Source organism: Eublepharis macularius, chromosome 17 (genome assembly GCF_028583425.1).
Source record: "Eublepharis macularius isolate TG4126 chromosome 17, MPM_Emac_v1.0, whole genome shotgun sequence".
NCBI classification, from domain to species: Eukaryota; Metazoa; Chordata; class Lepidosauria; order Squamata; family Eublepharidae; genus Eublepharis; species Eublepharis macularius.
Window position 1 is genome coordinate 11114809 of NC_072806.1, and position 140291 is coordinate 11255099.

General features: G+C 46.6%; 9 protein-coding genes across 11 annotated transcripts in view; 3 read left to right on the forward strand and 6 right to left on the reverse strand.

Annotated features, from left to right (window-relative positions):
- Positions 1-5295: 5295 nt before the first annotated feature.
- CCDC27 (coiled-coil domain containing 27) lies at positions 5296-18130 on the reverse strand. The gene is made up of 12 exons (XM_055001019.1): positions 17975-18130; positions 17075-17204; positions 14510-14638; positions 11810-11949; positions 10214-10393; positions 9678-9911; positions 8812-9028; positions 7969-8099; positions 6977-7054; positions 6120-6332; positions 5543-5647; positions 5296-5421 (listed from the first exon to the last, which is right to left on the reverse strand). The coding sequence occupies exons 1-12, from the start codon at positions 18128-18130 to the stop codon at positions 5296-5298; spliced, it is 1839 nt and encodes a 612-aa protein (XP_054856994.1).
- Positions 18131-20867: 2737 nt separating this feature from the next.
- MRPS16 (mitochondrial ribosomal protein S16) lies at positions 20868-26012 on the forward strand. The gene is made up of 3 exons (XM_055001511.1): positions 20868-21080; positions 23744-24004; positions 25599-26012. The coding sequence occupies exons 1-3, from the start codon at positions 21068-21070 to the stop codon at positions 25718-25720; spliced, it is 396 nt and encodes a 131-aa protein (XP_054857486.1). The 5' UTR covers positions 20868-21067; the 3' UTR covers positions 25721-26012.
- Positions 26013-27130: 1118 nt separating this feature from the next.
- LOC129344994 (uncharacterized) lies at positions 27131-49604 on the reverse strand. Of its 3 annotated transcripts, none has more exons than XM_055001934.1 (15): positions 49553-49604; positions 46853-46935; positions 44424-44540; positions 40828-40912; positions 40478-40551; positions 39556-39615; positions 37892-37999; positions 37208-37264; positions 36620-36750; positions 34540-34594; positions 34079-34171; positions 32037-32171; positions 30779-30880; positions 29970-30134; positions 27131-28094 (listed from the first exon to the last, which is right to left on the reverse strand). In XM_055001934.1, exons 1-15 carry the CDS (start codon positions 49569-49571, stop codon positions 27978-27980), a joined length of 1401 nt encoding a protein of 466 aa, XP_054857909.1. In that variant the 5' UTR covers positions 49572-49604; the 3' UTR covers positions 27131-27977. The 3 variants fall into 3 exon arrangements, with proteins under 3 accessions (XP_054857909.1, XP_054857911.1, XP_054857910.1); XM_055001935.1 differs by lacking the exon at positions 49553-49604 and adding an exon at positions 47154-47213 and having other exon boundaries at positions 27132-28094; XM_055001936.1 differs by lacking the exons at positions 46853-46935; positions 49553-49604 and adding an exon at positions 47154-47204.
- Positions 49605-51804: 2200 nt separating this feature from the next.
- SLC45A1 (solute carrier family 45 member 1) lies at positions 51805-69434 on the reverse strand. Its single transcript, XM_055001782.1, has 8 exons — positions 69038-69434; positions 66606-66698; positions 64681-64905; positions 57787-58526; positions 55648-55801; positions 53901-54077; positions 53205-53410; positions 51805-52071 (listed from the first exon to the last, which is right to left on the reverse strand). The coding sequence occupies exons 1-8, from the start codon at positions 69432-69434 to the stop codon at positions 51805-51807; spliced, it is 2259 nt and encodes a 752-aa protein (XP_054857757.1).
- Positions 69435-74763: 5329 nt separating this feature from the next.
- On the forward strand, positions 74764-82709 carry LOC129344446 (claudin-16-like). The gene is made up of 5 exons (XM_055001072.1): positions 74764-74868; positions 78312-78447; positions 79320-79484; positions 80415-80479; positions 82521-82709. The coding sequence occupies exons 1-5, from the start codon at positions 74764-74766 to the stop codon at positions 82707-82709; spliced, it is 660 nt and encodes a 219-aa protein (XP_054857047.1).
- Positions 82710-83689: 980 nt separating this feature from the next.
- On the reverse strand, positions 83690-89415 carry LOC129344872 (claudin-16-like). The gene is made up of 5 exons (XM_055001783.1): positions 89302-89415; positions 88422-88524; positions 87299-87463; positions 86589-86774; positions 83690-83781 (listed from the first exon to the last, which is right to left on the reverse strand). The coding sequence occupies exons 1-5, from the start codon at positions 89413-89415 to the stop codon at positions 83690-83692; spliced, it is 660 nt and encodes a 219-aa protein (XP_054857758.1).
- Positions 89416-98331: 8916 nt separating this feature from the next.
- Positions 98332-110150, reverse strand: CLDN19 (claudin 19). The gene is made up of 5 exons (XM_055001632.1): positions 109866-110150; positions 106256-106420; positions 100956-101040; positions 98934-99080; positions 98332-98615 (listed from the first exon to the last, which is right to left on the reverse strand). The coding sequence occupies exons 1-5, from the start codon at positions 110086-110088 to the stop codon at positions 98582-98584; spliced, it is 654 nt and encodes a 217-aa protein (XP_054857607.1). The 5' UTR covers positions 110089-110150; the 3' UTR covers positions 98332-98581.
- A 6054-nt stretch (positions 110151-116204) lies between these two features.
- P3H1 (prolyl 3-hydroxylase 1) lies at positions 116205-135141 on the reverse strand. The gene is made up of 15 exons (XM_055001503.1): positions 134695-135141; positions 131356-131508; positions 130243-130432; positions 128246-128377; positions 126166-126305; positions 125442-125531; positions 123596-123648; positions 121703-121824; positions 121425-121552; positions 120657-120752; positions 119553-119703; positions 119201-119318; positions 118327-118402; positions 117418-117558; positions 116205-117027 (listed from the first exon to the last, which is right to left on the reverse strand). The coding sequence occupies exons 1-15, from the start codon at positions 135139-135141 to the stop codon at positions 116875-116877; spliced, it is 2190 nt and encodes a 729-aa protein (XP_054857478.1). The 3' UTR covers positions 116205-116874.
- Positions 135142-135375: 234 nt separating this feature from the next.
- Positions 135376-140291, forward strand: part of C17H1orf50 (chromosome 17 C1orf50 homolog) — a 9631-nt gene continuing 4715 nt past the window's right edge. Inside the window, exons 1-3 of the mRNA XM_055001474.1 lie at positions 135376-135578; positions 138014-138100; positions 139786-139917. Coding sequence (XP_054857449.1) covers positions 135393-135578; positions 138014-138100; positions 139786-139917 — 405 coding nt within the window. The 5' untranslated portion in view covers positions 135376-135392. The remainder of the gene's footprint in view (positions 135579-138013; positions 138101-139785; positions 139918-140291) is intronic.

Genomic DNA, 140291 nt, shown 5'->3' on the forward strand with positions numbered 1-140291 from the left:
GTGAACCTTGTTTCGAAGGCACTCCAGTCTATATGGATCTACTGGACGAAAGAGAGACAATGCAGATATGTTTACTACTCAAAAATGTCCCATCTTAGCATACAAAGGGATGTCGTTTCAGTGCTCCAATAGGAGTGTGAATGACGGTTTAGCACCAGTTTAGAAAGCAGCATGTAAGCATTTCGAGTATTTTTAGAAAGGATTCCTTGGAAGGATGAGTGCTGTAAAGAAAAGCAAATGAGACATCCAGGAGGGAAAGGTGGGGGGGGGGACTCTGAGGCTAGGAAACAAAAAATGGCAAGAAAATGAAGCATCGCAAGTGTAATGTGAATGGAGAAGCAAAAGTGTTGGGTTTCTTTTGCAAGTGTCCTATGTTCAGTCATGAAAGAGTTGAATTTTTAAAATTTTTATTTATTTACATCATTTATAGTCCACCTTTCTCACTGAGACTCAAGGCGGATTACACAGTATGAGGTTAATACCATCAGTATCAAGTACATACATTTCAATTACAATACCATAAGGTAAACAGATACAAGTTTAAAGACATAGCATTAGCAAGGATCCAAGACATAGTAGAGATACTGAAGCAAAACATAATCAACTCTAGGACTAACATTAGACGGCAAGGAGCGATGGTTGTACATAGGAGTACATATTTAAAGCAGCAGATAATATATGAGGCAAAAATAGTGATGAAGTCTATGATCCCCAACTTGTTACTGAAGCATCTGAGACCCCATCCCTACAATACAGCCCTCCCATTTGAGTAAAAAGCCTTTTTGAATAGTTCGGTTTTGCATCGTTTATGGAAAGCCAGGAGAGTGGGGGCTCTTCTGACTTCCTCAGGCAGGTCATTCCACAGGATAGGGGCCACCACAGATAAAGCCTGTGTACGGGTTGCAGTGCTGACTTCACCTGTGTGCAGCCTGGCACCTGCAGGAGACCCTGTTCAGGTGAGCGAAGCTGCCATAGGGAGGGAGGTGGTCCTGTAGGTATGCCAGACTAAAGCCGTTATTCTGTTTTAGGCAGATAGCTAGTTAGCATAGGACTACTTAGGCACTGAGAAAAGTTCCCGCTGGAGAAAATGTGAGTCTTTAGTCTTGGAATGTCCATTGGATGAGCTAGTTTATTGGGAGCAAATAGCTAGCAACATATACTAAGGTTTTATTGCTCTTTGTTCATTCTCTTCTCATGCAGTCTACATTCAGTCTAAGTCTCTAAGATTTTCTCTCTCTAAGTTCCTTAGTCTAGCCATCAAGACGTAGTCAGAAGGTATTTGTTTTTCCTACCAAATGTACCCTTTTTATCCTGTTATGTAGTAAAATACTTTTATAGAGCAGAAGCACAGAAGTTTGTCTACTTATTTCCACTGCACTATTATCAAACTCTGCTACCTTATTTATCTTATTATAATCTGCACACCTCAACAAAAAAAACAACAAGGATTTAGCCATCAAAAAAAGCATTGACCAGAAATTCATATGCATTCCCTAAGTGACAGCTAATCTAGAAAAACCCGTCTTTGACAGAGGGAATCTTGGATGGGCAGCGATGTGGGGGCAGCGGGAATGAAATCAGAGTATTCCTTACACGGGGAGCACCAACCACTTAAAAAGAAACTAGAACACTGCTGAATCTAAAATGAAGCTCTGATTCTTTAAATGGCATTGCCACAACCAAAAACGAGAGTTTTGCCACAACCAAAAAGCCTTTTGACAGTTCCATCCGGCAAGTTCTCCAGACCCATGAAATGCTTTCTGCAGGAGACAGAATTTGAGCATTCCCAAAAGGTTCAAATCACTCCATCCCCTTAATTCCAGAAGACACCCTCCTAGAACTAGGGTTACCAGCCTCCAGATAGAGGCTGGAGATCTCCCGGAATTACAACTGGTCTCCAGGCCACAGAGATCAGTTCACCTGGAGAAAATGGCTACTTTTGGGGGTGGGCTCTATGGAATTATGCCATGCCAAGGTCCTTTCCCTCCCCAAACCCCTCTTTCTCCAGGTTTCACCCCCCAGATCTCCAGGAATTTCCCAACTTGGAGCTGGCAACCCTACCTAGAACCCAGAATAGCCATCACTATACTGGTACAATTGAAATATCTCAACAATTCTAGAGGGGTAGTTGTGTTAGTCTGTTTGTAGCAGTAGAAAAGAGCAAGAGTCCAGTAGCACCTATAAGACTAACAAAATTTGTGGTAGAGTATGAGCTTTTGTGAATCACAGGTCGCTTCTTCAGATGAAGAGGTGAGCTGTGACTCACAAACGCTCATATCCTATCTCAACAATTCTAGCGTTAGTAACAGAGGGGGTAGAGAGCCATCCCCTGCTGCCAATCCTACCCAAGGGCTCACCGTGTTTTTTGCTGACAATTTGCTTGGCAACAAGGCAGAAGAGGAGAAAGAGCAGACCGCTCGTGTGCATCTTCAGCTAAACCCCTTCTTGGCCTAAACTTGGCATCTCGCTGGAAGCCGGTGGGATTAAGAAGATCGCAGTGGCATCTCCACAGGGTTTCTTGGGAGGCCCATTGGTCGATCGTGGTCTTCAGGGTCTGGAAACTGCACATTCCAGGATGGACAAGACAATTCCAGAGGGAGAATTTCAGTTTCCATTCAAATGGGTTCTGAAGATTCCAGTTCCAAGATTCAAGTGGCTGTGGATCACGGGTCGGAGCTCGAAGTTCATAGTTCTCTCCGTGCCACAGAGCAGAAGTTTTCAAATTGTGTACAGGAGAATCTCAGGGCTGTTTGGAAGGGGCAGCCCATAATGATAGATGATGACAGGAGTTTTGAACGCCAAGACTTACTCCTCCACCTCCAAGCCTTTGGTTGGTTTGTTGACTATGTGTCCATATGAGTGTGCCTTTCAAGTATTCTCAAGTGCAGAACTGTTTATTCAAGGGATGGCGCTACTTTGTACCTTTTATCAGCTGGGACCACCACCGATGTATTCCCAACCCCACCCATTTCATTGATTTTAGGCAACCCACAATGACCCTATTGTTGATTTTTCATTGTCTTTAATATCCTTGGTTCCATCTTTTCTCTCTCAGCATCAGGAATTGCCCTGCTGTGTCCTAAACCCCCACCAAATCCAGCTGTCTTAAAAGAGTAATTTATATGCTGCCTTGCCAAAAAAAAAAAAAAAAGTCTCAAGGCAGTTTACGAGAAACAGAAATAATCATAGTTATGTCTGCAGAGGAACAATTTAAAATCCCGTGTAAAGTTTTCCAAATGGCTACAACATGCACAAATAACAGACCTGAATGGGAAGGGTGAAGTTTGAGAATGAGAAGTGATAAAGTTGTGCGCTGTCGATGGGAAGATTTTTCCTTTCAGAAGTTATTTTTAAGTGACAAAGTCGTAGGCCTCAGGGAACCTGCCAAGCAGAAAAGCTACCTCCTGGCTACCAAGGGGACAGTTCTCTGAAAGGTTTACAGCAGTCTATCTCATTTATTGGCAGGTCAGAGGAACCAAAATGATTGGCCAGTTAGTGGACCCACCGGACACTCTCATTGGTCTATATCATAGCAATCTTTCTCAACAGGATTTTCTCGGGTGGACAAGACAATTCAGAAGGTGAATTACAGCTATTATGCAGCCACGTGTGAATGCAACTATAACATACCGTCACATGGATTGCTTTTTTGCAGTGTTTTATCAAGGTCCTCATGGCACATAAAAAAAACAAAGGAGTACTACTTACCCATGACTGGCCCTCACTCAGGATAGACTTTTCAAGAATTTCTACTACCACCCTTAGCAATGTGTGTGACGCTGAGGTGGGGAATCTCCTTTTAACTAGTATGCTTATGAACATAAGAGGTGTGTTGGATCAGATCAAATGTCCATCTAGTTTAGCATGTTGTTTCCCACAGAGAGCAACCAGATACCCCTGGAAGGCCTACTAGAAAAGCACAGAGGCTAAGCTCCACCCCCTGCAATGGACATTCAGAAGTGACTTTTCATGGCTATATGAGGATTTGAACCCAGAGCCCACTCTGACAGGCTAAACTCTACCCACACTAGGTACTTCTGCAACTGGACATTATCTGTCAAGGGTCTAGGTACATGCAAAATGTTGTTATTGATTTACAAACAGAACTTTATTTTTTAATCCCTCGTTCAGATGTTTCCCACGTTTTTCATGTCCCTCCCTCTCCTACATGGAGTCACTTTTTGAACAAGGAATTTACATCTCGCCTAAGTTTGTTGGCCTTGCTTAACAAACGGCATTCTGTTTCTTCTCTACAAACTGGAATTCTAAACCAGAATTCTTTTATTTCATTTACTCAGATATTTATCCTGCTTTTCTTGCCAACGTGGGAGCCAAAGTGGTTTTTGACATCATTATACCCTCTGCTATTTTGTTCTCACAACAACAACCCTGTGAGGTAGGTTAGACCGAGATATGGTTTGGCCCAAGGTCGCCCAGTGAGCTTCCACTGCAAGTAGAGTCTTCTAACCACTACATCACGCTGCCTAATTTGTAGCTAAGTACAAGATTGCAGTCTGAACTGCTGTTTGGTTTGATCAGGCGCTGCCGAAGCCAGGAAGTGACCCATCTTGTCCCACATGTAAAAGGAGAAGGAGGGGAGACGCAGGAGGGCGCATCTGAGAGCCAAGCTACAAGTGATGCCTGACACAGGTTGGACACTTGTCAGCGTCCCTCAAGTTTTGATGGGAAATGTAGGCGTCCTGGTCTTGTAGTTGTAATGGAGAGCCAAGCTGTAAAACCAGGACGCCTACATTTCCCATCAAAACTTGCGGTAAGCTGACAAGTGTTCAACCTGTGTAAGGCGTCACTTGTAGCTTGGCTCTGAGAGCAGGGCTGCTATCTTGCCCGTTTGCCCCCTCCAAACAGGGAAACCTTTTCCTTCCAGGCTAAAAAGGGGGTGGGGGAGACATGTAATGGTGAGCTGCCACGCACTGTCTTGAAAGCAAAACTGGATACTTTTCCTGCAACCATCGCTCCGTCCCATTTTTAACTGGAGCTCATTCTAGCCACGAACAAACTGTAGTTTGTTCATGATCGCAGAGCAGAGTCTGATGATATTGTGAACAGTGCAATATCTTTCCGATACAGCAATTAGCTTCCTGGCATATTTTCTTAAGGGGTGGATTTCTCAGGTGGGTCAGAGCAAAGTCAACATTCAATGCAATTGTTTAATTACAGCCAGGAGCACGAAGACGCTTCAGAACAGAGAAGGACCCCAGCTAGGAAACGGCATGAGAAGAAAAGCCTTTTTTTCATTCAGTAGTTCTGTTATGACAAGAAACGCATTTAATGCCCCTATTTGCTTGTGCTCTTTTTCTTCGGTGGCGGTGTTGCCTGAGTTTGCTCATTGCCTAGAGATGGGACTTTCACACCCTTCTGCCGCAGCATTTGGTGAAATTCCAGACGGTCATTTATTATTCTCTGGAAAACAGATCCCGGGTAGACTCTGTGTTAAAAGTGCTGCCGTCCGTTCCATCCTCCCTCCAGAGGGAGAAGGAAAAAGCTTCTCTGCCGACTCCTAGCCCGCTTGGCACATCTTTACCTGCAAGGCCTCCAACACCTCATCATCTGAGATTTCCGCCTGGGGCGACTTGGTGCCGGGAGTACTGTAGGTGGCCTGAATGATTTTGCTTCGAAACCTTTCGAACTTCCAAAGGAGAAAGGAGAGAAGAGAGAGATTTAGTTGACACAGGGACGCAGGAGAAAGAGAAAATAAGGTACCTTTAGGGTCGCATCACTTGGAAGGGCTCAATACTTCCTAGCTGGGGATCATTTCAGCTTCTGAAAATGTGGACAAGAACCCCCTCCTCCCTGACGCACCACAGCTCCGAGCTGAACAGGCCTCCCTTGATCTTTAAAATTACATTCTAGGCTGCGGCTATGTGACTTCAGGAAAAGCAGGTTGGAACCTCGGCCCAGCTTGCTAAAAAAATCTGTAGCATTTAGCTTGGTTCAGAGAGAGCAGCTTTGGAAGTAAGAGGGGTCCCCCCCCTAGGGGTGCACAGTCCAGATTTCCTGATCTGGCCAGCCACAAGAAAGCAGGGTGGCAGAGGAAGGGGGGGGGAGCTATGGTCGCTGAATTAGTTCAGAAGGGCATTCAGGTGGACTGGGAAGGTTACCCTGATGCCGACGGCCTCCAGCAAGACTCGGGTCTGCTGCTCCACCCTTTGCAGGACATCCAGCTGCCTCTGGAGCTCCTTCTGGTGGATCAGCTGCTTGCCGGTGTGGTGCTGGTTCACCACCAGCTGGGCTTGAAGCCGGTTGACATCGCCTTGCAGCTCCTCGATCATCTGGGTCTTCTCTGCCAGTTGGGACTCCAGCTCGGAGACCACCTGAGAAGAAGAGGGAGGGAGTGGGGAAGTGAGCTGACCGATGCGTCTGCTGCAAGGCGGGTGGATCTCACTCCACTGCAACACCAAAACCTTTTCTTGAATTTTTGCAGAGGGTGCAAAGGGAAACAGCTGGGAGAGTGCCAAAGGATGGGAGATGTTAACACTGGGAGGGGGACAGAGATGGGGCCCTTCTACCGTGAGACAACTGCAAACATCAGCTGCAGGAGCCGATAAAGATAGAGGATGAGGAATTGACAACAGAGTTCATTCTACCTCCAGGGTAATAGTAGAGTATGGATCAAAAATGTTTCCCTTTTGCGGTAAGAAGAAAAGGACAAGTGCAATATAAGTACCTGGGGGACTTTCATGACTAGCAGTGTAAGAGGGGGGGGGGGAAAGGGATAAAAGGACTATAGAAAAAAAGAAAAGTTTTACTCTGATAACAAGAGTACAAGTGTGAATTCTGTAACTATACTGATACTTGACACAGAGAAAATCGAAAGTTTGTATCTTTTTGTTTCGTTCCTTTCTTTTGATTTGCTCCTTTTCCTGGTTTTTGTCCTCTTACTTCTTTAACTTATATCTGTTTTTAAAACTTTTCAATAAAAAAATTCATTCACGACTAGCAGAGATCATCGGCTCACCTGCCGGAGTGAGTTATTTTCTTTCTCAATGGCACCCATCATTTCTTCGTGTTTTCTCTCCTCTCGCAGGTTGCAGAACTGAGACAACAGGCCCCCCATTAGCAAAACACTTTAACAACATCCTCAACTTACTTTTTAAAATCAGCCAAAATAACGATCCTTCACTGAGTTTTATTTATTCAGAGGCTCCCCGTTTTTTTCCGTATGAGGATCCCAAAACGGCTTAGGACATCAGTTTCCCCTCTTCCACTTTATCCTCACAACAGCCCTGTGAGGTAGGTGAGGCTGAGAGAGCATGATTGGCCCAAGGTCACCCAGCAAGCTTCCATAGTAGAGTGGAGATTCGAACCGGGTCTCCTAGATCCTGGTCCACACTCTAACCACCACACCACAGCTGTCTTTTCCTCTGTCCTTGCTTTTGAGATTTAGTATTTAGAGAGAGAGAGAGAGAACAAGATCTTTATCTATTTTCTCCACTACCATTCTTACGATCACCCCCTTATACCCTTCGTCATCTTTTCCACTTATTGCACATTTTCCTCACTTATGCTTGGATCCAGACAGCTTTTCCCACTCAATCTTGCCGATTATCCTCTCCTTCATGCAGAACTCATCCCACACGGCTTTTGTTGCTGCAGGTCCCCCGATCCTGAGCATAACCTTTTGGCTGGTCAAGAGGGACCCCCATTTCCCCTTTTCTACCCATGAAAAAGCTGCCTTGGAATTCATATTCCTGCAGTGCGTAATTTCCCTGTAAATGCTTATGGCATTCCAGCTGCACCCCTTGCTCCGGGGACAGCCCTCTGGGTAATGGAAAACAAAGCCCTTATTTGGAGAACTCACTTCTTCTTCAAAACCCTGTGGATTTGTGGCTGGGTGGAAATGGAAAAATGGGACAGTAGCCAACTCAGTTCTCCCGATCTTGCCGCTGTATACTCGCTGAAATCCCAGCTTCCCCCCACCCCACCCCAACAAGATATGTGTGATGGTACCTTGGTAGACATTGCCTCCAGCTGGACTCCTCTTTCCCTCAGTTCCTTTTGCAGCAATTCCTGCTCTGCGTGGGCTTTGCGGAGCTGAGACTCCTTAAAGGACAGTTGCCTTTGCAGAGAAGAAATGGCACCTGGCAAAGCAGAAGGGAAGCTGTTAATGGGGAACGACACCTCCCGCCACCCCATCAACCAGGAAACTAAGAGCTAAACTACACAAGACATGAGGACACTCAAGTGAAGGGCAGGCAATGTTAGCCAGGAAGCGTAGTTTGAATTTCACCTCTCTCTACAGAGCTGGCCAAGATCACTCCTCAGAGGTTTTGTTAATAATTAACAGAGCCTTCCAGGGGCAAAGAGGAAATTAACAAACCTTCTGAGGAGTGATCTTGGCCAGCTCTGTAGAGAGAGGTGAAATTCAAACTACGCTTCCTGGCTAACATGGCGTCTCCCTTCCCTTGAGTGCCCTCGTGTAATTCGTCTCGTGTAGTTTAGCTCTAAGAGGCCATTTGTACAAGCTTACAAGTTATTCTTAGCGCACAGGATTCCGTGCCACAAGATCAATGAGAGCCACCAGCTTGAGACGGCTTCGAAAAGCGGGAGACTAAGAATTCATGCAGGAGGAGGCTAAAGGGAACCTCCACATTCAGAGGCAGTATACCTCCAGACACCAGTTTCTGGGGACAAACAATGGCTGTGGTCAGGAAGGATAGTGCCTGCATGGCTTGAATTTGCTTGGGGGCTTCCTAAAGGTAAGCCCCTGGCCAATGACGCAAACAGGTTACTGGCCTAGAAAGACCATGGGCTGGATCCAGCAGGGCTTCTTCTAACCTGCTCACATGGTACCTGTTGCAACGTCATAATCGTTTTTCACTTTCTCCAATTCATTACACAACTCTTTGATTATCCTCTGGGACTCTTGGAGCTCGGACAGGGCAGTTTCCATTTCTCCTTGGGGCTCGGGCTCCGGTTCGGCCTCCCCTTCCAAAGCCGCTCCGGATCCAATACTGCAGATAAGTTCTTCCCTGCTCTCCTCTCTTTCATTTCGCTGCAGCTCTGCATACTGCAAAGGCAAGGGGACAAAGAATTATTTGGGATATCCTACATTGAGAGAGAGAGAGCCCCCAACGGCTTGAAGAGCGGCAAAATTTCCCAAACTTCTGAAGGTTAGGACAACAACAGTATCGCTTACAGATTATTTGGGGCAGAAAAGAAGGGAAAAATCTCAAAATATTTGGAGCATGGGTCAAATACCTCTAGTACAGTTACCACTGCAGATGCAGACGCAGAACACAGGCCTTCCAGGCAGTGGGCTACAGCTCTGAACTTTGAAACCGTAAGCCTCCTGGGGCTAAATAACAATAGCAACTCTTTGCCGGCTTGCCGCGTGCCCCCTGTCCTGCAGGGCAGGTGAAAGGCAGTGTGGGGGGCTGCGAGGTCGCCCGCGCCATTCGCCTGCAGGAAAGCAAATGCCGCGGGCGGCTTCCCAGCCCCGCACGCTGCCTCCACCGCTCCGCCCTGCATGATGATGTCACCGAAATGACATCATCATGCAGCGCTGGGAGTGCACGCGCGCTGTGTGCACGCACAAGGGGTCAGACTAGGGTTGCCCTGGGCGCCGGCAACCCTAGATCCAGCCCTGGATAGAACACCACCTTGAAGAGAGCAGAAATAAAATGTTCATAAACAATCCTCCGCTGGTGTGCGCTCACCTCTTTTTCCAGTTCCTCCAGCTCTTCCTGGTTTCTTATCATCGCTTCAGAAAGGAGGCCCATCTTACAGCCCAGCGCTTTGTCCGACTGGGTTAGCTCTAATTTCAAGCGCTCTATCTCTTGTCTGAACTCATCCGCAATGCTCTTTTGTCCTAAATGGACAGGCAAAGACAAGCCTCTCCGAGTTTCCTTTACTTTGAATACTTCTTCCTTGGCTTTTTCTATGACAATTTCCTAAAAAGGAGGATTTGGCATGAGGATACGAGAAAACCATCTCAGTTCCCAGAAACGCACAGAGATGGTACTGGGCACTGGCCAGCTCTACACATGCTTAACATTTCCCACCTGGAATTTACCCAAATTCAGCAAAAGTTGCCAGAAGCCACATTGGTTCATAGTCAAATACCCAAACCAACAGATGTCATGGAGGACCGATCAAAACAGGATTTTTGGCCAGCATGAACCCTTCCCTTCTTTGCTCGAAAATCAAACCAGTGGCTTCTGGCTCCCAAGAAGACACACCGAATCCAGCCAACCTTTGCTTTGGGGGGCTCCTCTGGGATGAGGATGCCCCCCTTCTGGAGCTGCTCCAGTTGTTTCAGCATATTGGCCACTTCCTCCCGGAGGACCGAGATCACCTCGTCCTTCTGAAGGCACTCTGCCTCACACTTGGAGAGACGGCTAAGCTCCGTCCCGAGCTTCTGCAGATGCTGGTCCTGGAAAGAGGGAAACAAGACAAGGAAGGTGCCTTTTGTGCCCCTTGGATCCCCTGCTGGGACTTTAACGCCCACTGGTGCAGGGGTGTGTGTTTGCGTCCTGATTTGGTTCAGGATGAAGAGAATCAGCTGTGTGTTGGCACTTTGTAGCGGAGCAATCAATACGCAGCAGGAATGAGCAGAGCAGACACTTGTGTGTTTCAGCTTACGTAAAAAGAGTTTACTAGGAGTCTCTCGACATGAGACCTCTTACACGAGGACGCTCAGGCGAAGGGAGACGCAGTGTTAGCCGGGAAGCCGAGCTTTAAAAGACAGATCGGAAGGCTCTGTCAATTTCACCGCTCTAGAGCGCGCAGAGATGGCTCCTCAGAGGATTTGTTTATTCCCTCTTCACCTCCGGGAAGGCTCTGTCAATTTCACCTCCCTTCTGGGAGGTGGAGATGATGGGTAATTTCCTTTTTAAATTATTGGTTGCTTGCATGTCCTGGATAGCCCAGGTGAGCCAGATCTCATCATGTCCCCCATTAAGCATGCGGCCATGCTTCGTTCTCCTCCCAACACATGGATGCACAAAAATATCTTCCCTCCGACATTATGAGACACGTATTCTCCCTCCAGAGCCCTGACCTAGATAGCTGAGATGAGCCTGATTTTGTCAGATCTCAGAAGCTAAGCAGGGTCGGCCTTGGTTAGTAATGGGATGGGAGGCCTCCAACCAAGACCAAGGTTTGCAGAGGCAGGCAATGGCAAACCACCTCTGTTAGTCTCTTGCCATGAAGACCCCAGCAGGGGTCGCCACATGTCAGCTGTGACTTGACGGCAACACACACACACACACCGTTGGCATGTGGTAGGGGGGAGCTGCACGTTTCCTTCCACACTTTCCCAAACACTCTTTCAATATGAATTCCAAGGAAGAACCCTGACTCGATTCATGCCATGGGGATCATCTGGTTTGGCCTTCGATGCCACCTGGCACAGGTAACTGTAGGGGCAGGAAGGTTTGTTTCAGGAAAGAAAAACATTTCCCATCATTCCTTCTTTGGCCCAGGGCAGCTATTGGCTGGATCCTTGTCCAAAGATGTTGCTGTTGGCTGGCTGACTCTATTTTATTTATTTAGTCATTGACTTAGATATTTACACCCCACTTTTATCCCTCAGGGGGAACCCAAAGTGGTGAACAACATCGTCGTCCCATCTTCCATTTGATCCTCACAACAGCAACCCAGTGAGGTAGATTAGGCCCAGAGAGGGTGACTGACCCAGTGAGCCTCCTTGGCCGAGAGGGGATTCGAGCCTCTCAGATCCTAGTGCAACACTCTAACCGCTACGCCACGCTGCCCAGTGCTACATTGTGAGTATTGCAGGTCCCCCTTCTTTCCTTCCTTTTCACTGCTTTGCCACTCACATCCTTACCTTCTCTTGGAGCACAGAGACGTACCACGGGACTTTGGACGCCGAGCGGCTTTTGCCTTGGGAAAAGGATGCCGAGACTTCAGTGAAACTTTTCCACTTGGGCAATCCGGCCAGGCTTTGAGTGACTCCGGCCGGACAAACTGGGTATGCAAGGGGGGGAGGGAGAGGAAGAAATTACAAACCAGTTACGAGAACTATTATCGAGCACTTGCTTAACCACAGCAGAGCGGCAGAAGGGCTGCTTTGAACGCAGATGGATGACGCCCATCTTAAGGCCCTGAGGAAGTGGCATCAGAGCAGATGGGGCTCAGTGGCCCGAGTTGTTATATGGCAGGGGGAGGGTCTGTGGTTCAGAGAATCTGACTGGCATGCAGGAGGTCTACCCGGTTCAGTCCCCAGCCCCTCCAATTAAAGGGATTTGATGAAGTGAAAGACCTCGTGCTTGAGATCCTACAGAGCCGCTACCAGTCTGAGCAGGCAAGACTGAGAGCTAAACTACAAGAGACAAATGACATGAGGACACCCAGGTGAAGGGAGTCGCAATGTTAGCTGGGAAGCGGAATTTTAAAAGACTATCGGAAGGCTGTGTCAATTTCCCCTCTCTACAGAGCCGCAAAGATCACTCCTCAGGGGGTTTGTTTATTTCCTCTTCGCCTCCTAGAAGGGGAGAAGCCTTGGGGAGGCAAAAAGGAAATTAACAAAGCCTCTGAGGAGAGATCTTTGCTGGCTCTGCAGAGGGGAAATTGGCAAAGCCTTTTGATTTGTCTTTTAAAACTCAACTCCCTGGCTAACATTGTGACTCCCTTCACATGTGCGTCCTTGTGTAATTCGTCTCTTGTAGTTTAGCTCTGAGAGTCTCTCTACACAAGACATCTTAGGGACGCTCAAGTGGAGGGAGATGCAATGTTAGCCAGGAAGCGTAGTTTAAAAAGACAGAGGTAGTAGAGATTGTTCCTCAGAGGGTTTGTTAATTTCATCTTCGCCTTCCAGGTGAAATTGACAGAGCCTTTGGGGAGATGATGAAATTAACAAAACCTCTGAGGAGTGATCTCCACTGGCTCTGTCTTTTTAAACTACTCACTTGTAGAGAGGAAATTGAGCTATGCTTCCTGGCTAACATTGCGTCTCCCTACACTTGAGTGTCCCCGTGTAAGATATTGTGTGTAGACTCTGATCACAATGGGTTGGCAGTCTGATTTGGTATAAGTGAGAAGGTGAGGAGAGCAACCTCACGGATGCTCTGAAATCACTTCCGTGTGATTGACCTCCACATTCCAGGAACTCCTCCAGTCTCTACGGTCTTTACAGAGATTGGGTGACAGCCCCCACACGCTTCCACTCCCATGTTCCACCCCTGAAAGCTCTTGGGATTCACGCATATGGGGCTGGCAACCCTATCGTGACAGAACTACATATTTACTCTGACTTGATCTGGATAGCCCAGGTGAGCCTGATCTCTTCAGATCTCAGAAGCTAAACAGGGCCAGCCTTGGTTAGGAATTGGATGGGAGACCTCCAACAAAGACGTGGATTGCAGAGGTAGGTAATGGCAAACCACCTCTGTGAGTCTCTTGCCATGAAAACCCCGCCAGGGGTTGCCATAAGTCAACTCTGACTTGAGGGCACTTTCCACCACCACCACCTCATATTTACTCTAATGCAAGACTAGGCTTTTTCAAGCTATGCCATACAAAAAGAGGCAGTAATCTTATATTCACATACAAGCTACAGTTACGTTCAGTGAAAAAAATGGGGCTGTATAACCTTTTTTAAGGGGGAGGGTCCCCTTAATTCAAAGTCAACTGATTTTTGAGTAAATACAGTAATAAACCCTATATAATATCCAGTATAACTGGGATGGGGAAGCTGTTCTGGGCAAATGGAGCAATGTAAATTTGCAATGCTCAGGGGGCACTAGAGAACTCAGCTGCCAAGATGTGAGAGCCAGTTTGGTGTAGTGGTTAAGAGCGAAGGACTCTAATCTGGAGAACTGGGTTTGATTCCCCACTCCTGCACTTGAAGCCAGCTGGGTGACCTTGGGCTAGTCACAGTTCTCTGGAGCTCTCTCAGCCCCACCCACCTCACAGGGTGTTTTGTTGTGGGCAGGGCTTTTTTTCTGGGAAAAGAGGTGGTGGAACTCAGGACCGCACAATGATGACACTTTGGGTCAGCTGGAACGAGGGGGGAGTATTTTAAAGTTTAGATCGCCCTGAGCGAAAATGGTCACATGGCCGGTGGCCCCGCCCACAGATCTCCAGACAGAGGGGAGTTTAGATTGCCCTCCGCACTGCTTGGAGTGCAATCTAAACTCCCCTCTGTCTGGAGATCAGGGGGCGGGGCCACCGGCCATGTGACCATTTTCAAGAGGTGCCGGAACTCTGTTCCCCTGCGTTCCAGCCGAAAAAAAGCTCTGGTTGTGGAAATAATAATAACATACTATGTAAACCAATCTGAGTGGGCATGGTTGCCCTGAAGGGCGGTATATAAGTCGAATGTTGTTCTTATTATTAAGGTTTATAAGGGCTAGTACAGGAAGTAAAGGCAAGTCTAGAATGATGAAACCAAAATGGACGAGATAATTTTTTGAAACACAGCATGAGCTGCCAGGAGCAGGGAAGACTCGTCGCATTCCCAGGCCACAGTCTCCAGGGTAACAAAAAAGCACATGTGAGAACCCAGCTATGGGGCGATGGCGCTTACACTTGATGCTTGAATCCAGTGCTTCTACAATTGGATAGAGAATGTTCCAATCATCCAAGGACATCTGGGACGACAAAGTCATGGTGCTCAAGTTACTGGGCAGGCAAGCTAATTTTGAAAAAGGTCCTTCTGTAGGAAGAGGAGGGGGGAAGCTGGTTAGAGAAATTTCCTCTGTTTGCTTTAGATTTCTTTTTGTATTTGAACTGTTGGTAGCTCTCATGTGTGGTATTATTGTTTTTGTTAATTTATAGTCCATCTTTCTCACTGAAATCCAAGGCAGATTACACTGTACAAGTGAAATATATTTATTTATTTCAAATTTCTATTCTGCCCTCCCTGCGAGCGGGCTCAGGGCGGACAACAACATTTTAAAATACAATAGAAAATACATCTACATTAAAACATTAAAACAGTGTATTAATACCCATTTAAAACAGGATTTAAAACAGGATGGTGGACAGCTTTCACAGGGAGGGTTAAGATTTATACACCCCTTTTTTCAGGCCAGCGGAGGCCCAGCCTCAGCCATATGCCTGGCAGAACAACTCTGTCTTGCAGGCCCGGCAAAAGGATAGTAGGTCCTGCTAGGCCCTGATTTCAGCAGACAGAGCGTTCCACCAGGTGGGAGCCAGGACTGAAAAGGCCCTGGCTCTAGTCGAGGCTAGGCAGGCCTCCTTGGGGCCAGGGACCACCAACAGCTGTTTGTCCCCTGATCAGAGTGTCCTCCAGGGAATATATGGGGAGAGATGGTCAACATACTATGGTCAACAAGTAGGACATTCAGTATGGTACGGTAATAAAAAATAACTAGGACATTCAGTGAAAGAGATACAATAGGGCAGCGGTCCCCAACCTTTTTGAGCCTGTGGACATCTTTCGAATTCTGAACTATGTGGTGGGCACAGCCACAAAACGGCTGCTGTAGGAGGTGGAGCCAGCCACAAAATGGCTGCAACAGCTTACCTCCAGTCACACAGTGAAGATCTTTGAGCAGTGGAATCATCTTCTGCCAAAGCAATGTTTTAAAAAATCTGCCACGGCCAATCAAATCTCCAATGGCCCATCAGAAGCCATGCTTGGCTAAAGCCACACCTGGCTCTGCCCACTTTCTAAAAACACTTGGTGGGCACCAGAAAAGGTGTCGGCAGATGCAATGGTGCCCACAGGCACCATGCTGGGGAACCCTGCAATCGGTTATGGCAGCAGAAAATTTGAAAAACAAGCATGAAGATGAAATCTTCGGGAAACAAAGACTAACTAACTTACGTGACAAGTTTAGCAATGTGGAAATTCGCTAAGAGGCGCGTGTCTACATCATCAGACAGTATCCAACAGAGTAGCGTATGGTCCCTGTCCCTACGAATACATCTGTCTGAGCTACTTCTACGACACAGCCCTATGATCTGGCCAGAAAGCCCTCCGGAATAATTCAGCTTTGCACAGTTTGCGGAAAGCCAGGAGAGTAGGAACTTTCCTGACTTCCTCAGGCAGGCTATTCCATAAGGTATACTCAGTGAAAAATATAAAATTAACATGCTATAGGAATGTTTTCTGCCTGTACTGTACTGGAAGTGGTAACTGCCTGTAATTTGGGGACCTTGCAGGTAACTTATGTCCTGAAAGGCGGCACTTTTCTGTGTACTCAGCCAATAAAGTGCAACCCCCATGAGCATTTCACCCACAATTATTTCCAAAAGGTATTATAGAAATACATTTATTTCTATTATTTATTACAAATACTGCATTGTATTATACTAGCAACAAAGCCCGTTGTGGGGAAAAAAATACAACGGGCTCTAAAAAGGGCAGGACAGGTGGGCCAGGCATTGCTGCCTCCTACCTTGCAAAGCCATGGTGAGTAGACCTGTCCTTTGGACATGCGAAAGCCAGGTCTACCTGCCTTGCAAAACTATAGCAGGTAGACCTGGGCTTTGCTGGTCCGGAGGCCAGGTCTATTCACTATGCAAAGCTATGGTGAGTAGACCTGGGCCCTGCAGGCCCGGCATGCACATCACGTTACCCCTCTCCCGAAACCGCCCCCCCCCCTGGCCGATCGAGGCTTGGGGGTGGAAAACAGGAAGGGAGCAGGCAAGCCACACTGTCCCCCCAGCACCCCCTCCCCCATGGCAGATTGAGGCTTGCAGGGGAAGCCTTGGGAGGCAGATCGCAGGCAAGCCAGGCATGTCCCATGCCGGCCTGATCCAATCGGGGCTGGGGAGGGCGGAGCCGACCTGTAGGCCCCTGTGAGGCCCAGAGGCTTGCCGGGACTGTGCGTGCGCCGGAGAGTCGTCAGAAATACGCTTACAGAATTATGTAGTAGGATAGATAATCATGCACTGAATAAACACAATATATTATTTGTTTCATATACACCCCCACCTTTCTCGCCAGTGGGGTTTACAGCATTCTCCTCTCCTCTGTTTTATCCTTACAACAACCCTGTGAGGTAGGTTAGGCTGAGAAAGAGGGACTGGGCCAGGGCCGTTCAGCAAGCTTTCTGAGATTTGAACTCACGTCCACCACTCTAGCCACTTTCAACCACTTCTCTCTGATGAGTTGCCTTACCGACTGAAGAGGTTGAAGTTGCCATATTGCTGTACCTTGGGCAGCCAGGACGCGTGAGGAAAGAGTTTTGTAAATTCTGCACTTCATTCATGTAGCCTTCCAGAAAGGGAACAGTGTTTTGTTCTGCAGACTGAGAGAGCAGCAAAATTAAGAACCAGAGGAGTTAGCCGTGTTAGTCTGTAGTTGCAACATAGTAAAGAGTTCAGTAGCACCTTTAAGACCGACCAGCTTTATTGAAGCATAAGCTTTTGAGAACCACAGCTCTCTTCGTCAGATGCATGGAGGGTATGAAGAAACTGGCCAGAGATATATAGGTGGTGAGGGGAGGGGGGAGAGGGTGAATGGAGTGAGGGCCATGTAAATGCAAATCAGTTGCAAACGTCATGAAAGAGGTGGAGTGTGCAACCCAGCCTGGATTCCGCAACTGATTTGCATTTACATGGCCCTCACTTCATGCACCCTCTCCCCCCTCCCCTTACCACATATATATCTCTGAGCAGAATTAAGAAGGCAATATGCAGGGCTTTTTTTCTGAGAAAAGAGGTGGTGGAATTCAGGACCACACAATGACCTCACTTTGGGTTAGCTGGAACAAGGGGGTTGTTTTTTAAAGTTTAAATCACCCTTGGTGAAAATGGTCACCGGGCCGGTGGCCCCGCCCCCTGATCTCCAGACAGAGGGGAGTTGAGATTGCCCTCCGCACCGCAGCAGTCTAAACTCCCTTCTGTCTGGAGATCAGGGGGCGGGGCCACCGGCCCTGTGACCATTTTCAAGAGGTGCCAGAACTCCGTTCCACCGAGTTCCCGCTGAAAAAAAGCTCGGGTAAGATGTAAGATGCACTTCTGCCCAAATGGATATCCTTTTGATCCCAGACTGTTGAGCAACGCAGACCGGGCCTACCTGTTTTTTGTAGTACTGCTCGATCACCTGGGATGCTCTGCTTGGGTTGATTTTGCTGGTAGTGGGAGGGTTCCACACTGACTTTTGCGGTTTCCGATTGATCACCTCTTGTAGCTCATTGAAGCCTTTCATCATCAGGTTTGCCTGTTTCTCCATGGCTGTATCCGCTTATCTGCTCCAAGAACTGTAGAACAATTGAATTGAATTGATTAGATTTCTAACCCGCCCTCCCTGCGAATGGGCTCAGGGTGGGGAACAACATTGTTGGGCTACAATAACAATAAATGCAATATAAAATTAATAATACAATATAAAATAGAAAACACAACTAAAACCAGAAAACCATATCTAACAGCAGCAAAAATATTAAAACTATGTACCTCCTCAGGGAATAGGGAATGAAAGATCCTTGGCGGATTTAAAAGGAGGGATAAGCAAATTCCTCCTATTCCATTGCTTCCTCCATGATGCAATCCACCTCTTTAATATCTCCTTTAACAGGCAGAATTTCTATTTTTATTTATTTCAGCGGCACCTTAACAGTGTAATCCTGTGCAGAGTTACTCCAGTCCAGGGCTTTTTTTCTGGGAAAAGAGGTGGTGGAACTCAGGATTGCACAATGACGTCACTTTGGGTCAGCTGGAACAAGGGGGGAGTTTTTTAAAGTTTAAATCGCCCTCGGTGAAAATGGTCACATGGCTGCTGGCCCCGCCCCCTGATCTCCAGACAGAGGGGAGTTTCGATTGTCCTCCCTGCCGCTGTGCGGAGGGTAATCTAAACTCCCCTCTGTCTGGAAATCAGGGGGTGGGGCCACCAGCCATGTGACTATTTTCAAGAGGTGCCGGAACTCTGTTCCACCGCGTTCCTGCTGAAAAAAAGCCCTGCTCCAGTCTAAGTCCAGTATAGTCGATGGGCTTAGACTGGAGTAACTCTGCACAGGATAATAAAGAGACCAGTAGCACCTTTAAGACTAACCAACTTTATTGTATTGCATCTGACGAAGAGAGCTGTGGCTCTCGAAAGCTTATGCTACAGTAAAGTTGATTAGTCTTAAAGGTGCTACTGGTCTCTTTACTATTTACTGGTGTCTTTACTCTTTGCTATTTTGCTACTACAGGCTAACACTGCTAACTCCTCTGGATCTCTGCACAGGATTGCATTGCAAAGCACCTTAAAACAAGAGTCTTCAACAGGTAGCTCAGCAACTGCTGCAGAGCAGCTTATGTATCATGCAGAAACCCCAAAAATGCACCCGCCCCCCTCAAATTCTGCTCCGGGTTTTTTTCACGGTTTACTTTTGCAGGATTTTTCTCTGTGCTCCCTAGCAGAACCAGGGCTTTTTTTCAGCTGGAATGCGGTGGAACGGAGTTCCGGAACCTCTTGGAGATGGTCACATGGCCAGTGGCCCTGCCCCCTGATCTCCAGACAGAGGGGAGTTTAGTCTAAACTCCCCTCTGTCTGGAGATCAGAGGGTGGGGCCACTGGCCATGTGACCATTTTCTCCAAGGGCAACCCATTAAGTTCCACCACCTCTTTTCCCAGAAAAAAAGCCCTGAGCAGAACAGTACTTGGTAACACGCTGGTGGTGGTGGTTGTGGCAGGGGGAGTAGTTCAGGATATTTTTCATGACTCAGAAGTCAGAACTACCCCTCATTACAGAAAAGGATGGTGACCCCTGCTTGATAGGCTAACAGACTTTACTCCCGTATACGGTTTTGTGAAGCCAGCTGGATGACCTTGGGTCAGTCACAGCTCTCTCAGAGCTCTCTCAGCCCCGCCCACCGCACAGAGTGTTTTGTTGTGGGGATAACAGCAGCATACTTTGTAAAGCGCTCTGAGTGGGTGTTAAGTTGTCCTGAAGGGCCGTATATAAATCAAATGTTGTTTTTGGTTTTGTTGTTGTTGTTGTTATGAGTCTGAACTGACTTCATCAGGTATATTGTCTACACCAATTAGGCTAATATTTTTACACTGATGCACAGTTGCCAACTCTGGGCTGGGAAATTCCTGGAAATTTGGGGTGGAGTCTTGGGAGGGGAGAGGAAGGACCTCTGCAGGGTATAATGCCACAGAGTCCTCCTTCCAAAGTAGGGTTGCCACTGTAGGGTTGCCAGCTCCTGGTTGGGAAACTCCTGGAGATTTTGTGGGTGGAGCCTGGAGAGGTTGGGTTTGGTGAGGGGAGGGACTATAGAGCCCACCCTCCATTTTCTTCAGGGAACTGAGCTCTGTGGCCTGGAGATCAGTTGTAATTTCGGGAGATCTCTAGCCACCACCTGGAGGTTAGCAACTCTGGTTGCCAGTCTCTAGCTGATGGCTGAAGATCTCCCAGAATTACACCTGATCCAGACTACAGAGATCAGCTGCTCAGCCTGGAGAAAATGGAAACTATGGAGGATGGTCTGGTCCCTCCCCAGCCCCACCCTCCTTAGGCTCCACCCGAAACCTCCCGGAATCTCCCGACCTGGAGCTGGCAAGCTTCGTCGAACATTTCAAAAGTGAGCCTGCGGGTCCCTCTCAACATTCCACACCCAAAGTTTAGATTCTAAAACAACAGAAGAGGCGTGGCTAAGTATGAAAGGGCGGGGCTTATCGGCATCTAAAGGGGCGTGGCAAAAAAACCCAAGGCGTACCTGCAGGGGAATTCGGTTTCCTTTCGTGTCCCCACCCCCGATTCACCGCCCCTTCGGCCTCAGCCTCTCCTCCGCGCCTCTTCTTCGCCCCGACGCGCCAATCTCTGGATTTTCCCAGGCCGCGCGGTTGCTTAGCAACGCGGCACCCCCACGAGACAATGCCTAGACTACACTTCCCGTCATTCTTCTATGACCAGAGGGACGCATGCGCAAGAGTCTCGAAGCGCTTGCCCTTGCGCTCGCCGTAGTCTCACCAACGCTGTGCGCATGCGCCCGAGGTAGAGTCTCTGATGCGACGGGAGTTCTCTCTCTCGTCCACGCTGGAGCTGCTTTAAGCGGGGCGCGGGGCGGCGGGAGGAGTTGGCAAGTGCGGGGCGACGAACGAAGCGGGTTAATGCCGGTTTGCGCAGATTAAGGAGCGTCTGGTTTCGCAATCTTGCTTTTTTCCCAGCAAAAAGACAACATGGTTCACCTCGGTAAGTGAGGTTAATCATACTAATATATAATTATAACACATCGTTTATAGTATATAATTGAATTAAGCATGTATATAATCAATCTGTATTAACAGATTGATAACACTATATTACATGATACTAAATTATACTAATACACACACATCCTTGCACTGTGTAATCCACCTTGGATCTCAGTGAGAAAGGCTATGAATAATTTATATAATATATATAGTATAGTTTAGTATACTATTTCGTATACTATTATATATATATATATATATATATATATATATATATATATATATATATATATATATATATATATATATATATATATATATATAGAATATTATATAGTAATACAATAAAGTATATTATAAAGTATAATATAATAATGAATATTATATATGTATTATATAATATATTCTACTTTTTATATTATGTATTATAAGAAAGCATATTATAAAGTATATTATAAAACATGAATATTAATTATATATCATTAAAATTATATAAACTATGCATGTGACATGTGTGTGCAAAAGCGCTTCAATTTCTGTTGTCTCAGTTATCCGTAGAACAACCCAGTAAGTATTACTAGCCCTCATATTGCAAGGGAGGAGAAAGCGGGGTGGGGGTGGGGAGCAAAAGCAACTTTGCTTAATATCCCCAGTGAGTTTGACAGATGCAAGATTAGCGCTTGCTGGGTCTCTGTCTCTTGCTTTGCACTCCACTAGCTCGCTTTGCTACGGAAAGCACACATCTGCCTGATGTTCTCATACTTCAGGTAGGCAGCCGTGCTGGTCTGCAGTAGAATGACAGAATTTGAGTCTGATGGCACCTTAAAGACCAACAGGTCTCTTAAGGTGCTGCTGGACTCAAATCCTGCTGTTCCAGGTGCATTTGCTTTGTGTTGTTCCTTCTGAGAAAAAGGGCACCAGCAACCTGCACAAAGTTCTAATAATACAAGCAATATGGATCCGTTTGTTTTAAAAACAAAACGTCTAAGCTAGTGGCCCTCATTACATCATGTGCCAGTGTGCCAGAGGTAGCCTGCCTTATGGCAACCCCTGCTGGGGTTTTCATGGCAAGAGTGGCCATCGTTACATCATGTGCCCGAGGTAGACTACCTCTCCCCCCCCCCCCGGAGGTTTTAATTAGCTTTGTTGCCAGTTGTTGAACTGCTCATCTTAGAATGTAAGAACCGGTATATTGGACCAGACCAAGGGCTCATGTAGTCCAGCATCCTGTATCCCAGACGGGATAATAGATCCTCTAGGAATACTCATAAGTAGAGCATAAAAACCACAGCCGTTCCCTTTTGTTCATCCCCCTGGCATGCTGCCTGTGGACATGGAAATTCTTTGTAGCCATTGGGAATATTTATTTAATGCATTCATGTCCTGCCCTTCCCCAAGACACTCAAGGCCACACATATGAATCTCCCTTCTTTTGTTTGATCCTCACAGGACTCTTGCGAGGCATGCTCAGCTGAAGAGAATGACCGGCCCAAGGTCACCCAGCATGCTTAAGACAAACAGGGATTTAAACCTGGTCCAAGCCTGTCACTTTAACCCCAACACCATAACAGCTCTAACTGAGCGTACGCTTGCCTGCCACAAATGTGCCTAAGCCATTTTGAAAGCCCTTTAGGGCAAGAAAGGGCAGTAGGGCAAGCAAAAGGAAATACTTCTTTACACAATGAGTGATTAAAATATGGAGTTTGCTGTCAGAGGATTTCGTGACAGCCACAGGTATGGATAGCTTTAAAAGGGAATTGGACAGATTCATGCAGGGATAAGTAGATCAGAACCTGATCTCGTCAGATTGCAGATGCAAAGTATAGTCGATCTTGGTTAATAATTGGATGGGAGACCTCTAACAAAGATCAGGGCTGCAGAAGCAGGCGATGGCACACCACCTCTATTAATCTCTTGCCATGAAAACCCCAGCAGGGGTTGCCATAAGTCAGCTATGGCTTGAGAGCGGGTGTCAGGGCCTGCCAGTTAGATCCCCACTTACTTCACTGTAGACACTCCAAGAGTCTAGTTAAAGTTTCTTTATTAGAGATCCATCAGTATAGTGCACTCAGACTACAGCATTGGCAGAAGTGACGTAAAAGGGAAAAGCAATGTTAGTTATAGGGCAAGGTTCCCGCCCTGGGATAAGGACTGTTAGAATTTAGGTGCGCAGGGCCTAGAAGATTGGAGGGGGAAACAAGGATGAGCTCATGTCTCAGGGAGATACGGCTCCGGCGGGCGCTTCAAGTACACTTTCCCATGCCAGTCAAGAAAGTGAAAGAAGCCACCTGCAAGATAAGCGATTCACAGCTACACAGTTAGACAGATATTTCTTTACACATTCTCAGAGGCTCAGAATACAATACAGAGCATAATAGGCATACATGGCAGATAAGCAGGGCGCATCTGACAGCAGGATTTCGTTTCATTTTCATAGCGACCAAAGGGAACCTCCGTATTCAGAGGCAATCACCCTCTGAATACCAGTGCCAGGAGGCAACACTGAGGAAGACCTCGACCTCTTTGCCTTCTTTGCCAGCTGAACTGGTTGGCCACTGGGACTAGACGGAGCACTGCTTTGATCCAGCAGGGCTCTCGTGTTCTTAAACGGAGGCTTCAAGGAAGAGCTTCACCGTTGTGTCTCTGTGCTATCTCCTGCAGGGCAGAGCCTCATGAAACACTACCACAAGGCTCACCTCGTCATCCGCTTTGCCCTCGGCGGCTGCACCAACAGGCCTTACTACCGGATCGTGGTCACGCAGAACAAGCGGGCCCGTGACGGCAAGTACCTCGAGCAGCTTGGTTGCTACGACCCGCTCCCGAACGACCACGGCGAGAAAATTGTCGGCTTGAACATCGAGCGGCTGAAATACTGGATCGCCAGTGGGGCCCAATATACCAAGCCCCTTCAAAAACTTCTGGGTAAGCGACTGTCTTTTTCTTTGCTGCTTGGCGGTGATTGCTAAAACTCAGTGACTCCTTTTAACAACAGCTCTTTTTTTAAAAAAATCCTGCTTTTTAATCACTGTATTTATCACATTCTTATACTCCTTTCTCGAGGCGTGACTGGGTTGCCCCTTCCCGTTATATTTTTCACAACAACCCTGTGAGGTAGATAAAATAGAGAAACCGGCCTAAAATTACCCAGTTCGCTTAATGGCTGAATAGGAATTTGAACTCAACTCTCTCATTCTAATCCTACTTTCATTCTAATTCTAATCTCATTCTCAGCAAGAATATTATATGCAGCAAAATGGAAAACAGATATATGTCCTAATAAGATTTATGAATATGCATCAGTGGCCAAATTAACTACTTATCTACGTAATAGACCAATAGCTGATTTTTGGTGAAAATTGGATTTCTTTGACTACTTAGGCAGAAATTAACATTAAGGTAATTTAGTATAAAGATAAGAAGATAAAACAAGGGGAAATAACTAATAAAAAAGTTGATATAAGTTTAAGTAACCAAAGAGGAAAAGGAGAGCCATTACACAATTACATTTAGTTATGGCAAATTTTGAATGTATTTTTCTTTTAGTTCAATGTAATTTTAAATGGAATTAGTCTCAAACTAATTCCAAATGTATTGTTTATATAAGTCTATAGAAATCTCAATTCAATTTCAAATGTATTATTTGTATAATCTTTTATTATGCACTTTCTATTTCCATTTTTCCTTTTAAATAAAATTTCTATAACGTTTTAAAAAAAATTCTCATTCTCAACCAAAACGGACCACTCTATACACCAACTCACGCCTTCAAAGTGGTTTACAATTAAATACCATGTTAACATATTAATACACAACCCCAATTCCCAATTCGTGGTTTAATAATATTAACTGTGTTTATATGCCGTTCTTCTAGACAGATTAATGCCTCACCCAGAGCAGTGAACAAGTTAGTGTTATTATTATCCTTACAATTCAGCTGGGGAGGTGAGAGGAGTGGCTGACCCAAGGCCACCTACTGAGCTCATGGCAGTACTGGGATTCGAACCAGCGGAGTCCTGATTCACAGCCGAACCACTTTAACCACTGTGCTACAGCAGCTGTCTCTATGGTACATGGTTCTGCCATAGTCCATTCCTCAAGCTGGAACACTGTTTAGTCCAGCATTGCATACTCTGAGTGGCAGTAGCTCTCCAAAGCCTCGAGCAGAGATTTCTCTTTCCCATCCCTATCTAAAATCCTTTAAATGGAGATGCTAGGAATTCCACTGGGAGAAGATGATACTAGGGATAAATATGTACTTATGCAGTTGCACGGTCCCCCGTACCAGTTGATAAAATTTCCCACTGACATTTTACCAAATGCCAGATGGTTTAAACCGATCTCCTCTTCTGCCCCCTTCCTTGCATTCAGTCACTGTACCCAGTTACTGCATCTCTAAAAGAGTGCTGAAAAGTTACTCTGTCCCATTCCAGAAAGTCCTTCCAGATTCAGTCTTTAGGCAGCTGATTGCAATAAACGGGACAAAATCATTACAATGGCCTCTTTGTGGCTGTTCTAGGTCTCGCTGGATTCTTCCCCCTGCATCCGATGACTATCACAAATGCGGAGCGGATCAAGAAAAGACAAGCCCGAGAGGCTGCTTCAGTTTCTCAGGAAGAGGACACTGCTGCAAAGGAATGAAAGCAGAAAAGGAGAATAGACTGGATTGAACCCTCCATGGACTTTCTCTACCCGCTACAAAAGGGGGGTTCAAGGCCAGGGTGCCAGGAAGCTCAAAGAAGCAACTCCAATTCTCAAGATTGATTAAAACCCGATTCTGGTCTTGGCACAATTTGTGGATCTCCTTTGCTGTTCTTCTGGGTCCATAATTGGAACTGAGGTTGTACCAAACCTCGAAGAAAGGAGATAGCCTGATGGTTGAGCAGCGGACTGGATTTATTCTCCAGACCAGTAAAGTTCTACCTGCTTTGAAGAGTGGTCGTCACTTCCTCTGTATAATAATAATAACAACATTCAATTTATATACCACCCTTCAGGGCAACTTAACACCCACTCAGAGCAGTTTACAACGTGTGTTATCATTATCCCCATAACAAACACCCTGTGAGGTGGGTGGGGCTGAGAGAGCTCTGAGAGAGCTGTGACTGACCCAAGGTCACCCAGCTGGCTTTAAGCGGAGGAGTGGGGAATCAAACCCAGTTCTCCAGATTAGAGTCCCATGCTCTTAACCACTACACCAAACTGTTGTACAGCTTCACACACTGCTTTCACTGTAACCACAAGACGGGAGGTCAAGCCCTCTTAAGTTTTGTGTTGACTCCCTTAGCACTTGTTTTCAGAAGGCTAGTGAGAAAGACTTCGGTCCCTAGCTGTGGTCAAAGGTGTGAAAGGTGGGACTTCTGAATTTCCAGTAAAGGCCTCTTTAGGCTTCCCTTTTCCACCCTCAGCCATTGAGCCTTGTAGCAGATCAGCAGGGGTTGAAACTCAATAGTCACCCCTGTTGAGCTGTTTTCCACTTCTTGCCTGGCTGAGTTCCTTTTCCCTCTACATGATTTCCCGATCATTGTTATAATTTCAGGCTGATCTTCCTCTGGTTCTGTGGAGTTCTCATTTAACTGCACAGCTGTCCTGCAAGATAGAGCCAAGCTACAAGTGACATTTTTCATGTGAAGGACACTTGATCGTTTTCACAAGTTTTTCTGGGAATTGAAGTCCCTCTCCCCCGCCCCTTTTCCTTCTGTTCCTTCCCCTCTCTGTTAGAATCGCTGCCTGAAGAGCCAGAGAAAGCCAGTGGCAGCAGCAGCTTTTGCAAATCATTCCTCCAGTCACAAGCCTGCTCTCAACGATCTTTGGGGGCGGGCAGCTGCAACTTTCTCCCTTCCCTGGGCGTCCTGCTCAGCTTCACCGACATGTCAGCTTTCTCCAGAGCAGCTTCCCGGGAGCAAGACGATTTGCAAAAGCTGCTGCTGCCGCTGGCTTTCTCTGGCTCTTCAGACAGCAATTCTAACAGAGAGGGGAAGGAACAGAAGGAAAAGGGGCGGGGGAGAGGGACTTCAATTCCCAGAAAGACTTGCGAAAATGATCAAGTGTCCTTCACGTGAAAAATGTCACTTGTAGCTTGGCTCATGGTTTAGGAGGGTTTAGGAAATGGGGAATCTCATAGCAAACAGCCTACTTCATCAGGTGTGTTTATCCACATAGCTGCTTCCCTATCAGAGGTGAGAGAAGCTCCAAAATTCAGCGTTCCAAAATCTCAGCTGGTAGTTTTTTTTAAAAAAATCAGTTTATAAACATAACAAGCATAAAATATAAACAATCATTTATATTAAAAATCATACATTTATATAGAACTTACTTAAATTTTGCTTTTAATATTTCACTTCTATTTAAATATCTGTATTCTATCTTTTCCATCTATCTTCATAACTAATAACATTGTAAATATGTATTACCTAATTCTCTCTTTTGATCATTCTCTGTTTTAATTTTGATTTTATTCTCAATTTTCAACTATATAATTGGGGGGAAACAACCTCTCAATTTTTCTTAAAATCTCAGCTGGTAGCTGAATCCCAAAAACGCCCCTAGGTCCAAATATATGAGCAGCACAGAGATGTGTTGGTAACTAAATAAGATTTAGGAGAATGAAATGAAATCTCTGCTCTGTATAATTTTATACAGACTGTGAGATAGAATGACTTTTTCTACAAGTCTCTCATTATCCATGACAACAATCAGCATTACAAACACAGCAGTCACGTCCCTTCTTTGTTTCACTGTGAGATGCAAGCTTTTTTTAGTAGTCAGTTACAAACGGGAGCAAGTTTCTCCGTAGGCAGAAAGAGTGCTTCAAAAAGAGAGCGGCATAAAAGCTCAGCTGTTTTAGCAAGCTGATTATCAAGCAATTTGGTGGACGACGCAGAGATTCCAGTCCTCTTCACGTTTCCAAAAACACAACCCGGTTCTCTTTTCTGGCCCTCTCTGCTTCAAACACAAGGAGGTGTGAGTTTAAGGTGTCTTCTGCTCCACTCCGAATGAGGGATGGATTATTGTCCTGTTTAAAATATAAAGTCAGAATGCAGGGGTCATTTCGTAGAAAAAGAGCTGGAGGAACTCATTAGCGTAACTCATTAGCGTATGTCACACCCCTTGACATCACCAGAAGTGTGTCATTAGCATAACTGATTTGCATACACCACACCCCCTGACATCACATATCCTGGCTGTTTTGGACCCAATCCTGGCCATTCAGGACCGAAATTGGTCCCAAAATGGCAAAAGGGGGCTGAAAATGGCCAAAAAGGGGCCCAAAATGGTCAGGATCGGGCCGCTGCTGAGTGGGAGAGTGATCCACCACCCGATCCAGGCTGTTTTGGCCCCAGTCCAGGCTGAAATGGGCCCCAAATGGCCAAGAGTCAGGTGGGCAGGGCTACCTGACGTGACCTCTTTGGGGAACTGCCGGAACTGCGTTCCTGCACATTCACCCTCAAAATGAGTCCTGTCAGAATGTAAGAAAATCTGGATCACCAAAATGGGGGGCAGGTGGGTTGAATGCCATAGGAGGCCTGCAGAAACCAGAATTAAAGTCCCTGCTCAGCTATATAGTTGGTTCGGTGATCCTAAGTCAAAATCTCTCAGCCTGGTCTACCTCACAAGGTTGTCGCCCGAGTAAAATGGTGCAGGGATGAAATACGTATGTACAAATCTTCATATGAAGCTGTCCTATTCCAAGTCACACTTCTGGTCCCTGAAATTTAGGTTCATCTAAACTACCAGGCTAAAAAAGGCCCTTTCCCAACACCTGATACCAGAGAACCATTAAGCGAAGATGCTGGAAATGAAACCTGAAACCTTCTCCACGTTAAGCACACGCTCTACTGCTGAACTACAGCTTCAAAAACTTACCAGAGAAGGAAAGTTCTTGGCTTCCTTCTGGCTAGGAGATGAATGAGAAATATCTGGCTTATAACATTATGCACGGGGGTGGAGAAAGTAGATCAAGGGAGCATTTTCTCCTTCCCACAACGCTACAACTCGGGGACGCCAAATAAAAGGGGATGGGCAGAAGGTACAAGGCAGAAAAAAGGAAATGCTTCCTTACTCGATGAACAGTTAAGTTGCATTCACTGCCAGTGGAAAGAGTCATGGCCACATGCATAGATGGACTTCAAAAGGGGGAACAGCAGGGTTTGAATCAAGCAGCACCTTGGAGACCAGCAAGATTCTCAGGGTAGAAACTTTTGAGAATCAAAGCTCCCTTGTTCAGATAAAAAGGGGGTTAAGGCAGATTCACGGAGGGATAGGTCTATTTGTGGCCACTAGCCATGGTGGCTAAAGGGAACTTCTACACTCAGAGGCACCAAGCCTACAAGCGCAAGGAGGCAACATTGGGGAAGCTCTTCGCCTCTGAGCTCGGTTTGTTCATTGGCCACTATATGAAACTAGATGGTCTATCCAGCTGGGCTCCTCTTATGTTCTTATCTGGCATTTATAAATGAAGGTCGGAAGTATTTCACAGGCATTGATCCTCCCCACCGCCCTGTAAAACAGGTGGGTGTAAGCTTCTTCCACTTGAGCGGAAGCCATCTACAGTGCAACTCTTAAGCATGTTTACTCAGAAGTGAGTCTTATTGCATTCAATAAGACGCACAAGATAGTGTGCTTAAGATCATTACCCACGCCAATCCACTTCCTGGCCCGTAACCCTTTGTACGGCAGGCAGGGATTCGTCTGACTGAATGCCCTTCACAAAAATATCCCCTGCACCAAGAATACTTCTGCTTCCTTTAAATAATGACATTGTCCAAGCAGCTGTCATTGAAAATGGAATACGGTCAACAATTCCATTTCCAAAACCCAGGTTGACGATCTTAGGGAGTTTCGGGGTTTTGACACAAAATGGTTGGAGAAGGAAGAAAAGAGAACTTACGGCAACTGCTGCAACAAAGCTCTCCATCAGGTCAAAATCTGCACCATCGTGACCGCCTAAACACCCAACGACGGAGAATGCCCTTTCCGGTTGAAAGGTCAGTTTCTTCCTCTGGAGAAAATCGAAAACTTTCACTGGTCCACTACCTCTGCAGGAGAGCTGTCCCTGAATATTAACGGAGAAAAAACAGCTCCATTAAATGCCAGCAGACTTCTTATATGCTCGTGCAACTATAATACAAACCAGTAGTTTGGTCTGGGGATTCCATTCCCCAAGAAAAGCCACCTGCGCTCTGCAGTTTTTATCAGTACTTGGATTAATCCCCCCCTCCAAATCTATCAGGTATGCTTTTTCAGCCAATGGGTTTTTAACAAAATGAACCTAAACTTTAAAAAAAAAAATTATTTAATTGATACCATTACACAGAAACTTACTTTAAAAAAATCTAACAAACAAATCAAACTTACAATCCACATAAGCATAAAAAGAGAGAAAGGAAATAAAAAGAAAAGAAAAAAAAGAAGAAAAAGAAAACATAGGAACGGGAAAAATTAACTAAATAAACTACAAGAGGGGTTCTGATTTTCTCCACAACAAATATAAGTATCATTTTCAGATTTTCACTTACTCTGTGTTAAGAATAAAAGCTCTCTTTTTTCTAAAGTCCATATTCCTTAACCCTTAAATCCACATACCATCAAATTGTGTAAAAAGTCTATAAAGAGTTTCTGTTCAACCACAAATGTAGATATGATGGATTGCACAGGACAGCCTTCGTTTTAAGTACCGGAAAGGGGCAGCTCGTTCACCTTGGTGCCATAGATGGTGGTTTTCCGCACACCCAGCCTCTCTGTAAATGCGATCATTGTAAAAGCTGCGGTACGTCCACCTTCAAACTCCATGTTTACAACCTGAAAAAGAGAGTTGGACAAGTAATCACCTGCACAGAGAGCAGCAGAGGCCAGAATAATAACAACATTCAATTTGATTGTTGTGGGTTTTCCGGGCTGTGTTGCCGTGGTCTTGGCATTGTAGTTCCTGACGTTTCACCAGCAGCTGTGGCTGGCATCTTCAGAGGTGTAGCACCAAAAGACAGAGATCTCTCATTGTCACAGTGCGAGTGTCACACTGAGAGATCTGTCTTTTGGTGCTACACCTCTGAAGACGCCAGTCACAGCTGCTGGTGAAACGTCAGGAACTACAATGCCAAGACCACGGCAATACAGCCCGGAAAACCCACAACAACCATCGTTCTCCGGCCGTGAAAGCCTTCGACAATACAACATTCAATTTATATACTGCCCTTTAGGACAATTTAACACCCAGAGTGGTTTACAAAGTACGTTATTATTATCCCCACAACAACAATCTCCCTGTGAGAGAGCGCTGGAAGAGCCATAACTGACCCAAGGTCACCCAGCTGGCTTCAAGTGGAGGAGTGGGGAATCAAACCCGGTTCTCCAGATTAGAGTCCCACTGCTCTTAACCACTACACCAGTTTGGAGATGGTACAGATGGGCACAGGTAGGTTTACTGTCTCCAGTCTGAAAACTAGGCATTAGGAAAGAGAGTGTGCTGACCTCTGAAAACTACGTAAATATAATTTAAGCTGTACTGATAGCATGTGTATTTGCAAAACAGGGAGCTAAAGGAGGAAGTCATTTTGAGCAGTACATATAAACTCAAAGCTGTTGTATGTCAGATACTGTAAAGCGTAAGATCAGGTGAAATTTGCTGTCATGCCCTGAGTTCAAATCCTGCGGCTCCCTTGGGCCAGCCACTCTCTCCTAGCGTAACCCATCTCACTGGGTCATTGTAAGGATCAGAGAAAGGAAGAACAACAAAAGGAAGGAAGAAGGTGCTCTTTCGAGAGACAGTGGGATATGAATGTAAAAAAAAACCAAAAAAATTGAGTAACTTCTATTGGATACTAACTGCTGATGGCGAATGTCAAAACATTCTTATGGCCCCAAAACAGTCACTCACAGAAGAGGCGAGACAGGTGTTCCAGCTCTCTACTTAGGTCATGAAAAAGGGGCGGGGCAAGGTGAACACAAGGCCACATACCTGGTTAGTAACCACATCATTGTCACACTCGTACACACACCTTCCATAGGGGCCATGGCGCAAAGCATCAGTCAGCGCTTCGATATCATACTCCCCGCTGCTGCACACTACTGATACGGGCCAATGAAAGTTACCCTGCAGTGAAATCAGACCCACTTTTATTTCCCCAAAAGTGATTTGCAGGGCAGACCCCAGACCCATCCATGCCAGAATTTCTGCAGCAGCTAAACCCGTACCCCTGGAAAGGTCAACAACAGGGTGCAAAGTACATCCCTTTCCCCTGTTTTCTCGCCCATGCCTCTTCTACTTCTGCTTCCTACCACGGGCTCCCACTTCTGGAAGGATGGATGGCAGCTGTTGGAAGCAGCGCCAGTCACCTTCCCTCCCACAGGGGATCGATCCGTTGGGTGGTGGCTCTCCAGTGCCAACCAGCAGCAGATGCAAGAGCAGTAGCCAGTGTGATGCAGAAATTAGAGCTAGAACCTGGGAGACCTGGGGTTCTGGATCTCCAGCTATTAAGCTCATTGCATGTGGGCAAGTTGCTATCTTAGCACCTGACCCACCTCACAGGCTTGTTGCTGAGGGGCAGGGGAAATGGAAGAGGATCATGTGTGGGGCTGGAGATCCACAGACGAAAAGCAGGATAAAAATGCAATGGACTGTGGCTGCCCTGCAGATGGGGCAGGAGAAGGAAGGAGGGACAGCGGGTGAAGAAGGAACAGTGGCAATTTGCCAGGAGCTCCTATCCTCTTAGCATTGACCATACTTATGTGTGTGTGCTGTCAAGTCGCAACCGACTTATCGCAACCTCAGCCAGGGGCTTTCAAGGCAAGTGGGAAGAAGAGGTGGGTTGCCGTTGAGTTCCTCTGCAGAGTCTTCCTTGGTGGTCCCTTATCTAAGTGCCAACCTGGCTTAGCTTCTGAGATCTGATGAGATCATCTATTTCCCATGCTTACTTTTTTTAAAAAAAAAATTAATATCAGAGCCAGCACCGAACATTCATTGTGCATTAATGAGAATCAGCAAGCACCTAAATCCACGAGTAGAGATGCACACAAACCGAAATACAAACCAAAGTTCGTGACGAACCCGGCCAGTTTGTAGTTCGTGAACCAGTGGTTCATCAGAGCCCATTTCTGACAAACCGCCATGAACTTTGGGCTGGTTCGTTTGTTTTGTTTTTTGGTTCGTCACTACAGACAGCCGGGCACCAATCAATCAGTTTCCTAGGCAACAGGGGTTGGACTTCCTGTAGACCTTCTGCTGGCCCGGAAGTGACCTTTTGCTGGCCCGGAAGTGATGATTTGCTGACCTGGATGTGACATTTTCACGGACCAAAACGAACCGGTTCATGAACTGGGGCAGGTTCCTGAAAGTTCATGATTCATGAAATGCGACGAACCACGAACTGCACAGTTCATTTTTTTCCAGTTCATGCCCATCTCTACTCACTAGACTTTACTCAAAAGTTTGTCACTTCTTGTGAGAGATGCCAAGCACTTGCCAGTCAATGAGTTGCACTGATTGGCGGGGAGGCTGGCAGGCAGAGGCATGTTGACGTCTAACTGGGTAGAAGACTGCTTGTGGATTATAACACCTGTAAGTATAAAGGGCCCTGATCTGGACAGCCCATGTGAGCCCCATCTTGTCAGATCTCTGAAGCTAAGCAGGGTCGGCCTTGGTTAGTACTTGATGAAGACCAGGGTTGCAGAGACAGGCAATGGCAAGCCACCTCTGTTACTCTCTTGCTATGAAAACCCCAGCAGGGGTCGTCATAAGTCAGCAATGACCTGAGAGCACTCTCCACCACCGACTGTAAGTGGTGTGATGACCCCTTGTGGGACGAGCAATGACAGACCTAATGCCATCATCTCAGAAGAGAAGCTGGGCTGGTTCAACCGGACAGAATTCACAGAGGGCTAGAAACTTTACCTTCTCGGCCTGAGTAGAGGGTGAGTAGTCTAGAACACCCTGGAGAAGGCTATCGCGCTTATCTTGCTGCTCCCCCTGCATTGGTGGATGAGGCTCTACTTCATACACACCTGCTCTGCAGGCTTCAGATAAACCTTCTGAGCAGAATACGGACAATTTTGCTCAACTGGACAGTCTAAACAGCGGCTGGCAGCTCCTTGGGGCTAAAATGACATAGATGAGAAGTCACTGGTGAAAATATCTTGGTGCTCAGCATTCATTCTTGAAAACTATTCATTGGATTTTCCCGCTTTTCAACACTTTCACATCCCTCTACCAGCCTAGAAGGGCAAAAGGCACAGAATTCCATTCAGAAGAATAACTCTGGTTAGAAATTAACACAGTTTCTCCCCACGCCCCCAGCTTGGGATCCAAAGTTTTCACCCGACAACTTCCAGCCTATTTTCACAGCCACTGGGGTTAGAACGTGTCTGGACAAAATCTAGCTAGCTGTTGCATACCACACTTGCAGGGAACCGCAGAACGCTCGGCTTCAAGGTAATTGCCATACAAACAAGCAAGTTGGACTTACCTTGTGGTCTTTTGTGAAATGGGAGAGGCTACCGAAAGAGGAAATCTTCAAGCACCTGAAAGGAGAGAGGCATTTCTGGGCTGAAGAGTAGTAGAAAGTGCCACGGAATAGAACCTCAGAGGCCCTCCCAGATTAGAGTCATAGGGCTGAAAGGGACCTCCAGAGTCATCTAGTCCAACTCCCTGCACAATGCAAAAAATTCACAACTACTTCACCCCCACCACACCCACAGTGACCCCTGCTCCATGCCCAGAAGATGGCAAAACACCATCACGATCCCTAGCCAAACTGGCCTGGGGAAAATTGCTTCCTGACCCCAAAGTGGCGATCAGCATTACCCTGGGAGCGTAAGAAGGGGCCACGAGAACTAAGCACTGATGCAACCCTTCCTGCCTTCCTTCTCATGATCTGCCCAGGTTCACAGAAGCAGCATTGATGTCAGGTGGCCATCTAGCATCCCTGCCAGATGTTGCTACATCTTAAGAGTTAACAGGAGTCATACCGTGCTTAGGAAAATTCAGCTTACAAATCATGCTGATCTCACTTAATTCACATACGATCCTGCTATTTATTTATTTCTAGTACTGAAGAAACTTATGAGGCTGCCTTATATCAAGTCAGACTGTTGGTCTGTCAGCATCAGTATTGTCTACTCAGAGTGGCAGCTGCTCCCCAGAGTCTCTGACCGAGGCTTTTCGCATCACCTACTGCTCGGTCTTTAACCGACGATGCCGGGGATTGAACTTGGGACCTTCTGTGGGCCAAGCAGGTGCTCTGTGAACTTTGTCAGACAGCAATCTCTCTGGCCTTCCACAGCCGTACCTTCAACTCTGTCAGCACCCTCTTGATGCATGCATTTGACTCTCCCCAAAACCCCACTCCAATTCATTGCAAACTCCTTATCTTTCCCTCCAAGTCAGCCACGCCCCATTCTTATCTCTCTTATCATATCACTGTAATAGATTTTCTGCTTCTGCTCTCGTTCCATAATCCTCAGTCGCCCAAGGGTCTCTGGCTTCTTCAAACAATTGTGCCTGTTGTCCCTTACTATCTCTTATGCCTGCAACTGGCTCCTCTCCTATTTCCTTCAAATTCTCCCTGCTTTTTTCTCTGTGCCCAAAAGATTCTCTGGCGTGTTCAGAAACCTTGTCTGTGGGATGCTCGATTTTCCTGATAGATACTTGCCTGGTGGTGGAGAGTGCCCTCAAGTCATAGCTGACTTATGGCAACCTCTGGCAGGGCTTTTATAGCAAGAGACTAACAGAGGTGGTTTGCCGTTGCCTGCCTCTGCAATCCTGGTCTTTGTTGGAGGTCTCCCATCCAATTACTAACCAAAGCCGACCCTGCTTAGCTTCTGAGAGCTCAAACAAACAACGATACCGGGAATCAGCAATTAATAGCAATTCATTTTCTTTTTATGGTGCAAAAGTGCAATAGTGCAAAGTGCAAAAATGATATACAATAAATATAATGAATACAATAAATACAATAAGATCTTTTGTTTCTTATGTCCAAATAGTCATACAATAATAACGATGTCCAAAGGGAAATAACATGAAAACCCACAGTGGGGACCAAGCAGGGAGTCCCCCACTGTGGGTTTTCATGTTATTTCCCTTTGGACATCGTTATTATTGTATGACTATTTGGACATAAGAAACAAAAAGATCTTATTGTATTTATTGTATTCATTATATTTATTGTATATCATTTTTGCACTTTGCACTATTGCACTTTTGCACCATAAAAAGAAAATGAATTGCTATTAATTGCTGATTCCCGGTATCGTTGTTTGTTTGCGGTCTTGACTAGCCGGGCGTTTCCCTTGTTCTGCTTAGCTTCTGAGAGCTGACAAGATCAGGCTCTCTTGGGCTATCCAGGTCAGGGTAGATATGTGCCTACGAACATTCATATTAAAGAGAATAGTATTTTTATAAGGTCCAGATGTTGGCTATGTCGGTTTTAACACAGACTGTGGTTTTAATTTTTTAAAAAAATCTTTCCTAATCTGCTTTGACCTGATTGAGGAAAAAGCATCTAGAAGATATTTTTAAATGAAAGGAAAGATAGATAACGTTACCTTTTACCACCCATCCAAAAATTAATGAGATCAATGTCATGGCAGGATTTGGCCAGCAAGGAAAACGTACTCTCGGCTTCGTTCCTCCAGTTTCCTCGCACGAAGGAATGTGCGAAATGCCAAAAGCCAACCTGAACACAAAAGGAAGTTGGCAAGGGATGCAAACGGAATGGAAAGCAGGAAGCACAAAGTGGATCTCTCTTCAGGGTATGCTTCTTCCCAATGTCCCATAATCGGGGCTTTTTTTCTGGGGAAAGAGGTGGTGGAACTCAGTGGGTGGCCCTCGGAGAAAATGGTCACATGGCTGGTGGCCCCTCCCCCTGATCTCCAGACAGAGGGGAGTTTAGATTGCCCTCTGCACCGCACCGCGCCGCTGGAGATCAGGGGGCGGGGCCACCAGCCATGTGACCATTTTCAAGAGGTTCCGGAACTCCGTTCCCCCATGTTCCCCCTGAAAAAAAGCCCTGCCCATAACCATCAGGCCACACCAGTCTTAACCCCTTCGAACAGCTCCCTGCAACTGTTAAAGGGACAAGATGCTTTCCCAAGCCCTGTGAATGCAGGGAAAGTTTTGTTTGCATGTCTTACCGGCTCCATATGTTGGATGTGGCAGATGTCTCCAATTGTCCCAGCATCTAGCAGTTCCTGGCCAAAAAACAGAGCCACAAGAACAGAGTCAGTAGTGTTTGAAGTAAAGAAATAAGATTCCCCCCACCTTTCTCCCCAGGGGGGACCCATAGCCATTGATACTGTTCTCCTCTCCTCAGTCTTATTCTCATAACCACCCTATAAGGTACGCTAGGCTGAGTATGGGTGACTGGCCCAAGGTCACCCAGCAAACTTCTGTGGCAGAGTCAGGATTCGAACCTGGGTCTCCCAGATCCTAAGCTGAAAATCTAACCACTACACTACGGTGGCTCCTTCTGTCATAAAATACCCATTCAAGCTATTCCATTTGATTCATTCAAAGAGTTATACACCACATTTCCTGCCATAAATACAAATGAGAAAACCATGCTGCTCCGTCCAGACCGCAACCCAATGTTCATTCCTGCACTATTTGCTAGCTCAATGCCCTGCACACTGCTCCTTAACATGCAAAATATCCCTTGCATAAATATGCCACTTCTTCACATATATAACATACATACATTGAAAAATCCAGCAGTTTTCAGATGCCGAAGTTGGATTAACCAGGTGCAAAATTCTGACCGTTTTTGAAAAGAATAAAAAAAGCACAAAATATTATTCATGGAAGACTGGCAAGAGTACCTTTATCTTCAGGGTGACTGGGTGGTAACGCAGGACGTGGCATACCACAAGGATGCAGTTGTGGGTTTTACAGGCCAGTACAATCTCTTTGCAGTCCTCTGGTGTTACCTGAGCAATCGTAAGAGTAACAGTTCAATCAACTATTTGAACAGGCGAATAGCCTTGCTGGAGTCAAAGGTCAATCTCATCCAGCGTCCGGTTTCCCAAGTGGCCAGACTTTCGAAAAAGCCCCCGAGCAGTCTTCCGTTGGGTCTAATTTGTTGGTTTTTTAAAACATGGGAAAACATTTAAATATGTCCCAACTTTATACTGAAGGGATGCAAAGCCAGGAAATTAATTTTGAACAAAATCACAAAGAGATATTTACAGCAAAAAATGGCTGAAAATTGAGGGACTTCGGTGTGCCATGGAGGAGAAGACCCCATCTGTCATGCTGCCCTCGAATGACCCCTCTTATGTTGTCCTCCCAGAATGGGAGCCAATGGGGCCAGCCAAGTCCTCCTGTTGGCCAACTGATGGGGAAAGCTTGTAAATAAAACATCCTCCATGCTTTCAGCACTAAGCCTACCTCCCAATGTCACTGCCAGTCTGGAGTAAGAATGGCAACATTTGATTTATATACCACCCATCAAGTTGTCTAGCAGCCCTTTCCCCCACTCCTATGGCAGACAAGATCTTGTAATGCCGTGAGATATTCGTAAGTATTCCTTTTCTGTGAGAACTGCACAGACACCTTATCGACAGTCATTGGGGGTGGGAGTTAACCCCTCGATTTTTATTATTTATTTGTTTGAGATTTTTCTGCAAACTTGGGCTTTCCATCAGGTTTCCAGAAACATCCGATCCCCAAATGGCTCCACTGTGCAAAGCTTTGGATCTGCATTCTCGGACTATGTTCATCATGGACGCTTGAACAATTCTGGAACCTCTAGGTGGGATTGCTTTACAGGCCACACCTTTTCTTTTCTTTACCAAACAAGCCTTGTCAAATTTTGATTTCTGGCAGATTAAATAGCCATGGAGCGGTAGGCCACAACTTTGCTTTAATGCAGAACTATGTAAGCTGTTCATTCTCGTGTAGGTTGGGTGTTATGGCTTAGACCTGCTGTTCTGCTTGTAACGGAACTATGGACGTATGTGCTTTTGCAATTTAAAGGAAAAAGAAAAACAGATGCCCAAGACACTTCACACGATTTCAGTTCTCATGGCCAAAATGCCTACAACACAGCCCCCAAACAATATTTACTGCAACCTTCCTGCCCACACACATACATTCATCACTGGTAACATATCAACAACTTGACATGTGTGTGTTTGTTTCTATTCCATCCTTCCTCGTAGGAGCTGAGCGCAGCATACAACGTTCTCCCCGCCTTTGTTTTATCCCACAACAAATGTGAACTGAGAAAGCTTCACAAGCTGAGGTCACCAGTAAGCTTAGGGGGGGAATCTGAACCTGTTTTCTCAGTCCCAGACCAACCTGTTAACCGCGACACCACATCGATTCTCATTATACTGGCTAGTGCATCAGTTCCATCTACAAAACTGTCTCTGCTTGGCCTGCATATTCATATTTGCCATAGGAGATCAAGAGGTTTACTGCTCTAGCTGAACTGTGCCTCATTGCTTCCCTTACTCGAAACACAGAGTTTCCCACTACTTACCGCCATGGGTTTCTCCAGCAAGATGTGATATCCTTTCTGAGCAAAAGCCACAGCTGGAGCCTAAGGGGGGAAACAGATCACATGACTGGATGGCTTAAGCCTGTCTCTTCAACTTTCTCTCCATGAGACATCTTACACCAGAATGCTCAAGTGTAGAGAGACACAATGTTAGCTGGGAAGCATAGTTTAAATTTTACCTCTACAGAGCCGGCAAAGATTGCTCCTCAGAGGGTTTGTTTTATCTCCTCTTCTGAAATTGATAGTCTTTCAAGAAGTAAAGAGGAAATTAACAAACCCTCTGAGGAGCAATCTTTGCGGGCTCTGTAGAGAGATGAAATTGAAAGAGCTTTTGGCTGTCATTTTAACTACGCTTCTCAGCTAGCATTGCATCTCCTTGCACTTGAACGTTCTTGTGTAAGATGTCTCGTGCAGAGAGATTCTCAGAGAGAAGAAACGATTCTCTGTGCCCAGGTTTGGGAAAACTGCCCTCTGTATTTTTTCTTCTTTATTTGCAATGGGCTGGAGCCTATAAATGTATTCTCCTAATGATATAGCCATCTACCGGAGCGAGTGGGAATTTCTAACAATGATCAAACACAATACAACATTAAAACTAAACAACACCAATCTAAAATGACATTAGCATCAATTTGGACTCCAGCAGCAGCGGGAAAATGATGCTGGAGAGCAGCAGAAAGAGCAGTGCTATCAGAACAGCATGAAAAAGTGATTTTTAAAAACAAAAACGGCAAGAAAAGTCATTCAAACAGCCGTGAGAAGAATATCAAAATCCGGAAAGTAAAAGGGGAAGAAGCAACTTCTGAAAATTCATGACCAGGAAGCATTAACCTGGTGGTAACAAGACACCAGGTGAAGAGGCAGAGATTCAAACCAAGCCATGAGTGGGCGATGTTGGAAGTACCTTATGAAGCCTATCAGGGGTTGCTATGATAACAGCATCGGCAAACTTCTCTCTCTCAGCCGCAGCTCTCCAATCTGAAGCAAATGAGATTCACAATTAGCCCCAGAGCAGATCGACGCACGCAGTTCCTGCTGTTTTCGATCACACGGCACACGTTGCTCGGTTTTAACTACCATTAGGCAAAAAGCGTAACCCCTCTTGGAGTTTGCAAGTTTGGGAAATGCGTATTTGTCTCTTTCAGATGTTCTCTAGCCTGGAAAAGTGTACTGCCCAAAATGCGCCCAAGCAAGAGCAGAGCTGGCCTTCCTATCTTAAAGCGCCGGCTCCGCACAGCCAGTGAGAAACCTCACCATCAAATACGTTGTTCTCATCCAAGTTATGAGCTTCCTGCAGGTCTTTTCTCGGAAAAGCACGGGGGTCTGCCACGCCAACCACCTGGAGGGGAAATAAAGCAGGCCGCGCTTTGCAAGCGAGTCATGGCAACTGAAGAAGAGAACATAAGAGCAGAACAAGGGTCCATCCAGTTTGTGTGTTTTCTGCACTGAGCAGCCCCAGGACATTTACAAGCAAGGCCTGAAGCCAATAGCCTCCCTTATGGTTACCCTCTGCCCCAGCATCTGGCATGCAGAGGTACACTGCCTTTGAACATGGAGGTTCTATTTAGCCCTCATAGCTGTCATACACCCAGGGCTCACTTTGAGGGGGAACGCACAGGAACACAGTTCTGGCAGTTCCCCAAAGAGGTCACATGTCAGCAGCGGCCCGATCCTGACTATTTTCAGCCCCTTTTTGCCAATTTCGGCCCAATTTCGGCCCTGAATGGCCAGGATTGGGTCCAAAACAGCCAGGATAGGTGATGTCAGTGGGTGTGGCATATGCAAATCAGTTATGCTAATGACACTTCTGGTGATGCCAAGGGGTGTGGCATATGCTAATGAGGTATGCTAATGCATTCCTCCACCTCCTTTTCTACGAAATGACCCCTGCATACACCTATCCTCCTCCATGAATTTGTCCCGTCCCCATTTAAAGCCATCAGGAGTCGAGGCATTTGACCATTAGATGTCCTGTCTTACTTCATTGCATTGAGGTATTCTGTGTTATCCACCTTGAGTCCCAGCAACAAAGGCGGTCTATAAATAATATAAATAAGTAAAACGTAATTTTTTAAATGTCAGAATCAGTTTTTGTGGACTAAAACTCACTTCATCAGATGAAGAACAGCTTTCCTCTAGGGCAGTAAGTTCTATCCCACAAGAAACTTACGCTTTGTTACATTGCCCTTCCGTTTTTGCTAACATAGCTAAGCAATGAAAGAGTAAAACTAAAGGTGTTTTCTCGTCCAAGAACAAAGAACAGCTATGTTTTTAAACAGTTGGGTTTTTTTTTAACCCCGCCCTTCCTTTAAGGAACTCAGGACAGTAAGTAGCATTTTTAATGCCAAAGCAATGTAAAGTCTGATCAAAGTTCACAGCCCATGAAAAGAAAGCATGTGGGTTTGGCCTTGTGTGAGAGGAAGGGAAAGACATAAGCGGAAGGGGAAAAAGGGAAGAGTTTTAAGACACTGAAAAATACTGCGGATGTGACATGTGATATGGTGACAGACTGGGGAGCCCATACAAATCCATGCAGCTGCCTTACACTTAGACAGACCGCTGGTTTGTCTAGCTCAGGGCTCATTTTGAGGGGGAACATGCAGGAACGCAGTTCCAGCAGTTCCCCAAAGCGGTCACATGACAGGTGGCCCTGCCCACCTGACTCTCGGCCGTTTTGGGCTCATTTCATCCTGGATTGGGGCTGAAATGGCCCGATTCGGGCCTCTGACAGGTGGTGGATCACTCTCCTGTTCAGCAGCGGCCCGATCCTGACCATTTTGGGCCACTTTTCGGCCATTTTCAGCCCCCTTTGCCATCTTGGGCCAATTTTGGTCCTGAATGGCCAGGATTGGGTCCAAAACAGCCAGGATAGGGGATGTCAGGGGGTGTGGCATATGCAAATCAGTCATGATAATGACACACTTCTGGTGATGTCAAGGGGCGTGGCATATGCTAAGGAGTTACGCTAAGGAGTTCCTCCAGCTCTTTTTCTACGAAATGACCCCTGGTCTAGCTGAATACTTACAGCCTGCTCCAATACGGCAATAGGGATCCAGGCAGAGAAAGATCTTTCCCCAAACTACCTAGAGATGATAGGGACTGAATGTAGGACATTCCTACTTACATGCAAACTCTCTTCTGCCCATGTGTTATGGAGCTTCCCCAAAGATACATGAAGCTGTCTTGTATTAAATCAGGTCAGTGATCCATTTAGCTGAGTATAGATTTCTCCAACTAGAAACAGCCCTCTGGGGTCGCAGGCAAAGAAAGATCTTTCTCAGCTTCTGCTGCCCCGTATGCTGAATCTGGGGCCTTTGGCACGTGCTCTGCCATGGCACCAAATGCCACTCCATGAAGTTAAGGAGAACTTGTTAAGCCATATATTTCTTTCTACATGTCCGTATTATTTATTTAAATATTTATACCCCACTTTTCTCCTCAAAGGGGCCCCAGAGGAGCTAACAACATGACTATCCTTCCTATATTTTATTCTCCTCCTTGTGAAGTGGTTTTCGGTAGGTAGCCATGTGGGCCTGCAGTAGAACCAGCAGGATTTGAGTCCGGTGGCACCTTAAGAGACCAACAAGATTTTCTGGGTATGAGCTTTTGAGAGTTAGAGCTCCCTTCTTCCGATTCCTTCTTCAGTCCCTTCTGAAGAAGGTCTCAGGTTGGTAGCCCTATGGGTCTGCAGTAGAACAGCAGGATTTGAGTCCAGCGGTGCCCAACAAGATTGTCAAAGAATAAGCTTTTCAGAATCAAAGCTCCATTCTTCAGGAACGGAGGTTTGACTCTCAAATGCTTCTACCCTGAAAATCTTGTTGGTTTCTAAAGTGCCACTGGATTAAAAACCTCCTGTGTTAGACTGAGTGTGGGACTGACCCACGGTGACCCAGCAGGCTGCCGTAACCGAGTGACATACAAACCTGGGTCTACCAGATCCAAGCAAAACACTCTAACCACAGCACTATGAGGATTAAGTTAATAAAGCAGCCAAGTACCAAGGCAGTGCACTGTAGTTCCATAGGTCACAGCACGTGCCATCACTGCACGTTCTCTTTCAGTCTGTAAACAGCTTAGAATGGACTTTGAGACAAGTTGAATGATGTAAAACTCAAGAGGAAGTTGATTAAGGCTGTGGCCACAGGAAACGGGAAGGAGGATTCTGGAGGTGAACGGCTTCCTCCTTCAAGGCCCGGATTGTTAATTCCCCGTTTTCAATTCTTAAAAAATCAGTAAGCCTCTAGTCCACTTACAGTGAAATCCTAAGCAGAGTTACTCCAGTCTAAGCCCATTGAAATCAATGGGCTTAGACTGGAGTAATTCTGTTTAGGATTTCACTGTTAGTTACAGAGATGTAAGGGGAAATGTATGGACTTAATAACTGAGTACTTTTTCTTCCTTTTCCACTGTTCCGGCTAACGGGCACCAAAGCACTTCAATGGCTGACAGCGATCTTTTCATAGTAGCAGAAAAACTAAAATCAATTCCCTTAGAAGAACTGAAGAATTGAAAGACACAGAAGTCCTGCCCTTGCTTCTGCACTGACTTACAACGTGCAAACACAGCTCACTCTTGCAATTAAAAGCCAAAGTTCCCGGCAACAGGTCTGAAGACGGTGATGAATGAGGTTATCAGGCACCTGACAAGTAGGATATTTCCACAGCACAGACCTGGTACTCAGCAGCTTCCGATATCTCAAGGACGTAGCTCGTCTGCCTTTGTCACAGCACAGGATCACCTGTTTTGCTTTAAACTGGTACTTGTTTTAAGTGATACGTCCAATGAGTTTGGATATAGCACTCACACAAACAATCCCATTATGCGCACCTGCATGTTCAGAGCACCCTTACCTTCATGCGTGCAGGAAGCAACAGAGCATAACTGGCATAAGTCTTTCCCCGGCTCCCGGCTCCAATAATCAAAACAGTGATTTGGCGAGACATTCCTCTGGGATCTTCCACGTAGATCTGGAAGCAAAAGAATTCTTAGAACCTGCATGGGTACCGCTGGATCTGGGCACCTTAGAGGCTAACAAGATGTTCAGGGTAAGAGTTTTCAAGAAGAAGGGAGTTCTGAATCTCGAAAGCTCATACCCTGAAAATCTTGTTGGTCTCTAAGGTGCCACAGAACTCAAACCCTGCTGTTCTACAGCAGACCAACACGGCCACCCCCTTAAAACCATTTTGTACCATGTACCATGCAATTCTGCCCTCAACATACATGCACGTAAAGTACATAAAGCACAGGCAGAAATTTTGGAAGAGAAGCCATGAAATGCCGTATTGAAATCTGAAGGGGACGTTAATCCTCTGGAATGGGGAAGAAAACCCAAAAAAGTATGGGGCCAAAAGCAGCAAAAATTACCCGAACCAAAAAGGCCTAATTCCATTTCAAAAGAATCTAAATTAGCAGCCATCACTAGACAAATGTGGCAGAGCCCCAGAAATTAATTACTTTTTTCCATGAAGGAATACTTCTTTTTGTCTTGAATCTCTTGCCCGTCAATTTCATCTGATGCCCAAGAATTTTCAGGTTACAAGAAAGGGAGAAGTTCTCTCTCCCCCCATGCTGAATGTCATAAGCCTTTGATGTCCCCCTTCATTGTCTTTTCGCTAAACTAAACTAGAGCCAGGGCCTTCTCAGCCCTGGCTCCTACCTGGTGGAACGCTCTGTCTACTGAGACCAGGGCCGGCAGGATTTACTATCTTTCCACTGGGCCTGTAAGACAGAGTTGTTCCGCCAGGCTCATGGCTGAGGTTGGGCCTCCACTGGCCGGAGGATACATCTACCTCCTCCCTGTGAAAGTTGCCCACCACTGTTTGTTTTTCAGCTGCTGCTACCGTGCTGCTATATCCAGTTGTACTGCTGTATTGTTGGTTATTAGTTGTATTGCTGCCGCCAGGCAAAAGAGTGCTGATATTTTTAGATGATGTTTTAATGTTTTAATATGGAACGTTTTAAAATGATTTTAAGGTTGTTATCCACCCTAAGCCCGCTTGCGGGGAGGGTGGAATACAAATACGATATAAATAAATTTTAAAAATTAAAAAATTAAAAACTGCACGTACATATACAATTTAGTTTAGGGTTGCCAGCTCCAAGTAGGGAATTCCCGGAGATCTGGGGGGTGAAACCTGGAGAAACCTGGAGAAAGAGGGGTTTGGGGAAGGAAAGGACCTTGGCATGGCATAATTCCATAGAGCCCACCCCCAAAAGTAGCAGTTTTCTCCAGGTGAACTGATCTCTGTGGCCTGGAGACCAGTTGTAATTCCAGGAGATCTCCAGCCACTACCAGGAGGCTGGCAACCCTAATTTAGCTCCAGATCATTTTGATTGCACTTTTCTGCCCTTTTACCAGCTCTCTGTGGGGCAACTAGAAACACACCTAGTATTCCAAAATGCTGCCACACCACCAATCTACACCAGGATATTCCAATATTGATCATTCCATTTGCAATCCCTTTCCTAATAATCGCTAGAATAAAATTTGCCCTTTTCAACACCGAATCACCGAATCAACTCGATCATTGTGCTATCATCACCCACAGCCCCAAGATCTCATTCCCAGACTTCAGTTGAAATCTCATTTTTGTACTTGAAAAGTTAAGATTTTTTGCCCCTTGTGCTTCAGTTCATATTTACTTACAATGAACCTAGTTTCAGGTGGTCTGCAGTCAAAGAGCAAGATCCAGATCCAAAAGTACCAAGGTCTTTAGGGTACTATTGGACCCGGATCTTGTTTTCAAGGGGAATAATTCCTCTCCCCGTCCCTTTAGCCAGGCAGCCTTCTACATCTCCATTCTAGCAGAGGGCCACCAGGATGTGAAAAGCTTGTCTCCAAACTTGTCTGGTACTCTCTCGGCATTTTCAGTTCAGCGACCTTAGCTTCGAGGGCAGGAAATCTATCCCTGAGAATCAGGCCTTCATTGCCCTGACGACAAACCCACGACTTGCCCCTAGCAGACTGACAGTCATATATGTGACACTCCATGCTATACACTGGCTAGCCCACATTCTCATGATCACTTTCTACTTTCACAGTCAGGTTGGTATTTTAACAGTGAAATCCTAAGCAGAGTTACTCCAGTCTAAGCCCATTGATTTCAATAGGCTCAGACTGGAGTAACTTTGCTTAGGATTTCACTGTAAAGCTGTTAAGTAAAAGCTACGGAGTTGACATGAAACGACGTAGTTATCCTGCAACAAGAGGAAAAAGAGGGCGGTGTCCTGGTTTCCTTATCCTGCTGTTTGAACTCGCTCAGGGCCTGAATTCTCTTACTGGTTTCAGATTTCTTGTCACTGGGCCGAAGAAGCTTCGAACGGGACGCTCTTTACGGCTTGCAGAGGATTGGAACACTTTTCCTACAAGAAAGGTGTTTAAAGGTTTGTTTTTGGAGGTTAGGAGGGGGGAACTGATTCAGAAGGGTTGGGTGTGGAGAATGCAGACAGAAGGAAACGTTTACCTCTCTAGCTACTCTACAAAAACTTCCACCGGAATATAAAACTTGTTTGCCTTTGAAGGTATCACAGGACTACTGTTTATTTTTGCAAGATTGTGTTATCACCCATTCCTTGCTTACCTTGTACACACAGAGTCTTGGTATAGAAGAGTTCACAGCCCTGCGGTCTGTCTATCCCCAACGTTTGTATATAAAGACTTAGCAGTTGCATAATAATGTTGGCATTCCAAGCACTTCACGGGCAATTATTAACATCTACAGCAGCGCTGATAGGAGCTCTGTGGCACAGAGCGGTAAGCTGCAGTACTGCAGCCCAAGCTCTGCTCATGACCTGAGTTCGATCCCGGCGGAAGCCGGGTTCAGATAGCCAGATCAAGGTTGACTCAGCCTTCCATCCTTCCGAGGTTGGTAAAATGAGTACTCAATTTCCTGGGGGTAAAGTGCAGATGACTGGGGAAGGCAATGGCAAACCCCCCCAAAAAAGTCTGCCAAGAAAACGTCATGATGTGACATTCCCCCCATGGGTCAGTAATGACTTGGTGCTTGCACAGGGGACTACATTTACCTTACAGCAGCGCTGAAAGGTAAGACAGTCTTCTTATCCCCATATTGCAGATGAAAGGACTGAGGCTGAGGCAGGCTGGCCCCAAGTCCAAACTGTAATACTGTCACCACACCTGTTCCCAAACTCCACATATATTCTAACCATTACTGGCATCCAGTTTCTGCTTTTTTAAGACCCTGATTTGTGTGTGTGTGTGAGCGCATGTGTACATGTGCATTCTTGTGTTTTATTGCTAATTTTGTGTTGCTGAAAAATGGAGCTAAAGCTGAAATGGGATCCCCAGTTCCTCATTCACCAAGCCAGCCACGAATATTGCTGATAATAGCTCTCCAATTCAAACAAGCCTTTGGAGGAGTCACAGGAGGATTCTGCCCTGCACGCTAACACACACAAGAGCCTGCTCCAAATAAGGTTGCAACTCTGGGTTGAGAAACATCTGGAGATTTTTGGGGTGGAGCCTGGGGAGGACAGAATTTGGAGCAATGCTGGTGCTCAGCAGGGTATAAAGTTACAGAACCCACCTCCAAAGCAGCCATTTTTTTCCTGGGGAACTTATCTTTGTTGTCTGGACATCAGTTGTGATCCCAGGCGATATCCAGGTCCCACCTGGAGATTGGCAACCCTAACTCCAAAGCCTGTTTTTGGGGGGGTCCCAGTTCCTAAAAATGGGGTGCTTCTTGGAATCTTCTAGGTTTGCATTGCAAAGAGATACCAAATAAGGAACTCAGGCTTTGCAGCAATGCAAGCTTAGGAGAGTTCAAGGAGATCCCCCAGAATTACGACTGATCTCCAGGTGACAGGTGTCAGTTCCCCTGGAGAAAATGGCTGTTTTGGAGAGTGCACTCTATAGTATTATACCCCTCCCCTCTGCAAACCCCACCCTCCCCAGCTCCGCCTCCAAGAATGTCCCAACCCAGATCTGGCAAACCTATGGCCCCCAGGCTGGTGTTAAGCTCGGGGCAGCCTGTTGGGCTACCAGCTCCAGGCTGGGAAATTCCTGGAGATTTGGGGAGTGGAGTCTGTAGAGGATGGAGTTTGGGGAGAGACCTCAGTGGGGTATAATGCCATAGAGTCCATCCTCCAAAGCAGCCAGGGGTAATGATCTCTGTCACCTGGAGATCAGTTGTCACTCCAAGCCCCACCTGGAGGTTGGCAACCTCAGGCCTCAAAGATTTTTTATTTTATTTTATTATTTATTTATGTCATGTATAGTCCGCCTTTCTCACTGAGACTCAAGGCAGATTATTTACTTATTATATTTTTAACCCACCCTCCCCACAAGCGGGCTCAGGGCAAGGTGCAACATTGATTAAAATACAACATATAAACAATTATCACAGCATAAAAACAGCAATTAATAAAACCATTCCAAGACAGGGCAGTCCTGCACTCCTGCCCATCAGCATACAATGACACAGTATGAGATCAGTACAATCAGCATCAAGTACATTTCAATACAGTGTCAAGGACATTTCCATAAACAATACCATAGGGTAAATAGATACAAGTTTAAAAGACATAATATTAGCAAGAAGCCAGTACAGAATAGAAAAAAAACATACTGAAACAGAACATAATCAGTTCTAGGACTGACATTAGACAACATGGAGCACAGGTGGTACATAGAGGAGTACATGTTTAAAGCAACAGATAATATGTAATGCAATATAGTGATGACGTCTACGGTCCCTAACTCAAGCATCTAAGACCCCATCCCTACAATACAGCCCTCCCATTTGAGTTTTGTTGTTCTTCCTCCAACAGCCTAAGCCACACAACCACCCAGCTGGAATACATAGAGACCAACAGGAAATCAAAAGGGGAGAAAAGGAGCATTCCCCGTCTTCTTTGCCCCCCACCTCAGAAAGTCCCGTATTTTAAAAGGGACCCCCTCTCCCTCCCTCCCCATCTCCCTGAACCTGCAAACGGTACAACTGAACGGAGAGCGACTCACCTGACGCGACTCCTCCCATTGCGAAAACAGCACTGACCTGAGAGAACCCAGCTGCCAGCCACGCCCCCTTCCTGCGTTGTCATTGGTCGCGAGATTCTCTAAGCGCGCTGCTCACCGAAGCCGACCCGTGATTTCCGACGGCAGGGCAGAAGCGGGATCCGATTGGCCGAAAAGTTTCTAGCTGGAGGGGGAGGAGGGGGAGAGGGCGGGGTTTGCTGCCATTGAGGGCTGTGCGTTTGGAATGTTGGGGAGAGCGCTTTCATTCATTCGCTCCTCCCGGATTTTCCCACGCCTTAACTAGGGTTGCCAACTCCAGGCTGGGAAATTCCTGGAGATGGGGGGGGGGATGACGAGGGCAGGGTTTGGGGAGAGGAGAACCTCAGAGGGTTCATGTCATAGTGTCCACCCTCTAAAGCAGGAGAAGCAATGGCCACACCAGTATGCGGAAGAAAAGAGGGACCAGGTGCAAGGTGATTTTTAAATTAAGCTTCTGTAGATCCCAGAAACTTAATTAAAAAAAGCTCACCTTGCACCTGGTTCCTCTTTTTCCTCTGCTCCCTATAAAGCAGCTATTTTCTCCAGGGGAACTGATGCCTGTGGCTTGGAGATCAGTTGTAAATTGGAGAGATCTCCAGCCACCATCTGGAGGCTGGCAACCCTAGCTTCTACAGCAGGATTGAAGTCCAGTGGCACCTGAGAGTCCAACAAGATTTTTCAGAGTATGAGCTTTCAAGAAGCTCCCTTCTTCAGATACAACTAGGAGTGGAGATCCCTGAACCTATTCCTACTTGTAGTTGAAGAAGGGTTTTGACTCTCAAAAGCTTGTACCCAGAAAATCTTGTTGGTCTCCAAGGTACCACGGGACTTCAGTCCTGCTGTTCTACTGCAGACCAACACAGCTATCCACCTGAAGCTATTTGTCTAAATGTTATGTATTTTTATATGTCCTGACCTAGATAACTCAGGCAAGCTCAATCTCATCAGATCTCAGAAGCTAAGTAGGGTCAGTCTTGGTTAATAATTGGATGGGAGACCTCCAATGAAGACCACCTCTGCTAGTCTCTTGCCATGAAAATCCCACCAGCGGTTGCCATAAGTCAGCTATGACTTGAAGGCACTCTCCACCACCACCAAGTATTAATATATCATCTTAGGAAGCTGAGCTGTTGACCACCAAGTCCCCTGTTCACATCTCATCTTTGCCACAAGCTCACTAGGTGGCCTTAGGCAAGACAGCCTCGTATGGAAATCTTAGTACCATCGTACCTTACAGGCTGTTCTAATTATTACAGAGATAATGCTCGTAAAACACTTCAAAGGTTGCACTTCACTGTTACCGTTGCAGTGCCTTATTTAAGATTGTGTTGGAGACTTCTAAAAAATTCTAATGATTTTTGTGCTTTAAAAATTGTTCTCTATATTGCTACAAACCAGAAGGCTACAGGTGGACAGGAGCAAGCTGGTCCAAACGGGCTTTGCACCACAGGTTCTGCCGCAGTTACAATGACAATGGGTTGCTGTCTTTGGTACTATGGCCTGGATCTAAGTCGATTCTGCAGGACTGCCACGGACAGTCTTAGCTAAGGGGCAAGAGGAGCAGCTGCTGTGAGCCCTGCATTGGGGGGAGGCCCCACTCAAGGCCCCACCCCTCCTAAAGGAGCAGAGGAAAGAAGAACAGGCTGCTGCCACCACTTCTACCTGCCCCATCGGGAGCTCAAGCAGCAGCGGCTCTTGCTCACCTTGCATGAGTAGAGGGCCACTCTTTGCTTGTTCCTGGTAGTTATTGCAGTTATTCTGAGGCTCCATCCAGGACTTTTGCCCAGGGCCCCAGAAGCACAAAGATTGCCTCTGGGCACTGCTGTCACTGCACGGTCAATTGCTTCAGGGTGTTTGTTGGCTCCTGGACAGGGAAGTCACAGGGTGTCTCCAGCAAACTTCCCCTCCCCACACACTTAAGTTCAGAGCAACTTATAAGAAACCAGCCTTTTTGTAGTATTTGTATTAACCCTCTCTGGCCTAAATTCTTCCTTTGTTCCTCATATTTTCAGTTATGTTTGATGAACACTACTTAAGACATAGGTCAGAAGAGTAGAGGAAGGAAGGAAAAGAAAGAAAAGAAATACTCCAAAGCAGCTGTGTTTGATTTTTATTCAATTGCACATCTCCGTGACCATGCATTCTTCTTCCTCCATTTCTCGCCTGGCACAGCACTCCGGTGGCCAACGGCATGGCTTGTGACACACACACTCAAATCAGGTGCTCAGCAGCAGTGGCTGTTGCTCTTCAGCCAATTCCTCACCCGGGGAAATCTCGTAGACGACACAAAGGGATGAATACAAGCAGCCAATGAATGATACCAGGCTGGCAAAGTACATCACCCCATTGGCGCTGCCCACCATGGATGTCAAAGGCCCCATCACAATGGAAACCAGGATTTGTGCAAGGAAATACTGGCAGCTCAAGAGGGAGATATCCATCCCCATCCCTCTCTTCGTCCCCTCCTCGCTGGATCCGGCAAACTGTTTGGAGAGAAAGGGAAGAGGGGCAGTTGTGAGAAAGAGGATTCTCTTGCATTCTCTCTCTTCCAAGCTAACCTTTCCCATCCCAGTAAAGTCTTATAAACAAAACAAGGACTATGTTGCCAAATCAGACCTCGCCCTACCCCAGTCTTCCAACCAGGTATTTCTGGGAAGTGCACAAAAGGTTCTATTTAAGAAATATAGATTGAGGGTCAGCAAAGAATCAACTGGTGGGGGGAAGAAGGGAGATAAGTAATGGGGAAATTTCCCCCAACTCAAATCTCCCCTTCCAACATATTATAAACTCTTAGCTTAAGAGTTTGGAGCATGCTCAGAACTTATCTGGTTGTTTAGAGTCATAGAATCATAGGGTTGGAAGGGACCTCCAGGGTAATCTAGTCCAACCCCCTGCACAATGCAGGAAATTCACAATACCCCCACACCCCCAGTGACCCCTGCTCCATGCCCAGAAGACAGCAAAACACCATTAGGTGCCAAACTGGCCTGGGGAAAATTGCTTCCTGGCCCCAAAGTAGCAATCAGCATTACCCTGGGCATGTAAGAAAGGGCCGCGAGAACTAAGCACCGATGCAACCCTTCCTGCCCTCCCTCTCATGATCTGCCCAGGTTCACAGAATCAGCTTTGCTGTCAGATGGCCATTTAGCCTCTGCTTAAAAACCTCCAAAGAAGGAGAGCCCACCACCTCCCGAGGAAGCCTGTTCCACTGAGACTGCTCTAACTGTCAGGAAGTTCTTCCTAAAATTTAGTCGAAAACTCTTTTGATCTAATTTCAGTCTGTTAGTTCTGGTCTGACCTTCTTGGGCAGCAGGAAACAACTCCATGCCATTCTCTGTATGACAGCCAAGTACTTGAGGATGGTTATCTTGTCACCTCTCAGTCATCTCCTCTCCAGGCTAAACATACTGAGCTCCTTCAACCTTTCCTCATAGGACTTGGTCCCCAGACCCCTCGCCATCTTCATTGCCCTCCCCTGGACACTTGCCCACTTGTCTATGCCCCTCCCTTTCAAAAAAATCTACAGCTTTTCTGCATGGTTGGGAAATCTCCCCCATGTGCTGAACCCGCTGCCTTGGGTTTAAAGAATATGCCAGCTGCTCGTCAGAAAACTTACCTTTTTACTCTGGTAATAGTCGCAGAGCAGAGAGTAAGGAAGTGTGCACAGTGTAGAAAACAAAATGCCGTAAGTTATGCATAGCGATAAAATCACATAGATATTTCTGGATAACGTAGCTAGGCCAGTGCCCAGTCCAAAGGCCAGATACGCTATAAAATAGAGTGTGCGGACACTGAAGTATTCCTCTAATTTCTCCAGTGAGGCTGCAAAACAAAATCAAGCCGGGGGAATCAGGTCAGTTTCACACCAATGGAATCTACAGAACATTCCCAAAAAAGTCTTGGGTGAGGTTCAGGTCTGGATCTCAATTTTGGAGGGCCCGGGGAAAATATCTTTTAATGTCCCCCATTAAGCATGCAGCCATGCTTCGTTCTCCTCCCAACACATGGATGCACAAAAATATCTTCCCTCCGACATTATGAGACATGTATTCTCCCTCCAGGGCCCTGACCTGGATAGCCCAGGTGAGCCTGATTTTGTCAGATCTCAGAAGCTAAAGCAGGGTCGGCTTTGGTTAGTAATTGTATGGGAGACCTCCAACGAAGACCAGGGTTGCAGAGGCAGGCAATGGCAAACCACCTCTATTAGTCTCCCATCCAATTACTAACCAAGGCCGACCCTGCTTAGCCTGGGCTATCCAGCTCAAAGTGCTCTCTCTGATCATCACGGGGAAATGCACAAGAGGTTTCATACCAGAATAGAAGGCCGCGCTGAATGCATAGATGCACATCCCCCAGCAACCCATAGTCACTCCTGCGTTATACTTTTGGTACTCTTCGGAATGGTGAGGTGCTTTGGGGTCTCCTTGGAAGACCACTTCCCCCATGAAGTCTGTGTAGAAGAGAAGCATCCCTTCAAACGAAAGCCAGCCTGGAGGAGAAACCAGAAGATGGAGAAGAAGTAGGAGAGAGTGACGGGGAGACAACGTGGTGCAACGTGGTTAGAGTGTCAGACTAGGAACTGGGAGGGCCAGGTATGAGTCTTCACTTTGCCGTGGGAGTTTGCTGGGTGGCTTTGGGCCAGTCACCGTCTCTCAGCCTTACCTACCTTGCAGGGTTGTGAGGATGAAATGGAAGAGGGGAGAATGATGGTTGTAAGCTGTGTCTCAATAAATGAATGGGGAAATCAAAGGAGGAAATTAACAGCTGGTTATGTAGCACCAGAAAGAGCAACATAGACTCCCAGTCCACTCATTGGTGCAGAGTTGCTAACCTCCAGGTGGAGCTTGGAGATTTCCCAGAATTACAACTGATCTCCAGATGACAGAGATCAGTTACCCTTAATAAAATGGCAGCTTTGGAGGGTGGACTCTATGGCAATATACCCCATTGAGGCCCTGCCCCTCTCCAAACTCCACCCTCTCCAGACTCCACCCTCTAATCTCCAGGAATTTCCCATCCTGGAGTTGGCAACGCTAGCTGAGGGGAGAAACCTATGCATGCTGTCCTTGGAAAGGAGCTCCCATCCAGAAATGCAGCACCCTCAGCTATCTCAGAAAGTTAGCCTCTGCCCTGCCTACCAATCTAGGAAGGCAGGCTCATTTGTGGCTTTGGTCCGGCATACCTACGGGACCGCCTCCCTCCCTGTGTTCCTCCACGGCAGCTTGGCTCATCTGAACAGGGTCTCCTGCAGGTGCCAGACTGCACACAGGTGAAGTCAGCACGGGCTTTCTCTGTGGTGGCCCCTACCCTGTGGAATGACCTGCCTGAGGAAGTCAGAAGAGCCCCCACTCTCCTGGCTTTCCACGAATGATGCAAGACCAAACTATTCAAAAAGGCTTTTTATTCAAATGAGAGGGCTGTATCGTAGGGACCATAGACTTCATCACTATATTGCCTTACGTATTATCTGCTGCTTTAAATATGTACTCCCAGGGCTTTTTTTCAGGGGGAACGCGGGGGAATGGAGTTCCGGAACCTCTTGAAAATGGTCACATGGCTGGTGGCCCCGCCCCCTGATCTCCAGACAGAGGGGAGTTGAGATTGCCCTCCGCTCCACTGAGCGACGCAGAGGGCAATCTAAACTCCCCTCTGTCTGGAGATCAGGGGGTGGGGTCACCAGCCATGTGACCATTTTCTCTGAGGGCAACCCACTGAGTTCTACCACCTCTTTTCCCAGAAAAAAAGCCCTGCGTACTCCTATGTACCACTAGTGCTCCATGTTGTCTAATGTCAGTCCTACAATTGATTATGTTCTGCTTCAGTATTTTTTCTACTCTGTAGAGTCTGTATTGGATTCTTGCTAATACTATGTCTTTTAAACTTGTATCTCTTTACCCTATGGCATTGTTTATGGAAATGTCCTTGATACTGCATTGAAATGTACTTGCTACTGATTGTACTAATCTCATACTGTGTAATCCGCCTTGAGTCTCAGTGAGAAAGGCGGACTATAAATGACATACATACATACACACATACATACATACATTCCAGTTTACCTAGGAAGTGGTTGATACAGAGGTTGCGCAGGGCCTTGGGCATTTGGCAGATGGTGTTACACAGCAGCTTCATGGATAGTGGCTGTTCGGAAAGTTCGCTCGATCCATTCAGTTCGCTCTCGTACTTCACCCCGTTCAACAAGATGTTCGCGACCTGCACCCCAAACATCGCTGCAAATTCAGCAGAGGTTGTAGCCCCCCCCCCCCCCCAAACCCTTACAAATGACATCCAACCATATGGTGCCCTGGTCAGCAACTGAGTTCCCACCCTTCAAACACAGCAGCTGTTTCTGCTGCTTCCACCATGTGAGTTTGCACCTGGACAGAGATGCAAATGTCTGGAAGGGCTGGAAAGAAACTCAAGAAGAGAGTGCACTAACTGCCTAACTGGATCATCCCATCTTTCTGTGTCTAAAAGTATTCAGAGATATACTGCCTCAGAACATGGAGGTTCCACATTTAGCCATCACAGCTGCTGGCAGACCCGTCTGCCACACATTTTAATAAGAACATAGTAATAACTGATGTTCTGGATTAGACCATGGGTTCACCAAATCCGACTGTGTGTGTCCAAAAGCAGCCATCTGGACACCTCATAAGAAAGGCATGAAAGTTATGCCCCTGTGTGTTCACAACACCTGCCATTCAGGGGTGGACTGAATTTGTATGTGGAGGATCCATTTAGAACTATGTGATCCATGGCAATTCAAGACATCTGATAAGCCCTTCTCTGAGAGAGAGGTGACTGCCAGAGACAGGGCCTTTTCGGTGGTGGCTCCTTTGTCACTGGAAAAATGGCCCCTTTGTTGTTCACCTGGTACCTAAGTTTCAGCCTCCACGGGAAATTGTTCTGGTTTATCTAGGCAGTTACTTAATTGATTTTTCTCATCTTCAAGTAATAATTGCATTTACCTATCACTCTTCAAGGCAGATTAGTGCCTCATTCAGAATGATGAACAGTCAGTGTTATTGTTATCCCCGCAATACACCTGGGCAGCTCAGGCTGAGAGGAGTGGCTTACTCAAGGCCACCTCCTGCTGATCTCATAGTAGCAGTGGGATTCAAACCAGCAGAATACCAATTTACAGCCCAACAACTCTGCTACATCAGCATTCTTAGCTTTGCAGTTGATTACATTTTTTTGCAGGTCTCACATAGGCTTTGGGCCACTCTGGAGTGCCTGATGACTATGGGGCGGCTTATAACCCTTTTAAAAAATACTAATAATCAAATGTAGCCCATGGTGGCTGTTAATAGATGTCTCCGCCTCCTTGAATTTTTCTAATCCTTTTGAAAACCACCTAAGCTGGTGGTAGAAAGAGACATGGAGTCACAGCAGACTTACGGTGATGCTTTGGAGTTTTCAAAGCAACGGATGGACAGAGGTGGTTTGCCATTGCCTGCTTCTGCAGTCCTGGACTTCTTTAGTGTCTCCCATCCAAACTGACCATGGCCGGCCCTGCTTAGCTTTCGAGATCTGATGAGATCTGATAAGATCAGGCTAGCCTGGGCCATCCAGGTCAGGGCCCACCTAAAATAAGAGCCCTCAGAGCTCCTTGGTTTGGAATGCTTCTTCCTTGAGGCTCACCTGCTGCCTGCCATAAAAATAATAAAGACAAGAGCTCTATCTGAACTGTGAAACGCTTCAATATGATAAGTACTTTTAGATCCAGTTATTTTAGAGATGTTATGTATGATTTACCCTGATGTGGCTAGCCCAGGTGAGCTTGATCTTGTAGGTTCTCAGACGCTAAGCAAGGGTTAGCCTTGGTTAGTAATTGGATGGGAGACCTCCAAAGAAGACCACAGTTGCAGGTGGAAAACCATCTCTGTTAATCTCTTGCCATGAAAACCTCACCAGGGGTCGCCATAAGTCAACTCTTTGAGGGCACTCTCCACCACATTTACAATTTATGTTTTATGTTCTTTGTGAGTGATTGTAACGGTCTTTGGTTTTATGCATTACATACTGTCATTTGTTCAATAAATAAATATAGTGCAAAGTTGCATATATCGGGTACTAGACAGAAGCAGAGAGTTTCAGCAAATAGCTTGCTTTGTTTCTTTCCTGGGAAGATGCAGGCTTTCAAAAAATGTTTTCCAATAACTAACATGAGCCCTCCATTTTTCTCCACTCACCTGTTGGCTGAAGGTGACGTTCCGTCTCCTGCTGGTCTCTGGAATGTTGCCCGTGATTATATCGGGGATAGCCAAAGTCTGGGGTCTTTTCAAAATCCCTGATGATCGTGGTTTGGTGGCATCCAAGGAGCCCACCCTCAATCCCTCACCATCTGGTCCCGGAGTCCCCGCATTCTCCCCTGGGTCTAAGGATGTGTTTTCATGGCAAAAGAATCCCTCTGGAGCCCTGGGGAAACTCACGCTTAAAGTTTGTCTGGGCAAGCTGGATGGGACAGTCAAGTGGGTGTCATGTCCTCCTGTGAAGCAATCGATCAGCACGCTGTCGATATTGGAGGTCCCAAAAGAGGAGGCAAAGTCGCTAAGGCCTGTCAAGGAATTGTCCCTGCTGATAAAGCTGCCATATTTAGGCGTGAGCGGGCTGAGGGGGGAAATGGGGCTGGTGAAACTGGCATATAAATGGACTGAGTTCTGCGACCCGAGGTTCTCGCTGGCACAGTCCTCGAAAAGAAGGGGCGGGGATGGAGGGAGCGGCAGATTTGGGCTCTTCATGACCTTCTTCTTCTTGCTGAAGGGGTGCAAGGGCCTTTCGGGAATACTGATCAAAGTCAAGACGGTTGCTATCGTCAACGCAATGGAAGTGAAGATGTAGATGACACGAAGCTGGCCTCCCACCGCTCGTCCAAAGCCAGTTCTGTCCCAGTTAATTCCTCCAACGACATAGCCGAAGCCGCCTCCGAGGCCTGGAGTGGGAAAAGGAGAACAGGGTTGGTTACCCTTCCAACTACAACAGCAGGTCAGCTATCCCCCTGTCCATATCCATAACAAAATCATTCTGTGGTTGGCCCTTAATGAACCCATTTCAGGTGTTTTAAGGGGGTAGAATTATTATACATGGGGGAGGGGGAACATAACTGCGACACACTCCATCCCTGACATATCTACGATCATTGGAATGGGCGCGTATAGCCCACGTTCATGAAAGCGTCAATGAAAGCGTCATTGTTTTCCACTTGTAGGTAAAGGTGCAAGCACCAAGTCATTACTGACCCATGTGGGGGGGACGTCGCATCACGATGTTTTCTTGGCAGACTTTTTACGGGGTGGTTTGCCATTGCCTTCTTCAGTCACCTACAGTTTACCCTCAGGAAACTGGGTACTCATTTTACTGACCTCGGAAGGATGGAAGGCTGAGTCGACCTCGAGAGTGGCTACTTGAACCCAGCTTCCACCAGGATCGAACTCAGATCGTGAGCAGAGCTTGGGCTGCAGTACTGCTGCTTACCACTCTGTGCCACGGGGCTCCTCTTTCTACTTGTATAATTCCATTTTTCTTCATTCCCACCCATATTCAGTATCCTACCTAATATGCTATTCCCATTCACTTTTCTGTGATACAAGTCCTTGTACATTGCTCCTTAGGTGTCTCATCATATTGATAGTATCAAGCTACAGTCTGCTTCATAGGGACTATCATCAATTTACACTGCGTAAGCTGCTTTGAGTCTCAGTGAGAAAAGCAAACTATAAATACAGTTAATGTGTGTGTGTGTGAAGTGCTGTCCAGTCACAACTGACTTATGGCGACCCCTGCTGCAGCTTTCAAGGCAAGTGAGAAGCAGAGGTGGTTTGTCGTTCATTTCCTCTGCCGAGTCTTCCTTGGTGATCACCCATCCAAGTACTGACCCTGCTTAGCTTCCGAAATCCGACAAGATTGGGCTATACCATGCTGCCTTCCCTCTCCAAGGCAGTTAATAAATAAATAAAAATAAATAATTAGGTAGGGGTGTACAAATTTGTCTCTTGCATTTTCATATATTGTCATTGCGATTCTTTCATCTTCGTCCATTGTTCATCACAGGTGTTTCTTATCTATTTATTTATGTCCAGCTTTTTAATCCCCATAGTACAAGGTTTATATGCCACTGACCAAAAACAGGCACCAACAATGATGTAGCTATTTAAAAATAGAACAATAAAGTAAGCCTGATCTCGTCAGCTCTTGGAAGCTAAGCAGGGTCAACCTTGGTTAGTGATTGGATGGGAGACCTCCAGCAAAGACCAGAGATGCAGAGGCAGGCAATGGCAAACCACCTCTGCTAGTCTCTTGCCATTAAAACCACACTAGGGGGGTCACCGTAAGTCAGCTATGACTTGAGGGCACTATCTGCCTCTGATAAAGCTATCAAATTTTGTTAGCACAGGGAGCAAAAGAGACAACTGTTGTGTCATCCTTAGCAGGGAAAAAGCCATGACAGAAACTGGGATTTTCAGGTTGAAAGGGTACACTCATGAGATCTGCCGATGTCCCCACAGGTAGGGCTCTCTCTGGTGAGGTTGCCAACAACCTGGAGGAAAAACTGTTTTGTCCCTTTTTGTGCAGAAATGGGTAGTTGAAGCTTTTCATGGCATAGATGTAAATTTCATTGCCTGGTAAATAACATCTCATCACGCCTCTGTTAAAGGGACTGGGAGTTTTTTTCTCCACCCTGTAAGCAACCCTACTCTCCAGGTAACTGAAAGCCAGAAAAAGTTCATTTATATGTGCTTCAATTAATGCTCAGAGACTGGGGGCAGAGCTTGCCACAGCAGTCATGTTCCCACCCCTCCATGCATCTGGATTCTACTCCCAAAGAATATCTTGAAAGTGCTATTAACTCCTGCAAAACAGGAGGCTGTACCACTTTGATATGCTCCAACCGATCCTGTTTACCAGACCCAGTGCCCATTGCCTGGCCCATTTTAAATTATTCTGCCTATTTTGTTCCTCCCCCTTCCCCTTGTCAAAAATGTTGTGTGTGTGACTTGCTAGCTTGAGTCATTTTCACCTCCCACAGCCTCTTCCAAGCGTGGGATACCTCTTGCCTCATGCGCGTGAACGCTAAGGTGCCGTACATTGCACACTCTGCCATTCCACACACTGCAGCTCTCGAAGAAGAGTTTGGACTATTGATAAAGCTTTTGGAGGACTATTATTTTTGTCTAATGTATCTTTTAAGAAGCATCACTCTTCTTGGCTTTAAAACCAACAGAACTTGAACATAAAGCAGAGCCAGGGGTCATTCATGAACATTCCAGCTTCTCAGGGTAAAAAAAAATATTTGCCAGAATGCTTACAGTTCATCTTCTATGGGGGACAGGCAGAAGGTTATCTGCACAAAGCTGACATCATAAAGTTATAGTGCTGAGAAAGTAGTATGATTGGGGTAAAACTCATGCATGGCCATAGGAAATATGCAATACTGGCAGGAAAGAAAAGCATAATCAAGTGAGATTTGGGGACTGGGTGTGGGGCCACATAAATTATAGCGTTACTAGCACTATACTTATCCCCTATTACCAGGGCTCATTTCAAGGGGGAACACGCCGGAACACAGTTCCAGCAGTTCCCCAAAGAGGTCACATGTCAGGTGGCCCCGCCCACCTGACTCTCAGCCATTATGGGCCCGTTGCGTCCTGGATTGGGGCCGAAATGGCCTGGATCGGGCCTCTGACAGGTGGTGGATCACTCTCCCACTCAGCAGCAGCCTAGTACTGACCATTTTGGGCCCCTTTTTGGCCATTTTCAGCCCCTTTTTGCCATTTTGAGCCCAATTTTGGCCCAAAACAGCCAGGATAGGTGATGTCATGAGGTGTGGCATATGCAAACCAGTTATGCTAAGGACACACTTCCAGTGGTGGCAAGGGGTGTGGCATATGCTAATAAGTTATGCTAATGAGTTATGCTTATGAGTTCCTCCAGCTCTTTTTCTACGAAATGACCGCTGAAGCAGACTATGTGGAATCTCTGTTAGTGATCCTCAATTTTAGAAGTGGGAATTACAGTGGTTTCTCTGCCATTTTAATCTTTGAAGCATCAGAGGGAATGACCTTCAGTTTGTAGGAGGAAGGGGGTGAATTCCCTCTCACTGAAAAATAAACCTTGCTTGTAGAAAAGTAGCAAGAAAGCCTACGCTGAACTTTTCTCCTTGCTCGTTTTCTATGAGTAAGGAACGTTCTATTTTTTTCTTAAGGGATGTAGTAACAGGGGATGCTGACTGGGAGAAATCTCTCCTCCCTTTAGAAGTGCCACTCAGATGTAACGAATATGAAAACAACTCCCAAATCAGCAAAGCTGAAGTAATCCAAACCCTTTCCGAGCCAGCGCTGGAAGAAAAACATCCGCTTGCCAGATTTGGCAGCTAAATGCAACTGAGCACGGCGCTCATGATAGGACATGCTCAGTGGCAGCAACTGAAGCCTTTGGCCCATTTGTTGCCCACAGTTGAACCACACTATAAAAATGTGATCCAAATACAGATCAGACAGAAGAGGGTGACACACCTGAGAACATGCTATTTTACGCTCAGACAAGGAAAGAACTTGCAGAGTACAATATTACGAAAAATCTGCAATGCTGTCAATGACACGTTGATATTTATTTACTTAGATATTCATACCCAGCTGTCCTCTCCAATGGGGACCCAAAATAATGGTTGTTGTGGGTTTTCCGGGCTGTATTGCCGTGGTCTTGGCGTTGTAGTTCCTGACGTTTCGCCAGCAGCTGTGGCTGGCATCTTCAGAGGTGTAGCACCAAAAGACAGAGATCTCTCAGTGTCACAGTGTGGAAAAGATGTTGGTAGGTCATTTGTATCTACTCAGGAGGGGTGGGGTTGAGCTGAGTCATCCTGTAAGAGTTTCCCAGGGTGTGGAATGCTAATGGCAGGAGGCTTCACTGTATCCTGAGGAGGTTCTTTTGCATATGGATTGGTACTTGATGTGCTCATTGAGAAAGTGCGGCTCACATATCCGTCTTGTACGATCCACTAATGTTTTCATTATGCCTCTTTTCTGTCGGGGGTGGTGATTGGAGTTTTTGTGTAAGTACCGATCAGTGTGAGTTGGTTTCCTGTAGACCCTGTGACCTAACTGAAAGTTTGCTTTGCGGATGACCAAGGTATCCCGGAATGGGAGTTTTCCCTCGAGGAAATTAATCATCTAAACCACGCACTTCAGGCAAATGGCTACTCCAGAAATGAAATCCGAAGAGCAATCAAACCCAGGATGAATCAAACAACCAAGGAAAAACAGTCTCCTACAGGAAAAGTGTTTTTGCCATATATCAAAGGAATTACTGATCAGATGGGAAAGCTTATGAAAAAGCATAACCTTCAAGCAGTATTCAGACCCACCCGAAAAATACAACAGATGCTACGATCAGCAAAAGACAGTAGGGACCCCCTCACCTCTGCAGGAGTATACCGTATACCCTGCAGCTGTGGACAAGTTTACATCTGGACCACAAAGCGTAGCATCCAGACAAGAATAAAAGAACATGAAAGACACTGCAGACTTGGACAACCTGAAAAATCAGCAGTGGCTGAACATAGCCTAACTCAAACAGGGCACAGTATCTTATTCCAGGACACCAAAATACTGGACAACACTTCCAACTACTTTGTCAGACTGCACAGAGAAGCCATTGAAATTCACAAGCATAAGCAAAACTTCAACAGGAAAGAAGAAACCTTAAGAATGAACAGAGCATGGTTTCCAGTTCTGAAAAACACCAGGCTAACAAAACATTCTATCCCCGACAATAGCCCTGCAGAGAAGATTAGCACATCAAGTACCAATCCATATGCAAAAGAACCTCCTCAGGATACAGTGAAGCCTCCCGCCATTAGCATTCCACACCCTGGGAAACTCTTACAGGATGACTCAGCTCAACCCCACCCCTCCTGAGTAGATACAAATGACCTACATCTTTTCCACACTGTGACACTGAGAGATCTCTGTCTTTTGGTGCTACACCTCTGAAGATGCCAGCCACAGCTGCTGGCGAAACGTCAGGAACTACAATGCCAAGACCACGGCAATACAGCCCGGAAAACCCACAACAACCATCGTTCTCCGGCCGTGAAAGCCTTCGACAATACATGGGACCCAAAATACTTTGCTATATCACATTTTACTCTCACAACAGCCCTGTGAGGTTGGTTAGGCTGAGGGAGAGAAACTGGCCCAAATTCACCCAGAGAGCTTCCATGGCAAAGGGAAGATTTGAACGCTGGGCCAGTCACCTTCTCATTCACCTTAACCTACTTTGCAGGGCTGTTGAATAGAAAAAGAGAATTACATTGTAAGCTAGTTTCAGTCCCCAATGGGGAGAAAAGCAAAGTATCCATAACTAAATAAATACAATGCACCAAGAAATACCCAGTATGAATCCGCCTTTGTCAGGAACACAACAACGAAAGGAGCTTGACTCTTAGATGCTTATACCCTGGGAAATCTTGTTGGGCATTACTGAACCCAAGTTTTGCTCTTCTACTGTAGTCCAACATGGGTAGCCACCTGAAAACAATCTTCATGAACATGCAGCCCCCAGAATTAGGGGTCCAAGAACCCCTACCCCATAAACAAATCAGAACTTGTCTTAGGAATTAAAAGTCTCAGAGGCTATAGCTGGGAAAAGGAAAGATTTCCAGCTGTAAAAGGAGGCCTACAGGCTGAACAAATGTGCTATATTGTGGTTAAACTGGACAGAGCCAGTTATTGGAAGACTCACTGGGAAGTTTATGGAAGCAAGAGAGTGGTTAGGAAATTTGTGGTCAAACTGGCCTGGGTTTACAAATTCATTCTAGGGAATCCCTCTGCATGAGTGTCAGGGAAAATGGGAAATGGTTTACATGAAGCCATAAGCATATTAGAATAGAAACTGCCACTTGGAGCAACATGCAAAGACAGTCAGGAGAAAGGTAGAACAGGAGTAGTAAGCTGAGTGGATACAGCAGGGTATAAATAAGCAAAAATGACAGACATGCAGATCATTTAGAAAATATATATATATGCTGCCTCTCCAGAGATCTGCTCAAGATGATAGCTGGATAGACAAGACAGATATCAGAGGCTCACCAGCTAGCAAGGCATGAATGTTGAGTCCTCGGTCTTGATCCGACGGGCTACACACGTCCATCATGTAGGCATGGCTGGGATTGTCGGCAGAATCTGCACAGAAGTCCATAAGGATGACTCCGCAGATGGTGAGAGCAATTCCCCATTTGTGGTTATTCACAGTGTCAGTCAAAGCAGTTCCGATATCTCTGCCGTTCAGCATCAAAGAGAGTCCCAGCAATGCCCCTGAAAGGAAGGAATCCAGTTAGGCTGGATAGAAAATCAATAACGCTGTGCTCACTCTAGCAATGGCTGCAACCGTATTACAGCTACCAATGAAGGTTCACATTCTTATATCCATTGCCACCTAGTTTTTAAGCAGAAAATTGTTGCAGCATGGAGAGATTGATTCTAGGAATCCTTTACCCTGTGGTACTAGTTTTCTACTTGCAAGCTTATGGGGGTTTCCCTCCCCAGATCGTAATTCTGTCATGTGTAGTCTGAGGCGATACTGTCAATTCCACTCTTCCAAAACTCTTTCACCTCACTCTGCTAAATGTGTAACTTCAGACTAGGACCAGGAGGTGGTGGAAAACTCATGTATCCCAGATTAGACTGTTGCTCAGTTGGAGGAAAAATAGATCCTGCCAGGCAAGCGCAGATCTACTGTTGCTCCTAGACCATGGCACTAATTGCGTAGACTGGTTGAGCGCCTCCATTTCCCAGGACCTGACTCAGAAAGATCATCCGCTGAGTAGGAGCCAGAGTCACAGAGACGTTGGCATCCAAGCAAGGCCCTGTGCTGATAAAATCAGAATCAACTTCACTGGTGCCTCAGGAGGCTGTCCAGGTGTTGCTGGAGCAACACCTCTTTCTGCCCAGCTCTGTGTCCCATCTCAGCCCTGGTTTCCTGGCATGTCAACTCATGAATTGAGCAGTCTCCTGCCCATCATGCTCCTCCCCTACTGAACAGCTCCCTTTGTCACTAGAGGAGGGCCCTCAAGCTTTCCAACTCCAGTATTGGCAGGAAGAGGACACCATGAGGGCAGCCAGAGTCCTCTGACCAATTGGATTGCAACCAGACCTTACCCACTCACACTGAAGGACGGGTCTTGGAGTAGTCCAAGAAGCTGTGCGAAGATATAAGACTCTATGGAGCTCTGCAGCAGCACATCAAAGCAACGCGTCTGCCACCTCAGAGCTGTCCATGGTCCTGTGCCTCTTACTGGTTCTCTTGGAGGTGGTCATCTGGCTGTTCCCCTTCACACATGGGAGGGGGTTCACATGACTGAATGCTTCTCCTTTAAACAAACTATTTTCTACATAAACAAAACTGATACGTCGTGGAGAAGGGTTCTAGCCTAGCTTTTGCTCTGACATAGTAGAGTTCTATGTGATGAAAGGAGCTTTGACTCTTGAAAGCTTATGCCCTGGAAATCTGGTTTGGCTTTAAGGTGCTACTGGACCTGAATCTTGATCTTCTACTGAAGACCAACATAGCTACCCACATGAAACTATATTCTATGTGCAGGAATTCCTTTTTGTATGGAGGAACATTCAGTCACCTGATGTTGGAAACGGTACAACCTGCACGCAGGTTGACTACCTTGGTAAGAACTTCTGTCTTTGCTAGTTGTAATCTCCTAGTCCGTAGCAACTTGCTCCATGCTCTGGTTTGAGATTTCTAGTAAGGTGCTAGCACAAACCATGATCTTGTCCTGCCTTCCCACTTCCTGCTAACTAGTCCTCATAAGACTTTGGACCCTGACAAAGCTGCTTGTGGTCCACAGCAGTTTAGTCAATGGACAGCAGTGGCCAACAAGGATAAAAGGCCCAAGCAATTACCAGCAGAAAGGATGTATGGAAAAGCCTGGTTTGTGCTATGGTTATGGCATCTTGCACAGGTTGAACTGCCTTGGCAGAATGAAGATTAAAAACAACATTACCAATTGCCAGGACCAGGATGAAAGGCCTCCTTCTGCCAAAGGGGGAAGTGCACCTGTCGCTCCAAGCCCCCAGCAAGGGCTGCAGCAGGAATCCTGAAAGAGGAGAAGGCACGGAATTAGCAGCAACATCCGTCACAGTCTTGCTAGGGAGAGTTTGGAAGAAGCAAGTGGAGGGCTAAGTCTCAATGAAGTGATCAATCCGAGTCTGGACTGAACCACTTCAGATGTGGGTTGGGGTGTCACAAGAATGAATATTTTTCCATACCGGCAAAATACCTGAACACAGAAATCTAGCTTGTCAGGGAGATGCGGAGGCTAGAGTTCTTTTCTCTTGCATGTTTGTTTTCTATGTCAAGGTAACTGTTGTATGGAAGAGCAAGATTCGAATCCAGTAGCATCTTAAAGACCAACAAGATTTCTAGGCTGCTCACTTTCCCTGAATGTTTTCTGTATGTAGGGAATCACTATTTTTTTTTAATAGTGAAAAAAACAATACAATCATGTTAGTCCCAAATTTCACAGTCTTGATAGGCCACATTCCAGGTGCATATTTGCGTACCCAAAAATGTACTACAAATGTAATTTCAAGAATACTTTCCTGGGAGTAAGACCCCATTGAATAGACCTGAGTAGGAATCTATTGTTCTCCTCATACAGGAAGGGGTTTTCCAGGGTTCCCAAGTCCAGGAATTTCTTGTTGGCATTTGAACTTTTAATTAAAGAACCAGAGAGGCACCACCAGAAAAAACGAAATGTGAGAAGAGAGACAAACTTCAAACTGGCACTGAATTCTTATGGAACCAACTCATGGGCACAATATGCTTTGGTTTAGAATCAGAGGGGCAGTGGGACAGTGGTTAGAACATCTGCTTTGCAAGCAGAAGGTTGCAAGTTCACTTCCTGGTGTCTCCAGTTAAAAGGATGAGGTAGAAGAGAGCATGAAGGACCTCTTCCTGGGATCCTGGAGAGTGGCTGCAGGTCAAGTAGACAGGACGGGCTTCAATGGACCGATAGTCTGATTTTTCAGCGATAAGGCAGCTATAGACATTCATAAGGGGTCATGGTTCAGGGACAAAACACGTGTTGTATACGTGGAAAGTCCTAGGTTCAATTCCTGGCATCTCCAGGTAATAGATTTCAGGTAGGTAGTGCTGAGGAAGATCTGAAGCTTTGGGACTTTCTCATCACTGCTGTCTGATGTCCGTTACATGGAGACATATGCTGAGACCAATAGTCTGTGACAGCTTTATTGGAAGGGGTCACTCAGAACTCAAGCGTTGGTCTGTGGAAGATGCCAAGTTCAATCCCCAGCATCTCCAATACAGTAATAAGGTTTACTGTGCCTGAGACCACAGAGAGCCACTGCCAGTCAGAGTAGGCAACACTGAGATAGGTGGATCTGTTGCCTGACTCCGTATACAGCAGCTTCACAGGACCCATCTGACTCTTGACAATCCAGCATACCTATGGGACCGCTTTTCTTCCTATGTCCACAGCAGCTTCACTCATCTGAACAGGGTCTCCTGCAGCTGCCACCCTGCACATGGGCAAAATCAACAGCTGCCCATGCACAGGCCTTCTCTGCAGTGGCCCCTGCCCTATGGAACGGCCTACCTGAAGAGGTCAGGAGAGCCCCCACTCTCCCAGACTTCTGCAAACGATGCAAAACTGAATTATTCAAAAGGGCTTTTTACAAGATGGGAGGGCTATATTGTAGGGAGATGATCTCAAAGAGATGCTTCGCCAGTGAGTTAGGGACCATAGACTTCACCACTATGTCGTCTTCCGTCCTATGTGTTGCTTTAAGGATGTGCTCCTATGTGCTACCTGTTGCTTTAAGTATGACCCTACTGGGTAGTTCTATGCTTTCTAATCTGGAGAGCCGGGTTTGATTCCCCACTCCTCCACTTGAAGCCAGCTGGGTGACCTTGGGTCAGTCACAGCTCTCTCGGAGCTCTCTCAGCCTCACCCACCTCATAGGGTGATTGTTGTGGGGATAATAATAACATACTTTGTAAACCTCTCTGAGTGGGTGTTAAGTTATCCTGAAGGGTGGTATATAGATCAAATTCAAACTAACAAAATAAATAAATAAACATTTTTCTCTACCGAGCTAACTGTGATATACTCGAGGCCTGCTGCTCTCCATAGGCCTTACAGCAAGGATTTTTTTAGAGTGACAAAGTTAAAAGATAGAGCAAAAGAAAGAAAGTAAAACATAACAAAAACACAACTACAGAGAGCTAACAGTGGCCTATGTCAATCTACAAAGTAAAAAAAGAACAGTAAAAAGCATAATAAGAAGATTGTTAATCCATTACAGTTTTTCACCTACAATACTCCCTCCTTAGTATCAATCAGCTTGTGGGCTAATTAATATCTTTTTTCTGTATCTTTGTCAGTCAAAGCCACAGCCGGACTTCTCACCCTACCTAGAATCGGGCTGATCGACCAGACCATTCCGTAGAGCTGATCCGGCAACCCCATCTGGAGCAATACTGGAGTCACGTAAGCGGTCTCCATGGCGTAGCTGAACTCGATCCCGAAAAGGATGCACCCGTTGAACAACAGTTCCAGAAAGGACCTCTGGGGGTGGAGCTCCCCGAAGTGAATCCGGTCATTCGGGCATGGGGTATTCGGGGGAGGGGGAGGGGACGGCCGGATGTGTTTCCTCCTCTTTGGGTGCCTTTTAAAGTTGTTGGCCCGATGGCTGATGTGGCGGGTGATGGATCCGGCATAACCTGTCACTTGTGAGCGCCACAATTCCTGAGCAGAGAGGCTTGGGAAGAGCACATCGCTAGAAGGGGTGGCCGTGGTGGGAGGTATCATTGCGGATTTTCCTACAAAAGAAATGTTCAGAATTGTTGTGGCATTGTGGCTTCTAATGCTGCAGAAACACAATGAGATACGTCTTCATCTATACATACAGCAGAGGGTAACAGAGATGGTGGTGGTAGAGAGTGCCATCAAGTCATAGTTGACTTACGGTGACCCCTAGTGGGGTTTTAATGGCAAGAGACTAGCAGAGGTGGTTTGCCACTGCCTGCCTCTCCAACCCTGGTGTTCGTTGGAGGTCTCCCATCCAATTACTAACTAAAACCTACCCTTGCTTAGCTTCTGAGATCTAACAAGATTGGGTCCAGAGAGGACTGGATCCATTTCACATGACATTCCACTTTTGATTGCAAACTCCCTGCAAGTAGAAAACTAATGCATCAAGGATAAAGGGTCTAGTAAAGATTTCTACCTCCTGTACTTGTTTTCAACTTGCAATTATGGATTTTTTAAAAAATAGGGAAACATTAAAAATTGTGATCCTCCACCCAAAGTTGCAGTCTATTCTGCCACATCATGACTCTGCCACCTCTCCCCAACCTGTTGCATGTACTAAACTGCCTCTAAGGGACCATTGATACAATCAGAAGAATAAGTGGTACAGTTTTACCTGAATTTCAGGCTGCAGGTGAGAGAAGTTATACATTTGAACGCCTTGCAATAAACAACAAGCCACAACAAACAATACATGTGCAGTTTTGAAAGCCCTCAAAAAACAGGAGAACCTGAGCCGAAACGAAACCTAAATCTGAAATGTCTTTAATAACATATTTAAATAATTTTCAAGTGACTGGTGCTTGTACATCGTCCTAATATTTTGTGCCCATTGGTGGAAAGACAGGAAGGCAGGGAGCTAGTTTATGCCTAACAAAGTAATGAGCTACAATGTGGTACTTTGTTTGTATATTTTCTAATGTTTGGATGATTTTATGTTTGCTCCATCACTGCTATCAGATTAGGAGATGCCTCGAAGATCTGAAAGGTGCAAACATTTTTATAAATAATAGACCCCAAAAGGCTCGCCTTCCCTTTTTTTAGTAATCAAAAGGACTAGAGCCTTAAGAAGCTTTTAATGGGTGTTAACCAATAGGTTACTATTAGCTGAGCTAAATTTCTTTCAGCAGCTTATAGAATTTGTCACAAAATTCTATGTACAGATTTTAAATTTTAACTATTGGTCTTCGGCTGGACCAATTTTTGACCTTATCGTTATTAAATAGCTTGCTTCTGATTTAGACTGGACGAAGGCTGACTAAATAAATAGATTGATTGATTTAATAGAACCTTAATTTTTTTTAAATTGAAAATCTAGGAAATAGGGCGGGGAGAGAGATGGAGTGTTCCTGGGGCCGCAAAGACCCCTTGAGGCTATGGCCCTCACAGACCCCTCCAGTCTCACAGAAATCCTCCGTCATGGCCACTCTTGCTGGGAAAGCAAAACTCCACAGCATGTGTGCATACACACAAACACACCTCCTCTTTTCCCACTCCAACATTCAGAGCTAAACCTACAGATAAGGTTCCCTCTACATTCTGGTGCTGCCTCTAAAGCATCACCTTCTTTGCTGCATCTCTGCCTCGGGGCCTGGTACCTAGGATGCTTCCAGGCAGGTGCTTAGCCAGCAGCCTGCAAGCCATTCCGTGAGAAGCGGATTTTACCTGTCTTATGCCAATTGGTGGAGCATCCTTTTCTTTTCTGGCCGTTCTCCCTGGATTACCGAATTCCCTGCGGCAGGTGATCGGAAGATCGCTCGGCAGCTCCCTGGTTCTCCCCCCCACCCCCACCCCGTTCTGGCTGGGAGGAGGCTAGCTGGGTGATGTCACCAAGCATCTTGGCTCTGCTTTCTCTCGGTTCTGCAGCAAGGCATCCGCCTTCTCTCTCCACTTCAGCCACCCTGCCTTAAAGTGGCAGGCTGGCCGTGCGATGCTCAGCAGCACACAGAGCTGGGCAGGAAGAGATGGATGGTGGGGGGGCACCAGCTGGTGCTCTTTTGCAGAATGGCTCCAGAACCAGACAGGGGGAATAGAGGATCTTTGCAGACAAACCTGGTCCAGGTATGCTCTGTGTGTGTGTGTGTGTGTGTGTGTTTGTGTTTGCTGGGCATGGGTGTCGCTAGGGATGCCAAGTACTATTCTGACTGCAGCCAGAGCTGTAGCTAGCAGGCATGGACAGGCCCTTTAACTTACCAGGAAAATTCCCAGTTCCCTAGAGGGCTCTTGCAAGACAGCAGCAAGCTCAGCCAACTGGCCGCTATGGGGCTGGCAAGATCCGCTCGGCTCAGACATGGGCCATGGTGGTGCTACTGATAGTTACAGGCTCACCCAACAGACAAGCCTACATCCAAGGCCAATGGGGCAGGCAGGAGGGCCGTTTGGTCTTGGATGGCACTCAAATTTCTTCACCTTTTGGCATTTGTTACATCTCTCAACTTGTTTTTCCTCATGCCACATGTCTGTATAATAGTAAAGAGTCCAGTAGCGCTTTTAAGACTAACCATCATTAATGTAGCATAAGCTTTCAAGTACCATAGCTCTCTTTGTCAGATGCATGGAGGATATGAAGAAACTGGCCAGACTGCTACAATAAAGTTGGTTAGTCTTAAAGGTGCCACTGGACTCTACTATTTTGAAACTACAGACTAACATGGCTAACTCCTCTGGATATAAAGTTGGTTAGTCTTAAAGGCGCTACTGGACTTTTTACTATTTTGCAACTATAGACTAACACAGCTAACTCCTCTGGATATAAAGCTGGTTAGACTTAAAGGTGCCACTGGACTCTTTACTATTTGGCAACTATAGACTAACATGGCTAATTCCTCTGAATATAAAGTTGGTTAAAGGTGCTACTGGACTCTTTACTCCTCTGGATATATGTCCATATGTTTCATTTTTCTCATGACTAGGAGCTTCGGAAGCTTCTTCAACCTGGATTCCAAATCCTCCCCAGCAAAGCCGTCTGTGGGCTGGATTCTCCCAGCCGTGATGTCCCTATTCCGCCTTCCCCCTTTGCAAACTGCCTGAGGAAGTTATGGCCCTGTCTGGAAACATAGCTGCCCCTCCGTGTGGGGAAAGCAGGCCGCAGCCCCCTGGTTGTGTTCAACCCAAGACTGCTTCCCGTGACCCACTGTTTCCGCCCATTGAATTGGTCTCAAGAATGATGCTACAGACCTTAAGATCCGGACTTGCCTCGTTCTGAAAAGGTGAGCTGTGGGGAAGGATGTGGGCAGATGCTGAGTCATTCGCAAGGTTTAGGACTGGGGTGGGCAGGCTGTGGAACGCACAGGGGAATTTCCCAGTGGACCACTGGTGATTAAGAGCAAGTCCAACCAACTCCAGAAAAACTGCCTGTGCCTCCAGGTCCAACTGGCTCATATCCTGCAATGGCAACAAGGATCAACGTCGGCTCAACAATTGCCACTGCCACCAGTGGTGGGAGAAGGCAATGGGCAAGCCAATGCCTATTGTTGGTGCTGCTGACCCAGATAACTTCACAGAGCTTATCAAGGGCCACTCCGCTTGGCTTGTCCCAGGGCCATTTTAACTTTCCGGTCTGCTGCTGTTTGGGACAAATCCGTGTGCTTCGGAATGTGTTTTGTTCTCTCTCTCTCTTTCTCCCAGTTTGGTTTTAGCTTCTGCTGGATATGCTCAGAAAAATGCTACAGGCCTGCCATGCTACTTTGACGATGCTGAGAAAGTGAAGTCCGTCGCATAGCACCTCTGGAACTTGCTGCCACAAGATGTAGAGATGGCTGCCAACTTTGAGGGTTTGTTTTTCTTTTATTTTTTAAGATTAGACATAGTCAGAAGATGGGTCTGTCAATATCTAATAGCTGTGATGGAACCTCTCTATGCAGAGGCAGTATAGCGGATGCTAGGAACAACCCACAAGGTCCAGCCATTACCTTCTTGTCCTGCCTGTGGAGCAACCTGGCTGACTGTGGTTGGAACACAATGCAGGAATACAAGGGTTGTGGTCTGACCCAACAAGCCTGGTGTGATGCTGCTCAGCACAGTGTGAGAAACAATCTAATAATGGATCCAAGTCTTAGAGTTAAATGACTCGATCAGTAAAATCAAACAGCAGAGACCTTCTGAAGTTGTACCACTACAGCAGGAGGGAATCGCATTTTTAAACGTCGCTGCACATTTTTAAAAAACCCTCCCTGCTTGTAGAAGAGTAGCACTTCATAAGAACGTTGAGCAGAACAGATTTGGTCCTCTTCCTTGTTGTGTGCTGCTTGCTAAACATGCAAATAGAGACAAGAATGGGAATTGATGCAAAGACTACTGAAGTCACAAGGGTAATGATGACTTTCTAAAGTAGGGGGGAAGCAATGAAATTCTCCATTGCTCCTAGGGGGAAGGGGTATTTGGGGTGAGTCTCTCCCTTGCTAGTTCCTTTTCATAGGGCTGGATCCAATCAGCTTTTCTCCTTGTGAAAAAGGGAGGGCCCTTTTGGCCACCCCGCAAAAGCTATGCTGGAGATCATAAGACCTGGATGGGCAATAGCCTTGAGGGAAGGAAGTTGGAATGAAGATTGCAATAAAGTAGAGGCAATTGACATATTATTCCCCATTACTATGTATGGATGTGAAAATTGGACAGTGAAGAAAGCTGACAGGAAGAAAATTGATTCATTTGAAATGTGGTGCTGGAGGAGAGTTTTGCAGAAACCATGGACAGCCAAAAAGACAAATAAGTGGGTTCTAGATCAAATCAAGCCTGAATTCTCCCTAGAAGCTAAAATGACAAAACTGAGGCTATTGTACTTTGGTCACATTATGAGAAGACAAGATTCTCTGGAAAAAATAATGCCAGGAAAAATCGAAGGCAGTAGGAAAAGAAGAAGACCTAAAATGAGATGGCTTGACTCAATAAAAGAAGCCACGTCCTCCAGTTTGCAAATTCTGAGCAGTTCTGTTAATGATAAGAAGTTTGGGAGGTCTTTCATTCATAGGGTTGCCATAGGTCGGGTGACTTGAACACCCACCCACACCCACACACTGGGCAAAACTGAACAGCAATGCCACCTGGGTCCAACCCAGATAGTTCATTACCTCTCATCTTTCTGATGGTACCATTCCCAACCACGTGGGCAAAGTAGCACTGAAGGAGAAAGTGAACAGCCAGGCAGGCCAGGGTGAAGGGACCAGAGTGTTGGAAACACGTTCTTCTTGCTTCCACAAGGGGGAACATGTCAACCCTCCCCAAGTCCTCACGAGGAGCCCCTTCGGCTTGGCATAGCAGTTCACTTTCTGGTGTTCCAGCTGCCAAGGAAAGAAATCATTTTTGCTAAAGAAAAGTTCTCGCTGAAAGAGGAATGGAAATCACAGCGTCGGCAATCGCTACGGATGTGCTGGTGATGGTGTTAGGGATCTTGGGCCTTCTGCTTCTCATTCTGTGTGCCGGGTCAGATTGCTGGAGGGTAAGATTTCATTTCCTCTCTGTCTCTCTAATCCACTGTATCCCACCCTGCTTCCGAAGAGCTGGCACCAGTGTCGATGGGTCTCGCACAACGCCATGCAGGGGAGGCTGGGCCTAGAGAGAGTACACTAAGCCCCATAGAAGCTTCATGGCTGAATGGAGATTGGAACTCAGGTCTCCCCTGCCCTAATCCGACACCGTGACTATTGCACTGTGTCTTTCAGAATCCAAACACCTTCAATGCTCAGATTCTGGCAACTGGGGAAAAATCTATATGTGGATCAGAGCAGGGCCGGATTGGGTGTCAGGCAATTTACAGTGAAATCATAAGCAGAGTTACTCCCATATAAGCCAGTCGAAATCAATGGGCTTAGACAAGAGTAAATCTGCTCAGAATTTCATTGTTAGTTGACCACTTGGGGCAGTAGGGTTGCCAGTTCTGGGATGGGAAATTCCTGGAGATTTGGGGGCTGGGGGCTGGGGAGGGTGGGGGCTGGGGAGGGCAGGGAATTTACCTTCCAAGGCAGCCATTTTCTCCAGGGGAAAATGATCTCTGATCTCTGTCAACTGGAGATCAGTTCTAATTCCAGGAGATCTTCAGCCACTACCTGGAGGTTGGCAACAGGTTTGTGGGGGCCACAGACGGTCTACCGAACTATCCACTGTACATCTCAAACAGTTCATTTTGGCTCGGCGACCACAGCTGTAACAGTATTTGATACCCATCCATCCAATGTTGGTGCACAGATCAATTACTTGAACTGTCAGTTAGTCTTAACATTTAACTGTTCTTAAAACTGAAACCCTTTTCTATGCAGAAAGACAACACATTAGTTATAATTTGCTGCTATGCAGCCTGAATATTGATTGACAGATCCTAGAGGGCAAATTGATTGACTTATGCACATACAAATCATCTTATGCGCATACAGATGGTGCATCAGTGTAAGGAAAAGGATTAGAAAGGCAATACAAAAAAATTTCAAAAGCTGAACAAATGCAGATGCTTTTCAGTGGGGAAGGCACAGTTTTGCCTAGGGCCTGAATCAGTATTTTAAAGAAACACCCTTAGGGCCAAGCTACAAGTGATGAATGACACTTGCCTGGCAAGTGAACAGGCTCACGTGTATTCCTCCCTGTTCACTTGCCATTCACTTGCGTTCCAGTGGAGAGCAAGTGAATGGCAAGTGAACGGGGAGGAATACATGTGAGCCTGTTCACTTGCCAGGCAAGTGTCATTCGTCACTTGTAGCTTGGCCCTGAGTCAGCTGCATTAGTTTCCAGAGTTAGCTATTTTATTGGGAAGAGGTGTACGTGACAGATAACAGGGTATGAAAGACCAGAGAAACTCTGTGTTAAGTGGACCTAGAATTGCAACAGATTTCAGGGGTTTTCCCAGGTAAACATGCACTGGTGCTCTTTGGTGCGTAACCGGCACCCAGTCATGGCAATGTGTCTTTTTTATATTATTGGACAGACAAGTCTATTTCCCTAGGATTCTTAACCTTGAATCGCTTTGGTCTTCAAACTGATTGCAACCCTGCTCCTTTCCCCTTGAGAAGAAATGGTTGGTAATGCCATTCACATAGGAACCAAAGAAATATTTTGCTTGAGCTGTGAAAAAAGAAAATGACGCCGTTGCCATGGGAACACTAAGCTCTGAGAAATATATCAGGGCCAGTAAGTGCTGGTGGCATTTGCGGTGCTACTGGAAAGGTCAAAACTTCTGACAACTTTGAGGAAGAGAGAACCTCATTTGCTTTATTGTGTGAGCATTTCTCACACGCACAACCTTTGTTTATCACAACATCCAGGCAAAGCTGTCAGTGCCGGGCTACAGACAGTCTTTCTCAGTAGGAGGTTTGTCATATTTCCAAGTCAGGCTTTAAATAAATTAATGGAAATTCTCCTCATAACTGGTAGAACCTTCTAGAATCCCCTCACCAAGCCCAAGTATCCATGTGGTTTCTAGAATGTCATGAATTGTTAAGTTTAGGATTGTGGCAAGTTGAGTAAAACCAGTAGAAAAGAGCAAGGGTCCAGTAACACCTACAAGACTAACAAAATTTGTGTCAGGGTACGAGATTTCGTGAGTCACACAACTCACTTCTTCAGATACAGTTAGAATGTGAGTCCCTCTGAAGAATGTTTTAATATGGAACGTTTTTAAATGATTTTAAGGTTGTTATCCACCCTGAGCCCGCTTGCAGGGAGGACAGAATACAAATATGATACAAATAAATAAATAAATAAAGTGAGCTGTGACTCACGAAAGCTCATAACCTACCACAAATGTTGTTAGTCTTATAGGTGCTACTGGACACTTATTCTTTACTACTGCTACAGGCTGACTAACACGGCTACCCATCTTGAGTAAAACCAGTTCGAGTTCAGCTTGGAAGCTTCTTTCTTCTTATCATGTGCAATATCCTTGGAGAAATAACAGCCACCTTAAGTTATCCTGTACTTCTTGAAGTGCCCAGGTGTGCACAGTTACAGTAGTTAAAGTTATTTATGCATATGGGTAATACTCATATTCTTGGGGGGGGGCGCAATGTTTGCAAAATTTCCTCCTGGCATGTGTGTGTCACTAATCACTTTGTGAGGGGGATAGAAATTTTATTTAAAAAGAAAGAATATAACATTATAAAGTATGTAAAAAACTTATACAGCACTACATTTGGAATTAATTTGAAACTTATATAAACAATACATTTGAAATGAGTTTTGAAACTTATACAAGCACTACATTTGAAATTAGATTATACTAATAGAAAGATAAAGTCAACATTTATAATACCAGCTTAATTACGTAATAGATCTCCTTCCCTCTCCTTGGTTACTTAGGGGCTGATTCCGCACAGGTTGGATAATGCACTTTCAATGCACTTTATCAATCATTTGAGGTGGATTTTTTGTTCCGCACACAAAAAAATCCGTTCCAAATGATCTATAAAGAGGATTGGAAGTGCATTATCCAACATGTGCAGAATCACTCATACAAACTTTAATGTCAACTACTTTGGTTAGTCATTTCCTTGTGTTTTATCTTCTTATCTTTGTACTAAGTTACCTTATAATACTTCTTAGTTTTGCCTAAGTGTTAAAAAAAAATCCTTCCCTTTCCCCCAGAATTCAGCTATTGGTCTATTATAAGTAGTACACAAGTAGTCAAGGCCATTGATGCATATTCATAAATCTTATCTATCCACTCTGACACATCACGGCACATATCTACTTTCCATTCGCTGGGTATAAGCAATCGCTTTTTAAACCAGCCAAGTTCTAATTCTACAAAGAAATTATCTTGCTTTAAATGGAAATGTTATCAATTAAAAACCTTGGTATTTTGGAAAAAAAATCCAAGCTGGGGCAAATTAGGTGGGCAGTGGGACAGAATACCAGTGTCGACCCATTCCTGTGTCATTCATTTCCTTTGTGCAGCAAGACGCCAAAGATCCCCTTTCTTCTGTGGGCTTGAGCATTCGGTGCCGGGGCTTGTGGAGCGAGTGTATATTTGATAATGTGGCCAACCTCTGGACGTGCGATATTCCTATCTCCTATCTCAGTGAACACCCTGGTAAGAAAAAGGAGCCTGTATGATTTGGGTAGGTGGGGGACTGCATCCACAATGGTATCTGGGATATGATCTCCCGTTCAGACTGGAGTTGCAGGAGTGGCTCTTGAAAGACCGAAAGCAAGTAACAGTGCTGTATCGACCAGACAAAATTGGAAGCTTTACACCAGGAACTTAAAGATGGGGCTTATGCAAATGAGCCCTACTGTTCCATGAAGCTCGCCAGGTGACCTTTGACCATGCAATCTCTCCCTACTTAGCAATTTGCTCCAGAGTCAGTCCCGGTGAGTAAGGTTCTCAATTCTGGCTTGGGAAATTCCTGGAGATTTGAGTTGGTGATGACTGGAGAGGGCAGCGTTTGGAGAGGGGAGAAAGCTTAGCAGGGAGGTGATGCCAAAAAGTCCACCCTCCAAAGATTCTGTTTTCTTCAACAGGTCTGGTTTCCGCAGCCTGGAGATGGTTATAACCATCAGGACTTTACTGTAACCCCCTCCTCCATTCTGAGAGCCAAGCTACAAGTGACGCCTTACACAGGTTGGACACTTGTCAGCTTACCTCAAGTTTTGATGGGAAATGTAGGTGTCCTGGTTTTACAGCTTGGTTCTCCATTACAGCTGCAAGACCAGGATGCCTATATTTCCCATCAAAACTTGAGGGAAGCTGACAAGTGTCCAACCTGTGTCAGGCGTGTAGGTGATTTAAAAGCAAACAAGTTTTTATCCCATTAGTATTTGGATTTCAACTGTTTATGTGAAAAAAATTGCAAGCAACGTGGACTAAAATAATTCCATAGTAGTAATGTAGAGTTCTGACTGCATGGCCAATATTGGTGCTTTCTTTCTCCGTGTGTCACGATCCTTTCCCCCATCTTGCAGCTGTCCTGGTGGTCACACGGGTCTTGGTCATCCTCTCTGGCTTTTTGACTCTTGCCGCAATGCCTCTCTTCATTGCCGGGATGAAATGCACCAAGCTGATCAGTGACAAGGTCCCTCGGAAATACAAGTTTTCCTTTGCTTCTGGGGGTTTGTTCTTCCTAGGAGGTAAACAAAGCCTCTGTTCCTTTTTTTAAAAAATGGGGGTGAGGCCAACATACTCCCCTAGGCTGTGGTTCAGGGATCACCTTGAAAAAGCACATTTCTAAGGAATGCTCAGCCAGGTGTTTGGTTTGGTATCTCAGCATGGATGAATGGCCAGACACGAGTGAGTGAGAGTTTAACTGGTCTTTACACAAGACAATCTTTATTGACTAGCACTAGGCATGCCCGTCTAACACACATCCTCAATAGACTAAGAGCACAAAAACACCAGCTGTTGAAGATCAGAAATGGGGGACTGGAGTCAGCCCCCACAGTCCCTCTTCCTGGGATTTCCAACTCTGGGTTGAGAAATTCCTGGAGATTTGGGGGTAGAACCTAGGGAGGACAGCATATGGGGAGGGGCCTCAGAGGGGTATAATTCCATAGAGTCTACTCTCCAAAGCAGTCGTTTTCTCCAGGGGGGTTGATCTCTGTAGTCTGAAGATCAGTTATAATTCAAGGAGATCGCCAAGTCCCAGCTGGAGGTTGGCAACCTTACCTCTTCCTTATGCACCAGCTGGTGAGTGAGACTGTAGCTATTCTGAAAGTTTTTCAAATGTTCTTTACCAAAAAACCCACACCTTCTTGGCTTTCCAGTTAGTACAGGACAAGTCTCTGTAGAGCAAATGAATACCATGAATGGAAGAATAAATAGGGAGAACTGGTGTGTATAATCATGTAGGTCAAACCCCATTGCTCTTGTAATCCTAAAAAGAGTTACTCCCGTTTAAGCCCATTGAACTCAATGGGCTTAGACTGGAGTAACTCCTTTTAGGACTGAACTGATTGTAACCGTGCCTCTTCTGCCTGGCTAAGAACAGCTCCCCCTGCAGTGGAGGCAGTGGGGAAGCAAGCTCACCACTGATAATCTAGCATTTCGTCTCTCTTTCACAGGTCTAGCAGGTGCAATCGCTGTCCTTTGGTATGGCATCGACACTGTGCAGAAGTACAAACTAGAGGTAAGTTTGGCTTTAAGAGGCCCCGTTTAGGAAGCTTGAAACAAGAGCGCTAAGGTAGAGCAACACATTTTATCAGGACAGACAGTGTGGTGTGGTTTGAATGTCAGATAAAGATAGGGGAAGACAGAGTAGCTTTAAATAACAATCCAGTGATTTTGAGTGTCAGATGAGAACCTAAGTTTAAATCCCTACTTGGCCATTTTAGAGGACGGGCTGTGGCTGAGCGATAGAGCGATGGGGCCTTCTGCTTTGCTTGCAGAAGGCCCCATGTTCAACCCCCAGCGTAGATGATGTAATAGACCACTACTTGAGAGCCCTTCCCAATGAAAGACAAGAAGAAATGGCTCAGAGAGATGCCGTGCTAAAGGGACTGAGACTCTAGATTATTCTACTGGATACTGTTTATTGCTGTTTATAGCTATGCTCCTGCTGGGTAGCTTCTGCATTGTTAAGGATGTCATGTTTACTTCTTTATGCTTTGTTTCGGTAAAGTTTCATCTTTGTTTGGATTTATGCTGTTTTTCAAATTTCCACAAATTGTACACTGTTGCGTTTGTTCAGTGAATGTTCTAGCTGTTGATCTTATTGACTCAAGGGGATATAATTAGCCAACCTCCTGGAATTACAACTGATCTCCAGGCAACAGAGATCAGTTCCCCTTGAGAAAATGGCTACTTCGGCATGTGGGTTGTACGACATTGGACCCTGCTGAGGTCCCTCCCCTCCCCAACCCCCACCGTCCCAAGCTCCACCTACAAAGTCTCTAGGAAATTCCCAACCTGGAGATAGCAACCTTAGGTATAATGTCATATTATTCACCCTTGAAAACCTTAACCTACTGATGTGTGCATGTTGAGCTGTTGTTAAAGGCAGAAGAACAGAATAAGCCGGTCAGCTGGCAACCCTAAACCATGCTTTCATTCTCCACCCCCATAAAAACGCATGTACCCCACCCCAGTTTTATTTTTTTCCTTTTATCAACAGTTAACAGAGCAATTCAGCATCCCCCCCCCCGGGAATTCACGGGCAGAAAAGGTCACTGGTGAAATTAAACCACAACACAGTATTACCGGTTGTGCAAGGAAACGTGTCCTTTTAGCTTGGGGAGGGGGGTGCACAACTCCCCCCCCCGCTTTAATATTAATGTGCATCTCCTCACAATTGACTTTTTGTCTTTGATTTGTCCCCACAGGCTAGAACAATCGGTAGCATTAAAAATGGAGCAATGAGAGGAATTAAATGCATACATGCATATATGAAACTAATTTCTAAAAGCTGTAGACTAAAACCCATTGTGATCTCCCCACAGACAGAAATTTCGCCTTTGACAAATTCCTATTAGCTGCCCCATTGGGAACCCAAAGCAGTTTGAAAATTCGTCTCCCCTCTTCCCTTTTATTCTCACAATAACCTTGTGAGGTAGGTTAGGCTAAGAGGCGGTGGGCTCTCCTCCTTTGCAGGTTTTTAAGCAGAGGCTAGATGGCCATCTGACAGCAAAGCTGATTCTGTGAACCTGGGCAGATCATGAGACGGAGGGCAGGAATGGATACATCAGTGCTTAGTTCTTGTGGCCCTTTCATATATGCCCAGGGTAATGCCGATTGCCACTTTGAGGTCAGGAAGCAATTTTCCCCAGGCCAGTTTGGCTAGGGATCCTGGCAGCGTTTTGCCATCTTCTGGGCATGGAGCAGGGGTCACTGCAGGTGTGGTGGGGGTGAAGTAGTTGTGAATTTCTTGCATTGGGCAGGGACTTGGACTAGATGACTCTGGAGGTACCTTTCAATGCTATGATTCTATTATTAGAGTATTAGACTAGGACTAGGGGACTCAGTTTCAACTCTCCATTCTGCCATGAAGCTTCTTGACTTTAGGCCAGATGCTTTTCCTAGTCTACCTCAAAGGGCTGTTGTGAGGATCAGTAAGCATGAGAGAACCACGTATGCTGCCTGGAATTCCTTGAAGGGAAGGTGGGCTCAAAATGTGACATGTAGATTCACAGATAGCCTGCCGTGGCTTGTTCACTGATCCAGTTCTCTTCTAGGTCACCTTCGGCATTCCCGGCGTGACTTACGAACTTGGCTATGCCTATTGGATGGCTGTAGGGGGCGCTGCTTGTGCCTGTTCTACAGGGATTCTACTGATCGTTGCCAGCTCTCTCGATGCCCAGAGTCCAGGGAAAGAGAAGAATGCTCGACGTTGCCTTCCTGATTCCAAAGGCACGTACCTGTAAAAGTGGAGTTCTTGGCAGGCAATGAGTCCAGACACCTATTAAACCAGAAAATGATTGCATCATGTCTTTTGTGGTTGAGCTAATTCCCCTTAATCACACATTGGCGGAGAACATGCTGCACTAACATTGCCCACAGGAACAAATGTCTACAAGGCTGCAGGTATTTTGTATTCCATTTATATCTTGCCCATCTGCCGTCAGTGGCAGAACAGCATGGCATAGCCTGATCTTGTCTGAACTTGGAAGCTAAGCTGAGTTGGTACTTGGATGCAGGGGTCATTTCGTAGAAAAAGAGCTGGAGGAACTCATTAGCATAACTCATTAGCATATGCCACACCCCTTGGCATCACCAGAAGTGTGTCATTGGCATAACTGATTTGCATATGCCACACCCCCTGACATCACTTATCCTGGCTGTTTTGGACCCAATCCTGGCCATTCAGGGCCAAAATTGGGCCCAAAATGGCAAAAAGGGGCTGAAAATGGCCGAAAAGGGGCTCAAAATGGTCAGGATTGGGCCACTGCTGAGCGGGAGAGTGATCCACCACCTGTCAGAGGCCTGATCTGGTCCATTTCAGCCCCAATCTAGGCCGAAACAGGCCCAAATGGCCGAGAGTCAGGTGGGCGGGGCCACCTGACATGTGACCTCTTTGGGGAACTACCGGAACTGCGTTCTTGCACATTCCCCCTCAAAATGAGCCCTGCTTGGATGGGAGATCACCAAGGAAGACTGGATTTCAGTCCAGTGGCACCTTAGATAGCAAGGTGCCACTTCATCCCCACAGCAATGGGGCTGCTGTGGGTCACGTTCCAGAAAGGATTTGGAATTCGGTTCCATTATTGTCTTTTGGGGCTGCTGTGGGTCACGTGAGGTGCAGGAAAACTGCAAATCCAGCCCTCCCTGTGTAGCCCAAAGAAAAAGTCCACACGGTCAGCAATCCCAGCGCTGACAGCTGATACGGGGGCCTCCCTTGGCGGCATCACACTTGAGAAGCGACAGCATACATCTTGCAGGTGGCCGCCCGGGAACGGAACATGAGCCCTTGAAGTCTCCGGGTAGAAGTTGCATCTGCTGCGGATGGAAGAATTAGATTAGTGAACATTAGAGGTACTTGTTCGTACCTTTAAAGCCCTTCTCCCCCTGAGATTTACAGACAGCATGGTGCAGCAGTTAGAGTGTTGGACTAGGATCTGAGAGACCAAGGTTCGAATCCCCACTCTGCCATGGAAGCTTGCTGGCCAGCCACACACTCTCATCCTAACCTACCTCGCAGGGTTGTTATAAGGATAAAATGGAGAAGGGAAGAACGTGGTAAGCCACTTTGGCTCCCCCATATGGGATATAATTTGTAAATAAATATCAGACGGACTGCTGCTCCCGGAATAGTCCTTTGTGCTAACGGAGATCCTCTCTGTTGAGTCTTTCCCACAACCTGGTCCCATGCTTTTTCTGCTGACATTGTGGAATGGGCTACCAGATAGAATACGTAGATCAGGATCTTCTAGGGAAATTCCATGGGTGGTGTATTGGAAGGCACACATCTGTTGGAATTTTTTATTGGGTAACTGCATTGAGTAGCGGTATTGGTTTTACAGCACAATCCTAAGCAGAGTTCACTGACTTAGAACAGCCGCTGCTCGGTTTAGAATTGCATGGTAATTGTCTCTGTCCTTCCTCACCCTTTGCAAATCTTCCAACCCACACATAACTCTGTGTGGCAGAATTTTGGGGGTTTGGTTCTGAGACCAGGCCATTAGTAACATGTATCCAACTCAGGCTCTTTGGGCAAGCTCCTAAAAGCCTCAGGGAAAGCTTTAGTTTTTCCTTTCTGTAACTCCCTGAAGGCTGGCTGGAGTTTCACTTTCTGAGAAAAGGGGGAGAACACTAAGTTAATTAGCACAAATTGACACACAATAGTATGCAAGGACTGTAGACCTTGCTTCTAAATTACAGCGGGTCATTTAGAAGAGAGGGGCTCCAGAGTGTGAAATTCTGTTCTGTGACCTGTAGAAAATGTTCTGATTTATGGGACCACTAGCTCCTTGGAAAGGAACACAGCAGACCCACTGATAACAAAATCAAAAAGAGTCCAGTAGCACCTTTAAGACTAACCAATTTTATTATAGCATAAGCTTTCGAGAATCAAGTTCTCTTCATCAGATGCCTGATCGAGAACTTGATTCTCGAAAGCTTATGCTATAATAAAATTGGTTAGTCTTAAAGGTGCTACTGGACTCTTTTTGATTTTGCTACTACAGACTAACACGGCTAACTCCTCAGGACCACTGATAACAGTTTTTGTACACAACAGCCCGACTTTGGACCATAGAAGGAGGAGTCAAAATTCTTTCATTTGCTGTACTTGCCAATTAGCAGGGAAACTTCTAGGAGTTCCCCAGCTATTGGTGAGGTAGCCTGAAAGCTTTCGACTTAGGAGGGAGGAGGGAAATAATAGTGTGTTGGTACATTTAGCCTTATGTCTTTAACCTACATATATTTCTTAAGTCAGTGTTAACCTGTTTCTTTTTGTGGTTTGCATTATAACTTTTGATATATATTCAACAAACTTTTAGATTTGGTTAAGCATCTTACTTTGTACAGAGTGCACTTTTTCTAGATAGGGACAGTCAGGGAGCTTAGTCTGCACCACACAGTCGCCTTGGTAAGAGGCAACCTGAGCGGTGAACCGAGGGGGAGTCACAGGGCCCGGCTGGGTCTCTCCCAAATAATTCTCACGACACTCTTTTCATGGCCGCTTGTAGCATTGGCTCTGGAAGGGCTCAAACAGCAGGCTGTCAGCAGAATCGCTGAAGGACGGAACACATGAAAAGCATTGTCTTGTTATTACATTTATAAGCTGCCCTTTCTCCAAGGAAGAGCTCTAGAGGGCACGTATGTATTTATGGACCACTTCTACCTACAAACCTTCGTAAAGAACAAGTGTGGCGTAATGGTTAGAGTAGGATCTGGGACTCAAGTGTGAATCTCCATTCTGCCATGGAAGCTCACCTGGTGAACTTGGGCCCATCATTCCCTTTCAGCCTAACCTACCTCACAGGGTTGTTGTGAGGATAAAATGGAGGAGAGGAGAATGATGTAAGTCGCTTTGGGTTCCCGTTGGGGAGAAAGGAGTGGCATGAATGAAGGTAATCAATAAATAAGTAAATAAATAAAATTTACTTACCGGCTTGACTGAGACTCAAGGCAGAGTGCACAATTAAAAAGCAATATCTCCTTCCAGATTCATGCCAACATATGAGTTAGGTTTGGCTGTCACTTAGTTCATTTATTTATTTGAAATATTTATACCCTGCTGTTCTCCTGATCAATGGAACTCAATGTGATCACTCAATGAGTTTTAGAGCAAAGGGTATTTGAATGCAGGTTTCCCTAGAGGGAGGACGCCCTGTGGCACAGAGTGGTAAGCTGCAGTGCTGCAGCCCAAGCTCTGCTCACGACCTGAGTTCGATCCCAGCGGAAGCCGGCTCATGGTTGACTCAGCCTTCCACCCTTCCAAGGTTGGTAAAATGAGTACCCAGTTTCCTGGGGGTAAAATGTAGATGATTGGGGAAGGCAATGGCAAACCACCCCATAACGAAAGTCTGCCAAGAAAATGTTGTGATGCGACATCCCCCCATGGGTCAGTAAAGACTCGGTGCTTGCACAGGGGACGACCTTTACCTTTTTCCCCTAGAGGGAGCCCACTCCACCATCCATCTTGCACATTGGCATGGGACTGTAGCATTTTTAGAATGTTCGTTGGCTGCCGAAAGATATTATGGGCATTTTTATGATAAGCAGCTTTGGGTCTCCTAGAGGAAAGTGAGGCAAAAATGTCCTAGATGGACACATGAGTTGAAAACTATATAAATACTAACCTGTGGTGGCACAAAGGCAGCGAGTCAGTAAGACGGATGCCAGGAGATTTCCTGTGGACCCTGCCATTCCTAGCCAGCAGGACCAGCCGAAGTCATAATGGATTCCCAAAAACACACTATGGAACCTGACCCTCTCCAGGTAGACATCAATGGCATACCATATCGAGCCCGCAAGACCGAGGACACCTGGCAAAAAAAGAGGTCAATTCACTCAAGGTCTTCATTAGAGATGGGCACGAACCAGAAAAAAACCCGAACCATGTGGTTTGTGGTTCATCAAATTTCATGAACCATGAACTTTCACGAACCTGCCCCTGGTTTGCAAACCAGTTCATTTGGTTCGTGAAAACATCACATCTGGGTCAGAAAATCAGCACTTCCGGGTCAGCAGAAGGTCACTTCCAGGTCAGCGAAATATCTGCAGGAAGTCCATCCCCTGTTGCCTAGGAAACTGATTGATTGGCACCAGGTTGTCTGCAGTCACGAACCAAAAAACGAACCAAATGAACCAGCCTAAAGTTCGTGGCAGTTCATCGGAAATGGGATCTGATGAACCACGGTTCGTGAACCACGAACCGGCCTGGTTTGTGCTTAATTTTGGTTCGTATTTCGGTTCGTGCCCATCTCTAGTCTTCACCATACACTTCAAACCATCCTGAGAAATTGCCTTGCAGAAGTTCGATTGGATGTGAACTTCCCAGAAGGCTTACTTCCGAATCCAAGCACCAATCCGGATGAATAGCGCATCTTCTGCTTGATTGACAGCTCGTCTGGAAGGAACTTGACACAGTCGAGACCCAACACCAGCAGAGCCAAGGCAAAGCCCGACAGGATGTCTGCTGTAATCATCAAGGCCCGAGTCACCACGATTTTCACTGAGAGCAAAGAGCAAAGCAATGCTGGACAAATGCGAACCAGATGAATGCCAGACTGAATTGTCTTGCTTTATTATTGTCTTGGAGAATCTCTCTTTCTCTCAACCCACCCACACACATTTTCACCTACCCTGTCATCCATTGATCCATCCTCAACCCACCTATCTTCTTCTCCATTCTTCTTTCTGTCTGACCCTCTTTCCATCTGCTCCCTCCATCTCTGTCCACCCATCTGTTTCATCTTACTATATGTCCATCTGTCGCATATGCCGATTTCCAACCGTCACATCACAATATTGATGAGAACCAGTATATGCATATGAACCTACGAGTTGTAAAAAAAATGGGGGGGAGCTGTGCAGATTGGATCAGGCTTGGTTCTCAAGGAATAGGGTGACCAAGACCAACGGACAACCGCCTTGGGTCCAAAAACATCTAATAATTAAAATTAGACCCTCTGTTCCAGTTGCATTTGTACCCCTATCCCCATAACTTCTTTTCATACGCAAATAACAGTCAACTCTCGTTTTGTTATTTGCTCGAGATGTAAGCTGTCTAAACATGCTCTTTGAACCAAGCTACAAGTGACGCCTGACACAGGTTGGACACTTGTCAGCTTCCCTCAAGTTTTGATGGGAAATGTAGGCATCCTGGTCTTGCAGCTTACAGAAGTTTACAGAGTGGCGCCTTCCTTCCCCTCTGCTGTGTGTGTGTGTGTGTGTGGGGGGGGTGTTCTGTAAACTAAGACCAGGACGCCTACATTTCCCATCAAAACTTGAGGTAAGCTGACAAGTGTCCAACCTGTGTCAGGCATCACTTGTAGCTTGGCTCTGAATTTTCAGCAGTTTCTAGAGCCTTCCAAGATAAGTTTAGAAGGGGAGATCACATAAAATTCGAAACTCCGTCTAAATCCAAAATGGCCCAAGAAGTCACTTCTTATCAATAGCTGGAGACTTACGGGGATGTTCTGCTAAAATGGAATCATACAGGTCACAGGTCCTGATGCCGTCCTTCAAGTTGCTGATGCACTCCCTCCAAAGCCCTCGACACCTGTGGCTGACCTGTGCCGGAAGAGAGAAGTGGTAGGAGGGATCTATACGGACAGCTCGAGAGGTTGCAATGGTTGGCCAAATACTGGAACCTGGACCCATCCCAGGTCTAGTCTAGACCCACCAAGAGCCTAGACCCTCCAAGAGTCAGTTCCACCATCTTGCTAGTTGCTTGTGCAGAAACCGGCTACATTGGAGACAATTCAGGAGTCAATGAGCGCATCTCCCAGAGTCCTTTGCAATAAGTGCATTGGTTTTCATAGAAGAACTGGTTTGATTTGAAAGGTTTCTATCCCACTTTTCCATTCAAAAAGCCTTCTCTGTGGTTTACAATCAAACAATTAAAATCACAGTAAATCCTCTAAAAACAAGGGAGAAGAAAAAGCAAAGGCTACAGCTCTGATAGGGCTTGAAGGGATGCCTAACAGTCATTCTCTACTCCCCACCCCCACCCCAACCCCAGGAAAAGTGTATTTGGGCCAGGGCTATTTTTCTGGGGAAAGAGGTTTTGGAACTCAGGGGGTTGCCCTTGGAGAAAATGGTCACATGGCTGGTGGCCCCGCCCCCTGATCTCCAGACAGAAGAGGGCGCTCCAGCGGCGCAGAGGGCAATCTAAACTCTCCTCTGTCTGGAGATCAGGGGGCGGGGCCACCAGCCATGTGACCATTTTCAAGAGGTTCCGGAACTCTGTTCCACCGCGTTCCAGCTGAAAAAAGGCCCTGGTTTGGGCACATCGCGGGGGATTGAAGGCCCTGAAAAATTGGCCCTGGCTTTTCTCATTCTGCTCACCTCTACGCTGTCATCAGCATTCACCATCCAGCAATCAGTCCAAGTGGCTGCAACCAGGAGAAGGGTGGAGATGAAAGCCACGCTGAAAGATGCCAGCTGCACTGGTGCTGCCATTTGGAGAGCTCTGAAAGGCCAGAAAGTGCGCATGAAAGACTCTCTGCTGATCTACACCACGGCTTTTAATTGTCATGGCTACCTCCAAAGAATCCTGGCCGTTCAAGGAAGCAATCTCATTCCTAGTCGTACTTTTTTTTGCCAAGTGTCATTTCTGCAAGCTCAAATCCCCATCCCCTAAATTGAGGGCTCCAAGCCTATGAGTTTGGGAGATCTGATGAGGACCCTCAAAAAATTAGGTCTATCGCTGATGATAATAATCAGGGCTTTTTTTCAGTGGGAACGCGGTGGAACGGAGTTCCGGCACCACTTGAATATGGTCACATGGCTGGTGGCCTCGCCCCCTGATCTCCAGACAGAGGGGAGTTGAGATTGCCCTCCACGCCATGGGCCATCTCAACTCCCCTCTGTCTGGAGATCAGGGGGCGGGGCCACCGGCCATGTGACCATTTTTGCTGAGGGCGATTTAAACTTTTAAAAACTGCCCCCTTGTTCCAGCTGACCCAAAGTGATGTCATTGTGCGGTCTTGAGTTCCACCTCTGAGTTCCACCACCTCTTTTCCCAGAAAAAAAGCCCTGATAATAATAATAATAAGATTCTATGAGAAACCACAGATGGTGTCAGAAGTGAATGAATGAGCCCAGCCTTATTTGTACACTCTTGAGCCAATGATCAAAATTGGTATTTTTAAAAACCATTCTCCTCTAATGACTGCTCGAGGGAAATTAAGTTATGTGGGAAGGAAAACAGAAATCTTTTTTTAAAATTCAAGGTTTAGTGCTTGGATAAATCCAAAACAACGTTAATCTGAGCAATTGGCACAGGCTGCGGGCAGTGATTTTTTTTTAATGGTCCACTAGGAATGGTTGAGTCAATTAAAAATCACATGCTGAGAACAAGAAGGAGCACTGTGGAGCAAGAGCCAGGCTTCGGCCAATCCCATACGGACGAGCTGCTTCGATGTGGTCTAGAGGGTGGATTAAAAAATAAATAAAATTAGCATTACGTCACTGCAAAGAGAAACCAGCCTGCTGATTTAGGTCATGGGGTATGAGACACTGACAGCAGTTCATCTTTTTGTAAATGCATATGAAGCTTCCATAAACCAAGGCAGACTATCGGTCTGGCTAGCTCAATATGGTCTCCTTTACACAAGAGATGTGCTGCTGGATCAGGCCCCTGGACTATCTGGTGCAGCATCCTCTTTCACATAATGGTCAACCAGTTCCCCCAGAGAGCTGACACAGAGACCAAAGTCTTCCCCTCTTCCCCTAGAACTGGTGTCTGGAGATTGACTACCTCTGGATACAGAGGTTCTCTTTGGTCACCATAGCTAATAGCTATTGATGAACCTATCCCATCTAAAGGACATGGGTCGTTTCCACATGTCCTTAAAGGGATGGCCCATTCACCAAACGTTGGTGGCTTTTCTCCTTCACGTCACATGTCTCCGTTTTCAAAACCATTGCAGGCTGTTTGACTTCTGTTTTTTCAGCGCCTTTTCTGGGAATGCACTTTCCCATGTCCCCAAAAATGTGCCGAAAAAACAGAAGCCAAACAGCCTGGAACCATTTAGAAAATGGAGATGTGTGAAGGGGAAAAGCTGCCAGCATTCGGTGAGTGAGCTGGCCCTTTAAGGACGCGTGGAAACGGCCATCCCTAGTTGTGGCCGTCACAGGCAGTGAATGCACTTCGACAGGCAGCAGCTGTTGAAAAAAGGAGTGAAGAAAACAAAAAAGCCCTGTAATTCTGTCCCTATTCCCCCCTCTCCTTGGTAGCAGATGGACACTTTTCTCATTCCAACCTCTCCTCAGATTTTAGAATTCTCAATTAATTTGGTCTTCTTCCAATGTAGAATCAACCCATTAGGAATTCCACATTGATCCATTTCCTTATTTCCAAGATTTATATATAGCACTCTTTGTGTGCGCAATGTGCCACCAATTATTTATTTATTTATTTAAATTTATATTCTGCTTTCCCCGCAAGCAGGCTCAGAACAGATTACAACAATAACATAAATATAATGGATACCACAGTAGCATAAACAACAAAATCAATTAAATAATCCATTAATTTAATCCATTAAATAATACAATCCAGTGCTGTTCGTTCACATCATCTGTCTCCACAGGCTACCGAGTGTCCATGTGCAATGATAAAACACAGCACAAAATCCGATTGTTCTGTGGTTCCATTGAATTTCTTGTATGAGCTGTTTTTGCCAATACATATGATGCATGTGAGCATGAATAATATGTTACACCAAAGACATTTTGATGCATTGGTGCATAAGGATATATGCACCAATGGATATATGCACATCAACCAAGATACAGTGTGGGTGAGGAAAGAAACTGAAGGAACTTAAACCTATAGCAAACTGCACACGTTCCAGTTCTTGAGTTAATTTTAGATTATTTTCTAGTCCAGAACAATATGCAGGTGAAAATAAAAAATATACCAAGAAAGTTCAGAGAGGTTTTAAACAGAACCTAGAACCTTAACACCTGTCAAAGGTGCAAAGTTGAGTCCTAGGATGTGTGTGTGGCAGGGAGAAGGCTTTCCTATAAATTGCATTCCCCTCCCACCCATGATCCCCAAAATAAGGAGTTACCTTGATTTTGGATGGAACAGATTCTCAAGCCATCAGTGTCCTGAAGAGAGTCACTGGAAGATCTGGAGAGAATTACGGTTAGTATAATTCAGGAATTTTCAAATGCCATCAGATGAATTTTGGGTCTTGGAGTACAGCTGCGGTTGCGATCACATGATGCTGGTCTACTGAAGGCAGTATCTAAGGCCCCAGTTGTTTAACAGCTGTCCAAACTGCCTCTCTGGACCTGACTTTCAGCTTTTCCGAACCACGTCAGATGTGCTTAGCGCTTTCATGGAGTGATGGGCTTCCTTGCAATTAAAACAGTCATGGGTCAAAAAGCATGCACAGTTGCACACCCGCCAAAGCAGGTGCTGGCATCTTTGAGAGCCCAGCTGTCATGCTGTGCTGGCAAAGAGTTGTGCTCTGCCTGGGGTGTAAATCTTTCCATTGCCCAACAGAGCTGCGCAAATTATTTCTGAAGTCCTCTTAACCTGGGTAGAAGAAAGACTGTGTGCATCTTCTGAGGATAGTCTGGGTCCTGATCGAGATTAATCCCATTCATGTGGTGTAAATAGAGCTCCTGTAGCATAGTGGTCAAGTGGTTGGGATGCAAAATTAGCACTCTGCTGGTTTGAATCCCACTCCTGCCAGGAGCTCAGCTGGTGGCCTTTGGGAAACCACTCTTCTTAGCTCCTCCCCAGCTGTATTGTGGGGTTAACAACAACACTAACGTTTCCCACTGCTCTGGGAGGAGCACTCATCTAGCTAGAAGAGTGGTATATAAGTGCAGTTGTTGTTACTCACTGTATCTGTATGTTGCAGTGGGACAGGCAGATCTTACCTGCTGGTGCTGGTACTTGACCCATACACATTCATGCAAACAGGGCTTTTTTTCAGTGGGAACGTGGTGGAACGGAGTTCCGGCACCTCCTGAAAATGGTCACATGGCCGGTGGCCCCGCCCCCTGATCTCCAGACAGAGGGGAGTTTAGATTGCCCTCCGTGCCAGCACGGAGGGCAATCTAAACTCCCCTCTGTCTGGAGATCAGGGGGCGGAGCCCCCGGCCATGTGACCATTTTCACCAAGGGCAATTTAAACTTTAAAAGACTCCCCCCTTGTTCCAGCTGACCCAAAGTGACGTCATTGTGCGGTCCTGAGTTCCACCACTGAGTTCCACCACCTCTTTTTCCAAAAAAAAGCCCTGCATGCAACAACCTGAGCTGCACTTTGTGCAGCCATGTGTGTCCAAAGCTTTGTCTGTGTGTGTTTTATAGACTTATTTAAGATATAATTCTGCAAATTTTTTTTCCTCTAGAGAAGGGTTCACCAACTGCCAGTACTTCTCGTGGCACCAAGCAAGTTTTTCAGAAAGTGGGTGGTGTCTTGTAAGGCAGGGCTGGTTAATGTCTTCCCTCATTTGAATTGTAGTGTATTGCTTTGTACATATTTGGTGCAACTGTGAGCCCCAGGTCGAACATGGTTATAAGAGACAGGAGGGCACTTACAAATTTAATAAGGTCCATTTTGCAACAGTATGAAAGGGTTTTGCCATTGAATGAGGAGGACTGGTAAGCAACTGGGCTTTTCTTCTTCCCAGGAAGTGAGAGGTATTCTCTTTGGCCCCACCTCCTGATGCAGCCTTTTTGAATTTGCCCCCACTTCCTGTGGAAGCCATTTTGGGGTGGCGCTTACCACCCTGACTCAAAAATCTCAAAGGTGACTGCAGCCTCAGAAAGGATAGGGGCCCTGCTCTAGAAAGTGGGTTGAAAGAGCAATTTTGTTCTGAGGGTCATCCCTCTTTTGTGTCTGGTAAACAGGTTTGGCAGGCTTTGTTTCAAAAACTTGTTTGACCAGAGGCAACAGTGGGACAAAAGTCAAACTTGCATAAATCATGGGAAGCAAAGCCATTTCCATCTTTCTTTAAAAAAAAATTTCATCCCCTTTCCAACTTTTATAATTGTGTTGACCTTTTTTGCTGCAGCAACACCCTGGAAAAGACGGGGTTTCATTCAGAAAGCAACCCCAGTCAAGGAAAGGCTACAACCTGGGTTGTTTCCGATTTCTCTCTCTCTCTCGCTGCAGTCGATCTGCCAAATTTTCTCATTCCTAGTGCCAGCAAAGCGTAGGCGCTTCCTGCTGCTGCTGAACGTAAGATAGCAGATTGTTCTTGTGAACAGTTAAATCCTTTTCACTGCTGGTTCATTCCTTTAGCATCAAAGGTGGGGGGTGTTACTTGTTCGGGCTTTCAGATAGAAATATCTGATAAACCCAAGTAGGCTGAAAGAAAGAGTTGTGTGTTTGGATTTTAACCCTCCTGGACGCCAGCCAAATCGCTCGAGATCTGGAGACCAGTTTAATAAGACTGCACAGATTGCTTTGTTGTCTGGGCAAAAGGTTTTCCAAAGGGTTCAGCCCCTCAAAGAGAAGCTCCTTTCAGCTAAGGGTTTCACTCCTCATCCTGTTCGCTTGACCACAAGCAGATAAGTCAAAATCAAAGGCACGGTCATAAAAAATAAAAGGAATACGATATGCAAGCCCACCTGTTCCCTTGATCCACTGCCCGATTAAAGCCTATGTTCAAAGACAGCAAAACCATTCCATGATTCACTGATGGGAAATAGGGATGCTTTGGGGGAAACCCTATGCTCAGATCAGGGGCTACTTCTTGAGCGCCCCCCCCCCGAATTGCATTCTGCTGAAGGTAGAATTCAGTTCACTGTTTTTACTCCGCAGTCACCTCTCTGCATGGACTTAAAAAACCAAGATAAAGTTTGTTCTGTGGGTTAAAGAAAAAAATTAGCTTGCCGTGCTATTAGTTGTTCAAAATATTCCTTCACAGCTGGAGTGTGCAAAAGAGCAGGTTGTGCGCTGCAGAGTGTCTTACTGTTCATGCGCACGCATAGTTGAGCATGTGCAGTGCAGAGCAGGTGCAACCTCGCACTCTGAGATGGAATAGATTGGGAGAATGAGTTGAACCTTTCCCCAATGACAACTCAAGCCACCCATGCTGAGACAATTCAAGCCAGCGTTCCTTAAAGCAGCAGCTCTTAACGTACTTATTTACTAGCTTGATACCTGTGCTTCACTATGGTATTTAACGACTTTAAATCCAGTTATGGGTATGTAACATTTTTTGGTTGGGGGGGCGGGTTTGAGTTGATTTTGTAGTATAATAGCATAGTACCCGAGCTTCACAAAGGTGTTTGAATAAAGCGAAGAGTGTTATCCTTAATCAGGAGTCTTTCTTCAACTGTCTGCAGTTTCCTTGATCTGATTTTTACCTCAGAACACAGAGTTTCACAGCTGACCAATCAGAGAGAGGGGGGTACAAGCAGGCAGGAGCCTGCCAGCCACACAGGAAAGCCAGGCCCCACAAGGAGATTGGCAACCTGAGTGAACTTTGAGGGGTAGACTGGTAGGGGCATTTGACCTCAGGACACACTGCAGACTGGTTAGAATGTGGGGGGTGAAGACCAATCAGGCCCCATATGCAAATGACCTCTGTGTTCCAACTGTCTCTGGGAGGAGGATGAGGTGTGGAATGTTGAGAACCCCAATCAGCCCACAGATGCAAATGACCTTGAAAGGCTGGCCCAATCAGGGAAGAGTGGCCGAGCTGGCAGTGGGCGGGGGCGCAAGCAGGCAGCAGCCTGCCAGCAGTTAAAAACTGTTTCATCAAGGATTTACCTGGAAGCTATGGACTATTTGGAGAATGCTCATATATGAAATGTTGCCTTGCATGGACTTGTATGGACATTTGTGAATGGATATTTATGAATTTGTTATACTGTGGTAATATTTATGAATTGTCAGCACTTTGCACTTTCAATTGCACTTATAAATTGACTCATTGTATTATAAATGGTATGAAATTGATTCTTTTGTTCCCTGTGGGATTCACCTCCCTCCTTTTTGCATCATAGTTTATTACAGGGACGGCCTAATTCTCTGTTTAGCCACACAGAGAAGCTGAATCCTTTTGGGAAAACACATTAGACCTCGTTACCCCCTTAGAGGGTGAATTGCTTAAAATCCATTCTTAGTGGGTGTTTGCATCATGAAAGGAATCTTCTCCCCAAATTTCATGTTTCTAGGTCCCAGGGTTTGGGCTGGGTGTTGATGAGTCAGTTAGGACACTGGTCTTTATATAGACAGATTTATTTTATTTATAGTCCGCTCTCTCCACAAGTGGGCTCAGAGTGGATTAACAGCATATAAATACATATAATAAAAACAAATAAAAACACTGGTACCAATCATGTAAAAATACACCACTAAAAACATACTAAGGTATCTCACATTGCTCCCTATATCTCAGCATCCTCAAGATCTGCAGGGCTGGGTAGCGAAGATTTAGTCAGCTTGTGGGCTGTGGCTCAAAAGTGGCTCACAAGCCACATACGGGTCAGACAGATGGAGGTGGAAATGGGTAAACTGTGAGAGGAGGTTGGATGGCAGGTGTGACTGGTGTGATTAGAAAAACCACAATATGTATGCCCGTCTTCAGCAGGGCTCATTTCGAGGGGGAATACACAGGAACGCAATTCCGGCAGTTCCCCAAAGAGGTCACATGCCAGGTGGCCCCACCCACCTGACTCTCGGCCATTTTGGGCCCGTTTTGTCCTGGATTGGGGCCGCAACGGCCTGGATCAGGCCTCTGACAGGTGGTGGATCACTCTCCTGCTCAGCAGCGGCCTGATCCTGACCATTTTGGGCCCCTTTTCAGCCATTTTCAGCCCCTTTTTGCCATTTTGGGCCCAATTTCAGCCCTGAATGGCCAGGATCGGGTCCAAAACAGCCAGAACAGGTGATGTCAGGGAGTGTGGCATATGCAAATCAGTTATACTAATGACACACTTCTGGTGATGGCATGGCATATGCTAATGAGTTATGCTAATGAGTTCCTCCAGCTCTTTTTCTACGAAATGACCCCTGGTCTGCAGTATCACACAAAGGAACCATTTGTTAAGGCTTGGTTACTAGTATTCAAATGTAAATACTGTATTAAATGATCGCTTAGTTTGTCTGTTGAGTTGATGTTTTATCTAATTGGTTTTTATTGGTCAATAGTTTATTTGGTGGTTGGCTTTTTTTTAAAAAAAAGTCATAACTGGGAACGATGGGTGGTGGCGGTTTGGAATCAGTGGATTGAAAGGAATGAATGAAGCTTCAATTGACTGATTCAAAAGCAAATGATTAACTTGGTGGCTTAACCTGGAGCTGGAACTAAATACACAATTGTTTCCTGAAGAAGTGTCGCACTAGATCAGCCAATAGTCCCTTCAGTCCACCATCCTGTTTCACAGAGACGCAAACTGCCTAATTAACATGCAAGGTGTACCCCTTTACTATTCCCCCCCCTCCCAGAAGGCTTACAAGCAAAGTATAAAGGCCAAAGTCTCCCTATGCAATTGCCACCTATCACTCGATATTTAAAGATACACTACTCCTGAACACAGAGGTTCCATTTAGCCACTATGCCTAATGGCCACTAACAAGACCTTTCCTCCTCCATGAATTTGTCTCATCCCTGCTTAGAGGTCATCTGAACTAGCAGCCATCTCTGTATCTTGTGGCAGTAAGTTCCATAAGTGACCCCACTTCCCCCACTCAGGTTTCAGAGATATCATTTGACTACAGAAAAATTGGAAGCCGCCTTCAACTTCATAAAGCAGAACCAATTAGCCCGTCAGGCAAAGCTCAGCCCCGAACCACAGGAGAGAAGATTACAGTGTCTCTCTCCTCTTTCCATGGCATCTGATTGTACAGACAGATTAGGTTAATTAGTATTTCTTGCAAAAAAAAGGGGGGGGAGGATGCTGAGCAATCTAACTCAAGAGGGGCTAATTATGAGAAGTAGCAAAGCCATATCTAGGTAGTAACTGGAGGACAAGCCGATGGATGGAAAGCTGTCCAAGAAGCCAGTCAGGGTGGGATGGCAGCAGAGGTTGCGAATTCTGGGGGATGAAGTCAGCAGAAAATCAGGAGTCCATTTTCCCACTTGGCTTGTACCTTTGGCTTCCAGTGACCTGACTTTCAGTTTTATGCTCTGTACAGCACTTTTCCTAAGATGCTCAGATAAGCAGATCTCTCCAAGTCCATCAAACACTTGCAAATTCGTGCGGAGCGTTTTCGAGCGTTTGACAGAAATGCTTGCAAAAATGTAAGCAGTTTGGGGGCAAAGTACGAGAGGCTGTGTTCACCCACCACCTAATACGAAGATAGCCCAGAATCTCATGGAATCGAGAGACATAGATATGCACAGATTTGAAAAAGCTGGCAATAGCCAAAACATATTTTAATATGACACATTTTAGTACAAACGATTAGAACCAAAGGTATCCGAAATTCAGAGCCGTCAAGTAGTATACACAGTAGAAAAGTTAATACAATGTTTAAATTATAAGAAGAATAAATCTCACTCTCAGTTTTTAATCCAATATAGAAAATGGATTTGGGGGAAACATTCTAAAAAAAAAATATCCTTGATAACAGTCATATTTGGTCTCTCTGAAGGGAATACTCAGGACATAAATACTTCTTTCTCCCTGATAGAAGCGAAGATATTATATGCACTGATCTTCCCTTTTTATAGTGGGTCTGAAAAATCAAGGAAAACAAAATGAAACACAAGAGGGCTGTTAGTTTCCAGCCCACAAACCAAACCGTATAGATAGTTTTGATCCCTTTCCCACAACTTGGAATTCAGTAGGGTTGTGGAAGCAGGCAGAGAGGAACTACCGGGAAATTCCTTCTGTGATTTGGAGAGCAATTGGAAAACCCCTGAGAAATTATTGTGCCTCCAGCCCTCTAGGGCTATAGAAGGACTTCAGGAGGCAAGGTGAATCCTCCGTTTTATGGAACGAACGTCTCCTTTTCTCTCCCCCCAAAGAGGGGCAAACCAAGGTTCAGACATACTCTCTAGCTGTGGAAGGCTGCGATTGCCGATAATACTGTTGTCCTCTTTCCTCTGGTTTGGGGCAAGAACAGGATAAGAAAGAGCCTCCCAGCAGGGTCAAACTGGCTGCCGACCATCCTATGAAGAGAGCGGGCCCAAATTCATACCTGGGGCAAAGAAAGGTTGAATGAGTACAAATCAAGCAGTAAACTCGGCCGGCCGGCTGTGCTTAAAAAGATTCTCAGTTGTGTCCCAAAGTCATCCGGATTGCCAACAAAACAGAATTTAATAGAGACTGCGCAAAGCATACACAGGCTCTCTTATTTTGCATACATACCCTACAATGTTTAGTAGCTTGCATAATTAAGTCTGGGTTTATTAGCCACAGCTCCCCCTCAGACCACTAGAAATCTTACCTGTGTGGAACGATAATGGGGTTTCAAAACTGAGAAAAGATCTTCTTTCTTTACCGTTGTCAGCCACTAAGGCTGCATTAGCTCAAAATTGGTTTGGGAGAAAATAACTGATCAGATAACATCTGTGGATCCCGATGATCAATCTTCATATATAGAAAAATGGTCCCTATTTTTTGAATATGGAACCAACTATGCTACAACTGACAACTCTTAACCAAAAAAAAAGCATTTTCTTTTATATTAATTGTACATGGCATAAAAATCTGTATATCAGGTTGTTTAGCTCAGTATCTTAAATGTTGTTATATAAATGACTCGTTGAGTGTTAAAAGTTTACATTTTGTTAATGTTGGGGAAAAAAGATAAAATAGTTATTTTAAAAAAGAAATTTTATCTGCTAGGATTTTCAGATGTTCTTTCAAGTTTTATCTTGGCAACCACAAGGTCTAAAAACTTGGGGCATTTTTGGAAATTGGTATAAACAGGATTCTATATTCTGCACCCAATATACCAAACTGTGTTTGTATGAATATATGCAGGGGGGGGGGAAGAGTAATATTCTCCCTGCCGAATGGTGACTTTTGTCAGATGGGGACAGTGCCAGATGTGGAACCTTCCAAATCATTTGTACACTCTTTGGGCCGTCAGCTGCTTCTTCAGCAGAATGCAACGTTATAGGTCAGACCCAAATGAAATGTCCCAATAACACAATGGAGTTTTCCTCTTTCCCACGGATCTCCATGAAATTCTGCTCCTGAGGGGTCTACAGCAGGAAGGGAGAACTCAGCAGAAATTGCCAATTTACAGTGCAATCCTAAACAGAGCTACTGTAGTATAAGCCCACTGAAATCAATGGGCTTAGGCTGGAGTAACTCTCCTTAGGATTGCACAGTTAGTCTAGTTCCAGCCCCATGTATTTCCAAGAGTGTTTTCAGGTATGGGAGGTGGCCAAACACTTGCAAGATTTGTCAGTTTTAAAGAGAAAAAATACTGTGCGTTCTGTGTCAGATTTCACTGGAAAGGGTCATATTCGGCAGCCGCTAGAAGGTGCTGTTTAGAGTGTTCTCCTAATTTTCCTGTTCAGCTCTGGGATTGGCCAGACCAGGAAAGTGTACCACAGGTTTGGCCACTGTCTTTTGATCAGAGTGGAGCAGGAGAAAGGTCTACCGTTGAAGAAGAGCAGGTGGGCAGGCAGGAACAGTCATTCTCTAACACACATGCTTATTCACATATGCACACATGAGCGCTAGTTTCAGACTACATTCTCCTTGGGAGGACTTGCAGCTCCATGGTACAGCGCATGCAGAAGGGCCCATGTTCAGTCCCTGAGCATCTCCTGTAAAAAAGCAGCATGGCTGGAAAAGAACCATCTGCCTCAGAGCTTGGAGAGGAACTATCATTTGCAGGCCACAGTCTTAGGTACACTTACCCACATGCTTTTTCTGGTTAAAATCAGGTGTTCCCTTGCTCCCTACCTGACTGTGGCAGATGCATGTTTAAACACAGGAATTTGCTGCTGCTAAGGCTACTAGGACTGAAGCCCCATTCCCAACTGGGCCTTTAGTTGGGTAATCTGCCCACCCACTCCTCCAACTTGGCATAGGCCCAGCAGTAGCATTTATTCACCTGGCATTGACTGGTGTGCTTGGATTGAAGAACTCGACCGTCACCCGTGCTGCGTACCACGAGACAGCTGTCATTGCACACAGACCTGGGAACACAGAGGGAAAACCAAAGTATCTAGCTTTTCGCGGAGAACACAGTTAAGGTTGCTCCGTTTCACAAAACTGAGAATGCCACATTTCAGCTGGCCTCTGCAGCTGTGTCTTTACCAGTAGCTAGGTCCTGAAAGCTCGAGCAGGTTGCGTGGGTGTGCTGAAGAGATATAGTGGCTCACTGGCAGAGTACCTGTGTTGTATCTGGAAGGTCCCTGGTTCAATGCCTGGCACCTCCCAGTTAAAAGAATCAGATAGTTGATGATACAAAATACTGTATCAATCTATCTAGAATCCTTTAACTAAGATGTCACAGCACTTTCCCAAAGCTTGGAGATCAGTTGTAATTTCAGGAGAACTCCAGGTCCCCTCTTAAGGTTGGTAGCCCTATTGTGGCATGCAAAGCTGAAACTCGATCCATGCCATGTCAACTCATGCTCATTGGTGCAAAACAGGCGCTTCTTAGTTGCTGAGACTGCCTGCAACAAAAAGCCAATGTAAGATTTTGCATTGTTCCAAAGCATTTAATGAGCTTCACATATATAGCCTTGGTAATCTGAAGAACCAGGGCTTTTTTTCAGGGGGAACGCAGGGGAACGGAGTTCCAGAACCTCTTGAAAATGGTCACATCGCTGGTGGCCCCACCCCCTGATCTCCAGACAGAGGGGAGTTGAGATTGCCCTCCACGCTGCTCGGCGGCGTGGAGGGCAATCTAAACTCCCCTCTGTCTGGAGATCAGGGGGTGGGGCCACCAGCCATGTGACCATATTCTCTGAGGGCAACCCACTGAGTTCCACCACCTCTTTCCCCAGAAAAAAAGCCCTGTAAAGAACTATCTTGAAAAGTAAGCTAGCAAGTAAGCTAGTGGGGTGGGGGAGGCCTGGAGTAAGATGTCCTCAATGGGCTGGCTGCTGTGAGTGGGCCCTTTTTGGGGAGGCTCATGTTAGCAATTGGATGGGAGACCTCCAGCAAAGACCAGGGTTGCAGAGGCAGGCAATGGCAAACCACCTCTGTTGGTCTCCTGCCTTGAAAACCCCACCAGGGGTCGCCATAAATCAGCTATGACTTGAGGGCAGTCTTCACCACTCACAGGTTTCCTAGATACATCTGACTGGTCATATTTATAAACCAAATGTGGGACTTGACAGCCCCAGGATCGGATCCAGCAGGCTGATTTTACAGTTTCAATAATAACTAAAGGGGGAGAAGGGGGAAATAATATGCTTGCATACACATCTGTGAAGACCTGTGTACATGCATCTGGGAAGTTTAAGTGTCCCTCCCCACATTCTGAAATGGTACAATCCCAAGAAGACTGTACCAGGCAATTCTTCTATACATAACTCCTCCTAGCAATGGTGGCATTGTGTATATGAAGCGCCGCAACAAAAGCTTTTATATGACAGCACAGTCCTAAACAGGGCAACACTATTCTACGCTCACTGAAACCAATGGGCTCAAATTACACTTTATGATTTGTAACATGCAGTGTGTGGGTTCCCCCAACTGGACTTTGACTGAGATAGTCAGATGTCAGGTTCTAATGGACGCATTTCCTGAGTCTGCGGGGCCTCGATTCAGATTGTTACCACGGTATAAAAACAACAACAACAACAACAACAACAACATTCAATTAATATACTGCTCTTCAGGACAATTTAATGCCACACTCAGAGTGGTTTACAAAGTGTGTTATTATTACGCTCATGACAATCACCCTGCGAGGTGGGTTGTGCTAAGAGAGCTCTGAAAGAGCTGTGATTCAGCTAGCATCAAGCAGACGATTGGGGAATCAAATCTGGCTCTCCAGATTAGAGTCCTGCCGCTCTTAACAGCTACTCCAAACTGGCATGGGGAGAGAAGTCCTTCAGACTCCCCGCTGCAGTTTTTTCAAACTGAAACAACCTGGGGTGGTGTTATTTGCCCCCCAGAGGGACGGCATGCGCACTTGGGAAATATGTTCTCTCTCATCTGATGTTTGACCATTTCAGTCAAAGGGTGTGTGTGTGTACACCAAGACATTGCACATGAAGGTGAAATATCAGCTTCTCAGCTTAAGATGAAGCATCAGCTTAGAAATTGTACTTAGAATTGCACTGTACTTAGAATTGTACTTAGAATTGCACTGTAAATTTCTTCTGATCTCTACACTGAAAGTAGCGACACCAAGGTGGAACAATCATCTCTACACGCTCTAGCAATTGTCGTTGGCTTTCAGCACTGCTGAAATTCCCGCTGCTCAGACAGACTGCTCCTGCTTGGAAGCCACTGTACCAAAAAGGCAGCAGCTGCTGCTTTTCCAGGCCTACCAATTTCTCTCCTTCTCCCTCACACCAGCCAATACGTTGTTAAGCAGCAAGGAACAAGGCAATGAGAAAGAGCAGCCATGGAATTCTGCTGGGCCTACTGCCCTTACTAAGCCTCCGAGCAAGCTAATATCTGGGCTCGGCTGCTACCATCTTGAAAACGTTTATTTATTCTGCACAGGAAAAGTTACATGATTCAGCAGGGGAAGCGTCAATATAAGGTGCAATGGCAAACTACCTGTTACTCTCTTGCCATGAAAACCCCACCAGGGGTCGCCATAAGTCAACTATGACTTGAGGACAGGATTTCATTTACGCCTTCCAGTGTAATGAGTCACCTCCTGCTTTCTTGGTTGGACTGCCAACCCTGGTTTGGGAAATTCTGGAGGTGCCTGGGGCAGGAGCTCAATGGGGACCTGATGCCATAGGGTCTGCTTTCTGATGTCATTTCCTCCCAGTGAACTGAAATAGTACTTCCAGAAGAGCTCCAGTTCCCACCTCGAAACTGGTGACCCTATTTCTTGATGCTTGCTGGCATTCATGAATAAAAACGCTTCACTTAACCGTTCTTGTTGGAAAGAGTTAAGGGGAAAGGGGGCTTGAGAACTGTTTTGTTTTTATTTTGCTACAAGTCTCGTAATTGCTTTTTTCATTTCTTTAATGACTATTGTTTTGTAATAAATGCCATAATGATAACGTTGGACCGTATAATGTCAGCATTGCTCACAGGACACAGAATTAAAACAGAAGCCCTCGTGTGCAAGGTTTTTTGGGGGGGGAGGGGGGAAGCATAATTAAGGTAATAAGTGCTTTTAACTCTTCTCTTAAACTGAACATTTAAAAAAAGAATAGAATTTCTTTGTTCTTTCAAAAGAAAAATCACTGCATTCCAAGAGCCTTCCATATTACGTGGGAGCAAGTGGTGGCAACGTTTCAGTAACCTTTTCCCTGCCTTTTCACAGAAGTGCAACAGCCTTCCAGGACACCATAAAAAGAAGAGGAAAATCTACAAAGCTAATTCCTTCCCTGCCGAATACATTTATTTTTTTGCCATACGAGGAGCTATTTTTGAAGGTTTTTTTTTAAATCGCCTAGTTGCACTATTTTACAACTATTTATTTATTTATTCAATTTATATACCGCCCATCCCCAGGGGCTCTGGGCGGTGAACAGTTAAAATTGATAAAAACAAAAACTAAAATCAATATACAAATAATAAAACAAATTAACAAGGTGCAGTGGTGGGGAGAACCCTCCCCCACCCCAAGGTGGGAGGCCGACATGGCACCGCCCCCTTCAATCACCGAACGCCTGGCGGAACAGCTCTGTCTTACAGGTCCGGCGGAACGATAATATGTCCCGCTGGGCCCGGGTTTCCATTGACAGAGCGTTCCACCAGGCTGGGGCCAGGACTGAAAAGGCCCTGGCCCTGGTTGAAGCGAGGCGGGCTTCCTTAGGGCCGGGGACCACAAGTAAATATTTATTCGCTGATCGGAGCGATCTCCGGGGAACGTACAGGGAGAGGCGGTATTTTACAACTATGCAAGAAAAATAAAAATAATCACTATGAAAATAAATGCATCAGCAGCAACCCCCCCCCTTAATTTCCCCTTACTCTTTCCAGGATTTCCTTCAACAGATAAACTGGCTATACGTCTGCGTCTGTGGGCTGCCTTCTTTGCTTTCGGCTGCACAGGCAGAGGCCATTTTTCCCTAGGGCAGGCCTCCCATGGCAAGGTCTTACTTCATTAACCATCCATTTGCTCATAACCTGCCCTTATTTCCATTAACTTTTTAAAAATGGGAACTCTGAACCTCAACATTTTATGAATATGCCCCTGAATTTTCACCAAAGGCAAAATCCCTAGGAATTTTAGACATAATGCAAACTACTTGGGGTGGGTTGGTGGAGATGAGAAATTTAAGGTAAATTTTAGGTGTACAAAAGATGGTCCCAGACAAGCGAACATTCACGTTCCAGGCAACATTTTGAAAACATTTCTAACTCCGGCGCTGTACTTCACATTTCTGGATTGCACCCCTCTCTGCCTAGATTCCCTGAGTTGATGTTCAGACAGAGGACAAATGGTCTTAATTTTGTAATTAACAGAATTTTCAGGCATTAGGTTGGCAGACTGTTGAAAAGCCAGTCTGCCTCAGTTATACAGACAAGTGCACAGCCACCTCGTTATTTTTTCATCTGGCCTCCAAGTTGCTTGGAACAATGACCTTGCAAGGTAGGAAAGGTTCAGGGGGTAGAGCCCAAAGTAATCCATCTTTGCAGGAATTTGAAAATGAGTTTTCTCAGGGCTCATTTTGAGGGGGAATGCACAGGAACGCAGTTACGGTAGTTCTCCGAAAAGGTCACATGTCAGGTGGCCCCACCCACCTGATTTTTGGCCATTTTGGGCCCGTTTCAGCCTGAATCAGGGCTGAAACGGCCCAATTCGGGCCCAAAATGGCCAGGATCAGGCCCAAGACAGCCAGGATTGGTCCTGAAACAGCCAGGATCGGGCCTCTGACTGGTGGTGGATCACTCTCCCATTCAGCAGCGGCCCAATCCTGACTATTTTGGGCTTCTTTTCGGCCATTTTCAGCCCCTTTTTGCCATTTTGGGCCCAATTTTGCCCCTGAATGGCCAGGATTGGGTCCAAAACATCCAGGATAGGTGATGTCAGGGGGGTGGGGCATATGCAAAGCAGTTATGCTAACGACACATTTCCGGTGATGGCAAGGAGCATGGCATATGCAAATGAGCCATGCTAATGAGTTATGCTAATGAGTTCCTCCTGCTCTTTTTCTATGAAATGACCCCTGAGTTTTCCTCATCTTCATTCCACAGTCTAGGTGCTACACCATGCCACACCATGCAAACTGTAGGACAGTGCAAGGCATTCGGGTTTACCTGCAAGCATGAAAAAGACTCCTCCCAAGACAGCGATCCAACTTTTGGTCACCGGGTTTTTGTCCCCCACTTTGGTACACTTCATTCCGATCACACTGACGATGAGTCCCACAAAACCCAGAAGAATGGACACCACCATGAGAGCTCGGGAAGTCTGGATGTGAACTACAAAGCAAAACAAACAAATCCCAAACCCAGTCTTCGCAACTTCAAGAGGAGAGAGGCATGCTACCATTGCTCAGTTAAGGTTCATTTTGCAGAACGAAAGGACGTGCTGGGTTGGAATGCTGCAATTAGAATCTTTCACTGGGAAGGGGATGGTTAGATCAGGGCTTTGCAACTGCCGAAGTATTTTTATTATTTGACAATACCAAAGCTTAGAAGAGCTTTTACTCTGGCCAGAATGAATGCCCTTCCTTCAGCGGTTTTGGAGGGTAGATTCAAGAAAGTACCATACATTAAAAGAACACGCAGATGCCCATATGATAACGTTGAAACCACTGAACATACGATTATAGAGCGTCCCATATTTAATGAGTCGGGGGCTAGCTTAATTACCCCTCTACTTAAAAATATGGAACTACCTAATATGACAGCCCAGGTGACGTGGTTATTATCGGTCATAAATGATTCCGTTACTCATTCTGTGGCAAAATATATAGGGGCAATAATCAAACATCAGAGAAATAATATTAAGTAAGGTTTTGCCCAATTTTAATTTCTGCTTAAGGCGATAGTTCTATGAGCAGTACCAAAGAGAGAGAGAGAGAGAGAGAGAGAGAGAGAGAGAGAGAGAGAGAGGAAGAGGGATTCTCTTATTGAAGCTCACAAACCATAGAGGTCAACAACACCATGATCCCGTGGAACCCCTAGAGACAGTTTGAAACATCTGAGCAAAGATCTGCACAAGAAAGGTGAAAACCCAAAAGTCAGGCAACCAGGACCAAGTCAGATAGCTAGACCGATAGCTAGATAGCTAGATAAAGGGCTTTGCTAATGAGGAAGAAGGTTTCTGCACAGTTGCCTTGATGAAAATTGCTCTTCCTATGCATTTAGCCTCAGAAGGGTTGCAGTTAACCGACTTGCTTTCTTTGCTGCGCTCAAAGTAGCCCAAAGAGGGACAGTTCTGGTTGAATTAACTCTCCCATGGCCAGCATCTAAGTTTGGTCTTTCCCCTTCCCTACTTAGGGATAAAGAGCATATCAGGACTTCCAGAACTCCAGTATCATCAGTTGTGGGTACCCCCCCCCCCACAACTTGGCTTCGTTAATTTCCGTTTGTAAACTCCCCCCTCCACTTCCTTACTCAATAAACAGCCGTTTTAAAAAACAAATAAAAAGAGGCATTTCTTTATCCCACCAATGCATGGAGCAAACATTATAAGCTCTTTGTTACATAGGTGTGTGTGTGGGGGGGGGCGGAGTTAGTTTGGAAGGGCTGCTGTGCCTTTAAGAGGTGAGAGGCAGACAAGCGCTCCCCCCCAGAGTGCGATCACCGCTGCATTTCTCCTGATTGTACTTAATAAAGACACTGGAGACCCGCCAAGGGGGGAAAGAAAGGAAGCAGAAGTGGCCGCAAGGGGTATTTGAAGGTCATCTGAGAGGCAAAGCCCATGGCGGGCGCTCAAGGCACTGCTCATAAAGCCCATCCTTTTAAAACAAACCCTTAAAAACTTCCTTCAAGCTTTTAAGTTTTTTTTGAAAAAAAATACTCCATCCCACCTTTGCTGAATACCCCACGGTCCTCTAATGTTTTGACAACGCAACAAAGTTTATTAGGAATGGTTCTTGAGCTGTTTGCCTTGTCCAGCCCTGGTGCTAAACTTGTGCCCCAACTCTTAGGGGATTTTGCTTCCCACGGCAAGGCTCAACTCTCTGTGCATCATACAGAAAACAGGATCCTAAGCATGTGCAGAGTGCACTGTCCCACTACTCAAAAAAAGCATTGAGCTTAGGCCATGGGCAACATGGGCAGCTGCTCTGGGCTCCACACCTGGGCGGGGGGGGGGGGTGAGCAACCGCCCATGGCCCCACCATCCCACGAAAAAAAGGAAGGGGGAAGAAAGAGAACAGGTTGCTGCTGCCCGTTGCACCTACCCTGTTTGGGGTTCAGGCCTTCCAGAAGCAGTGGTGTCCCCTCCCCGCTTTGTGGGAGGAGAGGGCCACCCTTTACTTGGCCCAGGCAAGGCTGGCCAGGAGGGAGTGGCAACGATTATGGGACCCCATCCTGGACTTCTGCCCAGAATCACCAAGACAGCCTCTGCTCAGGGAATGGGAACATCAGAGATCAGCTGAGAATTGCCAACTGATCGGGCAAAAGCAGTCCCAACCAGGAACGCCGTTGTTTCAAGGGCCGCTCTCAAATCAACCTGGAAAGCTTTTGGATGCTCATATCCAGGTCAGGATGCTGTTAAAGACACCGGAGCACCAGCTAGTTAGAAAATAGGTTTGCCTACTGCTTGGAGAGGGGAAAAAGTCCTGTTCTTTAAGAGAGACTCACTGACCTTGGTAGCCCAGGCAAGTCTGAGATCAGATCTTGAACGCTAAACGGAGTTGGCCTTCATTAGGGTTGCTATGCAGTGGCAGGCAACTGCAAACCACCTCTGTTAGTCTCTTGCCTTGGAAATTTCAGCAGGGGGCGCTATAAGTCGGTGAGAACTCGATAGCACTCTCCACCACCACCACCAATGGAATGTTATTACCAGGTGGTGCTGTTTATCTCTGTGCCATGAAAAACCTGAAGCGCCTGTTTCCATACATTAAGCCTCTCTTCGAGGGTCAGGATTCTGTCCTTCAGGTCTTTGGCCTCCCTGTTAGAACGCTTCAGGCGGGAAGCCGCATTGGTCTGTAGGAGAAGAGCAGATTCGAGTCCAGCAGCCGCTAGAAACCAACTGGTCTCTAAGGTGCTACTGGACTCGAATCCTGTTCTCCTATAAGAAAGCTGGCAGACTTAAAGGAAGAATCACAGAAGCAGAGACTTGGAAGGGACGTCCAGGGTCATCTAATCCAACCTTTTGCACAATGCAGGAAATTCACAACTATCTCTCCTAGACCTCCAGTGCCCCCTGCTCCATGCCCAGAAGAAAGAAAGAAAGAAAGAAAGAAAGAAAGAAAGAAAGAAAGAAAGAAAGAAAGAAAGAAAGAAAGAAAGAAAGAAAGAAAGAAAGAGGGGAAAGCATCATGTCAGAGAGACATGAAGCCCCCCCCCCAACTTTTGCAAATTGAACAATAATAAAAGTATTTTTAAAATTGTGAATTGAATTCTTCAGGAGACCCTCAAAGGGGATAGAGGGCTATGCGCTGTCGTCTAGCACCTACCGTACCAGAGTCAGGCTGGCAGCTGTAGGGGGCTAAAAGATTGAAGTGCTGGAGGGGCCCCGAAATACCTGAAAGCCTAGAGGCCCGACCATGGGTTAATACGGCCCTGCTCTGCTCCATGCCCAGAAGATGGAAAGAAGGAAAGCGAGCAAGCAAGCTCCATTCCAGACGGACGTGAAGCACCCCACCCCCCGCCTTTTTCAAAGCGGTGCAAATCCCTCTCCGGGCCCCCCGACGCCCGCACCAGACGGCCCAGCCTCGGCCCCTGCCTGCCCGCCCGCGGCGGGACGCACCGTCGAGCGAGAGCAGCGACTCGTGCAGCTTGCACTGGACTTGCCCGGTGCTCTGCGAGGCGCAGCTCATCCAGAGGCCCTCGTACAGCCCGACGGCCGTGATGATGGCGTCCCCGGCGTACGAGCTCTGCTTCCACTGCGGCAGGGCCGAGGCGCAGATGGTGCCCACCCAGCCGGCCAGCGCCAGGAAGTAGCCCACCAGCTGCAGCCCCGCGCTGGCCATGGACGGGGAGCCGACGGGCGACGGGCGCCGGCCAGCAGGGCGAGCGGCGAATTCTTCGACGGGGCCGGCGGCACTTGCGGCAGCGCCGGCCGCTGCCCAGCGATGCCAGGGGCCGCCCCCGCGCGGGGCATCGCTTTGGAAACGCGCCCCCCCCCCGCCACGCTGCTCCCTCCCACGCGGCTAGGCTGGCTCTGGAGCGGGGGAGGGGCCGCATTTGCCCCGCCCCCTCGGGGTTGCCAACTCTGGGCGGGGAAATTCCTGGAGGTTTGGGGAGGGGTGTGAAGCCATACAATTGACCTTCCAACGCAGCCATTTCCTCTAGAGGAATTGATTTCTGGGAGATAATTCTGGGAGCTCTCCAGGCCTCACCTTGGTGGTTGGCAACCCTACCCAGCGCCCTTTGCAAGAGGGTGGGGGGCATTTATGAAGCGCTTGCTCCTTGGGTGGAGAGTTGAACTAACTATGTTTTAACTGGGCACAAAGCAGCTCCCTGGGACCCTTACAGGGCAGGAAAGGGGGGCAGAAGCAGGGGCCCTTGATCCTTACACCATGGAGGCGTCAAGCCCATTCGCAGCCCTGGGGTTACCAACCTCCAGGTGGGGCCTGGAGATCCCCCACAATTACAACTGATTTCCAGCTTACCAAGATCAGTTCCCCTGGGAAAAAACGGCTGCTTGGGAGGGTGGATTCTATGGCGTTATACCCAGCTGAAGCCCTATTATTCCCCTTTGAGGTCTCTCTCCAAATCGTGACGTTCCTCATCTCCAGGAATTTGCCAACCAGCACCCCTAGTCCTAGTCCATATTGGGTGAACATGAGCCACTCAATCACCCACTCTCCTTTTACCCTACAGGGTCATTGTGACGACAAAACTGGGGGACTGGGAATGCTCTCCCGAGCTCCTTGAAGACGTATACCCCAAGCTTCTGATGCTTTTTCCTTAATGGAAATCCATCAAAATGTTTGCTTTCAGAGTAACAGTTATGCAGCTCCTGAGGAACATATTTCTCACATTTCTAGATTTCCAGCCATGCCTTCTATTTTCCAGGCAGCACAGTGGTTCATTCAGAGATTCAACAGGTAACCTCCTTTCAGGACAGCTCGTCCTGTACCTTCTCTGCATCAGGAACAACTCAGTTCTGAGGCACAGGCAGAGCTGGCTTTACCATCTCTACCACCAACTAACTGAATGGCAGCATTGAGGGCTGAACAGTAAAGCATGCAGAGATGCAGCAGGCCACCTCTTCTATGCACTGGTGCGGTCTTGAAACCTACATCCCAATTGCTGCAACCAGTTATCCCAGTGGCACCTGATCCACAACTTAACAGTAAAGCATGCAGAGATGCAGCAGGCCGCCTCTTCTATGCACTGGTGCCGCCTTGAAACCTGACTCCCAGTCACTGCAACCAGCTGTTCCAGTGGCACCTCATCCACAACTTAACTCAGAAACTTCGTATGCTCTTTTGGTCCTAATAAAAGATTTCCCCTGGCTTTTGCATTTGTGGGCGAGTGTGGATCCCTGTCTTGCTCTCGACTGAGCTGCAGGTACCTTTTTCCAGGCACACCACGGATGACCCAGGAGTGTTTAGGTGATCCCTGAGGGCTCCCAGTGCAGGAGGCGCCACGTGCTGCGCTTTGCAGGATCAGGCCCTCAGGACGCAATGGCATTTGGAAAAGCTTGATCTTGTGCCACTCTTGCCCTTTGTCTGCTGAGCACGCCTGAGCAGCATGCTAATGAGAGTAACCTTTCCTGGGCCGTTGCTCCCCATCCAAGGCCCGCTTTGTGCCGGCTGCTCGTGGGGGCTGCTTGGCATTTGGGCTGGAATCCGGGTAGGCTGCATTTGTAAACAAAAAACTTCATTGACATCAGATGGTGCAGCGTGTTTGGTTTCCTGCTGATTAAATTTACGCCTCCCCCCTGTGCATGTGTAAAAGGAAGAATGCCTTTATTTTTTTTGCACCAGCGTGCAAACATCAGTACATGGAATCTTAGCCCCCCTCCCCAGGGCCATTTGGAAGGAGGCCAGAATCCAACGGAGGCCTGGCACATTCCTGCCGAAAGCGGTTTGCAAACGGTTCTCCTGGGCTGCTTCGGAGAAAGCTGCCAAAGACGACGCCGTCGTTGAGTATGGGAGAAATTTTGCCCTGGGGCAGCCCTTGGAGACAGTTTGGAAACCTCCCCTGGGGCAGAAAGTTGATGCCGGTCCCTGGACAAGAAGCTGCCCAGTTTGCTCCGAAGCTCATTTTTCGCTCTTGCTTTGATATGTTTTGTACTTTGTCTTCTGATCAAATGATCTCCGAGGATGGATATGACAGCCCAAGGAACCAACTTCATAGAATGCCAAGACCTATCACTGGATTGTCTCCACCCTCGGATATGCAATTTAGATGCACTAAGCAATCACGGGTGAAGGGATACAGATGGAGGCTGGCAGGGCTTGGCAACAGAAAGGCTTCTCCGTGGTAGACTGCATCTGAACATGGAGGTTTTACTACTATGGCTAATAGCCATTGATGGACCTATAAGCTAGGAGTCATTGTTACATCCTGGTGCAGCAAGTTCCATGGATACTTTTTTTTGGTGCATTGGTAGTATAGTGGTTAAGTGGTCAGGCTGTGTGCTGGTTCGAATCCCACTAGTGCCATGAATTCTGCAGTTGGCCTTGGGCAAGCCTCTCCTCTCAGCCCCAGCTCCCCAGCTGTATTGTGGGGATAACAACAACAGTCAGTTTGTCCACTGCTCTGGGCGAGCACTAAAGTGTTTAGATTAGCATTATATAAGCACACATTATTATTGTTAGCTGCATAAATAGGTCTCAACCATCAAAGTGTGTTAACTGAGTGCAGGATACCATGCTACGACCACAACATTGATCGTTACATACTAAAGTTTGGGTATAAGCAAGTAAGGAGAAGGAATGAGAGCTATGATATAATTTAGTTTTGTTGTTACTTACTCTGAATAGATCTATTAGTCTGATCAAAATTCAAATGCAGAGCTTGTATAAGTTCTTATGCACTTTCTATTGATATATCTTTTTCAATAAAATGTTTAATTTTTTTTAAAAAAACTTATCGTTACATGCTAGCCCTCAGTTACCTACCAGATACCTCATACAGATTTCCAACAATGACACTCTCTCGTTGTACGTGAAAAACAGCTAAAACAATCATAATTGCACTTATATACTGCTCTTCTAGACAGATTAGTGCCTTACTTAGAGCAGTGAACAAGTTAGTGTTATTATTAGCTGGGGCTGAGAGGAGTAGCCAGGGCCAGTGCACCCACTGAGGCTGGGCCGGCAGCTGCCTTGAACACTAAGGGGGCAAGGGGGTAGGGGCGCACGCCACAGAGCTCAATTGCCCTGTGCCGCTGCCGCCGTCACAGGCCAGGTGCAGCAGGCGGCCGGGGCGGTGCGCGAAGCATCTGAGCTGGAGGGAGGATGCACGTGCACTGCCCCGGACGCCTGGCGCACCTGGCCCACAGCTGCTGCGCCCAGCCAGGAGTGTGCACTGGCGGCGGCAGCACGGGGCAGCTGAGCGGGCAGCTTCCCAGCCCTGCTCTGTGCTGCTGCCGCCGCCGCTGCCGCCGCCGCCGCCACAGCGGCGGCAGGGGCGGCATGGGGCAACTGAACAGGAGGGTTGGGAGGCCACCCGTGTGCTGCCCTGCCCTGCGTGATAACGTCACACACAGTGACATCATCACGCACACCAGGTGTGCATGCGCACCGGTACTCTGGAAGCTGCCTCAGGTGCCAGAAATGCTGGCACCGGCCCTGGGAGTAGCTGACTCAAGGCTGCCTACTGAGCTCATGGCAGTAGTGGGATTTGAACCAGTGGAGTGCTGATTCACAGCCAAACCACTTAACCACTGTGCCACAGCAGCTCTCTATGCAATCCTATGCAGTTACTCCAGCCTATGCTCACTGACTTCAATAGGCTTCGACTGGAGTAACTCCGCATAGGATTGCGCTGCAAAGAAAATCCCTTCTGCTACTAAGTCATGCTGAAAACTGGAATCAAAGTGGAAAAGGGGAGAAGCAAATTCATCCCAGCTGTATGCCCAGGAGAGATTTGAGCTGGGGTTGGAGCAAGGCGGCCCTCGTGGGGGTTACCTGATGACCGGTCTTCTGGGATCCAGTTGGAAGGATCTGTTCTCCCTTTGCATGTAAATAGGAAGAGGTGTGTGCGTGTGTAGGGAAGATAATGAATTCTGAGAGTGCAAAGTTGTGAGCAGATTGCTAATGAGAAGGGAGAGTTAAACATTTCCCAGCACAGAGAGCAGCGTGAGTGAGGTGGGGGGAAGCACATGGCACACGCCCCGAGAGATTGATTCTTCTTCGAAACTGGGGCCTCAGCTATTCCCAACTCTGGCTCAACTTGGGTCCTAAGCAACCTCCTGCATGTATATGTAGCCGTGGGGGGAAGTCTATCTCATTTCCAGGTAGACCTTGAAAGAAATGAGAAAGCAGAGATAAACTGCATTTGGATCCAGTGGTACCTCAGAGACCAACAAGACTTCCAGAGTATGAGCTTTCGAGAGTAATGCTCCCTTCATCAGATATCTGGAGACAAGAAGGGAGCTTTGACTCTCAAAAGCTTATACACCCTGAAAAGCTCTAAGGTGCCACTGGACTCCAAATCCTGCTGTTCTATTGCAGACCAACATGGCTACCTACCCAAAACAGAGATAAAGAGACTAGGGTAAAACGGAGTTGTATAGGAAGACACTTTTTTCTAAAGGTAGTAAGATTGTAATTTTAGGTGACTGTGAAAATTTTAGGCAGTCGTCCCCCTCCTCTTCACATTTGATGTATTCTGTTGGTTTTTATTCCATTGCTCTTTCATTGTCTTAACCCAGTTTTATTACACTGTTGACTGTATTATGCTGGTCTTCAGTGCATTGCCTTTATAACCCCATAATCTGCTGTCTCAAAAACAGCAGATGACAGAAGAATAAACACCCTGGCCCGGACAGTCCAGACAAGCCCAGTCTCTTCGGCTCTCAGAAGCTAAGCAGGCCTGGAAACAGCAGTGTCCTGTGCTTTTAATAGCGACTTACAGGAATGTTATTTACCTGTGGATGTTATTTCCCTTTATGCCATGAAATCTTTGCACATTATGCCTCCAGCCCTGTTGGCAGCCCTATTTAACATTAGTATATGAGAAATGGGAGCGAGGGGAGCTAGCTTTTGAGCAAACTTTGCTTACTTTCATAGCCTGGGTTTCTTTTAAGGAGGCTTCCAAAACTTCTCCCCATTTAAATAACTCTAGATTTTGAGGTTCTAGATGGTTAACTGCTCCAGGGAAGCCCGATCTCATCAGATCTCAGAAGCTAAGCAGGGTTGGCCTTGGTTAGTAATTGGAAGGGAGACCTCCAAAGATGACCAGGGTTGCAGAGGCAGGCAAGGGCAAACCACCTCCGTTAGGCTCTTGCCACGAAAATCCCACCATGGGTCACCATAGATCAGCTATGACTTGATGGCACTCTCCACCAAATGAAGTAAATAAATGTTTCTTGGTAGCCAACAGAAGTTTCCGTAACAGAGAGGAGTTCTTTTCGTTTAAAGTGTGCATCAATCACATATCTCAGAAATGTAGAAGCTGAATGAGAAGTTATTTTTTCTGTTCAGAAGCTTTTTCTCCTTGCACAGTACATCTTCCTTAGCCACCTTTTAACCATGGCTCTTCCTCAAAAGGAGGTCAGGGTGGCCAGTGTGGCTGTTCTCTCCCATTTTTATCCAACCAACAACCCTGTGAGGTAGGTGAGGCTAAGAATGAATGGCTCTTAGTCAGCAGGTGAGCTTTCAGACCAGCAAGAATCTGCACTCCAGTCTCCCTGCTGGTGGTGGAAAGTGCCATCAAGTCATAGTCAACTCATGGCAACTCCTGTGGGGTTTTAAGGCAAAAGACTAACAGAGGTGGTTTGCTGCTGCTCTCCTCTGCATAGAGACCCAGGTGTTCCTTGGAGGTCTCCCATCCAATTACTAACCAAGGCCAACCCTGCTTAGCTTCTGAGATCTGATGAGATCAGGCTTGCTTGGGCTATGCAGGTCAGGGCCTGGATTTCCTGTTCTGACACGAACCAGCTCATTTCTTAAGGCAAAGCAATATATCCAAAACAACAAGTTTTCTTTTTTAATTTACGAACATGTGTGATGATGGGAAGTGGCGGCCACCTTATACGATTACAATTCTTTTCCATGGAACTCACAGCAGTGCATGTGTGCTATCCCACTTCATCCTCACAACAGCCCTGGTAGGTAGGACAAGTCTAGGAGATGGTGACAGGCCGAAGGTTTGTCGTGGACAAGCCGGGATTTGAACTCTGGTCAAAGTACAAGCCTTTCAGCTGCTCCCCTATGCCAACTCTGCAGCTGGTGGCAGGATCCTAGCTCATCTCCAGTGGAAGTGGCACCTCCTCTTGTAGGAGCTAGGTATCTTCCCGGCTGTGAAGATGCTTTAGGGTAAAGGAGCTGTATTGATGGGTGTTTGTTTTGGGGACAAAATAAGGCACCTTGGAGGGGGGAAATGTACCCTGGAGCAAGGGAGAGAAAGGCAACAGAAGATATTCTCTGCCCCGGTCTCCTTTCCAAGTATTGCAACCGTGCCCAGGAAGCACCTTGCTCCCAGCCCTTGGAAGGCAGTTGCAATCCGTCTTATTTGCATGCCAGAAGAGGGCCTCCATCCACAGGCTGCTGTCCAGGCAGTTTCCCATAGGCCCAACCAAGTCATCCTTGTTGCCTGGATCGAGCCCAGATGGACTCTGTAAAAGCAGCAGCAAGTTAAAGTTCGTCTTTGCTGGAATCAGGGCCTGCTTTAGGAGCTTCTGTCGGGCCCGGAAGAGGGGCTTCCGTTGCCGTCGCCTGCTCCGGAGGTAGTTCTGTCTCTTCCGTATGGAACAGCATGCGCACGAGGTCATCGGCGTGCACCCGATCCTGCAGAAGATGCAAAGAGCTTGTGAAGGGGCTGGGCTTTGATGGCGAGCGACGGAAGGGGGCCAGAACAGACCTTGATAATGGCTTATTATGACAAGGTCCCCTATATTATATATATTTTTTTAAACGGCTATTTTATGAAAAGTTCACAAAAGGAACCACAAAGTCAAAACACGGTATCAATAGAACAGATAGGTAAAAGTTACAAAACTATGCCGAGGAAAAGGAATCATGCAAATTGGCTTGAGCTGCACAGTGATGGCAGAACAGCCAGCTTTTCTTGGTGCAGGTTTTTAATGAACAGTAAAAACAGGCCCTTGATATGGGGAAGGAGAATTGCTGGGGGTAGGTGGATATGGAAAGAAGTGGTGGAGGGCTGCTATTACTTACCCGTTCGCTATGGCGGGGGTCCATGGTGAACCACAAGGCAATGGCGCAGCGCTGACCCTTGGTTACAGCTTTCACTCCATGAGGGTTTTCAGAGCCTGACGAGAACCCCACTGCCCGACCACACTGCGGCTGCACTTCAGCCTGGGAAACAAAATCCAGCATCCAGTTTTTAAATGGCAGGTTTAAGTGGCAGACTAATTGCCTCTGATTAGCTGATGGCTACTATCTGTATTATTTTAAAACTGATATTTCGATTGTTGTGTTCTTTTGGTTTTAAAAGCGTTTTAAGGTGCAAGCTTTATTATAAACGTTTTTATTGATGTAATCTGCTCTGAGCCTGCTTGTGCAGGGAGGGTAGAATAAAAGTTGAAATAAATAAAATATAGGGATCAATGTGGGAACTGCAAAACCATTACTTCATACTGGCAGGGCTTTCTCACCCCCTTTCCCTTTGACACAGGGCAAGGCTACATGTTCAGAAGCATCACAAAGTACCGCCCTTCCGGGACTGTTCCATTGCAGACGTCACGTGGCTGATGGCATATTTGGATGTTTCCCATGTCCACCCCCTCCCCTCCCCTGTGAGGTAGGCTGGCAAAGATGTAAGTAGACTCATAAGGGCAACCCTGCCAAACGGGGGTTTGAACCTGGGATTCCACACACACACCCCATTGACCCTGTTCTCAACCAGAGGCAGCGCACAGGAAAAGGCGGCGAGTGTCAGATATGCCTACTGTTAACTCTTGGGCCCGTGCCCTGCAAACTGCTCGCTTCAGGGTATCTTGAGCCAATGCAGCTCACGAGGCAATGCTCGAGTTCATTTAATGCGCCTTTTCTTCCTCCCCTCCCACCTCTTTGAAGCACAGAGTACACCCAAGCCTTAGGGGTGCAACGGAACAATGCATTTACCGTTATCGTTGTGGCATCCAGCTCAGTGAAGTAAAAGGCTCCGCCCTCAAAATCCCCATTTAAATACAGGATGGCGCTAGAGAATTAGGAAATAACACAAAAGAGTTTTCAGCACCTGCTCCAGTGCTCCCTGGTGAAACCAGCCTCCTGCTTGCATTTTTGGTCTCGTTTACGAGGACCACATCTCTGCCTCCAGGAATGGAATCCCAAAGAATCAAACAGCACCTTCAAAAAGCCTGCTGAGAGCCAGTTTGGTGTAGTGGTTAAGAGCGGCAGGACTGTAATCTGGAGAGCCAGGTTTGATTCTCCACTCCTCTGCATGAAGCCAGCTGGGTGACCTTGGGTCAGTCACAGCTCTCTCAGAGCTCTCTCAGCCCCACCCACCTCACAAGGTGTCTGTTGTGAGGAGAGGAAAGGAAGGTGATTGGAAGCTGCTCCAAGACTCCTTCTGGTACTGAAGGGCACGGTATAAAACCAACTCTTCTTCACCTGCACTTTAAGACTCTCACCTTTCCATTGAAACCACAAGTTTCTAGTCCTCGCTGCAGCACACTCCACTTCTAAAGGACTACCTTTATTGGCAGACTGAGCAAAAATGTCAATGTCGCCTTTGCCTACACCTTGTATCACAAGGTGATCTGCACAGAGCTTTGTAAGGGAGGGCTGGCCAAACCCACCAGCCAATATGGCCCCAATGGGGGAATCAGGCCTATCAGTGTGGTCCTGAAAGCAGGGGGGGAACTCTTAGAGAAGAAATCGAGAGGCGTCTAAGGAACCTTTGGGGTCTACACACCAAGAGACTCAACAGTCAGGGAGATTCTAAATCACCTCCTCCTGCTGGCTGCCCCATTTCATTCTCCCCACAGCTTGTCACCTGTAATCTCGAAACGTATATGCTGGCGGTTCCTTAACACACTCCAGGGCCTCTGCATTAAGGATGCAGTTGTCCACGTGCACGGGGTGGCTGGGATCTGTCCGGTCCTCCTGCTTCTCTGTGGAGAAGACGGGCAGGAAGAGAGAGGCGACATCAGACTGTGCAATGTTGGCGCTAGCGTGGCTGCATTTTGCAGTTCTGCCAGTGCATGGAGTGGTAAGCATTCAGCATCCCGAGAGTCTCCGCTCATTTCGACAAACTGCAAATGCAAACGCTGCGCAATTCTCTAGTCCCTGCGGCAAGCTTGGAAACGTAAGGCTAATGCTTGGCACGGCATATATCCCTCGCTTACCATCTATAGCAGTGCGGCATACCAGATGGGAATAAGAGAAGTACAGAGGCACGTCCAGGCGGAAGTAGGACTCCATCACGCGGCGGACCTTCTCGGTCACGTTGTAATAGAGATATGCGCCGTGCATTGGGACTTTGCCTTCCTGTCCCAGCTGTGGAGAAGAGAGCATAAACAGGAAGGGTCAAGCGGCCGGGTTCTTGCCTAAATTTCAGGCAAGCAACTTCCCCGCCTCCACCACCCCATCAATGGAGACTCCCCAAATATTTATTTATTTATAGTCCACCTTTCTCACTGAGACTCAAGGTGGATGGCACAGTATGAGATTAGTACAATCTGTATTAAGTACGTTTCCGTACAGTATCAAGGACATTTCCCCAAACAATGCCGTAAGACAAATAGATACAAGTTTAAAAGACATAGCGGTAGCAAGAATCCAATACAAAGTAGAAGAAAATACTGAAACAGAACGTATGCAACTGTGGTGGAGAAAGGAGGTACAGATAACTACTTTTTCCAATCTTTACCCCCGATCTTTCCATGCTGCCAGAAATCTGAAAAATTCTTTCATAAGACGATTTATATGAAATAGATATGATGATTTATGGCTTTATGGATTAAGGGATTTTGACATTAGAAAAAAGAGCTGTTAATCATTGCATGGAGAAAGTGTAGATTTGACATGATACGAATTTTTGTTCTGGAGAAAATCGGAAACTTTTTAGGTTAGATTGATTATTTTTTTTGTTTGTTTTTTTCCCTGTATTATGCATGCTTTTTGGTATGATGATTAGATGGTTTTGTTTGTTTTATTAGTCTATGTGTAATTGTAATTTTTTAAGGTTTGCTTTTAATTATGTAAAAAAAAACCCCTGCCAAATCCCCCCAGAGGCCTCCCCTTGAAGTCAAAACAGCATCTCATTGGCGCCAGGTAATTTCGAGCCTAAGTGGACCACTTTCAAAATCCGGAGGAATACGCCCAAATGCAAGCATTTACAATTCTCACAACAGCTGCTGACTTTTACACCCTTCCAAAACAATGAGATCTCATCAACAGCATAAATCCAAGTTAAAAAATCTCAGCACATACAATTCTTTTCAGCCTACCTTAAGGGCTTTATAGACGGTTACACCATAAAATGTCTCGCTGGGGGTATGAGGGGAGGTCTTCCCACGATAGCCATCCCCGGCGGAGGCAGCTGCCTGGGGAGGGGGTGGGGGAGAAGAGAAATATTCATTTTTACTACAATTGCTTAAGATATACATTTAAATAGTTTTATTGGGCAGGCTCCATATTGGAAGATGGCTCTGGACTGCCGTTGCCGTTGCGGCAAAGGAGTAATCGGTCAGTGCTCTGGGGCAGCCAGACTCTGCAACTGTCCGGCACGTGACCATCACAAAGATATTCAGAATGTCACAGCACAGCCAATCAGCACTCTGTGCAGGCCATGCAAAGGGGAGGGGAGGGTGTTACGATTGTCACATTATCAGTCAATCGGCACTTTCCAGGAGCAACTGGCTGCACCAATAGGAAGAACGGAACTCGCATGTGTTAGTGGATGCCTCGTTGAAAAAGGGACTCGTTTGGCTCCACGGCAGGCTCACCATTTACGTATCTCTGCACACAGCGAGTGATTCCGCACACATTGGATAATGCACTTCTAATCCTCAAACGATTGATAAAGTGCATTGAAAGTGCATTATCCAATGTGTGCGGAATCAACCAGCCTTAAAGAAGCAAGCTGAAATAGGCTTATTTAAAGTATTTATATACTCGCCTTTTGGCCAGGTATTCTGGGGCCCAAGGCAGGTCAGAGACCTCCCAGAGCTGCCATCGGAGTAAACCACTCTTCACTAGAGGGAGAAGCTACTCACATTAGTTAATCGCTGCAGGGCCCTACATTCCTCATCGGAGAGGACTCCATCGACCACCACCCGCTGGGAGCCGTTCAGCGACTTTGAGTTCATGGTGACGCTGAGACCATCATACACCAAGGGGCCCCCTGTATGGAGGGGGAGACCACGGAGTTGGAGGGATTGCTTACGCGGGAGAGGTGCAAAGTTTAGAGGCACAGCATATACAGGCAGGCATTGCAACAGAACAAGCCCCCCTGCCCCTCTGGTAATCCAGCAACCACGTTCTCCCCCCTCACCTTCCCGCACAAGCTTGTTCATGTCCGTGGACTCCTTGGTTTTTTCCTCCACCAACGTCTCGATCTCCTTCATAAGATTGCCAATCTCTTCGGAGATGCGGGCCGCCGTCTCGCGCTCCACCCTGGAGGACACAGAGGCAGGGGGAGATCAGCCCCACGAAAGGCCAAAGAGGGGCAGAGAACAAAGTCAGGGGCTGATCTGAGACAGTGGAGAATGACCGGAAGCTCCATGGAGGGCATGCAGGAAATAAATAACATTTATTAAACTCAAGCTGATCCCCTTTGGATTACACTGCAGGGTCGTGAATAGCGAAGCATAAAAAAAACCCCAGAAAGCGAATTCTGGGGTGGGGCATCCCTGTCTTATAACGACAGGGATAACGACAATAACGACAGGGATAACGACAATAACGATTGATGCTGAATCTAAGCATTCGGTCAGAGTCCAATGTCTCCTCTGTGGCCCCCGACTAAGTGGTACGAGCAGATGAAGGGAGGGGAATACACTACCAGGTAACATGCATGTATGTATCTCTCTCTGGGTTTAGCTACACGTTATGTTTTCCCTGGGGAATGCTCCCAGGTCAGTTAGAGAGACACATTCTGAAACCCTGGCCGTTTTCACACTGCTTACTGGCCACGGAACATTGTGTTGAGCTCCTGGAACGACAGCGTCTTGCACGATTTTGCACGAGAACTGTTCTCGCGCAAGGAAGACGCACCAGGAAGACGCTGTCGTTCTGGGAGCTCGGCGCAATGTTCCACGGCCGGTAAGCAGTGTGAAAGCGGCCCCTAGCTTCTCTGGTTTATGCAGGCCCAATTCAGATCAGGACCACAGCAGTCAAAGAGAAGGGGCTTAGCCCTCCTTCCAATGCCATTTTCCTTGACCTGAAACAACCCTGGGTGGGTGCTATTGATCTCCTGGGGACTTCACATGTACTGCGATGAGCTACCTGTTGTGTTCCCACAACGGGGCAAAAATTACACCCCACAAAGCTTGATCTCATGGGAGCATTGTGGTCTCTGCCTGGATGCCGCCTTCCCCTTGTGCTACACAAACCAACCATGGGTGAAGAGCAAGAGTCCAGTCGCACCTCTAAGACTAACAAAATTAGTGGTAGGGTAAGAGCTTTCATGAGCCACAGCTCACCTCTTCAGATAGAGCTAGAATGTGAGTCCACCTGTCCATATATCTCGAAGAGTGGCGTGATTACAGAAGCTGAATGATAATAGCCAGTGAATGACAAAGGCAGGCGTGATTGAATAGGGTGGGGTATGCAGAGGGGTAGTGGGTGTGGAGAAATTAGCATTGGTAATTTTATTTATTTATTTATTATTTCAAATTTATATCCCGCCCTCCCTGTGAGCGGGCTCAGGGCGGCTAACGACATTTAAAAACAATTTAAAACATTACATCTCTATAAATATTAAAACACCATTTAAAACAGCGACATTTTGTATTGTGAGGGGGCAACATCAGGAAGACTTATAATATTTTGCATGCATACCGTGGTGGACAGTTTTTCACTGTTTGGTAATGAGAGAGGAAGTCTTTGTCTCGATTCAGTCCAGGAGGATGTATTGTCTTGAGCTTCGTTATCAGTTGCAATTCAGCAGTTACAATTACGACTGCATAATCACTAATTTTGTTAGTCTTATAGGTGCAACTGGACTCTTGCTTTTTTCCACTGCTACAGACAGAATAACACGGCTACCCATCTTGATCTACAACCATTGCTGAATCCCTGACAATAAGACGTCTGCACGTACATCCGTTAGTCTAGCTCAAATTCCCCCATAATCAAATTTAGCTCTGTACTTTAAAAAAAGAAGGAAGAAAGAACCTGGGGAGGAGACAGCATTAGAAAGCGCATGCAATTCGGAAGGGCTCACTTCTGTTTTTCCCGTAGTCTCTTGGGAATCACCGTCGCCGGGGTCCACGTGTCCTTCAAAACAAAGGGGAAGGGAGGTAATAGAATGGGTCCCCCTGGACTGTTAGGTGAAGCCAACTCCCCCTTCCAAAGACCTCCTCAAAGACCAAATTTCCCAGAAGCCCTTGGGCTCCATTATTTTGGCTTACTCTCCTGCCCTTCAATGTGTGGCAAGCAAATAGAGTATCACGGTAATATACAGAAAAAATATGCAAACAAGCTGTGAAATCTAACTGATAAGTGTTTCTGTTATAATTCAATCAAATTTATAGCAATATTATAATCAACTTGAACAAGAGAAACAATATATATACAGGGTGGGTGATTACAAAGGGCAAGGCATCATATAAATATAATTCAGCAAAAATTCTTGTGCAATATTAAAGTGCTTATGCCTAAAATTGACCAGAGGTCTATACAGTAATCACCAAAGTCCCCGTAGGTTTATAGTATGACGATGCAAGAAGGTCTTCAATGCAATAAATTTCTTTTGAAGAAACGGTGTATAGGGTCTCATGCAATGAAACAATGAGAGGCAGCAAAGAAGAAATGATGCACAAGAATTTTTGCTGAATTATATTTATATGATGCCTTGCCCTCTGTAATCATCCACCCTGTATATATATTGTTTCTCTTGTTCAAGTTGATTATAATATTGCTATAAATTTGATTGAATTATAACAGAAACATTTATCAGTTAGATTTCACAGCTTGTTTGCATATTTTTTCTTCCATGTGTGGCTGCAAACAGATGTATGTGGAACGAGGAGCAGGTGTTGGCTTCTGAGTTGCAAGGTCCCTCCCATTCGCTCCTGCAAAGAGGCAAGACCTTGGTTTTGAACCGAGTATGGATCATCATACTCTCTCTATCCCACTTCAAGAAGGCTGGCTGCTTCATTGTTTTTCTAACTGCCTGCCTGGCTTACTGCACCTTCCACCTGACCTTTAGTGGATTTTTAAACCCCCCCCCAACATTTTAACATTGCTTAAAAATCCTTTTGCAGTACGGGGCGGCTTTGTGACTGACACTAGCCAATCAGACCTTGCTGGGAGATGGGCCGTTCCGACTGGTGTGATGGCCAGTTGGTACCAAGCAAGTCCAGCGGCGGCTGCAAACTGGAAAAACGGTCTCCCCTCCACAAAGCTCTCTCTGGAGGAGAGGCTGGAAGGAGTTTCACTGCCCAATCTATGCACATCCCATGTGCACCATGAATGAAGCCTCACTGCAAAAAGATGCTGGAAATCTGTGACAGAATCTCTTGATGTGCAACTTAACTGAAAAATGCAGCCGCCAAGAGTGGGGAAAGAATATGGACTGAGACCAAGCCACTGGGGAATGGTTTTAACTCTCCCCAGCCAATGTTCCTCCTACCTAAAATGGCCATCTTGAACTTTTTGGGGGTTGACAGGAAACAAAGCTAAGTACCCGTATAATTAGCCTATTTTTACTTCCTGTTGGTGCCTGGCTGGGGAAACAGGGTGCATTTTTTTTTCCTGGGGAAAAGGTAACCCCTCCCTTTCTTGCAACACTGCAACCCCAACCCATATTTTGTCTTTCCCCCACCCTGAGCGGTTTATTTTGCAGCTAAAATGACATCTTGGGGACGACTCTGATCCCCCGATATTGTGCCTACTTCAGCCCCGAGCATGTATTGTTTGCTCACAACCGGGTCTCGTGTGACCTTCGATACTCTTTCTCCGCTGTCGAAACTGACACCGTAAGCTCCACGGGGCGCCTCTCATTCTTGCAATAACAGCCTGACTCAGTTCCTTCATGCAATGACAGGCTCGCAGGACATGCAACTTACCGGGTCCACAAAGGGAATCCCAAAGACATCGTAGCCAAAGAAGAGCAGCTCTTTCTCCAGGAGACTGCGCCGCCAGTAGGCCTGGACATTCTGCAAAGCCGGGATGGGGCACAGATCAGGTCATCAAACTAACCTTTATTGACTGGCTGGGAGGTGGAAATGGAACTGCCCTTTCCCGTATGAACCTGCCTCAATGGTTAGGAACAACTTCGGAAGCACGGCGTTGTACCCTCCCAACTTTCAGTGGCAGGTTGCCACAGCTAAGAAGACCCTCGTTTCTTGTTCCAGTCCGCCTGACTTTAGACAACTGAGGAGGACCTTCAGCAATAATTTTAAGCGATGGGCAGGTAATGATATTGGTGCCAGGGAGTCTCTAAAAGGAGCGTGGAAAGGCTGCAGCTCTTTCCAGCAAGAACTAGAAGATTGGCCCCAAGACTCCTGCCATGTTGCAGGAGTTCTGGGGCGATCTCCCATTTTCTGTTGGAAGGGATGCTGAAAAGAGATAACAGAGCTTGTCGTAGCTGGACGCTCCATTTCCTTTGCAGTCCCAAGGAATTTTTTTACATTGGGGAACAGGAGAGAGACCCCCTGTCTTCTGCAGCACATGGGTTTCCCTCTGGGGTCTTAACTAGCGCCCAGCTTGCTTACACTTGATGCTGACTCTCTAACGGCACACTCGAGATTCTTGCTCTGGGTCAGGAAGATGTTTTCTGAGAATGCTTACCTCTCTCGGGTGGAGGGGCCCGGCCAGATTCTCCCCCAGAACAGCCGTGTAGTAAGCCAAGTTCTGCTTCATCACTTCGTCGTTGGGGAAGAAAAGCAAATAGGTTTTGGCACACTCAATGGCCTTCTCGTAGTTGCCGCCTGGAAAAGAGGGGAAAAAACAGCCCGTGAACTGAAGCCATGGCAGGGGCAGGGTTAGTTGCTTTGGGAAACGGCAATTTGACAGAATGCAACAACAATCAGGATTCCTTGCACAACGTCATCTTTCTGGAAGTCCATCCGCACAACCAAGAGAAAAGACAGAAAGTCAGAACTAACAAGATGCCCCCCATTGCATGGTGTTCTTAGTATTCTGCCTCTGAACAGAGAGTTTCCATTTAGCTATACTGTCTGTAGTGAAACTTGAGGGAAATCTTCCGCCTTAAAAAAAGTCAACAGCCAATCACAAACAAACTGCCAATAAGTTAGGAAGAGAAAACTTTCCGTGTTGCAAAAAGAAATCACAGCCTTCCCCACAAGCGAAATCTTTGCTTCTGGGTACATGCAAAGAGCGCCATCTACTGGAAACAGCTGCAAATAGCTGAGTACATTTTTTTCTAAGCAAAAATCCCTGGATATTTGAATTCCACTCCCAGTACCAGCATAGGTGCCTTTAATGTGCTTTTTTTGCAGTTGAAAGATACGCATCACTTCAATTACAACCATTTGAACAGAGAATAAATAACAAGCAAGGTCTGCCTGTTGAAGGTCCCAGGTTCAGTCTGCGGCATCTCCAATTAAGATCATCTCTATCAGAGGTGGTTTGCCATCGCCTGCCTCTGCAACTCTGGTCTTTTTGGGAGGCCTCCCATCCAATTACTAGCCAAGGCCGACCCTGCTTAGCTTCCGAGATCAGATGAGATCAGGCTCACCTGGCCTATCCAGGGCAGGACAGATACAGTCCCCATCATGTAATAAGCCTCCAGTTCCATCACATGAATACGTGAAGCTGCCTTATACCAAATGAGACCATTGGCCATCCAGGCTAGTATTGTCTACTCAGACTGGCAGCAGCTCTCCAGGGTCTCCGGCAGAAGTCCTTCCCATCACCTCCTGCCTGATCCTTTTAGCTGGAGATGCTGGGGATTGAACCTGGGACCTTCTGCATGCCAAGCAGATGCTCTACCACTGAGCCACATCCTCTCACGAGTCCCTGCAGTTTCCACTTAAAGAGCCTAAGAATCAGACTGGGGAAGATGCCTCTTGCCCAAGACCCTGAAAAACAGCTTCTAGGTTGGACTACATACCAATTTGTGGTTATATGCTAACTGCTAGAAACAATGTCAATCAGTTTAATTATTTTGCAAATAATGTACCAACAGAGACTGCTAAATATCACCCACTCTTCTTAGGATGCAGCCCAGATGTGCGGTATCCAAATGTATTTATTTACTTAGTTTATACCCTGCCCTTTCTTCAGTGGTGACCCAAAACAGCTTACATTGTTCTCCTCTCTTGCATTTTATCATCACAACAACCTTGTGCGGTAGGTCAGGCTGAGAGTGTGCAACTGGCTCAGGGTCACCTGGCAAGCTTCCACAGCAGAGTGAGGATTCGAACTGGGGTCTCCCAGATCTTAGTCCGGCACTCTTACCACTATGTCCCACCGGCTTCCATGCCAAGGGCCTCATTCCCAAGTACCTCTAGAGAACTTTGAATCTCAGCACAATATGCCACATGGCAAATCATCCCAGACTGCTTCCTTCATCCAAATCTGGAGCGGAGGAAATTAAGCCTCCTTCACTAATAATAATATTTGATTTATATACCATCCTTCAAGACAACTTAATGCCCACTCAGAGCAGTTTACAAAGTTATTATTATCCCCACAACAAAACACCCTGTGAGGTGGGTGTGGCTGAGAGAGCTCCTAGAAGCTGTGACGGACCCAAGGTCACCCAGCTGGCTTCCAGTGGAGAAGTGGGGAATCAAACCCAGATTTAGAGTCCCGCGCTCTTAACCACTACACCAAACTGACTCCCTTCCCAACCAGCTGAGAAAGGAAGAGAGCAGCGCCATGCACTGGACCCTTCGTAACTTACTGTTGTAGTAGGCAAACTGCAAGTAGTTGAAATGCGATGGAAGGAAATCTTCCAGGGGCTTCTCCCGGCCAGTCTGAGTAGCGAGTTCCGTCGCGCACGCCTGCTTGCAGCTCAAGACTTGCAGGTAATGATCTGGCCAACATGAAAAAGCCATTGTCGGTTTAAAACTGTTACTCAATTCTGCTATAACTTTACACGTCTCTGTACTGTCCTACTGTTTCTACTTCACGTGCCTCGCCCTGTGTTTTCCATAATTAGATTCTCTGTTGACCCTACTCTGCCAGTCTAGCAACAGTAGAGAGTGGTTCTCTCCCACTCTGAATGGACTGATGACCCTCTCGTTCTTTTTCTTACGTTGGCTTCTCCTTCTCTTCTCCTCTCTTTTTCTGCACCAAGAACAAATTCCACGTATACATTTTGCTGCTTTCAATAGACACTCCAATGCATCTGACGAAGAAAGCTCTGCCTTGTGAAAGCTGATGCTGGAATCATTTATTATTATTTATTTGATTTGATTTATACCCCGCCCTCCCCACAAATGGGCTCAGGGCGGCTAACGACACTCATAAAACACAGTGAATTAATCACAAAACCATAAAATCAATAATAATCTTTTAAAAGTGATTAAAGTAGTCCAGGCTCAGGCAATTTAAATAAATATTTGGGAGTCCGTATATGGGTATAGAAGATGGCTCAGGGCAGCCCCAGAAAAAGTGGTGGTCTTAGGTGGAAGAAGGGGGACACCCGCTGGTGATAAGATTGGCTGGTTTTGAAGCTGCCAACAGACGCCCCTTAATCCAGTCCAGGGCTGCAGCACTGGGGAAGGCAAGAGGTTCATTCTCTCTCCCCACACCGTGCGAGCAATCCGGAGCAGGTTTATTTAGAAGTAAGTCTCATTTTATTCAGCAGGCCCATTTAATTCAACTCCTAGGAAAGTGTTGTTGGGACGGCAGCAATTTCCCCCCCATCAAAAAAAAACTCTTCTTCCCTAGCTGCTTTAAAACTTATGAGGGGGGAAAAGACAGAGGGCAACAGAGATGCCAGTCGTTTTCCCAATCGCAACTAAAAAAAAATATATTGGTGAGGTGGACTTTTTTACCTATCCATATTCCACTCAACAATACAAACTGCATTCATTTTTGTCTACTTCTGCGATTTTATCTACTGTGATTTCAGGCCATACATTTTTATCCCACATCTCTTACAAGGGAGTATACATGGTTCTCCTCCCCTCTACAAATTTATCGTCACAACAACCCTGTAAGGAAGGCTAGGTTGAGAGAAAGGGACTAGTTCAAGGTTACCCAGTGAGCTTCATGAGGAAATGGGTGATTTGAATCAGTCTCCCCAGTTTAGCACTCTAAAAATTAACACTACACACTGGCTCCCTACACAGAGCCAAGCAAGATTGCTCCCCAGAGGGTTTGTTAATTTTATTTTCGCCTCCCCAAAGGAGAGGTGAAATTGACAGCGTCTTCTGGGAGGCAAAGATGAAATTAACAAACTCTCTCAGGAGAGATCTCTGCTTGCTCCCTCTTTTTAAACTATGCTTCTGGGCTAACACTACCTCTCCCTACACTTGAGCATCCCTGTGTAAGATGTCTTGTGCAGAGAAACTCTCAGTGGTGAATCAGTCACAGGGCAGAAAGGAACTATGTGGAGGCTTCAGAATTCCTTCATGCACATGAGCAATCATGGTGCCACAAAATTAAGTTGCAATGAGATTGGGCATCTGCCTCAAGATCCCTTTTGCCACTGTGATTTCATCTATGAGAGGGCGCACTTGGGCACATAGATAATACGGATAAGAAAAAGTATTGCACAAATGGTTGCAGAACTGCACCCGTGCAGGACTTTGGGCAAAAACTGAAGACCGACAGACCGCTGTCCCCACCTGGAACTCCAAGGTCTAGGGAGAAATTGTCACAGGGGTATTTAAACAGCCCCACTTCCCTTTCTTTTCACACAACATTCCCTGGATGTTGCACACAGCTCACCAACAATAGCTTGGAAAAGGTCGGCATTGTATTCCATGTAATTGTAGCCTTCGTAATCATACGGTCCCTCGCAGAGGGCTCGGCACTCCGTGTCAGCAATCCAGAACTCCTCCAGTGCCTTTTCCAGGTGCAGAACAGCTGCCTGGGGCTGCTCTTCTGTGTAGTAACTCACGCCCAGGCGGAATTCTTGCTACAAAAAGTGACAGGAGAGGCTTTAAGGCATGCATATACGCAGGTGCCTGCAAAAAAAACACCAAACTGATTTTCCCAGGGATGATAGGATAGAGTTTGAATTGCCCCGCTTTGCTTTTCACTCCTTGTTACAAGTAGCAGGACTATGCAAAATTGGTTTCTAAGGTGCCACTGGACTCCTATCCTGATGTTCTACTGCAGACCAACACGGCTACCCACATAAACTATGGCCATCTTGATGCGTCTTACTGGCCGCGCAAAATCGTGCAAAACTCCCAGAATGACGGCAACTTCCTTGTGTGATTTCCTGTGATGGCTGGTTTGTGGTGTGATTCGCGCCACAAACCGGAGTCATGATGGGAAATCACGCCAGGAAGATGCCATTGTTCCAGGAGTTTTGCATGGTTTTGCGCCGCCGGTAAGATGTGTGAAAATGGCCTATGCAAAATAAGCCACACTATGAACCTTGATGGGGGAGAGTGCTGTCATGTCATAGCTGACTTATGGCAATCCCTGGTGGGGTTTTCATGGCAAGAGACTAACAGAGGTGGATTGCCATTGCCTGCCTCTGCAACCCTGGTCTTCTTTGAAGGTCTCCTATCCAATTACTAACCAAGGTTGACCCTGCTTAGCTTCTGAGATCTGACAAGATCAGGCTCACCTGGGCTATCCAGGTCAGGACACTTTCTAGCCCTAGTCCCATTTCTAATCATTACCCCAAATGACTCTTAATCAAAGCATGCCAACCCTGTCTAGGAATCCAGAGCAAACTCTCACTTGCCCTGCTTTACGAAAAAAGGAGGCTAGACTTTGCACCAGGTTGGGTTGCAAGCTGAAGTTCACCAAAGCCCAATAGCTCGAAGAATGCACAGCAGAAAACAAAACAATAATCAATCAGGACATGCATGCTTGCCCGCTCACCATATGTGGCTTGGCTTCTAAGTCCACGAAGTCGGAGTCCTTCACTCCGGCCATCATCTGGTAATACTCCAGGTTCTGCCTCATCTCCATGTGGTCAGGGTTGGCCATAAAGAAGGTGTGGGCGGCGGCGACAGCCTTGTCCAACTTGTTGATCTGAGCAAAAGGAAGCATGGGTTCGAAAAGTGAAAGAATCAGATTAAAAGGTGCGTGTCATCCAACATCCTTTTTCCTAGCCAACAAAATTCCTCTAGGAAGCCTATGAACTGGACAGGAAAGAAAGAGCTCATCGCTCGCTGCTACCACCACCTCGCCAACTGCCATTTAGGGGTAGACTGCCAGCGTTCATGGAGGTTCCATGAAACCATCAAGGCGACAGCCTTTGACTGATCTCTCCTCCATAAATGTTTCGCATCCCTTTTATCGTTGTTTTTTGCTTACGGTCAATGACCATTAAGAACCATCAACAACAGTTACAACAGTCCTAAATTCCAGTATATAAAATATGAGATATAAAAATGCATCATTTAAAAGCATTAATATTGTTAATATCCTACTAAAAGGGAGGGAGCAATAGGTCTCCATGTATGAGCTTGTTGCTTGCCGTGAGCTTTTATCATACAAGCACAGAACTTGGCTATAAGATGGGAGATTTTCATCCATTAAAAGTTTCTCCAAGCAGGTCTTATCTACATAAAGTGTTGGTCTGTCAAGAAGGGGAGAAATAATCTTGTCTTGAAGTTCCTCTCATCCCTTTTCAAAGTGATCTATTGCTGGTAGCCATCGGTGAATAAGAACTTTGCCTGGGTTCTGCAGTATGTCACTCGGAGCATCTTAAAAAAAAAATACTTCCCATCTTCAAAGAGTGCAGAATGGTATATGAGGGTCTCCCCTCCTCTAAATCATCCTAACAACCACCCCACAAGGTAGTTTTGTCTGAGAGACACACAACAACTGGTTCCAAAGTCATCGGGTAAGTTTCATGGCAGACAGGCGATTCAGACTCAAGTCTCTTCCTCTTCTAGTCCAACCACACAAACTCGGACAACTGAACAGCACAGAGCGTGGCCTGGGCAACTTTAGGGTTTGGCAGGTCTTCATAGCTCCGGAATGCAGGCAGGGACTTTTTTCTGGCCCTGCTCGGTCCACCAAAGCTAGAGCCCTTCTAAGGCAGCAAAGGCCTGGCTGCTGCAATACCAGCCCTCCTACCCTGGACTAACATAGCACTATGAAATTAAAACAGAAATAAAAGCAAAGGAACAACATATGTGAAAAGCTACGATACTTTTTTGCACGGAAGGACTAGTGGTGGCATCAAGTTTTGAAAATTGTAGCATGGAAGCAGCATATCTTCCACTGCTTAGCTTAAGGGCTAAGCCCCCTGCCCCCGCCTGCAATGGCTGTTTTACTGTATTGGGGGGGACAAGTCAACCAGGGGACCAATCACAGCATAACACGGGAAGGGTTCCCCGGAAGTGTAATTTAGTGACAAAAAGCAGTCACAGAAAGCCCAATGTAAACAAAAGTAACAGAAGCTTGTGTGGAAGATGTATTTGTGAATCTAACATCATTCACTGGGGAGGTATTTGAGAGGCTTTTCCTAAAATGGGACTAAAAGTAGCACAGAGGAGTGTAACAGCGCAGGGGAGAGTTACTACCCCATTCGTATCGCCATAGGACTCCCCCCTTCCACATCACATTTCCCTCCACTGGTTTTTCCAAAGGCCAGATCGCACACCATTCCCGGGATGTTTGGTTCCAAGCTATCCCGAGCAGAGCTTAAAAACCAGCTGCAGAGGAAGGGATGGGGAGGGAGAATGTTTCTTCCCACGTTTGCTTCCTCTGCTCCCATTTAAAATTATGTTCTGAAATGCAACATGCTGGTGGAATTGGCTCCCTCTTCCCCCCTTCCCACCAACCGGACTCAGCCCCCTTGACGTGGCATGTTGCCCCTCCTAAGGAAGGAAGGGAACGGAAGAGAGGTGGGGCTGGATTTGCAGCTGCAGGGAGAGAGAAGGGGGGGAGCCAGTTGTAAGTGGCTGGAGTGAACATGTGGCAAAAAACCCCTGGAATAGAGATTGTAGCGGGAATGCTGGCCTGGCCTGCTTCGGCTCATCAAAACTGCCCCTTAAAAGCAGACCGCAGGGCAATGGATAGTGCTCGGTTTACAAAGACGTCCACCACACCAGCTCCTTTGTTACTTTTGTTCTTTTCTCTCCCCACCATGTCCCACTGTCTACAATTCACGCCTTCTTCAATGTTGCTTCCTAAACTGGAAACAGGCTCCGCTTCTCCGTGAATTAGAGATGCCGCGGGGATGTGGAATTCATCAGATGCTGGTGGCAAATGCTGCTGTGGGGATCCATTCAAGGATGGTAGCACGGGGAGGGAGGACATCGCCCCATTGTCCAGAAAGACCTCCAATATCTGCCCCCTGGCCAAAGCCAAAACCAGCATTCCACAGCAGGTCACCACGACTACGGTGGACCCACACTGGTGCCTGAGAGTGGTTAACCGCCTCAAGGAAGGGTGATCCTCCTGTTTGGGAATGGCCTTGTTACGCCTTGCGCACCTCTTGGAACGCCCACGTGCACCAATCAGCCGCTTAACTTTCTGAATGGAGTGCCACTATAGCACCACAGAGAATGCCCTCACAGGACACAGGGTGGGCCTCCGGAGGCCTGCCTTGCCGACAGTATCATCAGCCAGCCAGTTGGTATCTGAACAAGGGAGTTTTGACTCTCCAAAGCTCCAAATCTTGTTGGTCTCTAAGGTGCCATTGGACTCCAGTGCTGCTGATCTACTACAGACCCACATGGCTGCCTACCTGAAACTACCTATGCACACAGCAATTCTTCGGTTCCTCGTGGATCTCGGCTGGGGCTTCCTCCTGAGTAATCATGTCTTGGAAAAGACTAGGCCGCTAAATCCTTTGAATGGGGTGCCAGCTCCAGGCTGGGAAATTCCTGGAGATTTGGGGAGGAGCACCTGGGGACAGAAGGGTTTGGGGAGGGACCTCGGTGGGGTATAATGCAATACAGTCCACCCTCCAAAGGTGCCATCTCTGGGAGATTTTCAGCCACCACGTGGAGGTTGGCAAGCCCCTTTCCCCCTCACCTTGATAAGGTTGCCAGGTCTGGGATGGGAAATTCCTGGAGATCTGAAGGGTGGAGCCTGAAGAAGATGGGATTTGGGGAGGGAAGAGGCCTCAATGGGGTATAATGCCATAGAGTGCGCCCTCCAAAGTAGCCAGTTTTTCCAGGGGAACTGATATCAGTCACCTGGAAACCAGCTGTAATTCCGGGATATCTCCAGCCACCACCTGGAGGCTAGCAATCATACCTTGAAATAAGCCACTTGGAGGTAGTTGTAAGGGCTGCGCTTGCGGAACTCCAGCTCGGCCTCTTCCCCCAACAGGTACCGGGAGACGCCGTCGGGGAGGCAGCGGCGGAGGCAGGCGGCGCGGCGGAGGAGCCGCTGGAAGAAGCGGAGGTCGTCGAGGGGCCGCCGCTGCCCGGTCGAGAGCGGATCGGTCCGGGCGCCATCGGTGCGGTTGGAGTCGGAGCAGTGCAGGCGGCAGCGGACCAGCCGCGCCCGGTGCGCCTCCCGAGCCCGCAGCGCCCGCTCCATGTGCAGGATGACGGCCCCCCAGTCCCCTCGCCCGTAAGCCTCTGCACCGGCTGCCAGCAGCAAGTCGGCGGGCGGCAGCAGCGGAGCCGGGTCCGCCTCCTCCCCGGCGGAGATGGGGAGCCACGCCGCGAGCAGCCAGAGCAGCCGTCGGAGCGCCATCGTCGGTCGAGCCAACAAGCCAGCCGAGCCCCCGCCCCGTCTGGCCAGAAGCCGCGCCCACTGCCCCTGGCCACGCCCCTCGGATTCCGCCTCCAGCTTCATGCCGGCAAAAGCTACGCCCTCGAATCACGTTTCTCCTATCAAGCCACACCGCTTCTTTTCAGGCAGGCCCCGCCCCATCGAACTTTGGACTGCGCCGCGCTTTGTGACGTCATAACGGCACCCAATCGCTCGCGCAGGACGGCTTCGGAATGGCGGTCAACGGGGAAGCGGCGTCCCAGGCGGGCGCTGCCGGCGCAGCAGGCGCGTTGAGTCTGCCCGCTCCGCAGGGCTCGTCGCTGGTCGAACGGGGCAGCCTCGGGGGTTTCCAGCTGACCCCCGTCGCGCGGAAGGCGGATCCCTTGGACCTGGTGGCTCTGGCGGAGGAAGTGCAGAAGGTGGGGGCGCCTCTGGACGCTGCTCCGCGGCGTTGCCAACCTCCTGGCGGCAGCTAGCGAGCTCCCGAAATTGCAACGGATCTCCAGGCCGCTGGAAGCAGTTTTCCTGGAAAAAATGGCTGCTTTGGAGGGTGGCGTTTATAGCGTTATTATACCTCACTGAGGTCTCCCTCCCAACACTCAGCCCTCCTTGGGTTCCAGCCTCCAAATCTTCAGCAATTGCCCAACCCAGAGCTCTGCCTTCCGGAGGTACGGCAGAAGAAAAATGCAGGACTTCTGCCGCGGGCCCATTTCCCCTGTGGCTCTGAGCATGTGCAGAGTGTGCTTGCCCCTTTCGCTGCTGGATTATGCGCGCAGTGCTGCCCCTGCGTAGGTGCACAGCGCTTCGTTTGCCCACTGATGCTTGAGCGTGTGCAAAGTGCTCTCTTTAATAATAACATTAGATTTAAGTACTATCCTTTCTGACTTTGACCTTTTAGGAGAGGCAGAGGAGACCTAAAAACCAAGAACAAATTAAATAAAGCTCTCAGCACATGCAGTGTGCTCCTTCCTCCCGTGAAGTGGGGCATGTATCGAGTGCCTTCTCCTATGGACTGCAGAGACAATCCTTCCTTTGCTGTCCTGTGATACAAAGCATATGCAGCCTGCTCTCCTTGCCATAAGAAGCCACATACAGATTTCATTTTGGTAGCTTGACTCAATGCCTCATTGAGTGCGTACTGGAGGCCCCTCCCCAAGGGTGTTGTGTGGCGTTATGGAAAGCAAACCTGTTTGACTCATAGATCCAGAGGAGTTAGCCGTGTTAGTCTGTAGTAGCAAAATCAAAAAGAGTCCAGTAGCACCTTTAAGACTAACCAATTTTATTATAGCATAAGCTTTCGAGAATCAAGTTCTCTTCATCAGATCAGTTTTGATCAGGCATCTGATGAAGAGAACTTGATTCTCGAAAGCTTATGCTATAATAAAATTGGTTAGTCTTAAAGGTGCTACTGGACTCTTTTTGATTCTGTTTGACTCAGAAGTTCAGCCCCCCCTTCAGATCAGTGGGCCAATGTTTATTCTCAGGTTAGCATGCTTGAGATGTGCAGGGTGCGTCCCAAGTCTATGCACAGGTTTATTTGCAAATGCACCAAGGGGAGTGGATGACAAAAAATGAGCTGTTATGTACATTATCGGGCAGCAAATCACTTCCTACTGGGCGTGTAGACTTACAGTGCAATCCTATGCAGAGTTATGCTGCTCTAAGCCCATTGAAGTCAATGGCCTTAGACTGGAGTAACTCTCCATAGGATTGCACTGTTGATTCAGGGCTTTTCAGCTCTTATCCAGCTGTTGGATGTTCGCATGGAAAAAAACAGGCACTTTAAATGTACAGGGTATTGAAGCCAAAGCAATCGTGCATGATCAGCAAAGTCTGTTTACAATTTACTCTCAGTCTTTCTGTGCCTGGGCCAGGAAACCAATCTTGTCTCCTTTACACACGTTCACACTTTTCTTTCAGCAGGGCTAGAAGCAAGAGCTTTTTCATCTCCACTCAGCTGCCCGAGGTGATAAGCCAAGAAAACATTTTGTGTGTGTGTGTAGGATGGGAGTCCTGCATTTGAGCCCTGGCCCAGAATAATGCAAAAGTTGTTCCAAGCATGTGCAAAGTGCCTTCCTTTTGTCTGCATCAGTGGCTCGGGGTCTCCATTAGGAAATTTCAGACGGGAGTCTTCTGTGCATACCATCTGCTGCCATGTCCCGTGCATTTTTCTTCTGCTGTACTTCTGGAAGGCAGAGCATTTTTTTTTAAAAAGTCAGTGATTACCATATCAGTTTCTGTATCAGGGGTTGCTGTATCAGTTATATCCTCAAAAAGTCCTCTGGTGGTATGTCGGGAAAATGGTGGCTTTGGAGGGGCCGATAGAAAGAAGATGCCACCACTGTGGGCGGGATCTCTGAAAATAATGCACCTGTCTGTCCAGGTGGCGCACTAATTTGCTAGGACTGCATTATTGCCGAAAAAGATCGTAATAAAACCTGGTTTGAGAGAGAAAGTGTGTAGGGTGGGGAAAGCCTGCAAAGTATTTATTTATTTATGTCATTTATAGCCCGCCTTTCTCACTGAGGCTCAAGGCGGATTACGTAGTGTGAGATCAGTACTATCAGTAGCAAGGACAAGGGCAGGCATTTTCATACGGTGTCAAGGACATTTCCATAAAACAACGTCAAGTAGACAATTAGAGTATGACATTGTGTGGGAGCTTGCAGAAACAACATGCCAGTTGGGAAGTAAATGCAGGGAAAAAATCCATGTGATATGTATTGACTGCCTCAGTGAGAACTGGGCCATTGTGGCGCACTGTTCTAGTAGGTCAGAATGTTAATCTCGCTTATTCTGTGGAGGTACCGGCTGGAAGTTCCTCTTAAGGCGTTAATTCCTTTCTTCCTTGCAGGCCGATGATTTTGTCCGAGCAAATGCCTGCAACCGACTGACTGTCATAGCCGAACAAATCCGTTACCTGCAAGAACAAGCCCGGAAGGTAATGAGAAATCCATTGTGATCGAGGCCTGTGAAACCAAGTGGTTCTCAAATGGCATTTGCTCTTACGGAGATCAGTTTTTTCCCATCAGAAAGGAAGCAGAAAAAAGCCTGCCGGGCCAAAGTAGAAAGAAGCAGCTGGAAGAGAATGGCACCTGGGAGGGAATGCCTGCTGTGTTATTGCTATGTCCTTGAATTGTGGCTTAGGTTGGGAGAAAGAGAGGTATTCATGCAGACAATGGAACTGAACGTTCGTGGGTGGGAAGGAGGGGTGTCAAGAGGGAATGTATCGTCTTGCCTAGCAAGTATTGCCAGCTGGTTTCCAGAGGGATTGCGTCTCAGCTGCACTCGCGCACAAACTATTTAACAAACACTTAACGTGTTTGATTACAGTGCAATTTCTCGCAGTGACAGAGGCTGATTCCACACACGTTGGATAATGCGCTTCCAGTCCTCTTTATAGATCATTTGGAACAGATTTTTTCGTGTGCAAAACAAAAAATCCACCTCAAACGATTGATAAAGTACATTGAAAGTGCATTATCCAACGTGTGCAGAATCAGCCACCAGCAGGCAGGGATAACTTTCTTCTCGGGAGAGGAAAACACGCCAGGGCCCTGGAGGAGCGTGATTCAGTGGCAGAGGACTTGAGGCGCTCGTCGTAGCACTGTTCACCTGTTGTGGGGCTGTAGCCGGCCAAACAGGGCCCCTGTGGTTGTTTCAGATCAGGAAAGTGTTGCGGAAGGAAAGGCGGAAGCTCCTCCTCTGGCTCTGCACTTCCGAGCCAAATTGGGCCTTGGCGAACTCGGGAATGTGGGTTCCCCACTTGTCATGTCGGACTCGAAAAAGAACAGAGTCAGGTTGGGGTTCTGGACTTGTGCCAGACCTAATTGGAACACCTGATTTGAAAGATGAAGCTGCCTTATACTGATTCAGTCCATTGATCCATCAAAGTTGGTATTGTCTACTCAAGCTGGCAGCAGCTCTCCTGGGTTGCAAGGAGAGGTCTTTTACGTCCCCTACTGCCGGGCCCTTTTAACAGAAGGTGCTGGGGATTGAACCCACAACCTTCTGCATGCTAAGCAGATGTCCTGCCACTGAATCACAACCCCAAGAGGGGGGATTTGGACCAAGAACGGATGGTTTTTGCGAGAATGTACTCTGGTACTTTGTCTGACGTGTGTCAGAAGAAAGCCTGTGGCTCTCTGCTGTCCTCATTGGAGTCTTGCCGTTGCTTGTGTGAACACAGCTTGTGTAAGGGTCCCAGTACAGGTGATAACAGAATTCTGGGATTCTTGGTGTGTCTATGGCATTAGAAAAAAGCTGTCATGGCATGTTTGTGTGGCGAAGAGGGAGGTTGATATGGAAAAGGGGGGCACAGTACTGAAGTTTTAAAGAACTTCTTTCCTCTTCAGTTGAAGATACCCCTTCACCATGCTCCTCTGCCACTTTTAGCCCAGATAGGAAAAAAGAGGTAGAGGCAGTTTTGATGAAGAGGTAGCTTATTTTTTTAACCCACATCTGTGGCCCCAATGCACCCTTTTCCCTGGATTGCTTCCTAGAACCCAATAAAACGCCCTGACTTCCAAACATGGGACTCCCAATACCATGTATGGTTTTGGCCCCGTAGATAATCTCACTGTTTTTCCTTCAGAAGTCGTTCAAAAGTCTCTCTCTCATGTTTAGGTTTTGCAAGATGCAGCCAAAAATGCCGACTTGCACCACGTGGCCTGCAACTTTGTGAAGAGGCCGGGAAATGTCTACTACCTGTACAGACGGAAAAGCGGGCAGAGATATTTCTCCATCTTATCGCCTAAGGTAGCCAGCCGGTCTCTTACGAAAGAGAGACCAACGGGGGGACTGTGCTCGAATCCAAAATATCCACAGCCCTGGTGGGGGTAGTTTACACCAAAGGGCCACCTGCTCCAGCGTCTCAGTGGCTGACGGTGCTTTGGGGAATCCCACGCAGGCGACACGAAGGCAACAGCCGCCCCTGGCCCAGCATGGGATATTCAGAGATAGACTGCCTCTGAACCTTGAGGGTTTATCATGACTAATAACTGTAGATCCAGTTATCTTCTCTGCATTTGTCTCAGCCCCTTGGAAGAGAGCATAAGTGCCCCGCTGGATTAGGCCATCTAGGCTGATTCCGCACACGTTGGATAATGCACTTTCAATGCCCTTTATCAATT

Coding starts and splice junctions, on each gene's coding strand:
- CCDC27 (XM_055001019.1), bottom strand. CDS start 18,130: ATGGAGAAACAGGCAAACCTGATGATGAAAGGCTTCAATGAGCTACAA. Junction 9,912..10,213: donor AGGAGCCCCCCAAAGCAAAG/GTTGGCTGGATT, acceptor CCTCCTTTTTAG/GAAATTGTCATAGAAAAAGC. Junction 6,333..6,976: donor AAAATAACTCACTCCGGCAG/GTGAGCCGATGA, acceptor TCTTCTTCTCAG/GTGGTCTCCGAGCTGGAGTC.
- MRPS16 (XM_055001511.1), top strand. Junction 24,005..25,598: donor GCCCCTTCAAAAACTTCTGG/GTAAGCGACTGT, acceptor TGGCTGTTCTAG/GTCTCGCTGGATTCTTCCCC.
- LOC129344994 (XM_055001934.1), bottom strand. Junction 37,265..37,891: donor CAGTCACCCTGAAGATAAAG/GTACTCTTGCCA, acceptor TTTTTTGGCCAG/GAACTGCTAGATGCTGGGAC. Junction 30,881..32,036: donor ATGATGTGGTTACTAACCAG/GTATGTGGCCTT, acceptor TCTCTTTTTCAG/GTTGTAAACATGGAGTTTGA.
- SLC45A1 (XM_055001782.1), bottom strand. CDS start 69,434: ATGATACCTCCCACCACGGCCACCCCTTCTAGCGATGTGCTCTTCCCA. Junction 58,527..64,680: donor CATTCATGCCTTGCTAGCTG/GTGAGCCTCTGA, acceptor TTCCCACTCCAG/GCCTCGGAGGCGGCTTCGGC. Junction 55,802..57,786: donor ACGTCACCTTCAGCCAACAG/GTGAGTGGAGAA, acceptor TTTGGGGTGCAG/GTCGCGAACATCTTGTTGAA.
- LOC129344446 (XM_055001072.1), top strand. CDS start 74,764: ATGGAAATCACAGCGTCGGCAATCGCTACGGATGTGCTGGTGATGGTG. Junction 78,448..79,319: donor CTATCTCAGTGAACACCCTG/GTAAGAAAAAGG, acceptor CCCATCTTGCAG/CTGTCCTGGTGGTCACACGG. Junction 79,485..80,414: donor GGGTTTGTTCTTCCTAGGAG/GTAAACAAAGCC, acceptor TCTCTTTCACAG/GTCTAGCAGGTGCAATCGCT.
- LOC129344872 (XM_055001783.1), bottom strand. CDS start 89,415: ATGGCAGCACCAGTGCAGCTGGCATCTTTCAGCGTGGCTTTCATCTCC. Junction 88,525..89,301: donor ATGCTGATGACAGCGTAGAG/GTGAGCAGAATG, acceptor CTTCCGGCACAG/GTCAGCCACAGGTGTCGAGG. Junction 86,775..87,298: donor ATTGGTGCTTGGATTCGGAA/GTAAGCCTTCTG, acceptor TTTTTTTGCCAG/GTGTCCTCGGTCTTGCGGGC.
- CLDN19 (XM_055001632.1), bottom strand. CDS start 110,088: ATGGCCAGCGCGGGGCTGCAGCTGGTGGGCTACTTCCTGGCGCTGGCC. Junction 106,421..109,865: donor GTCGCTGCTCTCGCTCGACG/GTGCGTCCCGCC, acceptor TTTGCTTTGTAG/TTCACATCCAGACTTCCCGA. Junction 99,081..100,955: donor AGCACACCAGTCAATGCCAG/GTGAATAAATGC, acceptor TCTTTGCCCCAG/GTATGAATTTGGGCCCGCTC.
- P3H1 (XM_055001503.1), bottom strand. CDS start 135,141: ATGGCGCTCCGACGGCTGCTCTGGCTGCTCGCGGCGTGGCTCCCCATC. Junction 125,532..126,165: donor GGCCCCTCCACCCGAGAGAG/GTAAGCATTCTC, acceptor CCGGCTTTGCAG/AATGTCCAGGCCTACTGGCG. Junction 118,403..119,200: donor TATACGTTTCGAGATTACAG/GTGACAAGCTGT, acceptor CTAATTCTCTAG/CGCCATCCTGTATTTAAATG.